The sequence below is a fragment of the Equus quagga genome, chromosome 6 (assembly GCF_021613505.1).
Source record: "Equus quagga isolate Etosha38 chromosome 6, UCLA_HA_Equagga_1.0, whole genome shotgun sequence".
Classification (NCBI taxonomy): Eukaryota; Metazoa; Chordata; class Mammalia; order Perissodactyla; family Equidae; genus Equus; species Equus quagga.
In genome coordinates this window covers 56,801,642-56,945,820 of record NC_060272.1, presented here as the reverse complement: position 1 = coordinate 56,945,820, position 144,179 = coordinate 56,801,642, and the positions used below count along the sequence as shown (strand labels likewise).

Below are 144,179 nucleotides of genomic sequence, written 5' to 3'. Positions count from 1 at the left end.
TGAAAAGACAGGCTCTTAGTCTATACCCTCTGCGCCTGCTTGCTTTAATGGAAGGCTGACTTTCCCTGGAGACACTGCCTCCCTGTGGTCCTCCCACATCCCAGCTCCATTTGGCTATGGGCAGGCAGGGCACTGGCTTTCTCTCTTTGGATATTACCCTGCCTCCGGCCTCCTCAGGCACCCTGCTCCTCTTCCTCTCCTTAAGTCTTCAACCTCTCCTCTCCGCTGGTCCTTTATTTACAAATGTGTTTAAGTTATTTGCATCCTAAAAACAGAACAACAGAAAAGAAACCCTCACTCTGTGGGCCCCACCCTTGTCTGGTAACCACATCTCTTGCCCTTCACAGCCAATCTTCTTCAAAGACTAGTCTGTGTGTATCTGTACCTCCTCACTTCCCGCGTACTCAGTAGGCTTTTAGCCTCACTTCTAGCTCTTCAGCCAGTTTCAATAGTTCCTGTGTTTCTAGGAACTTGTCCATCTTATCCAAGTTGTCTAATTTGTAGACATACAGCAGCTCACAGTATTCCCTTATAATCCTTTCATTTTGGGAAGGTCAGTAGCAATGTTCTCTCTTCCATTTCTGATTCTAGTAGTTGAATCTTCTCTTTTTTTCTGATCAATCTAGCTAAAGGTTTGTCAATTTTGTTGATCATTTCAAAGAACCAACTTTGCATTTCATTGATTTCCTTTAATGTTTTTCTATTCTCTATTTTATTAATTTCTGCTTTAATGCTTATTATTTCCTTTCTCTGCCTTGGGTTTAGTTTGCTCTATTTTTTGCAGGATCTTAAGCTGAAAGCTTAGGTTATTATGTTTCTTTTTTAAAAGGTTTTTACAGCTAGAAATTTCCCTCTAAGCAAATTAGCAGGCTCAAAATTTTTATTTTCCTTCACCCCAAGGTATTTTCTAATTTCCTTGTGATTTCTTCTTATTGAAAGTAATGCTGCAATTTCCAAATGCAGTAGACACATTTTGCTTGTACTCAATGCAGCATTTGACGCTCTGATCACGCCCTCCTTAAAATTTTCTCTTCTCCCAAAGCTTGAAAAAATTTTTAAATTGCTTTCCCTCTAACGGTTTATTCTTCAGTGAGTTTCATAGTCTCCTCTTCTTCTACTTACCCACTAAATGTTAATGTTCTTCTTCGTTCCTCAGCAGGATAGAAATAGAGCCAAGTTCCCAGGAATCGGGATGAAACTGAAGATGTCCACCTTGCTTGAGTCTGAGCGAAGTGCTTCTGTGAAAGGAAGTTAATACGGTCCAGGAAAACATGAGGCCTGGTACAAGGCAATGCTCACAGAGCTGGGAGTTGGGAGACCGGGTTCTAGGTCCAGTTGGACCTCTAGCTTTTCTGGAAAAATACGAACGGCTTCTAGAGCTGCTTCTGTGAAAGGAGGAGGTAGAGCTAGGTTTGGTCCAAAGAGAGGTATAAGGAGACCAAAGAAATGTGAAGAGTGGAGGGAGAAATAGGCCATTTGATTCAACATAGAAACTGAGCCTCGGGGCCGGCCTGGTGGCGCAGCGGTTAAGTGCCCATGTTCCGCTTTGGCGGCCCGGGGTTTGCCAGTTCGGATCCCGGGTGTGGACATGGCACCACTTGGCACACCATGCTGTGGCAGGCGTCCCACATATAAAGTGGAAGAAGATGGGCATGGATGTTGCTCAGGGCCAGTCTTCCTCAGCAAAAAAAGAGGAGGATTAGCGGCAGATGTTAGCTCAAGGTTAATCTTCCTCAGAAAAAAGAAACTGAGCCTCAAGAGCAGTAGAGAGCTACATACGATATGATGTAATTCACATTTGTGATGAAATCTTCAGGACCCCTTTTGGCCCTTCTTACCTCTCTATCTGCCTTAGTCATTTTAGCTTCGTCACAGTTGAAAACAGTTCTTGTGGCCTCATGCCTCCATTTCCTCTCTTAATTTCTGTAATGAAGAGCAGAACATAACTGAGCATGGTCTGCAATCACAAGTTGCAAGTATGAAAATTTGGCAGTCTCCATGTAGAACCTTTTAGCTGTTTGAGCTTGCTAAGCTTTAAAATATTTACTATAGGATTGTCTCTTGTTTCAGTTTTCCCAAATTCAGTTGGAGAGTTGCTGTCAGGTACTGATGGTTCAATATGTGCCAAATAGGGAAGCTACTATTGACATGGCCTCTTTTCATGAAAAGTACTCTTGAGAAAAGAGAGTGGTTTCAGGGATGTGAGCTATCCGGTCACAACAGAGCAGTATCTAACTATTTGCATGTCACAGGATTTAGTTGCAAGCACCAGGTTTTGTGGACAGGAAGTTATCATGGAAGCACGTAGTATGTTCTTCTTTCTAGTTAGTACATATTCATAGACTTCAGTCTTTGCCTCTATTGGCATATTTTGTCTACCCACCAAGAGAAATTTGCAATCACTAGCACACCTCTTCTCTGACATTTTTACTTTAAAATAGCCAAGAAAAGAAATTATGGAATTTTCTAGATCTTGGTCAACAAATATGCTCTGAAAAATTCATTGCATTTTGAAACTCTCTTCCCTCTTTCCCTATAGTATTGACATCAAAGTTCCACGTAATTACCGAAAGAAGCTGAATTTGGATCTTAGAACTCAACTTTCCTGTCATTATTTTGAAAAGTATCACTTATAGCAAAATAAATTAATGAAAACTTAAAGGGGCTGGCCCGGTGGCACAGTGGTTAAGTTCACACGTTCTGCTTCTCGGTGGCCTGGGGTTCACCGGTTTGGATCCCTGGTGCGGACATGGCACCGCTGGGCACGCCATGCTGTGGCAGGCGTCCCACATATAAAGTAGAGGAAGATGGGCATGGATGTTAGCTCAGGGCCAGTCTTCCTCAGCAAAAAGAGGAGGATTGGCAGCAGTTAGCTTAGGGCTAATCTTCTTCAAAAAAAAAAAAGCTTAAAGACGAAAAACATACAATAAGGATCCTAAGCATGATGGTGACATGTTGGTGATAACTATCAAAAAATGTTAAGTGACTGCCTTCTCTCTGTTAAGTGCTGACATGAAAGATAGAAAGAGAAAGAAAATATGGTTCCTGCCTTTGGATGGCTTATCATCTAGTGAAGAAAGCATACATGCATAAGCAGAAATCTAAGATACCTCCAAGATACCAGCGCCCAGTGTACACACACCTCCTCCCAGGTAGTAAATCAAACAATAACCTAGGTACTGCTGTGAAGAGATTTTGAAGATGTAATTAAGGTCTCAAATCAGTCAACCTTAAGACAGGGAGATTTTATCCAGCTGGGCCTGACCTCATCACATGAGCCCTTTAATCTGTGTCTAGAGGTCAGAGACAGGAGAAGTCAGAGACTTAAAAGTGTGAGAAGGATTCAACGTGAGGAAGATTCTTCAATGAAGATGGAGGGTGCTATTTGGCAAGGAATGTGGGTGGCCTCTAGGAGAGGAGAGCAACCCCTGGCTGGCAGCTTGGGAAGAAAGAGGGACCTCAGTCCTGCAACCATAAAGAACAGAATTGGCCAACAAATTGAATGAGCTTGGAAGTGAAATTTTTGCCACAGCCTCCAGAAGGGAAAGCAGCTGGGCCAGCACCTTAATATCAGCTGCATAAAACCCTAAGCAGAGAACCCAATCAAGCCTGTCTGGACTTCTGACCTATAGAACAGTGAGCTCATAAATGAGGGTTGTTTTAAGCCACTGAATTTGTGGTAATTTGTTACAGCAATAGAGAACTACTATGTGCATGAAAAGAGAGTAATAATAATACGAGAAAGCTTTTGTGTCAGACGTGCTGTATTGCATATGGAGCTGCAACTGTATCCATGTCAGGAGGTTATATATGCAGATAATGTGGAAGATTCTGGAGGATATTTTTGAGAGTCTGTGTTGTTATAGTTAAGATCTCAGGCTTTGCAGTCTAAGTGACCAGGTTTAAATCCTGACTCCACCTCTTATAAACTCTTGGATGTTCATAAATTACATAACATCTAGGGATATTCTGAAAAGTAAATGAAATATACACACCCATTAGAATGGCCCGAATCCAGAACAGTGACAACACCAAATGCTAATGAGGATGTGGGGCAACAGGAACTCTCGTTCATTGTTGATAGGAATGCAAAATGGTACAGCCATTTTGGAAGACAATTTGATGGTTTCTTAGAAATCTATACCTACTTTTACTATATGATTTGGCAATTTAACTCCTTGGTATCTATCCAAAGAGTTGAAAACTTATGTCTACAGAAAAACCTGCACATGGATGTTTATAGAAGCTTTATTCATAATTGCCAAAACTTGGAAACAATCAAGATGTCCTACAGTAGGTAAATGGATAAATAAACTGTGGTACTTCTAGATGATGGAATATTATTCATCACTAAAAAGAAATGAAGGAAGAAGCCAATCTGAAAAGGCTACATACTATTCTATGTATTCCATGATTCTAACTATACGACATTCTGGAAAAGTATAGCAAAACTGTGGAGACAGACTTTGGGTGATTACGATGTATCAATGCAGATTCACCCTTGGTAAAAGAATTTACCTTTCTGGTGAGTGATGTTGATAACGGGGGAGGCTATCCATGTGGGGAAACGGGGTAAGTGGGAAATCTGTGTGCCTTCCTCTCAATTTTATTGTAAACCTAAAACTGCTCTAAAAAACTTGTCTCGAAAAAAAAGGTCAGTGAAATAATGCTTACAGAAGGCTTAGATAGTGACCATGAAATGAATACATATACGTACATTTTTTAAAGGAGCATTTATTAAGTTAAATGCTAAATGATTACTGTTGGCTCGAATTTCCTCCTCTATTATCCACACAACATTCATCTTGAAAGACACTCCGTGATATAAACGTTCTGCAATTTAACTCCTCTGAGAAAACTCACATTTACTTCCCCTCTCAAGTACTGTATTCACAGTGTTTGTTAACAGATTATAGGCCCTGAGAAATCCTGCAGTACAGAAATCCAGTTAACTTTAACTCACTTATTTATCAAACTTATTTGACAGCAGAACCCTTCTGTCAGGAAACATGTATTATCATCAAGGAGAACAATTTCTGTGGCGCTTACTTTTTTTTTGAGGAAGATTAGCCCTGAGCTAACTGCTGCCAATCCTCCTCTTTTTGCTGAGGAAGACTGGCCCTGAGCTAACATCCGTGCCCATCTTCCTCTACTTTATACGTGGGATGCCTACCATAGCATGGCGTGCCAAGTCTGCACTGGGATCCTAACCAGTGAACCCCTGGCCGCCGAAGCAGAACGTGCGAACTTAACTGCTGCGCCACCAAGTGGCCTCTGTGGCATTTACTTTAAGAAACACAGATATAGACAATTCACTCATTCCTCCATGAGGAACTCCTTCACTCACGTCCTCCGTGAGCACTCACGATGTAGTGGCACCCTGCTGGGCTCTCATAAGAAGAGTCGGGACCACCATTTCTTCACTCTTACACACCAGCTGGGGAGCCAGAGGATCACAAATAATTATCAAACATTATTAAAACCATGATAAGCGTGATGAAGAAGTGTAGGGAACAAGAGAGGATATCATTTAGACTGGGAGAGGGTCAGGGAAGGCCTCTTTGACAAAGTGACATTTAAGCTGAAGTTTGAAAGACGAGTAGAAGCCAGTAAGGTAAGGAGTGGGGAGAAGCATTCTAGGAAGGAGGATAGCCTTCCAGAGTCTGGAAACAGAGCAAGTAAGGGATATCGGCAATATTTCTTAATTTGGGGAGAAAGATCAAGAATTCAGTTTTGGGCACGATTACCTTGAGATGCTGTGACATAATAAAAAATGTATTCGTTCTCTGCTCTGGGTTCCTGGCACAGAATTTCTAAAACCCTGGTAACTTCCTGAGTGGTAGGGATGAGAAGAGCATCTTTTGTTATTCATAATAAGCTCCTGTCAAACACGCTTGAGTTTATACTAATGAGATGACTCTCGGAGGATGGGCTGGTTGCCTGAGAAACCAACCAAGACTGGAAGGTTGGAACTTTCATCCCCCACCATCTCTAGGGAGAGGAGAGAGGCTGGAGACTAACTTAATCACCAATGGCCAGTGAATCAATCAATCATGCCTATGTAGTGAAGCCTCCATGAAAACCCTAAACAACAGGGTTCAGAGAGTTTCCTGGTTGGTGAACACTTGGAGATGTTGGGAGGGTTGCTGGAGAGGGCACTGTGCACACACCCACCCCCAAATCTCCACATCTTGTGTGCATCCCCAAACCTTGCCTTATGCATCTCTTCCATTTCATTGTTCCTGAGTTGAATCCTTTATAATAAACCAGTAATAGTAAGTTAAATGTTTCCCTGAGTTCTGTGAGCCATTCTAGTGAATTATCAGACCTGAAGAGGGGATCGTTAGAACCCCTGACTTTGCCAGTGGGTCAGAAGTACAGGTAGAAATCTGGGACTTGTGTTTGGCATCTGAAGTGTGGACAGTTTTGTGGGACTGAGCCCTCAACTTGTGGGATGTGATGCTGACTCCAGGTAGATAATGTCAGAATGGAATTGAACTATTGGACACCAAGTAGCGTCCACAGAGAATTGGGAAATTGCTTGGTGTGGGAAAAAAACCAACACATTTGTTGTCAGAAGTGTTGTGAGTATAGAAATTTTTTTTTTCCTTTTAGATGCGGACAAGATATAAAAGGGGAGATAGTAGGTAATTGGGTATGAGTTTGGAGCTCAGAAAATAAATTTGGACTATATAGTTAAATTATAATTTGCTTATATTTCAATAAAAATTTACTAAAATTATAGTAACTGAAAAAAATTGCTGCTGGGTATATGAGAAATTAATCACCAAGTTTTGTGCCTATTCTAACTGGGAGAAAAATATCTGAGTGTGCCTTCAATTTCGTCTTATTTTTCTTAAAAAGAACAAAGCTTATTCTGGTGATTAACACTCTTAAAGCCCCCAGGAGTCTCAGCTGGGAGCCATAGTAGTTATTTCTAAGCCAAAGAGAAATGATTAGTGTCAGCTTAAAAATGGTGTAATTAATGAAGTAGGAAAAATATTTTTCCTTTATTTGTTTCACAATGTGATGGCTTTTTATGATAAAGGATAGAGTGCTAGGAGTGAATATGAATACTACAAGGGAAAAATATGTGAGCTGACATGTCTGTGTTGTATGAAGAATGCTCAGGTGTTTGGTAGATATGCTGCAGAGATCAAGATGGTATCTTAAAACAGCTAGAGAATTCTCATTGTAAAACTCCTAGAAAATGATGACATCGCATGAAGCTTTGGGCATCTCAACAATACTAAGAAGAATTGAAACACTAAGGTTATTGCAAGGGGATGTACAGGACAAGTTTTCCTGGTAACAAAGCAATGGTGAGAATATTTTTTGTGGGGAGAGGACATGGGAATGTCGGGGGCTAGCAGCACTGGAGATAAGACGTGACTTCTTGGCCCACATCTCTCATCGAGTGCCCTGTATTCATCCTTGAGATCTCAGCTCAAATTCAACAGAGCGTAACCTGGCCACTTGCCATCCACTTCCCCCCATCCAGACAAGGCCCTTGCCATAGGTTCTCATGGAACCCAGTCCTTCTTTCACAGAATGTAATATCATTGTAATTAAATAATTCGCTCTGTATAGGAGTAGAGTTCCTAGTCTACAGCTTAGGTGAGCAAGAAATATAACTTAATTCATATTTCAAGATGCCATTCAACAATGGTGGTAGAAATATAATTTCAGTCAATTTGGGGTCCCAAAGGGTTCTATAGTTCTGAAGTTTCTATAGCTGTAGAGAGGAAGAGGAGGAAATGAAGGTGTTGAGGGTGACCACTGTGTCTTTAGAGTTATCTGTCCATAAGGCCATCTGTTAAGATCCCTAGAGTCCTGTCTGGTTCTTTTTCCTTAAGCACCTAGCCTACTGGACGACAGCGGCCAGAGAGATCTTTGGAAAGGCACACCTCCTCTGGAGCAATGAACGCAGCCTCGCTGTTTCCATAGGCAGAAAGCAAGGAGAAGAAAGGAAACAGCTAGAGAGAGAAAACACTGGTTAATATTTTTAACACAGTAGTTCAAACATATATTTACTCTGTCTGGGAATGTGTAGTGAAAGTTCTGTGGGAGAAATCCTTTGCCAGTCTTTACCACTTCTATAAGTCTAGTGTGGAAGCTTAAACCTGTTTCAAAAAAAGAAAAAAAAGAAAAAGTTTAAAAATATTATCCAGAAGGTGGAAGCAACTCACGTGTCCACTGATGAGTGGATAAACAAAATATGGTCTATAGATACAATAAGATAATATTCAGCCTCAAAAAGGAAGGAAATCCTGTCACATGCTATAACCTGCATGAACCTTGAGGACATTATGCTGAGTGAAACAAACCAGTCACAAAAAGACAAATACTGTATGATTCCACTTACATGAGGTACCCAGAGTTGTCAAACTCACAGATACAGAAAGTGGAATGGTGGTTGCCAGGGACTGTGGGAGGGGGAATGGGGGCTGTTGTTGAATGGGTCCAGAGTTTCCATTTTGCAAGGTGAAAAGAGTTATGGAGATGTATATTATTGATGGTTACACAATAATGTGGATGTATTTAATGCCACTGAACCTCACACTTAAAAATGTTTAAATCTGCATTTTCTGGCTATAGGCTGCTTTAATAAGAGACAATACAGTGGCTTAAATAAATTTTGTGTTATGTCTATTTTATGAAGACAAAAAAATATTATTCAAACACATCTGTAATTAGTGGTTTATTATCTTTCCCTTCAGCTAGAAGAGAAGCTCTGTGAGAATGGGATCTTGTCCATCTTATTCACGCTATAAGCTCACCATCTCGCACGGTGCCCAGCACATAGCAGTAACTCCATAAACATTTGTCAAGTGAATAAACAGTCTTGGGAGTGGGATTTGGGGGCCAAGGATGCCTCAGGAGAGCAGTAGCCCATATAACGAATTACCTAGGAAACATTGGCAGAGGATCACATGATTTGCTACTGATAATATTCAGTTGCCATAGCACTTGGGTGTCTGTGAACGTACATCTTGATTAAATATAGAAAGAGGAGAAAGAGGTGTCCTGTTACACACCTGTAGTCACATTCTTAATTAGCTGGTCCCCTGCAGAAGAAGCTTTCTTCCTGTTGAGCCTTTTAAAACAACGATGATTTTTTAAAATTTTATAATATTTATTGTATTTTTGAGATTAACATAAATAACTTATGTTTTAGCTTATTGGATTAGATTTAAAATAAATATGTCAGCCTTTTGTTATAGAAAATAAAAGAAAGAGAGGATGTAGCAGGGACGTAGGAAAAGAGGAGAAATGTAGGGGGTGAAGGGGAGAGAATGGATGGCTCTAGGGAAGCAAGCAACTGCAATTGAAGATAACATTTATTAAAATTAAAAATTCATGTGCCTTTTGACCCAGCAAGCCCACAACTTGGAATCTATCCCACAGAGAGAAAACCACTAGTTCACAAAAACACGTACATGGATGCTATTGAAGCATTATTGTTGTGACAAAAAGCTAGAAACAAAGGCCAGGGCTGAATAATTTATGGCATACCAACCACATGAATTATTATTCAGCCATTAAAAAGACTGAACTAAATCCAAACCAAATCACTTGGAGAGAGTTCCATGAGGTATTGCTGAATGAGAAGAGAAAGATGCAGAAAAGTGTGTGTAATATGGTCTTACTTTTGCAAAGTAAAAAAATGACAAAACACCCTCCAAATCTCTATACGTGATTTTGTGAGGATGGAGAAAAATATGGGAGAATGCAGACTTGGTTGGTAATCTGGCTTCTGTGTGTGTTGGTGCTGGAATGGCTGGTGCTGGAGGGGAGGAGGGAGAAGAGGAAAGTAAGGAGGAAACCAAGTAGAAAAAAGCAAAAGCATTGCACCAAGATAGTAAAAGCACATGATGTGCATATACATAAAATTATGTGTGCTTTAGAAAAAATTAAGTTAAAAATTAGCAGAAAAAATGAACTACTTCCTTCCTCAGGTCAAGGGGCTGCTCTTTAGCTGTGATTTCATCATCTCTGAAGCATTCACGTTAATGGCAGAGCGATGAGACAGCCTTAAGTAATATTAAGCTCTAAGAGAGATCAAGACTGTTGATCATGGCTGGTTTTCCTCTCTCCTGACTGTGATGGGGAACCGTCTGCTGCCTGGCATGTGGGGAGCCAAATTACTTATTTATAATAATAGAAATTAAAGTGGTCCTGAGGACCTTACAAGAGACTTCCACAGGTAAAAACATGAAAATTGAGGGAGAAAAGAAGATATGAAAAAAACTTTTGGAGGGTACCATTTTTCTTTTCACTTTAGGATCTAATTATATATCTAGAAAATGAGAACCACCTTCACCAAAGTGGTCTACTACGTGATGTGTGGTATGCGATGTAAGGTGTGTGATAGAGAAGAGGGGGATGGTGTGCAAAAACATCATCGTGTGGTGGGTCAGGGCTTGGAATCTGGAGTCCACGCAGCCTCGGATTCAAATTTGGATATAGGCTGCTTTAATAAGAGACATAATACACTGGCTTAAGCAAGAAGACAGTTTAATTCTTTCCCAAGTAATAATTCTGATTTTAGTTGAAGGCTGGTCTGGTGACTCTGTGATGATGGGAGTTCTTTTCATCCTGCTGTTCTGTCGTCCCTTCATCCCTGAACGGCTGAAGACCATTCGTCAACATATTTGCTGTCCAGACAGTTAGAGGGAGGAAAAGAAAAGGGAGGGTGTGCTCCTTTCCTTCTAAGGACTACATTCAGAAGTTGAACCATCCCATTGATCAGACTCTAGTTATATGGGCACACCTAGCTGCAAAGGAAGCTAGGAAATGTGGTCTCTGCCTGGCATGTGCCCAGCTAAAACTTCCATTACTAAAGAAGACAGGGAGATAGACAATAATCCCCAAGTCACACAACTGTATCCTTATAAACCGTGATAAAATCTATGAAGGAATGGTAGAATGAACTCTGAAAGCATAAAAAGGAGCCCTGATCTTTTCCAGGGGGTCAGGAAATTGACTTTTTTCCCAAGGAAATGATTTTGAGCAGAGATCTAAAGGAGTTAACTAGATGAAGCCAGGAAGAGGGTTCTGGGAGGAGAGAATAGCATGCATAAAGGCCCCAAAATGGGAGGGTAAGGCATATTTGAAGAATTGAAAAAAGGTTTAATTTAAGCAAATACATAAATCAGTTCTTTTCCCAAGGACGTGAGGCTGGCTAGTGAAATGTATTCTAGTGTGCGTACCAGCTCTAAAAGACACCATTTATTTCCTGTCCTTCGAAATATCCCACTGTGGTTTGTCTGGCAGCCCAGAGAAAGCTGATGTTGGTTTGGGAAGGCCTAATTATCCCTCATGTAAGACCTGGGTAAATGAATAAAGTCTTTGTGTTGCCTTAGAAGAATTTGGCAAAGTTGTGTTGTTACGGTTTATGTTATGTGTTTGTGTTATTTATGATAAGTCACATTAGGAAATAGTCCCACAACTTTCTATAATATATTGAAATGCTGTAGCTTTGAGAATCATTTGCCTTTTTGCATTAAAGGAACAAATTGGCAGTTGGGTAATGGATCCACCTTGCCGTGTGGGAGGTGAGAGCAGCAGTAACAGTTGACTCACAGAGACTCATTTCCATACACTGCACATGAAAATCAGTTTCATGACTTTATAGTTTCACCTCCTATTAAAGCCCTGTTAAGTGTGAGTCATAGTAAACTTGAGGTCTTAGAATTTGAGAGAGCCTAGTATAAAAAAATCGTGAAATCTTTCCGCACTGCTTACTCTGCTTTTTCTTATTGCAACCGGATAATAGTTTTTTAAATATTAATGTGCTTCTCTCCTTTGCTTTCCCAAGGACATGACCTTCACCTAAGTTGGCTCTAGGCATATATCTGATTTGGAGGAGATGAAATCTGTTATGGCAAGAAAGCAGGGAGAAACACTGGGTTATTTCCAATTTTTGGCATTCAAAACCAGGATTAGGCAGCTAGGCTACTGTCTTCAATATAGCTTTTGTACTGTAGCATCTTTAACATACCCAGGAACCAGGCCCTAATATAGTGTAGGAAAGCTTAGTGTAGCGTAGAAAAGATACCCTGAAGGAAGGTTGCCAGATAAAATACGGGATGCCCAGTTAAATTTGTAATTCAGATGAACCGTGAATACTTTTTTAGTATAAGTATGTTCCAAATATTGCATGAGACATACTTATACTAAAAAAGTATTCACGGTTCATCTGAATTCAAATTTAACTAAGCATCTTGTGTTTTTATTTGCTAAACCTGGTAGTCGTATCCCTAAGGTCTAGGACAGCTGGGCAAGTAGTACTACATAGTATAGTACTATACAGTAGGAAAATAAGATGTGAAGGAAATAGAGAGCATGCTAGTCACACTGGCCACCCAAACGTTGAAGCCCTTTTCTCTATTTGAACAGAGCCTGCATCCATAAGAGAATCAGAAAGTACCAGATACTTGCTTTCCCAGCCTCCCTTGAATATAAATGAGGGCACATGCCAATCAGATCCATCTACCCCAACTTTGACTAGTAAGCTGGTATTTGGAAGAAGCAGGTGAGGCACAGAGCCTATTCTGGTGACGGGAGACAACAGTGACCTTGGCAGCATCCAGTGTCCGGTGGTGTTGTCAGTGGAGGAACCTGTGGCGTCCTGTGTGCACAGAAACAGCAGTGTTTCCAAGGCCTCATTGTGGGCACTGTTCCTGGCTGCAGTGTCGGTGCCTTGTTCTGGCCCTCCCAGGGATCCTGCGAGCTCCCCATGTCCTTCTGATGAGTTCCTTTGCTCCTTAATGCTGTCAGAATCAGTTCTGTTCCTTACACCAAAAAACTGTAAAGGATAAATGAAATAAAAGCCTTCTCAGGCGTGAGGAATTGTGGAGAGAAGAAGAGGAGGAGTGAGAGACAGGAGAACAGAGGGCAGAAACGTTCCTGAAGAGGAGATGGAGGATGGATGAGTTGGGGAGACAGAGGCCTCCTTAGATGATGCTCCTGTGCCGGTCTGCACTCATAGAGCCATTCTGGGAGTTTGCAGGCCGTTCTGATAGGCTGGTTCGTAAGGACCAGTGTCCATTCAGATTGCATGGTGCTTGTACTCTACTGGCTTTTAAATATTTTCATTTTATTTTTTAAAATTGTGGTAAAACACATATAAAATTTATCGTCTTAATAATTTTTAAGTGTGCAGTTCCGTAGTATTAAGTATATTCACGTTGTTGTAAAACAGATCTCCAGAGCTTATTAATCTTGTAAATCTGAAACTCTACACCCATTAAACAAAAACTCCCCTTTTCCTCCCTCCCTCCAGCCCCTGATAACCACTGTTCTCCTTTCTGTCTCTATGAATTTAACTATTCTAGATACCTCATATTTACTATGTTTGTTCTTTTGCATCTGGCTTATTCCACTAAGCATAATACCCTCGAGGTTCATGTGTTGTGGTACACGATAGTCTTTCCTTCCTTTTTAAGGCTGAATGATATTCCATTGTATGTGGATACCACATTTTGTTTATTCATTCATCCCTCAATGACACTTGGTTTGCTTTCGCCTCTTGGCTGTTGTGACTGCTGCCCCTGGGAACATGGGAGTGCAAATATCTCCTTCAGGGCTTTTAAATATTTTGAATTGCTCTTGGGTGCAACTATTTCGTCTTGATCAGGCAGAGGCAGTCTCTGAGGCTTAGCTTTCCAAAGTGTCCCTCGGCTCCAGTGTGGCACAGATAAAATCTAGAGTTTAGCTGAGGAGCTTGATTCTGTGGAGAAGAGGTGGTTCTACAGCAAAGACCTGTGCAGGGAACAGCACCCAAGCCAGGGGTGATTGGGAGCCACAGAGGGACCTCAGAACGTTGGGGAGCCAGTGAGGTCTCCTGGTCCAGGGAGTGCCACTCGGCTGGGTCCCGTTAGACCCAGAGCAGGCATGGACTTCCAGCCTCAGATGCCAACATGGCAGGCAGCACTCCTGCGGAAAGAGATATTGTCTCGGTTCTTGAAGTTGCCAACTCTTCCCAGCCATCACAAGGTTGTAAAAACCATAATCCTCAATACTTCCCTGGGAAGAGAAGCAGAGGGCAAGGTGAGCTCTCTGAGAGGTGCAGTGTTCCCCACATGGATTGTGAAGTTATTGTATTAGATATTTAGTTACTTCTGTTCCTGGCAAAGGTGTGGGCAGGGCAGAGAAGGAAGGCTAGATCAGTGATAGATGAAATAAAAAAATTAGTTCTCCTTCTGCTTAAACAAGAAGTTGACTTAACTTTTTGTGACCTAACTATATTTCCCCACTCTCAACCAGCATCGTGTGCTCCCGCCACGCAGGTCTGCTCATCCCTCCCCGTGCCGTGCACACATCACCACTCAGGCCCCAGAACACCCTGTGGAGTTCTGAGCAAGTTGCTCAGCTGCCGCTGTATGTGTCCTGGAGAAAATCAACGGTTTCCAAGGTGCCTCAGCTTAGAACCTATGGGCTTCTGTTCATTCTGTTCCCTCGGTGTGTAACTCTCCCTTCTCCACTCGAAAAAACTCATTAGCCCCTCAAGAGCCAGACGAAATGCCATGACTGGGAAATTTATTTGAGATTTGTGCTCCACTCTGTGTTCCCTCCCTAGGCCAAATTAATCACAGCACTTTTCCCCTGCCTTTTGCATTTGATGGTTGTCTGTCTGTCTGCCTTGCTGGGCATGAGCACCCTGAGGGCACAGAGCACGTGGTTTCATCCTTGTATCTCAGCTCCTGCCCGGAGCCTGGCAGAGAGCTGGATCCTAACGAAGGGTTAGCTGAACAAATTGAATAAGTGCTCTCCTTTGTCTCCCCTACTTAACTACCCCAATCTCATGTCTAAATGGCCTTGAATTATATTTATCTCTGATCTAAACACTGGTAAGTGTTCATTCCTATCCATTCATTACAGCATTTAGTGAAATATCTTGCACATAATAGGCACTCATTTGGTGGTTGTTTGACTGGATGTCTTGGTTTAATGCCTTCATTCACAGAATGTCAGAGTTTGAAAAGAACTTTGGAGTCCTCTAGCGAAGCCCCTCACCTGGTGTGTGAGTCGGTGATGTCTGCATGCCAATGGGATTGTGTCATACATGTGGGTATCTATACTACCACATCCCTCTGACTCTACGCTACTGCATGGTCAACTCTCTTTCTTCAGTTATCAACAGCATTTGGTGTGTGCTTTCTGATCTTAGTAGTGAAGATGATGATGGAAAGTGTTAGCTGTCAAGTAAATTTCTCTGCCATCTTCTTGATTGCAACATTAATATCTAATATTCAATAAATGTCTATTATTGTAAAGACATTTTGCTGGGCACTGGAGGGATAGAAATACCAGGACAAAAAATAAATAGTATTTGCCTTTAAGGAACTAGTAAGTCTAGGAAGAGAGATAGACCAGTCAAACAATTATAGTACAGTAAGATAATTATTGGATGAGAGTATGTAGAAAGCACAAGGGAAGCCAGCCCTGTGAGGAGATAGAGAAGGGGATGGGTGATGGCAAAAAGGAGGTAGAGAATATGAATGAGGAGTTTTCTTTTTTTTTAAGATTTTGTTTTTCCTTTTTCTCCCCAAAGCCCCCCAGTACATAGTTGTATATATTTTTAGTTGTGGGTCCTTCTGGCTGTGGCATGTTGGATACCACCTCAGCATGGCTTGATGAGCGGTGCCATGTCTGCACCCAGAATCTGAACCTGCGAAACCCTGGGCTGCTGAAGCAGAGAGCATGAACTTAACCACTCAGCCCCAGGAGTTTTCTTTTTTTCTTTTTTTTAATTTTTATTGGATTAATGATAAGTTACAATCTTGTGAAATTTCAGTTGTACATTATTGTTTGTTAGTCGTGTTGTAGGTGCACCCCTTCACCCAGGAGTTTTCTTGATGGACAAACTGGGGAAGCAGTTCCAGAAAGAAGGGAAGAAATGTGTCAAGCAAGGAAGTGTGAGCAAAATGCTTGGGGCCATCACATCTGGTCCAGGATTGTAGCCACAGTGCAAGAAAGGCAGTGGTTATGTCACTAACTGCCCTAAGTAACTTGAAGGAGGTTTTGAAAGCACTTAATTGTTTGTCGGAGTTGCTTTTTAGTTATATTAAGAGATGCAATCACCAACCGCCCTGAATTGGTTCAAACCCCACCCCAAGATGGATGCCTGTGCAGACAGGTGAGGACTGCCCAAGTTACCTTTGTTTCGTTTTAATGTTAAGATCTCTGCCCCAGGAGGAGCTTAGGCCTTATTACCATAACATGCAATGTATGTGGAAGCATGTTTTCAAACTGCGCCTGTGCAAACGAATATCCACCTCTAATGTGATGGTGAAAATTCTCCTCTGAATATTCATTCCCTACCAAAAATAAAAGACACCTATTTTCCCTTGCTCGGGGCTGGGGCCACAGCTTTGGAAGTGATTCCTTGTGGGTTGTTTATTGGCTGCAAATAAATTTTACTTTGTGTGACAACTACTTCTGGTGAAGGCTTTGAATTCGACTCACCAAGAAGCAAATCTAATTGGTTTGGTAGCAGTTAGGGAGGCAGAGAGGCAACTGGTGAGGCTGAAGAGAGAGGCAGGAGTCAGGTCATGAATTCTTGTTATGCAAAGGAATTAGTTTTCATTGTGTTGGCGTTGAGGATCCTTGGGGAATTTTGAGCAATGGATTGATATGCATAATAGAAAGACTTTGCTGGTATCATTATGGCTGATGGAGGTTGAGGCTTAAGATAGAGAGAGACTGGCAAGGAGGTCATTTTGATACAGACGGTCTCTAACTTATGACAGTTTGACTTAGCATTTTTCCTCTTTGCAATGGTGTGAAAGCTATACTCATTAAGTAGAAACTGTATTTCAAATTTTGAATTTTGATCTTTTCTGGGGCTAGTGATATGTGGGATGACACCCTCTCGTGATGCTGGACAGAGGCAGCGAGCCACAGCTCCCAGTCAGCCACATGATCACAGGGATAAACAACCAATGCACTTACAACCATTCTGTACCCAAATAACCATTCTGTTTTTCACTTTCAGTACAGTATTCAATGAATCACACGAGATATTCAACACTTTATTATAAAATAGGCATGTGTTAATGATTTTGCCCAACTGTAGGTATATGTAAGTGTTCAGAGTATGTTTAAAGTAGGCTAGGCTAAGCTATGAAGTTCAGTAGCTTAGACATATTAGATCCATTTTTGACTTATGAGATTTTCAACTTACAATGGGTTTATTGAGATATAACCCCATCTAAGTTGAGGAAGATCTGTATCTTAGGAGACAAAGGATGAGAGCCTGGGCTAAGGAAGTGGTGGGGGGATGAAATGAAGAACAGAGAGAACAGATATTTAAGATGTACATCTAAGAGATCCTGCTGATGCAAGTGAGAGGGAAGGACTGGAGGACGACTTCCAGGTTGGAGACTTGGGCTACTGGGTGGATGACAGTGGCGATTTGAGGATGAGGAGCCTATGTACTGTCCAGGTCAAGATGGTTAATGGTCATTTTTATCTACTGCTCCGAAGCTCAGAAGAAAGTTCTGGCTAAAGATACAGACACAAGACTGACAGCCCCCAGCAAGAGGAGACACAGGTTAAGGATCTCCAGGGATGCCCAGAGGTAAGGAATAGGCATCAAGGGAGGAAATGGCAAAGGAGACAGAGGTGGAAAAGCCAGAAAGTGGAACAAAAGGAGAAGGTCACGCCAAGGTGAAAGTTTTAAAGGGGAAAAAGTGATCAATAGAGTTAAATGCAGGGCCGGCCCCGTGGCTGAATGGTTATGTTCATGTGCTTTGCTTTGGCGGCCCGGGAGTTCACTGGTTTGGATCCTGGCCGATGATCCAGCACCGCTCATCAAGCCAGGCTGAGGGGGCATCCCACATAGCACAACCAGAAGGACCTACAACTGGAATATACAACTATGTACTGGGAGGCTTTGGGGAGAAGAAGGAAAAAAAAAAGAAGATCAGCAATGGATGTTAACTCAGGTGCCAACGTGAAAAAAAAATAGAGTTAAATGCCGTAGAGAGGAGCAGGACAAGGATCTTAAAAGGATCATTTAGTTTAGAACTTTGAGGGGCCACTGGGAGAGCAATTACAGTAAAGAGGTGAGGCAGGAAGCCTAAAGACAAAGGTAGAGAACTTTCTAGGAGCTTGGCTGTAAAAAGGAGAGAGTGGATGACAAGCAGAGAGAGTCACATTTTTTTTTTTAATAAGATAGGACAGACTGGGGCCTACTGACATGCTGAGAGGAAGGTGCCAAATGAGAAGAAGGATTGAGAATCAGGAAAAAAGGGGATAATTGAGGAGCAAGGAACTTTAAGTGGAGGTGGGGTGGGGGATTGGAGGAAGGCCCATCCTTTCTTCTGAAATGTTGAGGAAGGCCATTGGGATGGGTGCTGCTGAAGACTTTGGTTAGTAGTGTTGAGTGAAGACGTTGAACAGGAGACTTTTGAGGAAATCTATGCCCCTGACTCTATATTCTCAATGAGCCAGGAACCACAATCACTTGAGAGAGGGCGACGACTGCCCAGTGGTGGAGAGGGCAGACTCATGGGGGGAACTGCTGGGGTTCACATTCTCTTTCTGCCACTCACTAGCTTATGACCTTGAGAAATTTACCCAACCTCCATGTGCCTCAGTTTCCTCATCTGTATAATGGAGATGATAATAATCCTCAATGGATTGCTGTAAGAATTCAATGAGTTAAAATATGTGCAGTGCTTAGAATGATGCCTGATGTATAGTAAGCGCCATATAACAACTGTCGTCATTATCATTGTCTCCGCCATCATTAATTATCTGCTGAGCCAGAAGGTTTCAGCCACGTGGTTGGAGGTTGCAAAGGTTTGGACCAGCTGTTGAGTAAAGTAGAAGAGACTAAAACAAAAGATTGTTGAGTGACACTGAGGGATACAGATAAAACCAGAAGGTAAAACTTTGTAGCAGTGTAAGTCTTCACAGCGTGTGAGGTCATCCCTGAATAACCTAAAGAGGTGGGTTTTATTTCCCTTCCTGATGAGGAAACCCAAAGTTTAGAGAGGTCCCATCCTTTGCTGAGTGTCACACACTGGTAAGAGGTGGGCACAAGTGATTTGACTCCAGCTGTCTACCTTCAGCCACACGAGTGTACGAAACACCCCACAGAGCAGATCACGAACCAGACTCTCATCAGGCTTTTGAAGCTGTGGTTGTAGCTGTGACGATGGGGTTGTAACGAGCACAGGGAAAGAACAAAAGAAATGGGATAAATAGTGATATGACTTTGTGAAGCACTTCTTCTATGATATTGGCTCGGGAAAGTCTCCTTCCAAATGAAAAAAGGCTAGTTCACATCTCACTTAGTGGAAACACAAAGCCAAATTCTGATGGATTCTGATAAAGAAGGCTTTTGATAAATGGACCCTTTATTCAAAGGCTTGCCTCAGCATTAAAGCTGATGGGACGGATAAGGTATTTTATCTGGGATACATGTTGGTGGGATCCAGCAGAGTGCCTAGCACACCAAGGTGATTAGTGTGTGTTTGCTGAATGAACGGCTGATTAACTGACAGCTCTGGAGACGTGGTAAGAGGGCAAGGGAGAAAGATTTGGGGGATCCTTTAGAAATTAGTCTAACAGAGGAAGTTTTATCCAAAGGCTTTCTCTGTAGTATGTTAAAGTATTAGAAATACCCAAAAATTACCAAAACTTCTGCAAAACCCTCACCCAAACAATTGAAATCACTCAACCGTATTAACTGTCCTAACAGCCATAGCCCTACTAGCTTCTAGATGGTAATGGCCCAGCTGCTTTAAATGGTCTCCATGGTTACAGGCATGCTCTAGTTTCCATGGTTACATTTCCCAGTCCCTCGCAGGAGTTAGATACGTATATTTGAAATTTCAAAGGATTTTTTTTCTCTCTTGCTAGCCTATACAGAAATCTAAGGTTTGAAGGTCTGGGATGAAAGTTTCAGTGACATCTTGGGAAGAAAAGGGGAAAATGGTAATAATGTTTATGGCGGTTGTAATCTATCGTTGAATGAGGCAGAGAGGATTCAATGGGGAGATACTGTGGCAGTGGCATGAAATCCCTCTTTTATGAGCCTGAGTATTCTGCTTCATTAGCGGAGGAAGAAAGCTGGGGTGAGGGAACAATATGCTATTGTTTGGATGTGGCTCCTGGGGGCAGGGGAGGGATGCTGTCCCGAGGTGGAGGGGGGATTTGGCTGTGTCAGAGTCCCTTTGAAGTGATCGTTCCGCTCTTTGCCATAGCAGCGCTGTGGCCTCCTTGCATTAATATCCCCCACAGTCCTCTTTTCAAATCCTCTTTCTTGCTCATTTTGGCTCAGTGAGGCATCTGTTACGAGGTTCCAGCTCAGGTCAAGACACTTTGTTGGATGTGGCTTTTCTTGGCGGAGGGAAGCCATGTGGAATTCTAGTGCCTCCTCGTGGTATCTCTGACATTTCCAGCTCTGCCTCACCCTCTAGGAAAAATCACAAGTTTTTCAATGGCTAGTATTTAGGAAGCAAAAATAATCTTTCTCCATGGATTAATGTACCCATCCATCCATCCCTCCCACAAACTTTACTGAGTATCTATTATATTTCAGCTGGACCCTAGAGATAATACTAATAAAGAGATAAGCCACTGTCTTCACAGACTTCACAATCTGGCTATGGGAAGGGGAAAAAACAAGTGAATAGCTCCTAGTAGGACAAAGAGCTCATGGGAGAGTGACCGAGGGAGGGACCCACCGTCTGGGGAAGTCGTTTAAGTTATGGAACCAGAAGATATTTTTGAGCTGGATGTTCAAAGATGCTGTCCCTCAAGGTTGAAAGGTGAAATAATGACAGTAGTTGATCAAACAGGGGATTCTGCCTTCAAAATAAACCAGAGTATAACACGTAATAACACCCGCCTTTACCTGGGTTCATATGCTTGCTGCCTTCCAAGCAGGTCTGCAGTCAGGAGCAGGTACAAAGACAGTGCTGGTGGGAAAGTCCGGGAAGAAGCTGTCAGTATTAGACTAAATGTAGCACAGCATTGTTGGCTGACACCTGGAGCAGAGACGACAGGCACCTCCTGGAAGGACCAGGCTCTTCACTGGGCAGACGATGGGGTGTGTGTGTGAGCAGAGAGGCACAAACAGAGGCTGGGAGGAAGGCACAGACTCGCCCCCAAGAGCAGGGGGCGTTGTGAGCTGGTCAGAGGAGGTGGCACTTTAATCTGAAGGCTATGCAATCATTGAAAGATTTTAAGCAGGGTATTGATATAATCAAATGTGTATATTACAAAGGTCATTTTTATGGCATTATATTCACGACGCTCACAAGTTCGAGAATGACTCCCGGGCTCTGGATTGGGTGAATTTGTCGAAGCTGGTGCCCATTCACAGAAAGAGCGATATAGGAGGAGAGGCTGGAACACCTACTGGTTTCTTGTGTGTTCTCCCCTAGGTATTCTTTGCTTCTACAAGCGTATTTCCCTTGAAAGCAATTAATGAATTCTATTTTGGTCATGTGTTTGAAGTGCTGGTGGAACATCCAAGAGGAGGTTGGTGGCAGGGGATTTAGAGTTACTGAAAGCAGGCTGCCTCGAGATTGAGCTCTGAGGCTTGTGAGTATCTAGAGGGAAAACAAAGTCACAGGCGAATGAGCAGAACAGGAAGAGAAGACAACTTTGAAGAGCATCTGTATTTAAGTGATGGGTAGATAAAAAGGCAGCGATGAAGGCCTGTGGTGGACCCAAGGGACTGATTGTTCAACACCACTCCTTCTAGAACTGCCCCCAACACCATGTTTATTGAAAGAACTGCCATGTTCTTTGGAATTGACACCCTCAACCCCATCCAGCCCTGTGGGCCCCTGACACTAACGAGAACAAGAATGCCTCCTCCAGTCTAGCGACAGTCCATCATTGATCCAGGGGTGGGCGGCAGACCCAAGCCAAGCCTGAGTCCTCCCAAGGAATTTGTTTGTCCTCCCAAACAAATTATTATTTGTTTAGGAGATGAAACATTTTTAAATTTCGGTACATAGCTACAGCATTCGTGTGCCCTGGCCTGGGGACGGAGTGGGGTGTACTTAGTTTGCCCTGTCACCAAGGAGTGGGTTAATAGCTGAGTCACCTTTTACCCCCAGCAGAGACCCTCAGAGGACCCAGATCCTGAGCTCCAAACATCAGGATCCAGATATCAGGGCTCACTCGGCTCCAAAGAAGATTGAAAAACCTGCTCTCAGGAAGGCCAGCCCTCTGCTCCTTTGTCCCCTGCCCACTCTAAGACATCAAGCCCTCTGTCTGGCCAGCCAGGCAGGTCTGTTTGTGAAGCCCAGGAGAATGTAATCATCCTTCCATGTGTAGGAGCCATACTAGGTCTCTGATACCTCATTTTGGAGCACCCTGAGGTCAGTTTCTGTATCCCCACAGGGGGCAGCTGGGGATATAGCTCTAAGCCCTCTGGGAGGGTGAAATTGGGAAGCTTCTAGTGGAGGAGGTGCTGCCTGAGATCCTCATCTGCCAGCAGCCAAGTTTTCTGCAGCATGTTCCCCAAGGCTGCCTCCACTTCATCTGAGGTCTTTGGGTCCTGGGAGATGAGCCAGTTGACATGAGCCACAGCCACAGCATAGAGCACAGAACACCAGCACAGACGGAGTGCACCAGGAACAAGAAGAGAACAGAACAAAACAGAGAAGAGTGGAAGGAGGGCCACGTTGTCCTCCCTGGGAATTTTCATGTCAAAATGGAAAAAAGAGCCAGTCTTCTAGGTGTGGCTGAAGTTGTAAGACATCAAGTTCAAAGTTGTTAATGGCCATGCTCCCTACCACGTGAAGATCAGCCTGCGGGACTGAGACTGATGACCTAGAAACTTAGAGGGGAGCAGATTTAGAACAGTCTCAAGGGCTAGAGACCCTGATTCCATTGGCTCCTAGAGCCCAGAGGCATCCTTGCCTTTCCTGAGCTCTGTGTTCACGTCTTCCTTCCAGCCTCTGAATGACCCAGGTTTTCTCCCATAAAAGTCCCCTAGATTGAATTGAGCTTCTGCCCGTGCTAACAAGAGTACTGACTAATAACATAAGGAGACTTAGACCAGGCATACCAATAGGAGACAAAGCTAGAGAGTGGGGCTACAGAAGCAAAGGGGTAAGAGTTTCAAGAAGAAGGGAGTGATCACTCCAAAAATGTTGCATTCAAGTTGAAAAATACTGTTAGATTTACCCTCAAAAAGGTCGCTGAAAACCTTAATGACAACACTTTTAATGGACTGATTAGGGATGCCAAACTGAAGCAGGTTTGTTTTTATTTTAACATTACGAAAGTTTTAAGAGAGTACAGGGCTCATCCACTAAGGATATACTGGTTTCTTTTTTTTAATTATGATTTAAAGTTACAAAATTGAAAAGGTACAAAAAAATCTGTAGTGAAAAATAAGTCTCTTCTTTTCTAAAGTATCCCAGTTATTCAGTTTTCCTTCCTAGGGGCCCAGAGACAATCACTCTTCTGGGTTTCTCCACTACATTTACAAAGATGTTCTAAGTAACACACACACACACGCATTCTTTTTCCTTCCTCCTTCCCTCCCTTCCTGTTTTTCTCTTTTGGGAACATGCTATTCTGTACCTCAGTAGTTTCACTTGATATGTCCTGGAGATGGCTCCATATCAGGATCTATAGAACTGACTCATTCTTTTAGACAGCACAGTTGTGTTCCACAGAATGGAGGCAACAAAGTTTTTTATAACCAGTCCACTACTGATGGGCATTAACCTCTTGCTATTGCAAAAAATGCTCAATTAAAATTCACATGCCATTTCACACTTGTGTGAGTATATTTGTAGGATAAACTCCTAGCAGTGGAATTCTTTTGTATGTCATTTTTATGGATATGGACAAATTTCCCTCTACAGAGGCCACCCCTACTGACAATCGTATCAGCAATGTATGAGAGAAAGCATTTCCCACCACCGGTGCCAGCACAGGGTATTAACATTTTTTTTTTTTTAACTTCTGCTAATCTGTTAGGTGAAAAGTGATTTCTCATTGTAGTTTTAGTTTGCATTTCTTTTTTATGGGTAAGGTTGATTTTCTTTTCATAAACTTAAGAACCAGTTCGTTTCTGTGAAGCCTGCATTCATCTTTGCCCATTTGCTTCCTAAGTTTTTTTCTTGTGGAATTTTTCCTATTGACTTTTATCAGCGATTCAAATGCTAAGGAAATCAGGCTTTCGTGTGTGATGTGAATTGCAAATATTCATTTGTCTTTTGACTATGCTTTCTCCACAGAATTTTTCTTTAATATAGTCCAATTTGTCAATGCTTTATTTTAGATGTTATGTTGTCTTTAGCAGCCCTTGTCCATTGTGAGATTATAAAAATAAATTTGCCTTTTTCTTCCATTTCTACAGTTTCATTTTTTACATTTAAAAATGTAAAATTCCAGATTAAAAAATCTGGAATTCATTTTGATCTACAGTGTGAGACAGAGATCCAATCTATTTGTCCCCTCCATGTCTACCCTGTAGTCTCAACACCATTTATTGAGTAATCTATATTCCCCCCAACTGATTTGAAATGCCTCCTTTATATTTGTGTCTGTTTCATAACTTTCTATGGCAGAGGAGCTTTAATTCCATTCCCAACCTCATCCTTAAAGAAAGGTTCATTGATATTGTTTCACTTTTAAATATGGGAGAGACTTGAGCGTGTCTGTATGTGGAAGGAGAAGAGCAAGTGGTGAAGAAATGCAGATGAGGCACATGTGGGGTTGTGAAGGGAAAATGGGTTAGGATAATTCATGACAGATCCGAAGAGCTGGTCTGTGTGCCCACCTCCAGCAAGAGAGACTGTGCTCTGTGTTTTTCAAGGAGGTTTTCTTGCATAATGTGAGGTAGCTTCCCCTCCCGCTCAGGTAGTTCTCCCTCCCAGTTGGTCAGTCCTCTTGGCCTCTCTTCTTCCCCATCCAGTCTGGAATTTGCATTAATCCCTTGTGTTCCCTCATGGGCATTCCACTTCTCTTGACACCCAACCTAGATCAATGCTATGACTCATCTTGCCTTCTGCTCATCTCTGTTTCAGTTCCTCTTGCTTGTCTCTTGGTGTGTATTCCAAACCTTCCAGACTCTGACCTCTTCCTCTCAGCAAATGACCTGTCTCATCTGAGTGGAATGCAGGTTCTCAACCTGGAGTCTGTGATTGGGATTCAGGAGGTTAGGAAACTGAAATTATATGTAAAAATTTGAGTAACATGTATTTTTGAGGAGTGAAACATCCATAATTTTCATCAGATTCTCAATACCCCAAAAGGTCAAAAAGCCTTTAACTCAGCAAATTGAGTACGCCAGGTATAACCTCCCTTCACTTTTGACCTTTACCTAAAAACGTACCTACACCCATAACCACAGTCATTTCCTTTTTCTACTTTTTGGAGCATGGGATCCCTCTTCCAGTTTATTCAAAGCCAAACCCCTATACATCATCCTTTAACTCCAGCCTTTCAGCTAGATCATTTTCTCTTACTTACTCCATCTCTCCTCTCCACTGCTCCTTCCTTTCAAATTGTTCTCTCTCACGCCTACGCATACACATAACAACAGCAACTCCACCACCTGAAGCCCCTCTGCTGGCCTCTCTCTTTCTGTTTTGCTCTCAGCTCACCCCTCAGCGGAGCCTGGTACCTCTCCTCTGTGATCTCATAACGTCCTGTACCATCTCTGTCCTGTGCTTGCGCTGCGTTATTATAGCTGTTTCTGTGTATCTGTCTCTCCCATCAGGCTGTGAAGTCGAGGACCACATCTTATTTATATTTGTTTCCATAGAACGGCGTCTTGCACACTGTGGGAGCTCGATAAGGATTTGTAGACAGCAGTTAATGCATTTAGCTGTTCTTCTCTGGATCTCCTTCTTCTCTATTATGTCTTTTCTTGAGGTACAGAAACTAGAACAGGAAACAGTTCTCTAGGTAAATACACCCCAGGTTTTTCTAAATGTAGCACAACTTTTTTTTCTTGTATTTCTGTTACCTCTTATAGTACCCAATACTCTACTGGCATTTTGGCTATAGACCAACCCTGAGTTGGTCTAAATGACTTCTGAATCGCTTTCTGCACTATAACCAAAAACTCAAACTCATACTCTTAATAAATCTAATTTGCATTATTAATGCCTAAATTAATGTCATTACTGCCCACACGGAAACCCAGTTCCGTGCAAGGCAGTACAGGCAAAGCTCATTTAGGAACAGTTACCTTTGTAAGAAAAAACACCTTTTATTCTCTTCAGAATGATACATTTACAAATTATCTGATCGCCATATATAGGAGGCCAGCAGCACTATGGCAATAGATTTGATTGCTAATTCTAAACTATTTATTAGAGAACTACCTCCACTTGACAACACTTTAAAAAATCCATTTCTAACTAGTCCACATCAGGCTTTTTATTGATTGTAGTGGATTCGGGTTTTTCCCCACATTTTTGCCTGCCCAGAGTATATTCCCTTCTTTTGGTAACAACACCTCCAGTTTCCTTTAGAGAACCATTATGGCACAGAGGCTAGACACTTGCAGAGCACCTGACGAATCTAGTGGCCCACCAGTGCCCTCAATCAATGACGAATGGTTAACTAGAGTTGCTAACATCAGGCCCCATCTTGGGCCTGAAGAAGCGAAGGGAACTTTGGCTCCTATCTTCTTATATTAGTTTTCTAGGGCTGCTGCAAAAAACGACCACAAACTTGGTAGCTTAAAATAAGAGCACTTCTCTCTCATGGTTCTGGAGGCCAGAAGTCTGAACTCAAGGTGTCGGCAGGGCCACGCTGCCTCTGAAGGCTGTGGGGGAGAATCCTTCCTTGCCTCTTCCAGCTTCTGGTGGCTTGTAGAGTTCCTTGGCTCATGGCGGCACCACTCCAATTGCTGCCTCCATCTTCTCATGGCCTTCTTCCTGGTGTGTCTTTGTGTCTCAAATCTCCCTTTCCTTTCTTGGATAAGAACACCAGTCATTGGATGTAAGGCCCATCCTAAATCGAGGATGATCTCATCTGGACATCTTTAATTTAATTACATCTGCAAAGACCCTTATTCCAAATAAGGTCACATTCTGAGGTTCCGGGTAGACGTGTCTTTGGGAGCACTGTCTGGCTCACTACGCTTGCCTCTGGCACTCCTGCAGACCCAGCTCTCCGGGTGCTCAGGAGACGAATCTGAGAATCTCCCATTCCCTTCCTGCTTCCTCCTAGTTATGCAAGTTGGGGATTAGTGTGGCCCCGACTTTGGATAACCTCTCTTGAGGGCTGGCTCAGAGATTAGACACCTTCTGTCCAAGACACATGATTAATTGGCAATGTCAGGAAAGTTTCCTTGCTATTGATTGGGTGGAAGCTGGCAATTCTTCATTTTGTTTCATTTCCCTGTCTTCTTTTTTCTTGTCTTGTTCGTAAATGGAAAAGCTAAATAAATCATCTTGAATTGTATTGTGATTTATAAATTGCAGCAGAGTGGGGTGAATAAACGGTGACAGCCTCATTTCTCATCTACTGTGTGATAAATGTACTTCTCCATGTCAGAGGATTTGATTGAAGCAAATAAGTAGGCGACAAGCAGTACTGTCTTATTGGGCAGAACCCACCCCGGCCAAGTCATCTTGAAAGCACATCAGCATGTGCATGCTGTCTGCCTACACCCCTCCGCACAGAGACTCTTACCATGAGAACTGGACTGGAAGATACTTCATGAAAAGGGGATTCACAAATTTACCAGACACATTGGTAAACCTGGGGTGAACTGACAGGTAGGTGGGTAATATCCCATTTTGATAAACAAAATACTGATCTTCTCATTAGAAAATGGGTGGGAATAAAAAATGAGATGGGGGCTATAGCAAATATCAGACATTTTTGCCTTTGTAGCATGTGTTATCTTGTTTCCAATCACAGCACTCTTATTTTCTTTAAGAGAACTACCCTCCCATGTTCTCAGTCCATGTGGTTTTGGTAGGGTTTAACCCACTCTTTGGCTCCACAGGTAGGGATGTGAACCGGCCTGGGTTATTGGGTGTTGTGTCTCCTGACCATATGATTGATTCCTGGTGAACAGGTGGCCAAAGCTGGTCCTTAGAGCCAATCAGCATCAGTCCTTGGGCGTTGGCTGTAACAAGTGGGAAAGAGAAGCTTTCTTTTCATTGGGTTGCTAAGCTGGTAGGATGTCACTCTAGAGGTGCTGCTATCTACATTTGTCACCAGCTGGGAAGGCCACCTAACAAAGTCCACACAAAGGAAAGCAGGCTGAGGGGATGAGAACAGAATCCTGATGACGTAATTTGCACCTCCAGATCCAGTTGTACCTAAAGCCAGGGCTACTTTCTGGACTTTTCAGTACATGAGTGAATAAATTGTCTTTTTTTGCTTAAGCCTGTTTGAGCCACGTTTCCATCACTTGCTGCCAAGAGTCCTGATAAATATAGGAATTTTTCTGAGGTCATAGAAGTGAGTGGGTCTGTCTACAAAAGTTGTCTGAACGGGCCTGTTATCCAGCGGTCTGCAATGACAACCATCATTTACTGCTGGATTTTGAGCTAATTGCTTAAATGTGTCATCTTGTAACCATCACAACACCCTGTAAGGTATTATTGCCTCCATTTTAAGACAAATTACAGCTGAGCTAGGTTGATGAACTTGATCTCAAGTTTACACACTTAATGGCAGGGCCAGAATTTGATTCCAGGCTGCTATTTCCAAAGTTTATGCTCTGAACCAGCACAGTATAATTCCCTTATGGTAATCAGGGCTCTCAGCAGCAAATGAAATAATGTACCTGGCCAGTGTAAGCAGGCCCAGAAGCTATGTGACCAGGGATACGTCCAACCACTCTGCAGTGCTCCTCCAGTAAGGCAGTGTCACCACCACTCCACACATCACTGGTCTCCAACATGGTGGGTCACACTAGCGATGCTTGGGACTGGGTACCAGAAGTGCGACCTCTGCTGCTGCTGAAGATCTGGCCACCTCTACCACTATGCCTACCAGAAGATGATTCTAGGAATGTCTGTTTCTTCACTTTCCTCCCCTTGGAATCCCAATTCCACCTCGGTGCATCTGACTGGCAGAGCCCCGGCCACATCCCTGTGCCCTAGCAGCAAGGGAGGCTGGGAAATGAGTTTTGCCTTCTATCCTTTGAATCAAGAGGCTCAGTGGCCACAGCACGATAGCAATTTGACTTTTTTTGATTCTGGAAATCTTAATATGCCATGTTTGGACCAAATCGAGTTTGCTTCTTGTACTTTGGAGTGCATCAGAATTACCTGGGGAACTTGCCGAAAATAGATGCCCCACCTCAACTCTACACACAGAATCAAAATCTCGATAATAAGGCTAGGGCATCTGTATTTTTATTAAGCCCCCAGGGGATTCTGATGAACACCAAAGTTTGAAAAACATTGATTTAGAGGTTTTTGCTGACTAAATTGGTCCACACAATGTTTCTTCAGCTACTGTCCCTCATCCCTCTAAACTTAGGTATTACTCAGTTCTGGTAAATGCTGAACTAAAGATGCAGTCCTTCTGGGGGTTGATATGTGCTTACTGGAAATAATATAAATGTGATTTTTAAAAAGCTCTTTATGATCAGCAGATAAAAGGAAATACCCTGAATCCATCTTTTCATGTTATTTTCTTGGAAGCGTCACAGTATAATGGGTCAACTAACATGTCATAAATTGATAAGAGAGTTCTAATCTACCTTTATTGACAAACTGGTTTGACTGGCAAACATTTTTAACTCTAAGAATCTGTTTTCAAATATGACAATTTTATTAACCAGTATACAAGGCTGTTGGGAAAGACTAATTTAAAAGACTAGAACATATCTAGTTAAAATGAAGACTGAAGAATGGCCACAAATTCTGGAGTTATTTTCTGGCCAATATCAAACTAATTATGACTGTATCTATTGTAATAAGTAGCAAACTTAGGTTAACAAACTGCTTTCTTTATATGTGTGGTGTGGATGAGTTGTTATAGTAGTATGTATTGTTCAGTGAGCAAAATGTGTTCCTTTCAGCCATTACCCCCAAAGATAAAAATCATCAGAAGTTATATATATAGGCAACTCCATTTCTTCTTTTGTGCCTGGTGATAAAAGGCGCAAGTTTATTTTCATCTCAGGACTGACTGTATGAAGAGAAAACTTTCAGACTAAATATCTCATCACATGGCCTGTTTGGCCAACATTACCCCATCCTAAGGAAACCAAATGGAAGCTCTATAAAGGGCTGGACAGTGGAAAGGTGATCATAAGAGATACTTGAAAATGAGCTTTGAAATGTTTTTCAATATTTTAGTATAGGTCCTTGAAATTTTTCAGTCTTCGAACAATCATGTACTTTTGCTTTTTGACATTATTTTATCTATTATCTTTCATTAGCAAATGGAGAAACTGATATCTAAAAGTAAACTTACTACTTTTCAAGTTCTTTAGTAAAATAATACCTTAGCTGTCAAAGGTCAGTTACCTAAGACCTCAAAGTACCGCAGGAACATTAACTGGTTAATTCTCCCAAGGGAAATAGTCATAAGGTAGAGACCACCCCTGGAGTTCATCTTTAGCATCCCTCACCCTTTCAATGTTCTGCACTTGCAAGGTGTTCCATGATCTCATGGGGCCCCAGTCACCAAGGACAAAGATCTTCTAAGCTAACCATTCCTTCCAGGGACGTTTCCATTTTTTTTTTTTTAAAGTTCTATGATGAATTGCATGATCTTTATTTTTTGTTTTTTTAAGATTTTTTATTTTTTTCCTTTTTCTCCCCAAAGCCCCCCTGGTACATAGTTGTATATTCTTCATTGTGGGTCCTTCTAGTTGTGGCATGTGGGACGCTGCCTCAGCGTGGTTTGATGAGCAGTACCACGTCTGCGCCCAGGATTCGAACCAACGAAACACTGGGTCACCTGCAGCAGAGTGCGCCAACTTAACCACTCAGCCACAGGGCCAGCCCCCGTTTCCATTTTAAAAGGTGCCTAAGAGAAGGCAGAGTCCATGTCAATAGAACTAAACTTCCATTGACAGTAGAATCTTGAGCCCTGGAGCAGCTGGCCAGTAAAAATGTTTGAAGAATGAAAAGTTTTAGGCATCAATTCACTTGATAGAAATGATAATCCCCTCTTCATAATGCAAGTATTATTGGTACTGGTGATTGTAGCTTTGCAACATAAAATGATCATGTATTTAAGAAAATTTAATACAGGAAAGTGGAACATAAAACAAGGGCAAAGGGACTGTTTACAGGAACATATTATAATAAGTGCAGTGACTCTCAAACTGGACTTGACAAAGAATGACAGGGTATAATTATTAAAAATGATACCCTGACTCTAACCTCAGATTCCCATTCGATAGAGGTGGGTTTGGGAATGTGCATTTAAACAAGCTCCCCAGTTGATCTGATGGAGGCAGTTCAAAGACTACAAATTAAGAAACAGATCTACTGTATTCTCCAGCCCCTAAATGAAAAGTTACCGCCATGTCCTGGAATTCTAAAGATTAACTGATATCAATCAATCAACTGATTGATATAATCAATGGGTATCAGTTGAATTCATCTGGTGCTATTTAGCTCTTAAAAAAATGTATATAATCCTCAATAATTAGGCCTAAGAGAAGCAAGTGAACAATAACTAATAACAAATTCGGGCAAAAAAACTCACCCACCAAAACCAAAATTTAAGCTCTACTTAAATTACTGCAGTTTTGGTGATAAACTATAGGCAGAAGTTCAGTGTACTAATATCCTGATAGCTGATGACTGTTATTGGGGTTACATGCAGGTTTTCAGAGCAGGGACCTAAGGCATGCATTCACATGTTTGGGAAATTCTGGAAGGCCAGTAGGGTAGACCTTTGGTATTAGGCCCCATCTGGCCAACTCCTACGAGACGTTTCTGACTTGGCTGAGAAGTACTCTCCTCTAGGAGGCTCCTTCCACCTTCTGGATTGGGTTAAATGCCCTCATATGGGCTTCCTAGTGTCAGTAGCAAGGACCAACCCTGAGCATTTGCCACTACACACCACTCACTGGCGTGGTTCTTCAAACACCACAGAACCAATGCTTCAGAGCCTTGGCACAAGTGGTCAGTCATTTTTCACACTGCCAGCTTCTTTTTCATTTTTTAGGTTTCAGCTGAAATGCCATCTTTTCAGAATGACTTTCCTTATCACTTTACTTAAATAGGATTCCTATCCTCAACGACCTGTTACAGTCTCTCACTACCCTGTTTTCTTTATAACACCTATCACAATTTACAAATACTTGATCTTTTTTTCCAGTTGTATTGAGAAAGAATTGGCATACACCACCGTATAAGTTTAAGGCATACAGCATGATGGTGTAATTCACGTATATTGTGAAATGATTCCCAGAATAGGTTCAGCTAACATCCATCTTCTCATATAGACACAACGAAAAGGAAGAGGAAAAGAGAAAAAAAATTTCTCCTTGTGATGAGAACTCTTAGGATTTGCCTCTGACAACTTTCCTATATACCATATAGCAGTGTGAGCTAGTCATCATGTTGTACATTTACTTGATCTTTTCTACTGAGGTCTTTTTCTGCTCTCCCACTACCATATAACATCTTGAGGCAGGGAATGTGTACTTACCTGTGAATACCCTGTAGTGACCAGCACAGAATCTCCTCTCAAGGAGGAAGGCTCTAAGTGTCTGGTTCACCACTGCATTCTTAGCACCTAGCACACCCTCAGGCATTTAATAAATGTCACTGAATGAATGAAAACACACTATTCCCTCAAGAAATACTTATTACAGGGAAGTAATCTGAAAACTCAAGGGCTTTCTTTTGTTGCTCCTGTATGTCCAGATTTCTATCATTTAATGCTGAGCTTTTGTACCGTAAAGTATCTCCTTTGATCACTTTCCCAGTCCTGTCTCCCTAGTAGTTCAGTTTCTAACTCTGACCCCATATAATAAAAAACCAGGACTTAAAAAAAAAAAGAGGTTAATTTCCCCTCGAAATTGTAAGAGAATACAACCTTTCTGAAAGAATTTGGGAAAGAGAGAAAGCAAAAAAAAAAGGAGCTCATAATCACCAAACCAGAAAAAACCCACCAACTGTTACATAACCCTATGATATGCAGAGAAATGGATTCTTGGTTATAACCCAGCACCAGCCCCTCTGGTGCCATGCTGCTCTTAAAAGCATTTCCAATTTGACTGTCTTGCACTTATAAACAAATTGTTAATATTTGTAGTTATACTGGGATAATGAAAATCTGGCAAATGAGTTGGAGTAAGGATCTTTTTTCACAATAGCCCAATGATCTGGTTGGTCAGAATACATCTTTACAATACTGTCTGCTTCAGATAAGCGAATACTATTAAAACAAAAGCAAAAGACCACAACTTCTCAGATACAGATGAAACTTTATTTATACATAAAAAAATTACACTTCAGGAATTCTTCTCTTCTAAAAACGTCTTTTAATTGTAAATTTCAAAATGAAAAGATTGAAAGGGGCAGTGTATAGCTTTTTAATTTTCTACATAATACAATCACATTTAATGTTTCAAGCTGCAAAAAATATACCTCTCCTATAATAGGAAATGCATGACCTTTATAACTGCAGACTTAAATCACAAGATGGCATCAAAAGGCAAAATAAAACAAATTAATATTCTGAGACAGAAGACCTGGTGCTGATGTGCATGGGTCCTATCTCTAACCACTTCCCTCCGTGGTAATTCTTCCTTGTAGGTTTATAACTCAACAGAGAATTTTTTACTAACAACACCTATCATTACCATGGAAAAAGTGAAAAGAGAAGTGATAAGGGCTCTTGTAAACAGTCTAAAAATTATCTCCCATGATCATAGATTTCTGAGTAATAATATTAACATTATCCACCCTATAAAAGAAACAAAAAGTGCCATAATGTTTTGGGATCAAATAATTTATATAATAGTCATTAATCTAATCTGGAGCATGTAAGCCTCAGTACCATTGAAAGCTCAACCTCACTTCTAAAAAAGAAATTAATTCAAAGAACCATTAAATGTTTGTGATAAATTAAAAGTCAAGTGGTTGCTACATCCCAACGAGATTAAAAACTCTTAGAAGACTGTGGCTTTTTTTTTTAACAGCAGGGCTTAATTTACAATGTTTTGCCCGATACAAAAAGGATTTTCAATTTATCTGATAAAACAGTCTTTTTATGGGTGCAGCCACCATCTCTCACCTTTTGTCTCCCCTCCCAATTCCACTTGCTAAAGCCATTTATTTACCAGTAACATGGTTATTATTTGAAGCATCTAAATCTATCTGAGACGACAATTTAGAGAGCTGGACAAAATTATATAATTTTAAGTACAATGAACTTAAATGTCACCTTCAACAGTTCAAGCAAACTTTTGAATTTAGTGTTGCTCTTTTTTCTTCACTTTTAAGTTTCAAAAGAGGTATCAGTTCTACAAAATTTGGCCAAGAGGTGTAGGAAATTAAAAAGTTCTTATTAGAAAATGTCCACAATCTCAATTTTCTGCCAGATGGACAGGAGACTTGATTTAATGAGGCCATTTGCAGCTTTGGAAGATGGGACGGGATGAAGTGAAGAACACCTTGCCATGCTGTGCCAATAGCCCCTTTGCTCTTTATCATCAATGTTGTTGGGGTTAGTCTCTCCAAGGGGCAAAAAACCCTCTGATCTGGGCTTAAACTTCGTTAAAACTGTCCTGCGGGGGGCAGGAAAAAGCTTCAGACCTGAGGGGCCAGTGAGGTGGTATCTCACGGCAAGGATCAGGCAGAAGAAGCTCTGCTCCCTTTTGCTAAGGTCATGGACACTCCAAGGGGGAGGGAAGAAAGAGTGAACACGTAATACAGAAACACCCCTATCCCCTTGAGATGAGAGCAAAGCAAAAATAAGTATCCAGAGACGACATTTTCACCTTAAAAAATACCAAACTTCCCAAAAATATATGTTGAGAATTCACATGAGGATGAGGAACTAGAAAATATTTCTTCCTTCCATTGGGGAAAAAATTGTAAGAAAATTACATGAAAGCAATAGAGGTTCTTGTACAAAGTTTTGTGTTCAGAAAATATCACCTACTAAAAATGACATCTTCAGTCAAATGGTAGTTCTGTCCAATTCTGCTTAGACTAGAAGCTTTTTCAATTTGCTCAGGAGAATAATTCATTTTGTTAATAGCGACACTCCTTGAGTAGTCTACTGTTTGTACTGATGTTACAGAAAGCATTATTGTACTGCTATGATTAGAAGGAGGGTAATTTGTACCATAATTGGACTGGACAGTGTACTCAACTTCCGTAAAGCCTAAATCAACTAGGACTCAGAATCATTTTCCATTAAAACCTCGTGCTTCATCAAAATTAGGACACACACCTAGCAGAACAACTGGGCTTAATCTGTAAGAAAATATAACTTACAGAATTTGAATTTAGGCTTTAACTATTTAGCATTTCCCATGTCACATCTTAAGAGGCAGTGCTGAAAGCATTACAAACTCATTATACTCCCATTGGAGTGCTTATGACTACAGTTTCCAGTTACATTTTTGTATTCAGGGATTATGAGTCTGACTTTTTAAAAAGGCTATATTCATGATTGATATAAAAGATCTGTCCTCAATAAATTAGCTAAAATCTGTTAACTATAAATGGGTGAAGTAAGATCATCCCAAAGCAGAGCTTAAAGACTTAGAAAGCTTTGGCTGAGATCACAGAGTCTGAGTCTGGACTTGACACTGCTAATGGTTAATGGCGTATCTTGTCCCTCAGATGGCCTCCCCTAGAAATACTCATTAAAGTTGGAAAAATCAAAATAGTTTTTCCTTAGCACACAAGACAACACAGAGGTCCCTCTTTCTCACTTAAATAACCAAAAAACCCAAACGACAAATAAAAAGCCCTGAGTGCCCAAACAAGCAAACTGATGACAAAACAGACAAAACCTCTACACCCTCTGGTTTCAAGTAAACGTGTCGTCACCAGCTGCAGTATAGAGGGAAGACCCAAATGATTTCAAAGTCGTGGATTTCCCGTTAAGGACCTGACACACGTACTCCAGCGTAGCTTAGGAACCTTCGACGAGGAGGTCCCGGGGTACTTGTGAGACACCAGAGAAGTTCAGGGAGTAGGGGGGAATCTTCGAAATAATTATTTGAAGAAAAGCCCAGGCTTCCTCAGAAGCCAAAGACACATGAAACTCTACTCTACATAAGGAACACAGATCTTATGTTTCCACATGACTTTAAACGACGCACAGAACAAGGTAAGTTTGTATGGTTCTTAAGACTAAAGATATTGCTGATCTTAAGAAACTCAAAACAAAGGAATAAAGGTGGACAGACAGATAAAAGAGTATTCTTCAACTTTTCTTCACTGCACAGGGAAATCCCCCTGAAGTAAGAATAAGAAAATTCAGTAAGTTGGAAAATATTTCTAACTTTAACTGTATTTTCTCTTAATACCACATTTTAATATTGTGTATTTAATTCTAATATTTAATATTAAAGCCACATTTAATATTTAATATTGATGTAGGCTTCATATAATTAAAACTCATAAAAATTTTAAGAAGCAACTTCAGCTTTTATGTAATTCTTTAATCACCATTATGAACCCTTGTCAGATTGGGCTATGGATGAATGATGTGATGGTTTTGAACCTGAGCTTACAGAGAACCTTTCAAATCAGTGAACATTTTCTAATTGCGATATTGTTTAACATAAAAAGACTGCTAGCAAACCTCCTTTCTTCATTCTTGAATAAAGCATGCATATTTACCCAAGCTCCAAACCACACTTTCCTTTGCCATTTCTCATAAACTAAACTTTTATTTTAGCATTTTTAACAGCAAGGCCCTGTTAGGTTATTATGAGGACAAGGCTGCTTTACCAGTAAACCACATTTTTCACCCTACAGGCCAAATTTTCAAAAATCACAGTTTATTTATAAAAAAAGAATTGCAGGCTTATAATCTACTTTATTATAAAAGGAAATAGATTTTTGCACACAATTTATAGATAACAGCGTATTTAGAAAAGTTCAAATTTATCAGTATGAAAACAAATCTCACTGAAAGATACTTACTTATAAAAACATATTGCCTTTGCCATGTGAAAATCTGGTGTTCAGTTCTCTAGATTTCTTTATCAGGGCTTTTTTCTGAGCTTCATCAAACCGATTAACTTTGAGATCCTTATCACGGTCAAATGGTATTCTTTCTTGGGGCTTATTTTTATCTTCAGCAGCCTTATTCTTTAATTTTTTATGATGAATGTCCATAAGAGATTCTGATCTTTTTGATTCCTGGCGAAAGAGAGTAGAAATAAAAATCTTAGTTTGTATAGATTATTGACAGAATATGATCATGAAACAAAGTAAGTAGTAATGGTCAACATTAAGAAGGGCTATTTATAAAACCCAGTAGGTTTTTCCAAATGCAAGACAGCATCTATGAAGAAAATATGTACCAGAGCAAATTCAATCCAACCACAATGAAGATACCAACTAACTACGTGCCACACCATAAAAAAAGAGCAAGACAGAGAGGAAACAAATGTTTAAATAACCATAATGAGAAGCATCGTATGATGTGTCAAGATTAGAGTCTGAACCAAGAACACAGGTGAGAAGGGAAGAGCAATTACACTCTTGCTTGGGAGCCTGGTTAAAGCTTCACAGATGCAATGGTCTGAAGTAAAAACAAGGGCAAATCAGAAAAATCACGGCACAGAGGTGATAACATTCAAGACCTGTGCAGGTTAAGCTGAAATATTCTATATGCTAAGACAATTTTCACTCCTTTTAGTCTTCTGTTTTTTCTCTTACCTCTCCCATTTTCATTCTTCTTAGCTGAAATAGGTATTCACATTTTCAAATCTATCTAGTAGGATGAAGTCTGATCAAAGGCAATTGGTTTCATACATCAGAGATTCATTGCAGACCTTTCAGTATTGACTAAAGTAAAAGACAGAATGGCTGTGGACTGAAGAACAGGGAGTGGACGCAGGAATAGATGCAGGCAGTATAGACCAGCGGCCTTCAAAGTGGGCTATATGTATCCCTGGGGGCTACACGGAGCAGATTCCATGGGGTATGAATGCATGGATAATTCTAACGTTATTCACCCACAATTCCCAACCTCTTCATGAAGCCCTTCTTAAAACTGAGTTTGCTCAATAATTCACCTGGTGAGGATGTCTCCCTTTTCATTATGGCCCCTTCCCACTTAACAGAGGAGAAGTCTTTCCGAATCTCACTATAGAGTATTGCCCAGCAGAGCGAGCCTCCAGGGCGTCAGACAAAGAAATCTGAAACACTTGTCTGAAGGAAGCTGCCTCCAACGGAGGAACTGTAAACTGGAAGGACTTTGTGTCCTGTTGTGCCGTAAACATATTTCTCTTAAAAGTGTAACGTCCTTTAGAAATGGGTGCTTTGGTTCTTGTTGGAATGTTCTGAATGCAGATATACTGAAGAGTGGAAGTATGGAAGAAAGGGCAATTTTCGCTTAACAACCACATCTCTTCTAGGCCCTGCCTCCTGCCAAAGAAGATACCTGAGAGCAAAGATGTGAAAAGAGCTCAGTGCAAGCAACACCACAAGGCACCGGTAAGAAATGGGGAAAGTGGCAGCATCTTCTCTCATCCAGAAGACAAGCTCATGGTTCCTACTTACCTGCTTTACAACCCAGAAGTGTCACTGGAGTGATCATTAACACATCTATGTGAATGGAAAAATGAAGTCAGACTTTCTGAGGGACAGTAAGTCTGACGTGGCTGATTCGACAGTGAGAACTGACCTCATCAATTAGGTTATGTGCCAATTATTTCTTATAAATTGGATGAGCTCAATCTAGAGCTAAAGGTTTGAGCAGAATGTACAAAAGACGTTGTATTAGTAAATATTTATTTAAATTAGCACTATTTCCACTTTCTCAATCCCTCTAACTCCATAAATTAGTCATTTCATAAACCTTGGTAAAGTCTTTTAGAAACAAATTGATTTGCAAGTCAAGTACTTTCTACTTCTTCAGAGTTAAAAAAAATCAGATATTGCTAAGAAAAAACAGGCTATCAATATATACAGTATATGGAGAAATAGTGAAGAGCTTAAGTTCTGAATTCAGAAAGATCTGGATAGCAATGAGGGTTCTGCTGTTTTCAACACTGGTGACCTTAGGCAAGCAATTTAAGCCGCAATTTCTCAGCTGTAAAATGCTAGTAACAATAGTAATGATTTCCAAATATTTGGATGCGGGAGGAGTTAAGTGATCTAAAGAAGACAAAGGACATAGTGCAGTGTAGGGTACACAAGAGTCACTCAATAAATGTCACGTGTTAGATTTATTAAGCCTTTGCTATACTGTAATCCTCACAATATCTCTGTAAAGTAAATGTTATTATTCCCATTAGACAAATTTGGAAAGACAGAACCAGAGAACAAATGAATGAGACCAATGTGAAAAGAAAATCAAAGATAGCTGACAGTTGAGAGATCATTAATAACAATTTTTGTGAATGGATCACTATGAGGTTTAAGTAAATAACTCAAATTGTTTAAAGAACTGAATGACATTGCTGTAACAAACTGCATTCCATTCTCATCCACTACTTTATGTAAACATGATTTCTTAACTCTTAACTCTAAAACTCTTAACTAAAAAAACAAATACACAGGGCTGGCTAGTGGCAAAGTGGTTAGGTGTGCATGCTCCACTTCAGCGTCCTGGGGTTTGCCAGTTCAGATTCTGGGCGTGCACCTACACACAGCCCATCAAGCCATGCTGCGGTGGCATCCCACATACAAAATAGAGGAAGACTGGCACAGATGTTAGCTCAGGCCAATCTTCCTCACCAAAAAAAAAGAAGAAAAACAAACAAAATTATACATTTGATGTTGATAGCTGTCTTATTCAAGCACTAAGTAAGTAACATTCATCCAAAGACCAGGAACTAACTGGAAAAAAAGTCATTAAACATGAAATTAAATTTACATTTTACTTTTTATGTTTAATAATTATTTATAAAAACCTGCAACATGTTTACATTGTTTTGATCAAATGAAATTACAACTTAATCCTGAAGGAAAAACAGCATAAGCATTTAAAGACTTAGACACAGGAAATAAAAAAAAAATCAAGTTATGTGCATATTTCTATTATAATGAAATATGACATCAAATATAATCAGAAAAAACTTTCAAGCATGAAAGTGAATTCCAATAGGATAAAATTCTGTGGCAGAAGAGAAATGAAATTATGAATTCAAGGAGAAAAAAGAATGAAATAAAATTTCCAACTGTTAAGGAAATGCTTCTTTATATATATTTTTAATGATAATAACAGATATTGAATTGCTAGGGTATTTAGATGTCATTTGAAACATTTAATAGAGTGATATAATATGCTAATATATATAAATTACATCTTTGGTAACTACTGAGACTTACAATGAAAATTTTCAGACGTCAAGTAAAAAGCTTGTTTTAGGGGATACCAAGCAAATACACTTGACCATTCCTGACTAGCTGAAAAGAAATACAGAGTCCTGAGCCCCATCACAGACTCAGTGAATCGAAGTTGCCAACTGTGGGTCTCAGAAACCTGTGCACTTAAAAATCACCCCGTTATCATACAGGTGACCTATCAGATGTGGACCCCACTGTCAGGTCATTCTTTCTGGTAGTTTGGTATTAACAGAGAGAGGAGAGAATGGCAATACAAAGGAGAAGTGAAGTAGGATGAATTTTAGGATGGGGAACTATAATGTAATATAATTATACATAAATGTATAAATGTAAAAAAGCTATGCTATAGGGCTGGCTCTGTGGCTGAGTGGTTAATTTGGTGCGTTCCACTTCGGTGGCCTGGGGTTCACCGGTTTGGATCCTGGGCATGGACCTATGCACCACTCATCAAGCCATGCTGTGGTGGCGTCCCACAGAGAAGAACCAGAATGACTTACAACTAGGATATACAACTATGTACTGGGAGTTTGGGGAGGAAAAAAAACGCACTATACTATAAAAACTTGATCTTCTAGCACCATTTCTCCGCATTTGTCCACCCTTTCCCTGCTAATGAGAAAATAATAACTCATTAATGAGATAATAATGATGAAGGTAGATAGGCTGTCAGGAGTTGGAAGGGGAAGGCCTGAAGGTATAAGAAAGAGCTGGAGAAAACAGAACAAAGTGTGGAGGAGACGTGAGAAAGAATGAAGTAGTAGAGGCCCTACTCTACCTAGAGCCACTACCGGGAGAAATGATTTATATTGATGAGCAAAACTGTATAAAAGATAACAAAAAGCAAATAGAAATGGAGAAACAAAGACGGCAAGTTTCAATTTACTGATCCCCCCATCTTAGTAAATTAAACATCAATAAAGTCAGACGAATACATTAAACCACTGGATTACTATAATTAATTCAAACCACTCAAGTGCTCAGATTTGTTAAGATAAAGGAAATGAACTGTTGTGTCACTTATTTCAGGTGTTCTGCCTGTGTGGTTGAGCGTATCCGCATATTGTGGCATGCATGACCAAACCAGCACTACTACTATAAAAAACAACAGAAACACCCGGAAGCAGTCAGTTCACTTAAATTCACAGCTGAAAGCCAACTCATGCAGAGATCAATTTGCTAAATGACCAATTTGCTGATTTACCAAATTTAATCACTTAACAAAAATGTGTGTGTTTTGCAATGTTTATAAAATCCAGAGCAATTATTTTGAATGGAGTGGTTTTTCAGCAGCTTTTGAAAATTCCATGCTAAGATTCTACTTGCTTAGTTTTTATTTTGTCTTCAGGGTAATATTTTCAAGAGTGTTCAATTAATCAAAACTAAGAGTTACTGAGTGGTTAATCTTGAGACTCTATTAATATTTTGAAAAGTAAATCTCATAAGTAACCAAAATTTCAGCATGAGTAGAATCCTAACTTTTTTGATGCATTTTAAAGTAAACTGCAGACATCATTTACATGTACACCTCAGTATTTCAGTATGCATTTCATTAACTAGGGTTTAATATTTCTTTACAAGTTTTTCTTTCAAGGTAAATTTCCATACAATGAAATGCACAAATTGTAAGTGTACATTCACTGAGTTTCACAATCCGAACTCCTATCAAGATCTGGAGCATCTCCATCACCCCAGAAAGCTCCGCATGCCCCTAGGTTCCTAGTCAATCCCCACTCCACTCCAACAACCATGATTCTGATGTTTTCCTACCGTGGATTCATTTTGCTTATTTTAGATCAAATTCATATAAATAGAATCGTATAGTATGTACTTGCTTGTGCAAGACTTCTTTCACTCTGCACGATAACTTTGAGATTCATCCACGTTGTCACATTTATTTGTAACTTGCTCCTTTTAATTGCTGAACAGTATTTCATTGTATACACGTTTGGTTTCTCTTTCTCTTATGATGGACACCTGGCTGTTTACAGAATTTAGCTTATAAATAAAGCTTCTAGGAACGTTCCGTATAAGTTTTTTGAGGCTATTATGAATGAAGCACGTTCAGGTCTTTATGGGGACGGGTTTTCATTTGTCTGAAGTAAATACCCAGGGCTGGAGCTGTAGGGTCATGGGGTGGGTGTATGCTTAGTTTTATAAGAAATGCTCATTTCTGGTAACAGAAAAAGGCCCAGCTTGTTAATTTTCAGCTATCGTTCTTTTCTAGTATAACTAACTATGGCTATAAATTTTGACTCTTCAGTACCACTTTATTTTGCATGCCACAGATTTTGATGTGTTCTATTTCTGTTATCATTCAGTCCAGGTATTTTCTAACTTTCGTTATCATGTCTTTGACGTAATGTTTAAATTTTGCATTTTTCTAATTTCCAATTGTATAGGGCCTTTAAGTTATTCTGAATTTTAACTTAAATTCCTGTGGTCAGAGAATATGGTTTGAATGACGGAGATTCTTCCAATTTTGTTAAGACAACTTTTGAGCTGGTCAGTTTTTATAAATGTTCTATGTGGGTTGAGTTTTTGGTCAGTTTCCAAAAATGTTTCACGTATGCTTCTCTGTGTGGTGCTGGTCTACCGACATCCAATAAATCTTGCTCACTATATTTTTAGCATTCATGGAAATTTCATAATTTTGGAACAGAAGGTAATTCTCCTGAACACCTTTCAGGGGCTGACAGATTCAGTGATTTACACTGATTCTTCGAGCTGGAACACTCACCAGTTTTTTTTATGAGTAAGAGACTATAACAAAATAATGATATGCTAAATGAACACTGACTGGTTAGTTTATAAATTTAGATTGAACCATATTTGAAAACATTTTTCCTCCCACATTTAAATCGTCACATCAAACATTCCAAATCTGCTTATAGTTTACAAATTTATGAACTGAGGATCTCTAGGAGTTGGTAGGGCTCTTGCTTTCTGACCACATGCTACTGGTCTCTAGGAGTTAAATTTCTGATCTATGAGATCAGTAAAATATGAACTCAAAACAGTATATGAAATGCATTAAAAAGCCCTACACAAATGGATTTTATACAAACATATAAATACAAAAGAGTTGAGTATTTTTCAGGATGTGGGTACAGAAAAAGACTGAGGTAAATAGGAAGACATATAAAAGAAAGAGAAACGAGAGAGAAAAAATAAGAGCATTAAAAGACAGAGGAAAATAAACGGTTATATAGTTTTTCCTCTTACTTACATTGTATGAGGATACCTGCTCAGCCAATCTCTTTTCCCTTCCTGACAACACGTGCTCTTCGTCCTTCTTATTCAATGACTTCCTTGCTTCTTGTGTTTCCTGAGGAACAAACATAGATAATACATTACTGAATCATATAATCAAGAGAAAATAAAAAAGAAATAGTATTATTTTTACTCAGATTGAGTAATAAGAGACTAACGTCAGCCAGGCTTGTTGAATCTCTTCCCACTAGAAATATTAATATCCTTGATATGGGATCAGTTAGTGTTCTACCCTGTAGTTTCCCTGAAAACATGAAAAATTTTTTTAGCCAATCAACAACTAGAAGAAATCATCTATTTATAAAACTCACAAATGAGTCTGACAGTGATGAAAAGTAGGAAAGGAAATCAGGCTTTAAAAGAAATACTACATTTTCTGTTTTCAAAACTAGTAAGATCACTCAAGGGAAAAAAGTAAAGAAAAAGAAAAGTTTACATTTGGAAAAGAAGAAATAAAACTATCTTTATTCACAGATGACATGATTGTTTACGTAGAAAACTCCAAAGAATCTACAAAAAAACTGGAACTAATAAGCAAACATGGGAAAGCCGCAGGACACAAGGTTGATATATAAAATATACTAGCAACAAACAACTGGAATTTGAACTTATAAAAAAATACCATTTACAACAGTGCACACACAAAAATGAAGGATGTAGGTAAATTTCCAACAAGTTTTAATTAGAAAAAAATATATTCTAGAGAATACATTCCCAACCAGGAATGAGGTAAGCCCACATAAAAACAATTGAAAACCACTATTCTCAAAGCATATATATATCTATTTTTAAAGATTTTATTTTTTCCTTTTTCTCCCCAAAGCCCCCTGGTATATAGTTGTATATTTTTAGTTGTGGGGCCTTTTAGTTGTGGCATGTGGGACGCCACCTCAGCATGGCCTGATGAGCAGTGCCACGTCCGTGCCCAGGATTTGAACCAGCGAAACCCTGGGCCACTGAAGCACAGCACGCAAACTTAACCACTCGGCCACGGGGCCGGTCCCCTCAAAGCATATTTTTATACTGTTGGAATTTGCTTAAGAAAACCATGGAGGCCTTCTACAATTTTTATCTAAATAATGTACTAAGACGCCACGGTATTTAATAAAGTACATGAAAAACATAGGAATAAAAACAAAGAAACCCCCCCCAAAACCCATAGGAATGGCCCATTTCTTATTTTTCCCTAAAAACTTTCCCAGAAAACAGATGCTTTTACTTATAAATATTAAGACGAAAATGACGTTATGGTAAGGATGGAGATAAAAAGCTAACCATCTAATATGAAGGGTTAGTAGATCTAGTCAAGACTGGGAGGCGAGGACATAAGAGATCTTAGTCAACTAGCTTGTGCGCAGCACTTCCATTTCTTATCACAGAGCAATCTTAATTCTTTTAGGCCACGTTGGCTAATGTGAAAACATTAGTGGTATGGGAGATGTATGCTGGGAAATAAAAAAAAAAAGTAAGATGAGTGGAGAGAACCTATCAAAAAGGAAATTGGCTAAGATCTGCCATGACAAAAATTAGTCAGGAACTTTACACAAGATCAAAGATACTAGAAAATGAATAGCTGTGTGATACTACACAGTTTGTGCCACAGATATAAGTCCATGGCACTATGTGCTGTAGTATACTATCACATAAAAGTTAAGGAGTAACAACGATCCCTTTATGAGTCCACTATAAACACTGAACAAAACATTTTCAGCACTGAAAAGAATGACCGGATCTAAGGAACTCGGTCACTGGGCCTGAAATCACTTAAGTTCCGTTTACTCCATTTTGCTGAGATATTTTCCTCTGAAGAAGACTCCCTGCAATTCTGGCTGTAGGCTAGACACCTTTTCACCTACAGCGAGGGACAGACGGGCGGAAAAAAGCACAAATAAACAGAGGCACAAATAAGTCCATGTAAGCAAGGGAATGAACTGTCTTTTTGGAGACAATCTTAAAGGCTAAATTATAAAAATGCCAATACATTATTTTTATAAAACACCGGCTAAGAAAGAGTAGACAGGCATTCCAACACTAGTCGTTCCGGGCGTGCGGCTCACTTCTGTACCACATCTTTTGTTACCTCTTCTGCACCACGTGGGTTGGCTCACCTCACCTTTCTATTACAACGCTCAGATTTTCTGTAATCTTCAGGACACAAGAGAACTTATGATTTTGAGACATATTCAGGGTAGGGTGCTAAACCAATTCTCTTCTAAAATGTAAGCTCCTTAAGGAGCTTTTTCATCTTTCTATTACCTGTGTGAGGGATCAGAATTGGTCACTCCAAAATGTGTCTCTTTGCCTTATTTTTAAGAACAGGAGACTCTGAAAGAAACTTTGACCTTTCCCCTAACTGCCTAAAAGAATTTAAGATAAAAGGCCTGTCCCCAGGACAGATCATCACCATAGATAGCTCTGGGTGACGGTCCTTGCTAAGCCTAGTCTTATTTACCAAACATTTGCTTTTCTATTTCCATGTGAATTGCCTTCCTCCACTTTGAAGTCCCAAACCACTGCCCTCGAACACCCTCCTTTGTCTTTAGCCGAAGATGATATTTAAGGTGGCAGCTTTGGCCATTCTGGCTGAGTTGGTCAATTTTCCTGGGTTTCTCCCACGTAACTTGATATAAAGCTTTGTTTGATTTTCTCCTGTTATTCTGTCTCACATCAATTTAATTTGTAGACCAGAGAGAAGGACCTAAAGTGGGTAGAGGAATTGTCTTCCTCCCTCACACCTGCAACCAAACACAATGCCTGGCAGAGGAGGTATTTAATTTATAGTTACAGAATGAAAATAGAAATCTCCATAATTTTAGGCACGGATGAACAAGATTAAACAGAGTTAGGGGAATGAATTAAGTGTGGAACTAAGTCAGAACTGATAAAGCTACGATCATAAACTGCCAATTAGTCAAGTATTTAAGATTTGAATGGATATCTTAAGGGAATTAAGACCTTGGGATGGAGTAAATTTAAGAGGTAGTGTTGGGGAAATTGGCTCAAGTCCTAACTTTACAATGGAATTTTCATAATAAACAGATTCAAGAAAAAAATAATAATGTATTTTATGCATACTTTCTTGGGTTTTTTTTGGGTAAATTATTTAATGTATTAATGACAGAGCTTCTTTTCTTTAATTGAGGTATAATTGACATAACATTATATTAGTTACAGGTGTACAACGTAATGATTTAATACTTGTATATATTGCAAAATGATCACCACAAAAAGTCCAGTTAACATCCATCACCATTCATAGTTACAAAAAAACTTTTTTTCTGGTGATGATAACTTTCAAGATGCACTAGCTACCTTCAAATATGCAATATGGTATTAACTATAGTCACAGTGCTGTACATTACATCCCCGTGGCTTATTCATTTTACAAGTGGAAATCTGTACCTTTTGATCCCCTTCACCCATTTCACCCAACCCTCCCCCAGCTCAGAAAACCACTAATCTGTTCTCCCTATCCATGAGCTTTTTGTTTGTTCATTTGTTTTTAGACTCCACATATGCGAGCATACAGTATTTAACACTATTAAGGAAAGTGCTTCTTGCCTATCTTGACAGTAACACAAAGCTTAGTACAGCTGAGATATGGTCATTTTGAGAGTCTCTACGTATCACCTAACTTGCTCGGTTAATCTGCGGCTTTGGTTTTTTCAGGATATCTTAAAAGATACACTTTCAAGGAGATGGTATGATGTTGTTTAAAGACCAGGGGATTTGGAATTATAGAAAGGTCTAGAATGGAATTATTGTGCATCACTTACCAGCATTGCAATTCTAGAGAAGTCGACCTCAGAGAGGTTAGTTTCTTCCTCTATAAAATGAGGTCAATAAACCCATGTTTCTGGGTTTTCTTGAGATTTAAATGACACAATTTATTGGGAAATAGTAAGCAAATAGTTAGCTATTGGCGTCACTTTCCTTCCTTACAACTTTTCTTCAGGGGGAAATCTGTGTTTTCTTTTTGGAATCATAATTTTAAAAATAGTTTGTTGTTTGTGCCATGGAATTGATTTCGACTCCTAGGGACCCTGTGTACAGCAGAGTGGAACCCTGCCTGGTCTTTTTGTGCCAACCTCTCACCCTCTGGTGCTGTTCATAGGGGTCCCAGAGCCTACTCTGTCTTAGTCTAGAAGCTCTAAGGAACCCTGTCTACCATGGGTGACCCTGCTAGTATTTGAAATAATAGTGGCATAACTTTCAGCATCACAGCAACATGCAGCCACTACAGTTTGACAACCAACAGATGGGTGGTGTGGCTCTCGGATTAGGAAATGAACCTGGGCTGCGGCAGCGAGAGTGCTGATTCTTGACCACTAGACCACCAGGGCTGGCTTTTAAAAACAGTAGCCTTAAATAATTCTGCCTTCTACCTTCAAAATAGAGCCAAGAGGAACAGAAATACGTGAACAAACCACCCTCTCACCTTAGCTTTCCTTTCCCTGTCAGCTGGCGTATCTGTCCAGACTGATCGATCTCCAGATTTGTCATCAGCTCTTCTTTTAAAAGCTCTGGGCCCAAGACCAAAGTCCTTCATTTCCGGGGGAAGCTCAGTCATCCACGACTCCCTTGTAATTGGTTTAGATAAATCCTTTAAGAGAAATAAAATGTTAAAAAAAAGAAAAAAAGTAGCTTGGAAAGTGTGTGTGTGCACATAAAATATTGAATAAGAGACAATGCTTCTCAACTGAGGTTTTAAAGTTAAATAACAGACTTCAAGAGAAAAGATTAATAGAAGGGAATAATATTTTTGTCATATTGCTACAAATACTTTCACCTAATCTATTGTTCTTTTGACTTTGTTATCTTTTGCCATATAGAAATTTTTAGATAGGCAAATTTGCTGGTCTTTCCTTATAGTTTCTGTGACCTAGCTCCTAAATTTTCTTTATACACATACATACACACACACAAGCATACATACATACAGACATATATATACACACACATATATTAATGTCTATTTTTAAAATTTAGATTTTTAATCTATTTAGTCTATTTCTCAGAGTAAAATATATTTAAAACTTACATCATCTCCTTTAGTCAGTTTCTCTTTCATCCGCTGGGCCCTTTTTTCAAACTCTGTCGTTACACTGTAGCTCACAGGTCCTTTTGCAGGCATTGGGCCAACAATGTCCTCATCTTCACTGCTATCTGTTCCCTTTTGAAACAAGACATTACCTTTAAACCAAGAGCAGAACTACAGATTATAGAAAATGATCCTAAATTACTCAAAATTTAACTGAAACTGATTAGCTAGACACAATAAAATAAAAAAGCAAACAATGTATTCCTGGCTCATCACAGTGACCTTTTCTCTGCCTTCCTCAAGGGCACAGTGCAGAGAGGACAAATCCATGGCACGTGGATTGTCCCACCTCTCCTCCTATGTCCAGGGCAGACCTCTTAAATGCTTTCAGCTCTCTTTCTGATGGACACAGATGTGACCTCAGAATTCTCAACATGGTATTCTAGGCCATTATCACTGACTGGTCAGAGATGACACAAGTTGAAACCATTTTCCTTCCTGGTACCGAATAAGCTTCTTGGAATAAGATGCACACAAGTAAGACATTCTTGGAAGCTGTATCAGCCTTCGTGATTTAGTATAGTTCACTGAAATAGAAATGCTGTGCAATATCTCACACATGCTAACCCGAATGAGTTAATTTGGTTCCCAAAGTACTTCACTTACTCAAAAGATATAACAGTATTGTAATAATTGAATTCAACTTGTTCGTAATCAATCACTTTAATAAAGGGTTTTCACGTAAGACTCTGTGTTAGATGATACATACACTAGGGCTGAAAGCAGTCCTTGTCCTCAAGCAGAAGCTAGATTGAGACAAACAACAATAACACGTTTGTTCTCCAGCTCTGAAAGGCAGCTGCTTCCTCTTATTTTTTTCAAACTACCAGGATCAGGAGTTCATTTGTATTGTTTACATTTTCCCCACTAACCACTAAAGGTAACTTCCATCTGTGGTTTCTTCTCTGAACCCTTACAGCAATTGCTATTGGTATGAATAATTAGATAATTATATATGGTCTAGTGGCTTACTCTAAATGTCTCTCACACACACACACACACTCTTAATAATTACGGACTTTGGTATACAACGCCTGATTTGGTCCTCATAACAAAACTGTGAAATGACCCTACTACTCTTGTTTTCTTTTTGAGGAAACCTAGGTTTAGAGAATTCTATTTTGAAAGGTTAAACAACTTGTCCGAGGTTATAAAACTAGCATCTAAGACCCAAATATTCTAAGATCCAGGCCAGTATTTTTTCTACTAATACTACAGCAACCCCTCTATTATTTTCTTTATTTCAACTGTTAATGATTTAACTTTAAGTGTGTATAGCTTATCTATACAACAGGAAGCTCTTCAATGTCAAAGACATGACCTTAAACATATTTATAACCCCCTACACATATAATACTTGGTGCTGTAAATGAGAAGATATAATAGATATAATGAACTTTTAAAACTATAAGAGATAGGGTATCAATATAGTGCTGAAGTTTAAGATGATGGGATAAGCTAATGGTATTTTTACTTTCATCTAACACGCGATGATTTTATGAAGGTAGAACATCAGCACGTCTTGCATATCTTGGTAGGATGATACCCAAACTTTTTAGAAATAAAAATCACTTAGGATGTTGGGAGACACAAACTAAATGGGTGGTTGGAGGTGCAAGTAGAAAATCAGGCCCAACGCGCTAAACTGAAAATGAGAAACCAGAATCATAAACCCAAATCCAATCTAGGTATTAAATCATTTTGGTGTCCTAGATGAGTTATTTAAACTTTTTTTAAAAAGCTGAGTTATTTAATTAAAAAATACAATACAAATTATGTCCCCTATTGGTTTAGAGTTTGGGCTGCGAGGCAGTTAGACCTAGTTTCAAGGCCCCAATTTGCCATTGTGTTAGCCCTGGGACCTCAGGCACAGTAACCTTTCTAGGTCTCATTTTGTCTTCCAGATGGGGATTATAACAGCTCCAACCAATAACTACTCTATTGCTAAGAGAACCCCGTGTTTTGTTTGTCCTCTTTGGAGCCATGCTTTTCTCAGGAAACTGGGACTGTCTCTAACTCCTGGAGAAAAATGTTGATAATTCTAAGCCAATCACTTTGGTCTGTAGGGGAGGAAGACATTTCCTCTACCCACTCTGGGTCCTTCTGGCCAGAGAATGAATTAAATTCACATGAGACAGAATAATAGGAGAAAATTAAACAAAGCTTTATAACATGTACACATGGGAGAACCTCAGGCAACTTGCCAAAATGGCTGAAGCCACCACCTTAAATATCATCTTCAGCTAAAGGCAGAGGAGGATGTTGGGGGTGGGGGGAGTCAGTTACTGGAGTATACCAGTACCAGACAAGCACAGTAAACAAGAGTAACATTATTATGCAGATTTAAGTCCTTGTCTGCCGCATTACGAGTTTTTAGGAGATAAGGTCATCCCCCCTCCTTCTTCCTGGTACAGAAAGGGAGACAGCTTTACAGATGGAGATTTCCTTTACAAATGTAAAGGTCTCTTAACAAAGGGTAAGTAAATTCTACTTTTCAGAGTTTCTTTCCTGTCTGCAGCTTTTTTAAAAGTAACCAGCCCAAAATATTCCTCATGCAAAAGAGACATATCTTGGGGTGGCCAATTCCAGTCCCCTACAGGTCTCATTCTTCTTGCCCAACTGACTGGCTTAGGTATGGGCATATGATTCCATTTTGGCAAAAGAAACACGAGGAGAAGTCTATAGGAAACCTGGGAAAGTTTTCCTCCCTCTAAAAAAGGGACACAGGATAGGGACCATTCCCCTTCCGTGTCTGGACATTGTCATCTGCATGTGAATCTTAGAATTTTGGCAGGCTTCTTGGTATAATGAAGGGGTCAGCCTAAGAGGAATCAACATACTGGCAATGATAGAGAAGATGGAAAAAAACTGGAGCCCTGGATGATTTCATTAAGCTGTTGAATTAATGAACCCTGGAATGACCCCACCTCTAGACCTCTTATGATGTCTGAAACACATTTCCCTTATTTTGGGAATATAGATTAGATACCACCCAAGAAATTACAAAAACAACCCATTTGCTGAGTAGATTAAGACAAAGTTCCATTTTGAGTTGGATTTTCTGTTATTTGCAGCTAAAAGCATTGTGGCTGACACACCATAACCTAGGATTGCTGTTTGAATTAAATTAAGTTTATACAGTTATGCAAATATAATTGAGTCATGCAAACCTAAGTTTGTGTTGTGCTTTACAGCATCTGGCTTATGGCAAGTACTCAACAAATGTTAACTGTTAGCATTATTACGTATGTCTTAATTTGGGAGTATACATTGTGAATGAGAGACTAAGAGAAGCCTCTCTTTGAGAAAGGAAACTATGAAATCAGAAAAAGAAGTGTCTTTTGAAAAAGGTTTTGTTAACGGGAAATCATAAACCGAGAAATTCAGAATCAAGATTACCCTGAACAGGCATACTCTGAAGTCATCCCTGCCCCATCCTTACCCCTTACCTTTTGCTAAGAGAAGCTAGAGAATGTAGAATAGATACCATCTAGGGAATTACCTAAACTATCCACTTGTTAGCTAGGTGGGTTAGGATAGAGTTCCAAGTATGAATAAAGTTGAATTACGCTACATCTTTAAAAAATTTTTATTTTGAAAAATGTAGTGCCAAGACAAGTAGAATGAACACCCAGGTATCTCCACCCCAATTCATCAGTTGCTAACATTTTACTACGTTCATCTTTGTTTCCCTACCCCTCTGGCCTCTCTCTGTGAGGCAGACACACACACAAACACACACACACACACTTTTTTGGGACTCATTTGAAAGTAGGTTACAGATAGCATGAAAAGGCCTTAGACTAAAGCAAACTTCCTTCCCACTTTCCAGAGGACAGTGGGTTCCATTTCTCTAGTACTCTTTTTGCAGACAGAGCAGTACTTTGAGGCTGTGGGTTTGATTCAGGAAGCTCACAGGGAGCTCAATTCACTCTACTCTGCCTACCGGAGCCTGTCCCCGGGCCCAGTCCTCTAGAGTTTATGGCTGGGTTGATAAAACCACAATGGTCCCCTGCTGTGTAAACTTGTGTTTACTGCTCTAGCTTTGAATTCTCTCAATGTTATTAGCACCTGTGGATTTCCCTTTCTTTCTTTGGAGCTTAGCTCTCTATTCTTTGTTGCTATTTTATTTTTCCCCAGCATTCCTCTGTGTTTGTGGCAGGGCGAGCCTAGCCTGACCATGTCAGCTCAGTCTCCCATATGGCTGGAAGCTGTCCTCTAGTAACTTATTCTTGTATTTAACAATTTTGTTAGAAAGGATTCCTTATAGTTAATGTAAATTCTTCAAGGTTACTCTCACGGCACATGTAGTAGAGGTAATAATAATAACAGTAGTTATTATAAGTTGAATAGCTACTGTTCTGATTTAACCCTTACAACAACCCTATAAGATAACAACCTGCATGTTCCTGATAACAAAACTAAACTCAGCCAGGATTCCAAGCTTGACTGGCTCTTGTCTACCTCTCTCTCTCTTCCACCTTTCTCCTCATTCTCTCCACTCTAACCACACTGGACTTCTTTAACCCTCATTTTCTTTCTCTCTGCACTCTTCTGCCCTCACATAAACTATCTGTAGTCTCTGGAACAATCTTTCCTGCCCTTTCTGCTGAGCTATCTCCAACTCATCAATCTTCAGTTTAGACATTTTCTCAGAGAAAAAGACTTTTTCTCATTTCTTCAGATTAGGGTGCCCTGTCACGGTTCCACTATATTTTGTCTCACCTTTTGAATCACTCATAGTATCACAAATTATTTCTTTAATAAATGTATTCCTTACTACGCTGTAAGTGTGACAACGGCAAGGACTGTGTCTAACTTACTCATTCATTCAGTAAATACTTTTGAATGGCCACTGGAGATAACACAAAAAGTCTCTGTCCTCAACGGCCTCACATTCTAGTGGGGAGAGGTTGACAATACAGAAAAAGAAGTGGTATCTTAGGTGATAAATGCTGTGGAGCAAATTAAAGGAGCGAAGAGGACAGGAGTAAAGGGAAGAGAGGTTAGCAATTTTAAATTAGGAGGCCAGAAATGACTTAATTGAGAAGGTGACATTCCAGGAAAAATTGAAAGTCTGGGAGGGAGGCAAGCCACACAGACATCCAGGAGAAGACCATTTTCAAGAGACTTGGTAGGTATAAGGGCTCCAGGGCAGGAGTGCACCTGATGTATTTAAGGAGGCATAACAAGGAGCCCAGTGTGGCCAGATTAGAATAAGAGAGAAAACCAGGGAACTAATAGGGGCCAGACTGTAGACGGCTCTCTAAGGCCTTTGGCTTTTACACAGAGCGAGAAGTAGAATATTTGATAGTTTTGAGTGTGAGTGACAGCATCTGACTTTATTTCATCCAGGCAGCTACAGCTGCAGGGCTAAGAAGAGGCAGTAGAGGAACGAGGGCGAAAGCATGAAGATCATAAAACAGGTGAGATATGATGTCGACCTGGAGCAGGGCGGTTGCAGAAGTAGCTGGATTCTGGATGTGTGTTAAAGGTAGGAACAACAGAATTTGTTGACAGGTCCATTTCCGTGACTATGTGCCTGACACATTGTAGGTACTCACAAATATCATTGAGAGAAAGAGTAAATGACTCTGAAGTTCATGATCTTAACCCCTGCGTTACATTGCCTTTAGTGACAAGCTCAGTGGAACTGTTGAATTCTCAGTGGAGACGCAGAGGAGTCTCTTGATCAGATGAATTCACACACAGGAAGCCACTGCACAAGAATTTAAAGTCATAAGAACTGGGTGATTTAAAGTCGTAAGAACTGGGTTTGAGTCTTGGCTTTGATAAGTCCAAATTGTGCAAACTTGGGTAAGCTACCAATTTCTCTGGTTTTTAGCACCTGTAAGATGTAGATCATATCTGTTTCATAAGGCCATGGAGAAGATAAAATAATATCCATATAAGCGAAAATGCACTACAAATTATAAAGTACTTTACAAATCTCAGCTACTGTTCAAGACCACACCTTTAACAAGAAAATAGCCTTCATATTTGACTCTAAAATCATTTCATCTATTTTTTCATAAAATCACATATCCACCAATGCCTTCATCATAAACAGGCATCAGAGCTAGATAGAGTTAATTTCAACATAAAGATCATTATTAACAAGTTCCTCAGCTTTCTCTCTTCCAGATCAAATCACAATGACTCCTTAAACTTTTCATCATGTTCTTTTTTCTAGCACTTTATTTAGAGCTTCCCTTCAAGGACGAGAAGCATGAAAAGGTAACAGCCTGTCAACATGCAACTGCCTTGTGATTTTTCTAAGAGCATCTCGGATCTATGATAAGCCTTTGATTTCATCTACCGACGTTACAACCTTAAATTCATCTGAGCATGACTGCATCTGCCATTACATCTGAGGCAAACGACTGCAGCTAGCACTACATAATGTTTTGAGTTTGTTACATCTTATTCTTTAAACAAAAATTTTCCAAACCTCGGAGTCGAAATATGATGATACTTGTCCTGGATCATCTCTGCCTTTGTCACTTTTCTGTATAGACTTAATAAAACCAGGCGGCAATGCAGGACCTATGATAGGCCTGAAAAACAAAATGCACCTTTATCATTCTCCCTGACTTTAGAAAGCAGTTTCCAAAATAAAAGGTCACACACACACACACACACACACACACACACACACAAAGCCAGAAAATAACAAATGTTGAAAATCAGAATTTTATTCAACATATTTTTACTAGATAACCTGGTATTTTTCAACTTAGCATCTTTAAAAAATCTCATTTTTGCATTTTAACTTTCTGCTTGTTAGTCAATGATTAGAGACAAAACCAGGAATTTTCAACCTGTCAGTGGTGTATACTCACTTCCTAAAAGAACTACATTAAATAAAAACATTTTTTAAAAAAACAAGTCCTTACTATGGACTAAAGCCTGTGAAGATCTTTTCTACTTTGTACCTTAGCTCTCAGTTTTGAAATTCACTGTCCACTGAAAAATGCCTTAGGAGCATTACAATTGTAGTGAGAACCACTTAGGTGTAAAGCGAGTTTTAAGGACATATACAGCACATGCATATGCCAGACGCTACAATTGATGGTTCCATGTGCCAAGGTGGTATAAAAATCTAAACACTCCCCTCACTAATAACCCAATAACGACGTGGAAGTGTACAGGAATGAAAAGAGCTCATTTGAGACCCACAGGAAAGGGAAAGGTTGGGGGCTAACCACATTTCAGCCAGTGCCCCTTTCTGTTTCTTCAAAACAGCCCTGGTTGGTATAAGTCACTCCATTTTCAAGGTGAGCAAAATAATGCCCAAGGACAACACAAACTAGTAAATGACACAGCTGGAGTCTGACCCCTGGTCTCCTGGATGAAAAAGTTCATGTTTTTCAAGCTGCCCTGTTGCCACATTCGGAGTGCACTATCATTAGTTCAAAAGGGAGAACTCCCTAAATTCTGCATCTTAAAAAGAGAAAGTCTTACTTTGTGTAGGGAAAAATAAAACAGAAAGACACTTTCCTCTTTCTTTCACAGTTTTAAGTTTCTTCATCCTTTCTTTCATACCAATGTTTTTTCCAGAGAGTCACTGTGCCAGTATTACCAACCAACAGGACACTGCAGGCCTAAGCCCAATTTTCCAAATTGCACTGTGTTCAATTAGAGCCTCTCAGACAGGCTTCCTGGCAGGGGAAAGACAGTACTGAGAGTCAGAAGGCCCAGGTTCCGCTCCTGGCCATTTAACAACCTCTTGTCTTGGTTCATAAAACCTCTTTGAGCCAAAACAATTTTGCATATGAAAAACAGGCAGGTTTGGCATTGTTAGAAAGATCAAATTAGCTATGACTTATAAGCTATAAGGAAGTACTGCATGGGTTTTTTCTGAGTACAATTTTTAGCAGATCTACAAATGCAATTACAGCTCAATTCTCTGGTCTCAGGGAATTTGTGAGGATAAAATTACTGGTACACAAAATCTTGAAATATGGTAAAGGAATATAACCATGGCATGTTATGGCTGTATAAAAAGTTTATGCCTACAATATATGCTACCACCTGTTTACTTCATACATATACTTTATTATTGCCAAAAGAGAATTCTCAAGAAAGAAACTGCTATACATCTAACAATGTATTTTCTTGAAAGGAATGTTATATCCCAGCAGTCAGCAAATTTTCTATAAAGAGCCAGATAGGAAATTTTAGGCTTTGAGGGTCAGATTTGGGTCTCTGTTGCATATCTGTCTTTGCTTTTTTAATGACGTTTTTTTTTCCTTGTATGGAAGATTCACCCTGAGCTGACAGCTGTTGCCAATCTTCCTCTTTTTTTTTTTTTTGGCTTGAGGAAGATTTGACCTGAGCTAACATCTGTGTCAGTCTTCCTCTATTTTGTATGTCGGTTGCCACCTCAGCATGGCCACTGATGAGTGGTGTAGGTCTGTGCCTGGGAACAGAACCCAGGCCACCGAAGTGGAGCGCACCAAACTTAATCACTAGGCCACAGGGCCGGCCTCCTAATAACCCTTTAAAGATCATTCTTAGCTTGGGGGCCATACAAAAACAGGCAGTAGATTGTCTATCCTTGTTATTTCTAAAAGGACCAAAGTTATATGAAAGTTAGGAGCTGACAAATGTGATTATAAACTCTGAATACAAAATGTATGACAGCCTTTTCTATTTATTCTTGCATATTGGTAAATAGTGTTCTGAATTATAAGCAATTTGGTGTGCAATTTCATACTCAGCATTTAAAAATTTTACAATTCCAAGAAGAAGACAAGAATCAATATTTACCATATGTTCACTCTGTGCTAGGCACCATATAAGATACAGACATGTATGTAATATGTACATAAATATGAACTCTCAATCACTACAACAATTCTGTAAGGTGCATGTTGTTTTCCTGTTTCACAGATGACAAATTTGAGGTTCAGAGAAGTTAGTCAAATTGTCTAAGTTAGCACAAAGGGATTTATTTCTTTTATCAATAAATAATTAAGAAAACGCCCGAATTAGAAGTCAAATACCAGGATTCTAGCCCCAGGTCTACCATTTACTATGTGTGCACCCTTATTTGTTTAAAAAAAAGGGGAAGAAAGATAACGTTCCACACAGCCTACCACAAAACCCTTTGTGAGTACCAAAAAGATGTGGAAGATTTTATACACTATGAATGTGTCATAAACATGTAAATAATTATTTTTATTATAGAAATTTTTCATTATAATTATTTTTATTTAAATAATTATTTAAAATAGTATTTAAATAATTTTTATTTATATGAATATTGACTGTTATATAAATATATGTTAAAAACAATTTCAGACTGTTCTTTAATGAATTAACAGACACTAGTTGAAATACTCAGAAAAGACTGGCCTGAAATACTACACATTATCACCTTGGAGGAGAATCGTCCTGTTTTTTAAATCCAGGAGGAAGGGCTGGTCCAAAAAAGCCTTCATCATCATCATCGTCATCTTCATTTCTGCTCTGTTTTCTGAAAACATGGTAGTATAACTTTATGCACATACGTCAAAATTTCTTTCAGAGAAATTTTAATTTTTAAATGAAGCATTAACTTCAACCAGTTATATAAATACCGAAACAACAAATTAATCTTGCCAAATAAGAAAAAGTGGACACCAGATAGATCTTCTACTAATCTTTTCCTGGAATTCATTTTGGCCTAAAATAGTTAGAGATTGGTTATTTCTTTACAGCAGTAATATATCAATTTTCTATCATTTTATGTGGTGTTGAAGACTCTACTCAATGAAGTTTCAAATAGTCTACTTGCTAGATAATTTTGAGCAAAAAGTTTACGACTTTGGCTTTTAATCTCATTCTTTTTTTTTTTTTTGAGGAAGATTAGCCCTGAGCTAACACCTGCTGCCAATCCCCCTCTTTTTGCTGAGGAAGACTGGCCCTGGGCTAACATCCGTGCCCATCTTCCTTTACTTTATATATGGGACGCCTGCCACAGCATGGCTTGACAAGCGGTGTGTAGGTCCGCACCTGGGATCCAAACCCATGAACCCCAAGCCGCTGAAGCAGAACGTGTGAACTTAACTGCTGTGCCACCGCACTGGCCCCTAATCTCATTCTTTAAACGAGGCTTAAGTTGCTATTTCTGTCTCATAATCTTTTAAAATGCATCAAAAAAACTTGCTACCCAATAATAAACAAAGGTTTGACATGTTACTTACACGGACCTGTGGCAAGTAAGGCTAGGCTAGAGGGAAATCATTCATTTACTTAAACAAAAAACATATACTGCACAGACAGTTTTTAAAAAGAAATCCTATGGTTTATCTAGAATACTTAGTCACTTTAAGGAAAAATTCTTTTTAGAAGAATTTTATTGAAATTCTAGGTATCTCCACAGCTACATACTACTAGAATAAATTTCTTTGTAAAAGGTACAGTTCATGAGGAAATGCCACAAGAAATGATTTGTTCCTCCACTGTATAAATGCAGATATGATATCCCCTTACTAGCTATCTGTTCCAGCCAGTGTATACCAGGTTTGAAGACTGATTTATTATTCATTTTAAGTAAGTGACTGACCTTGCACTTGGACCAGTGTCCTCTTCTTCCGATTCTTGATTTCCTTCTTCAAAAGAACTACTGTCCTCATCGCTGTCTGACGACTCTGAACTACTGCTTTTATAATTAGGGGGCAGAGCTGGTCCTGCAACTAAAGAAGATTTTGTGTATAATTTTGTCTTTGCAACTCCAGGAAGGCATAAATCATGTCTGATACAGTATCACTACGAGATGCACAAAAACTTTAATACCCAAACTTATAAATATAACAATAGCATATAATTTCCCTGACATATTACAATTTTTGCATTAGTTGCAATTTTGGTTGGTACAACTGCCAAAACAGTTTCATGGGTTTTTTTCTTACAGACAGCAAATGGTAGACAATATTTACATCACAGTGCTAACCAAACAATGAAATTGCCACTCCGTAATCTAATATATAAAAAATGAAAATTATCCATTTTGGTTTCTAAGAACAACTACTTTAAAAAATATCTTTAATGGCATCATCATACTTCTCAGTTTTCTTTTCAAGATGATTGTTCAAGCAGAAACAAACTTAGAGTGACTCTAAGTTTTACTGCTTACTAGTAGAGATAAAGAGAAGAGAATGAGGCTGCGCTGGGATGGAGATGCTGCGAAGGAGTGGGGCAAGGGTCTTCTGGGCCCACACATCAGAGTGACTTGCTCTAACTTCATGTCTCAGCAAAATTACAGATTATTGCATGATGTCTCTGCATGATGTCAGGATGTCACATAGACACAACTATCTATGTTGGTACTGAGCAGTAATGCTAAAATTCTACTGCCATAGTTTCCAAGCCTGGATGTTTATCAGAATCGGCAAAATACTTTTTAAAAAGAGATTCCTGGGGCCGGCCCCGTGGCCGAGTGGTTAAGTTCGTGTGCTCTGCTGCAGGTGGCCCAGTGTTTCATCGGTTTGAATCCTGGACGCGGACATGGCACTGCTTATCGGCGTCCCACATGCCACAGTTAGAAGGACCCACAACTAAGAATATACAACTATGTACTGGGGGGCTTTGGGAAGAAAAAGGAAAAAAAAAAAAAAGGGGATTCCTGGGCCCTTTCCCCAGAGATTCTGACTCAGTTGGCCTAGAGGAGGGCCTGGAAATATAATCTTGCAAAGTACTTCCCAGGGATGCTATTCATTCACTATTAATAACAACAAAAACTTAAAAATAATAAAAGAAAAATAACATGTCGAGTCTAATGTGCTATGCACTGTTTTAAGAGATTTATATGCATTAACATATTTAATTCTGACAACAACCATATTAGGGAAGTATTATTATTTCTATCTCACAGATGAAGAAACAGACGCAGAGAGAATGTATCTTGCCCAACTTCACACAACTAAATAGTGAGATATGAACCCCAGAGTCTGATTTCAGAGCCTATACCCTTAACCACTATACTAGACAACATTCAACTGAGTCAGCATCCATGCATCCAACAGATACTTATTGAATAAACACTTCTAGAGAAACAACATAAAAAAGAAACAAATGAAGAAGGTGACTGTGAATACGTGGGAAGGTAATTTTAAAGACAGAGGTCAGGAGCATGGCAGTGCTATTCTCTAATACGGGCAAGACTAGAAGGAAAGCAGGTTTGGGGGAGGAGTCAAGAGCTTGGTTTTCTCATCTTAAGTTTAACATGCACATTAAAAAAGTCAGTGGTACCATCCGTGGTACTTGGGTATAGCAGTATAAAGCTCAGGAGAGAAGCTAAGGCCAGTTTCAGAACCACGGGCCTATTTCTGAAATTTTTTCTGATCCCCCCATGTTGTATTACTAAAGAGCAAGTGCTTAATACACACTAAAAATTCAAACTTTTATCTTAAAAAATTTGATACATTTTAAAATATTTTTCTATACATCATTACATGAAGGAAGGAATTTTAGAAAATAAATGCTGAACTTGTAATACAGCACACCTAGAAAAGAACAATCAAGCAGCAAAAAGAGGGAACCATTAAGAACTAAGGGGTAGGATTCACATCTCCAAGTGCTGTTTAAGATTGAAGAATAGTTATGTCTTAATATAACTTATTAGAATAAGTTATGTCTTAGTATGTAAGTATACCCCAACTACAAATGGAGACTATATTTGACTTCTGACTCTAATGAATAATGTCTTTACTGAGTTCTAGTTTATCTCTTTATGTACTACTAATTCCTAGAGACAGCACCTTTTAGAACACAGCAAGAAGGGGAGGACACCACCTTCCACGAATATCCCTTTCTTCAAAATTCTAGGGGTCACAGCTTTAACACGAAGGAACCTGGGGGACTGCATTTCACTCTCATAGTGACTGACTCTGCCCATCTCCCTCTTGATTCTAAATATTAAAAAGAGAAGATTTTTTTCTTTTTTGCTTCTTTCTTTTCTTATTTGTGGGTGCTATCAATGTAATTTGTCAATTTGACACTACTGGCTAATTTTCAATTGGTTTGGATTAAGAAGAGATTTTATTATTCTTTTATATAGTTCAAGTGATTAAAAGGCTAAATGTTCTAAATATGTGCTGTCCTTGGTATTACAACTAATAGGTAAATTCGTCTTGAATTTTTAAAGAAACAAGTGGGATATAAGTTTAAAAAAGAGAATAAACAGATGAAGATAAAACTCATCCAAGAAGAACATAGGGCCTTATTTTTTTTAATGATCACAGGAAAAATAATGTAACAAAGTGGCATTCAGAACATAGAATTATTTACTTTCCATTTGGTTTGTGTCAAAAGAAATAACTAGTACATAATACTACAGGACACTAAGAGATGGTAACATAAAAAAGAGAAGAATTTGAAAGTATAAGTTAGTATAAGCCACATTACAGACTTTCTAATAAAATTAAGGACATGCCTGGCTTCACTTTTTTATAGGTATTCTTCTTCACAACTATATAAATTGTGTCAAAAAATTAGTTTAGGCACTTGTAACAAACTATTCCATCTCTCTCCTAAAGCAGTGATGCTATACTATCATTATTACTCCTGCTGTGATAGTAATTTTTTCAAATAGATTATAAATTCCACGAGAATAGGGGTTATGCCTCCTAGTTCATTATTTTTCCCTTGTGATATCTATCACACAGAATTATGCATACAAAAAATACACTCAATATAGCACATAAAATCTCATTATAGATCAGGAATTGATTTTGATGAAAGGAAACACTCACCTTGGACCCCAATTAAATGAAATGTTATTCCCCCAACAGCAATTTCATTCTTCTCATTAGTAGACTTATACTACAAAAAAATTGTACTCTATCATGTTTTGAATTTCAACAATAAAAATTTATGAAAATTTGTTTTCTCTTGTTATATAACATACTTCCATAATAATCTTGACTTTGCCTATTAACCTGCACAGTCTAAAATATTTATTACTGGTCCTTTACAGGCAAAGCTTGCTGACCCCATGACAGGATTAAGTCATGGAAATATTTATAAGTAGCACCCAACCCAGTCTTTTGCAGGGGGTAGGCAGTACCGTCAGAGAATGTGTCCTAGAAAAAGGGATGTTTGGTCTGGGGCTAAAGGACAAGACTGAGGTAGCTGGGCAAAGTGGGTGGGGACTTGAGGGAGAGTAGTCCAGGCAGAGAGAAAAGTGTCTGCCGAGAACTCAAAAGCCTCGAAGCCTAGCTAATTTAGAAAACAGAAATGTGTTCAGGGTGGCTGGAACCAAGACAGGACAGAAGGCAGCATTAAGGTAAATGTTGCTGTGAGGTTAAGGAAGGTCAGGACTAAAGGGTGCCTTGAATTTAGCAAAAAGGTGCTGAGAAATAAGCGGCAGGTGGTCTCCGTTTATTCCCACAGTGAAATTGGTGAGAGCGGTCTCCATGGACTGGCAAGCACAGAAGCCAGGATCTAGTGGGTTAAGGAAAAAATGGGGAGGATCCAGAGAAAAAGAAGATTACCGATAGGGGGATGTGGACTAGAGGCTTCATAAAGGTGGGAAAGACTTGAATGTTTTGGCTAAATGCTAAGGGCAAGGAGCCCAGAGGACAAGTAAAGGAAATGATTCAGAGTAGAAATGGAAGGATTAGCCTTAGAAGAAGGCAGTACACCTCTCCTATCGTAACCAAAGGGAAGACAAAAAAGCTGGGCACACATTCAGGAAATTTTTCATGCACAGTGACAGAACATTGAGGAAGTTCTCTTGAGATGGTATCTACCTTTCCAGTGAAGTAGAGGAAGAGAGAGTCTAAGAAAGAAAGAGAAGGTTTTAACAAGCCATGGTGGACAACGGGGAAGAGAGCTGCATGGGGAAACCTCTGAGGATTGCGGAGCAGAGCTGAGGACCCAATTAGGGATGTGATAAAATATAAAGTTCACAGCTTTCTAAAATACAGTATTTTCTTCTTAACCAAGGTATTCTTAAAATAATTTTTCTTTTTTTGTTAACTTAGGGTCATTATTCTAAGAATCACATAATGTGTATCTTTAGACAATTAGAAATTTGAGGCATCGGGGAGAACAATGTTATTTAAATTTTTTTACTTTGGAAATGAGACTCTGAATTCAAGTTTCTTAAAACTAGATGCACAGGCCAATAAGCACATGAAAAGATGCTCAAAGTCACTCATCATTAGGGAAATATAAATTGAAACCACAGTGAGATATCATTTTGCACCCCTTAAAATGGCTATTATAAAAAAAGAAAACAGGAGGCAACAAGTGTTGGTGAGGATGTAGAGAAATTGGAACTCTTGTGCATTGCTAGTAGGAATGTAAAATGGTGCAGCCACTATGGAAAACAGTATGGTGACTCCTCAAAAAATTAAACACAGAACAACCATATGCTCTAGAATTCTACTTCTGGGAATATATCCAAAAGAACTGAAAGCAGGGACTCAAATAAGCTATTTGTATACCCATGTGCATAGCAGCATTATTCACAGTAGCCAAAAGGTGGAAGCAATCCATGTGTGCATCAACAGATGAATGGATAAACAAAATGTGGTCTATATGGTCTATACATATGTGGAATATTATCCAGCCTTAAAAAGGAAATTGTGACACACGCTACAACATAGATGAAACTTAAAGATACTACGCTAAACGAAATAAGCCAGACCCAAAAGGATAAATATTGTATGATTCCATTTGTATGCAGGACCTAGAGTAGTCAAAATCATAGAGACAGAACATAGAACGGTGGTAACCAGGGGCTGGGGGAAGGAGAGTGTGGGGACTTATTGTTTAACGGGTATAGCGTTTCAGTCTTGCAAGAGGAAAAGAGTCCTGGAGATGGAGAGTGGTGATGCTGGCACAACACTGTGAATGTACTTAATGATGAATTATACACTTAAACATGATTAAGTGAACATATTTTCTTCGATTTGACTGGAAATGTATAATTTAGCATGACAGCAATGCTTGCTATCTTGTGTTAATGAGAAATTCTGGGAAACCATTTCAGACATTTTAAAATTAAAATATACTAGAAAAACACTAAAAAAAATGGTTAAGATGGTAAATGTCACATTATGTATATTTTACCAGAATGAGAAAGAAAAAAACGAGATGCACATATACGGTCACCTGATTTATAAGGCAAGTGATATTGCAGTACAGTGAAGAAGGAAAGGTGACGCATCAATTGGATATCCATATGGGAAAAAATTAATCTTCACCCCTAACTCACACCATACACAAAAATCAATTCCAGATGAACTTCAAATGTGAAAGCTGAAAGCATAAGCCTTCTGAAGAAAACATAGGAGAACAACTCTGTAGCTTTGGAGTAGGCAAAGATACTTAAATGGAATACAGAAAGCTCTACCCATTAAAGAAAAAACTTAAAAATCAGAATATTTTAAAATTAAAAACTTCTCTTCATCAAAACATACTAACAAGAGAGTGAAAAGGCAACCCATAGAATTAGAAAAGATACTTGCAATACACATTTCTGAAAAATGCCTTGTATCCAGACTATAAAAAGAATTCTACAAATCAGTAGGAAAAGACAGACAACTCAGTGGAAAAATGAGCAAAAGACTTGGACATGACACACATCCAAATGGCCACAAAAATGTATGAAAAGATAATCAACTTCATTCATTGCCAGGGAAAGGCAAATGAAAACTACCATGAGACAGTGCTGCAAACCACCAGATTAGAAAGACAGGGAAAACTAAGTATTAGTGAGAACAAGGAATGACAGGAATTCTCATACATGCTGGTGGGGGTGTAAATTGGTACTACTTTGGAAACTGGCAGTATCTACTAAAGCTGAACATATGCATATCCAACGATCCAACAATTTCAAAAGAAATGTAACATGTGTTCACCGAAAGACATGTACTAGGATGCATAGCAGCACTTTTTTACCAGCCAAAAAAGGGAAAATACTCAAATGTCCATCAATAGTAAAATGGATAAACTGCAGAACATTCACACAATGGACTACTCGATAGCAATGACAATAAACAATCTATAATCATATCAACAATTCAGCAACATGACGAATCTCACAAAATGTTATGCCAAAATATGAAGCCAATTACAAAAGAGTTCATGTTGTGTTTTTCCACTTACATAAAGCACAAAAGCATGCAAAACTAATCTATGAGATGATAAGTTAGAATCACGGTTATCCTTTGGTTGAAGGAGGGATAGGGAGGCAAGTAGTGACTGGAAGATGACACATGGGAAACTTCTATGGTGTGATATAGTGAATTTCAAGGATACTGGTACTGATAAACTTCTTAAAAGTCCAAATAGAAGAATAATGAGATAAAAAATGATATCTCAAGATTTTTTGGCAACTGCTTTAGGATAAGCCATCTAGAAGGTTATGAGAAGACTGGAATTATAGTGGGGGGGGACTATGTTTTAAAAATGACATGCTATGTGCAAGATCTTGTGCTTGATGAAGAGGTAAAGTCATTCAACAAATGTCTACCAAGGATCTTTTATGTGCCAGGTGGGCTGGGGTAAAACTTGGTCAAGGTACAGGGTGATGCACATGTGTACACAGCGTTAAGTGCTGAGGGTGGCAGTGGGGAGAGAATGATGCCACAAAACAAATAAAGGAGAGTGAACAGAGGAACGAGTACCTGAAGTAAATGCAAGCAGAATGATGGAAGCAAATCATAATAGAACTATCTATTAGGGAGTTGGTGTTTGCTTACCTGCAAATCCTGCCTTGGTTTAAAATCAGGTAATATGGTGAACCCAAAACAACACACACCTAGGAACCCAACTAAAAAACTTAGTTAACCCCACTTTTCTTCAACTTCAGTTGAACAGAACTTTTGCCGCTAAAATAAAAGCCTGACTTTTTGTTGGTGGTGGTGGTGGTGAGGAAGATTGGCCCTGAGCAAATATCTGCTGCCAATCTTCGTCTTTCGCTTGAGGGAGATTGTTGCTGAGCTAACATCTGCGCCAAGCTTCCTCTATTCTGTACATGGGACGCCACCGCAGCATGGCTTGATGAGCGGTGTGTAGGTCTGTGGCTGGGATCTGAACCCGCCAACCCTGGGCCACCAAAGCAGAGGGCCGGAAGTCGACCACTACGCCACTGGGCAGGCCTCCAGAAACCTGACTTTTTATCTGCTATAACGAGATGAGATCTGGAAAGAAATGTCTAGGCGGAAACATCACCTCGGGATTTTCAAAGAACGCAAATTAGATTCAGAAATGGGAGAGTTACTCTTCCAGCTCTACTCTCTTACAACGTTAGCGTCAGTCCCAGTCTATAAATTAGAACAAACATTAAAGGAGACAGATGGGCTTGGAGGAGTCTGAGAAGCATTTATTTGGCAAACACGAAGTGTTAAGGCCAGAAGACCATAATGCAATGATGAAGACGTATATGTCGACAAGTTATTCAAAAACTTGAAGAATGGGGTAGGAGTTCCTCAGGTGTCAAGAAGTGCAGAGTCAGACCAGAAGGAGCCTGGATAATTGAGCAACTACGCAGAAACTCAGATTGGTTTGAGCACTGGGCTGCGTGTCATATGCAATGACAGAATGAAAGGGTAGGTCGGGGGCTGGAGAGTAAGGCATCTTCTCCAAGAGCCAAGGGCCTTGTACGTCAGAAGGCAAGTTGCCACAAAGGTTAGGAGCACGGGCTTCGTTCTAACTCTGCTCCACCACTTACTAGCTGTGCGCTCGGGGCCAGAGCTTGGGCCTCACTGTCCCCACTTGTAACACAAAAGTAATCATCTTCACCGTATACAATTGCTAGGGGGATTAAACGACGGTGTCATCGATCGTTTAGCACAGCATCCAGCCCATTAAGCGCTAAATGGGACTACATCATCATTATGATTACCAGGCCCAAACTCTTTTCTGAAGCCCCAGGGCCTGCTCTCCACTGCTACGGTTTGGAAAAGAAAGTTAGCTCGGTCGGGGCCGCGCCCATTACCCGCTCCTTCGGCCTCCCAGACCTCAGACCTGTCTCAAAAGCAAGGCCGGGCCAGAGCACGGGTGGGCGGGCCTGGCGGTCAGGGACCGCGCCGCCGCTTACCCGGGCTCGGGTCCCGTTCCTCGTCCTCCGTTGTCCCGCGGGCCTTGAAGCCGGGTGGCAGCGCGGGCCCGATCAGATCCCTCGCCATCCGCGGTGGCAGGCACTGATCACGCATACACGTCTATCCACGCAGAGTCAAGTCTACCCAGAACGCAGCCTGTGATCTGCCGCAAATGGGGAAGTTTTTCCGGCGGCGACCAATGACGTAGAAGCCTGTGGTTGGCTGAGCCGTGTAATTCGCGATAACGGAAGTGACGCCTAAGGCTGGTTCCACACTCGCACGCTGAGTTTCCTAGCTGGCGGGCGGCATGGCTGAGCAGTCTAGTGGTTTCGTGACTCCCTCGGGGTGGTTTCCAGCCCCCGAGCTGACTCCCACGTTGGGTCCGCTGGGCGACACTGCCCCACTGCCGAACAACTGGATGGCCTGGGCAATGCCGCCGCCGCCACCCCCACCGCCTGCGTCGTCGCCCTCCGCAGCCGGACCAGAGCCTTCCTCCAAGGCGCAGCCCCCTAGGGAGGCCCAGGTTCTCCCCGAGGCGCCTCCCCCCTTCGACACCCAGATTCTTCCCGGGGCGCAGCCCCCCTTTGACGCCAAGTTCCCCCTTGATTCTCAGCCTCAGCTCAACGGCCAGCCTTCCTGGAATTTCCAGGCTTCGACATCGTGGTACTGGGGACAGCCTTCTGGTATTTTTCCTCGGCATCAGGAGTCCCCCAACGCTCCGGGTAGGCTGTTACTCCTCTCAGGATCACTCTTTTACCTTCCTTCTCCTCTTCTTCCTGGCTCGTTTCTCTCTCCACTTCTGATTCTGCTCTGCACTTTAACAGTTTGGTCACTAAGTCTCATCATTTGTCCGACAGGAGTGCTTTCCCTGCCTGTTCATTCAGTTTAGCAGCTATGTGTTGAATTCCAGCTGTGTAGCAGGAACTGGGAATAGAGCAGTGAGTAAAATATACAAAAATCCTAATTTTTATGGAACTTAACATTTGATGTAGGAAGACAGGCACTAAACAATAAAGCGGTGTGGAGAAGAAGGCATGAGTGCTAACGAGAGAGAGAGCAAAGAAGAATGATAGGTAGTGCAGTTTAAATGTCAGTGTCAGAGGCCTTAAGGCCTGAGCTATAGGTAAGAGTGGAAGCCAGTGTGGCTAGAGAAGACTGAGCCTGGGGTAGAATTGCAGGAGATTGGAGAAGAGGGCAGACCTGTTAGGGCCTTGTAGACCAGGGAAGCTTGACTTTTACTGTTGTGAGATGAGTAGTGCAGGGGAGTGACATGATTTGACTTATGGGATTAATGTGGCTACCGATGGGAATTAACCGAAAGGGAGAGAAGTGAGGAAACTATTGTAATTATCCAAGTGAAGGATATTGGGGAATTGGACCAGGGTGAAGCTCAGGAGGTGATGAGAGGTAGTCAGATTGTAGACATGTTTTGAAGACAGAGTAGGGTCAACATGATTTGCTGAAGGGTCAGGTGTGGGGTGTGAGATAAAGAGGAGAGATAAGGCTAATTTAAAGTTTTTTGCCAAACAACCGGAAGGATGTAAATGAAGCAGATTTGGAAAGAAGACCAGAAATGAGTTTGGAATATGTTTGTGTCAAGTAGAGATACTGAATAGGCTGTTAGCTATTGGTTTGTACTTTCAGGGGAGATTTGTGGCTGGAGCTGTCAATTTGGGTGTCAGGATTTAGATCATATTTAAAGTCATGAAATTGTTCACTTAAAACCATTCTCCAAGTCTGTGTACGATTCAGTTTACATTGAATCCAAATCAGTGTTTACTGTGTACCAAATGCTGGGAATATGAATGTGCCTAAGACAGTCCTAAGTCAGGTGAGGTGGGTTCATAAATATTAATCACACTTCAGTGTGACTGGTAATAGAGGCATATAAAAGGTGATTTCAGAGCGCTGAGGAAGTTGGGAAAAACTCTTTGAAGAAGTGTCTTGGGAGAGGTTTAGAATTTGGGAAGAGGTGCTTTTTAGGTAGAGGCAAAGAGCTTGTCAGTACAAGGTGAGTTCTGACGATGGCAGTGTTCTGGTGTGACTGAAGCAGAGTATGTGGAGGGAATGGAGGAAGTGGGGGGTGAGGAAATAAACTGGGATCTCATAGAAGGACTCTAGGAAGCCATTTGCAGATTTTTGAGCAAGCTTGTGATGGTTGGAGGATGGTTTTTGTGGTGTCAGTGTGCAGGGTGTGTTGGAAGAGAGGGCTTAGGAACTGGAAGACATTCGGAGAGGCTGCCACGGTAATCTAGGAGAAAGATCAGGGGCTTTGAGATTCAGAGTTGGGTCATGGCACTAAGAAAGGAAAAGAATTAGAAAATGTATTTCACAGAGTTCTGTCTTCCTGGTGTAAAATTGATGCTGAAAGAGCTGTATTAGGGATTTTACAGCTTACATTTCTAATGTTTGAAATAACTGCAGGGAATTTCATCAGGTTAGCTTGTCCATTCCTTTACTTAGATGCTTATAGCATCTATTGGATGTGTAATCTTACCAATGTATATTAATTTGAAACATTTATTTAGCAGACTAATCTTAATCTTTGATAATTTGTTTGAACTACTATTCTTCCTAGAAGGAGTAGTTTAGCACTGTTATCACTCAAGTAATTGTGACATGTTATAGCAAATAAAATTTTAAATAATTGTATAGTTGCAAACATTTATGGATCTCTTTTTGTTTTTTAGTTAAACATTCTTATTTTCCACAAAAATATGACGCAAAGTTCGCTGACTTCAACTTCCCTCCCACGAGAAAACCAAAAAGAAAGGTATTTTTAAAGATGTTTTTGAATGTGACACTTTGGTCCCTACATTACTGTTTCATGCTTTGTGTTTCTATCGTAACTGCCTCAGTGTTTTGCATCTGTTGTTGACACAGCAGAGCCTTGCTATAACAGAATCTTTAAGGATCTTAGCTGTAAGTAAAAACTTTAAGCAGAATCTTTTTGAGAAATAAGTGGAGAAATTGTAAATAAAGAAAACATTGAATTCATTTCAATATAGTATCAGGAGTAAATAGGGAATTATGATTACAGATAAATGTAAATGCAATGAAACCTTGATGAAATAGAAATATGTATATATTACTTGCAGATTGGGAGCAGAGGGATGGAATAACAAGTCTTTTTATTTTCTTGAATGAGGAACAACTCTTGGTGATGCTTCAGAAACCAGATCTTAAAATAGGCTTCCTTTATTCTGATGTAGCTTAAAAATCTGGTCTTTCAGATTTTAAGGGGTATAAATAATGTCATTAGTTTAGAATGAGTTGAGTAAGGTCTACAGCATAAAATTAGTATTGTTCATTTTGGCATGAAAACTAGGGCTAACGTTAACAAAATATTGAGTAAGTGTAATATGTTTATTAACAGTCCCAACATTAAACAATTGACCATTTCCTATATAGTCTATCATTGTAATAATCTTTTTTTTGTTTTATGTTTAAGCATAAAGATAGAAAATTGAGAAGAAAAAAATAGCTTATCTTTATCTAAATGATTCTTTTTTTCTCCTGTGGTTTTAAAAAAATATGTGATAAAGTTGTTTTTCCTAAACGATGAAATGCTGTTTTTACCCTGAATATTTATTTTTAGATCATCTTGACATAGGCAGTACTAAGTCTTATTTGGATTACTAATTTGGAATGTACTCACAGTTTACATTAAGTCTACTCAGATTTAAAAATTTTTGTCATGCCTGGTTTTTCCTAACACATCTCCTAAAAATAAAAGAAAACAGAATCATCCCTTCATTAGAAATGTATTCAGAAGTTTCTCCCACAAATAGGGGTTATGTGAAAAATCGAAGTATGCATTACTAGAAGGATAGTTATATTTTTATTGTTGATTAAAGATTTTTCCCTGAAAGCCTATCATCTCTTTTTGTTTGCAGAAAAGAAAGGAACCAGTTTTTCACTATTTTTGTGATACCTGTGATTGTGGTTTTAAAAATCAAGAGAAGTATGATAAACACATGTCTGAACATACAAAAGTAGGTTTTCTTGGTTGTCCTGAAATTTATTTAGCAAAATGGGTATATTTGGTAGAAATCCTGAGCTTTTTTCAGTAAAAGTTTATTGTTTTCGTAGAAATGTTGTTTTATAACTTGACTTGAGACAGTGGCCCTGGGATTTGCAGTTTGATGGGGAGCCCATTGCTTCAGGAGGATGTAAAGTGGGAGCACAGAGGAAGGGAGGTCTGGCAGCTGTTGCGTGTGTGCACCTCCTCTGCTTTGTGAGAGGGCTGGGCACTCCCTCAGTTGCTCTGTACACCTTTCTGAGTTTGTTTCCCTTTAAGGCTGCCTTTGACCATTTAACTACACTGTGAAACTTGCCATGTCCTATTGCCCTCTAAGGATCTGGACCTTATTAAGTATTTCATAAAAAATTTTAACCAGGGGACCAGCCTGGTGGTGTAGTGGTTAAGTTTGTGTGCCCCACTTTGGTGGCCTAGGGTTCGTGGGTTTGGATCTCAGGTGCAGACGTACACACCTCTTGTCAAGTCATGCTGTGGCAGCATCCCACATACAAAGTAAGGAAGATAGGCACAGTTTTAGCTCAGCGACAGTCTTCCTCACTAAAAAGAAAAGAAAAATTTTTAATGAGAATGTTCTTAATTTGGAAAGATTCTCTTTCAGTTTATAGGAATGCCCTTCAGCTTAGGAATTAAGAACATTTTACAACATTGCTGATGTCAAGCACTCACTCAAGTGGAAGAGTAAATGATACATATTAGTTTACTATATACTTTGAGAATGTCATTCCTTTTTAAATGGAACTCTGTTTTAGAGTGATCTTTGTTAGGCTGTTGACACAAGTATGCAGTGATAACACCGTATAGATGAGATAACTATGTAATGTGACTGGAATATGTCCGTATGTGTGGTAGTAGGGGAAATTTAATAGGGAAAACATTTCATAGTCATTTTTTTTTTTTTAATTCTCACAGTGCCCTGAAGTAGATTGCTCTTTTAGTGCTCATGAGAAGATTGTCCAATTCCATTGGAGAAATGTAAGTTCATGTGGTTTTTTAACACATATTCTTTTTATTTCATTGATCTGTCATCTTCACAGCTCTTCATTTACATAGCCTAATAATAAGTAACATTCATGGAGTAGTTTGTACTTCTTAAGGTGTTTTTACATCTATTAAATCAATTTTATCCTCACAAACCACTATGTAAAGTAGATAAATATTGGCTCTATTTAATGGATAAAAAAATGGTTTGCCCAGGGCCTCAGAACTGATTGTTGCACTTGAGTTTCTTAACTCCAAATTCTGTGCTTGTTTTGCTACACCATGCTACTTCAAATTGTTTTGCTTATTCATTATGTCTTTAGCTGCCTCCCTCAATTTTGGTTGGTAGGTCATTTAATGTCAATTTTATTTAGTGTCAATTGGAGACCTGGGTAATATATTTACTTTGTAACTAAAATTAATTATTAATAGCACTAATCTAAATACATGAAAAATTCTTCCTTTTTCTTTAAAGGAAAAGTGGTTGTAAGGATGGATAAAACCTGCTTAGTTAGTTTTAAAACGGTCTCTGCTAGTAAATTTAATGTTGGGTACAGCGTCTCCATTATCCACCATAATACTTGAAATTTAGTCAAAGCATACAGTATACTTCCTGATGATCAGCAGGCTTTTTCCCCTAGATGCATGCTCCTGGTATGAAGAAGATCAAGTTAGACACTCCGGAGGAGATTGCAAGATGGAGGGAAGAAAGGAGAAAGTGAGTAAGGAGTTCAGAACTATGAAATAACTTTCTTTTACTGTGATAAGGCTGAGTGCTTCAAAGTTATGACCATTCTGGCCCTAATGAATAATTTAAAAAAGGAAATTTGGTCTTTTGTGATGTTGCAAATATTCAACTGAAAATGATTAGTTCTAATTTGTTTTTCTTCAGAATTGGTATATAGTGACTTTGAGAATATTGTTACTTGATGTATGATAAACATACAATTTTGTTAGCATATTTTTGATTTATTGAATTCCCTTATAATGTTAGTACTAGGAAACAGGACTGTAGACTATAATATATGAGGCTGTTGTTGAATGTAGTTTTTGGGGAGGTAATACTTTACAATGTTTATTCTTTTGATTACTTTAAAAAAATTTGTTGAATAACTGCAGTATGCTAGGCAGAGGGAGTACAGTAGTAACAAGATAGACACGTGCTGTCCTTAACTATAAAAAGACCAGGAATTCTTCCCTGTAATTAAAATATAAGAAATTTGAGCCTTACCATGTGACTTGTGGCTTTCTACTTAATAGGAAAGAAAGTTTAGGAGATGTCTAGCGAGAATATACTTATGAAGAATCCCACTAGGACTCTCTCTCATTGTCTTCTCAGGAAGGACTAGGATACCTCACCCTGAAGCAGAAGACCAAGGCAGAACTATTAGGATGGTCAGCTGCACTTTTAAGTCAAATACTGTTTTTCTGGAATTAAAAAATGAGAAGAGCCTGACATAGATTTGATAGGAAGAGTTATCCTCAGAGGTCAGGAAAGATAGTTAAAACTCTTTTGACCAGCAGGTTAGATTTGTACTTCATTCCACTTAGGTTAAGTCTTCAGTTTAAATCCACTTGGGTATGTAGCCATGCCAGATGTTACACTTTATGTGAAAACGTTAGTGACTGCCCTTTAAAGCTTTAGAGGTAAATCTGAGGAAAATCAGTATAAACATAAAGATTTAGACTGAGAACAAATAAAGTTCAGTAATGTGTACATAAATACCAGTTATTAATACCATGTGCAGAGTTGGATGGGGGTGAAGGGACAGTCAGAGGAATTTAATTCTTAACCAAGTAGAGTCCAGCCCGTCAACGCGGACTCAGTGGATTCCAGAGAATATCAGGAGCATCTTTGGCTAACAAATGAAAGCATCTGGGCTACCAGGAATAGGCTACACTGGAATGCCTTTTTCTCTTTGTCCCCTGGTGGAATCTCCTCTTATCTTGTGAGACCTGTCTTAAATGTCACCTGATTGGTCACTCTCTTCTTACTCTTCATTTCCTCTGTCTCAGTGCTGCGAGAGTGCCAGTCTGTAACAAGATAAGGAACTTGTACCAGAGTGTAAATCTTAACGTTACTTCCTTCATTGAAAATGTCTTGCTAAGAAAAAAAAGTCAGCTGAACTAAATATTTTGCTTAGTGATGTAGTTGATTTATACTCTGGCATAAGTGTCAGTTGGCTGCCAGTTGGTGGACCAACCTACCCTAAAGCGTTATTCACTACCTTTTTTGTGAATATGTAGCTTAGTAATACGACCACAATAGCGTTTGCTGCTTTATGTTATAACTGGCCTTAGTCTTAGACATCTTTGATTCTGCTGCACTTTGAACAGTGCCTGGAATTTAGTATGTGGAGAATAAGTATTTGCTGACTGAATTACTGTTAAATGGTGCAGTTTGGGAAGGTGGTCCAGTCTTGGCATTGATAAGGGAGCCTTAGCCAATTGCGTGGTCAAACTTAGAAGTCAGTGGAGTTGGGACCATGGAGTGCTTTGACTTAGTGAAGAATTCGGAAGCATTGCCTATGAAGCTCCTCCCCTCTCTAGGTGGCTGCTTTACACAGACAATTTTTTCTCCTCATGACTTCACTCCCTAAGTACCTGGGTTTTTGTTTCACTTCTTTTTTTAATCTGTTGGCTGTATCTTTTTCTTCTTATTTTGCACAGAGGAATAATCAGACAAAAATACTTAATTCCACTTCCTGTCTGATACTTTGTTTTCAAAGAGCTGATGATGATGGTATTGAAGATTATATCCTGCTAGATGGGATGGAAGCAGCCTAACTGCTAAGACACTAGGTTTTTCCCCCTGCTACTTGGCCCTGACTTTGATCAGTTAGAAGTTAGTGCAGCTTACTGGTGCCAGGACGGTGTTTACTAGTCAGCAATAATTTAGAGCAATTAAGAAGTTAACTAGGGGCCGGCCCCATGGCCGAGTGGTATGTTTGCATGCTCCGCTTCAGTGGCCCAGGGCTTTGCTGGTTCGGATCCTGGGTGTGGACATGGCACCACGTGGCAAGCCATGCTGTGGCAGGCATCCCACGTATAAAGGAGAGGAAGATGGGCACGGATATTAGCTCAGGGCCAGTCTTCCTCAGAAAAAAGAGGAGGATTGGCAGATGTTAGCTCAGGGCTAATCTTCCTCGAAAAGAAAAAAAAGTTTTAGGGGGCTGGGCACAAAGGGTGAAGGGGTGCACCTACAACATGGCTGACAAACAATAATGTACAACTGAAATTTCACAAGGTTGTAAACTATCATAATCTTAATAAAAAGTAAAAAAAAAAAAAAAAAAAGGCAGTTGTGGGGACAGAGAGAACTAGGTGTATACAGAACATTTGGGAGATAAAAATGGGCCCCAGTGGTGATTGAACAATTGTGAGGTTGGGGAGGAAAGAGGTGTTGAGGAGCCTTCCCAGCTCCTGGTATGAGCACCTCTGTGAAAGGTGGTGCTGTTACTGAGGTAGGGAATGCTGAAAGGGGACCAGGTTTAGGGGAGGTGATTTTGGACATTGTTGAGTGTGAGGAGATTGAGACATCTTTTTGAAGATGCTGCATAGGCATTGGGACTCAGATCAGACTGGGCTGGAGACAGATATTTTTAAATCCTGAAACCATGAATGTAGAAGACCTTCACCACAGAGAGAAGGTAGAGAAAAAGAGAAGATAGCCTAACAGAGAGTAAAAACCAACCAGACTGCCGACTGAGAGCCAGCGAGGTAGAAGAAAACTGAGAATATGACATGTCATGGAAGAGGGGAGAATTTCAAGAAGGAAGATGTGATTAGCAGTGCGGATTGCTGTGGAAAGGTCAAATAACACAAGAACAAATGTGACTGATTTTGTGATACGTGGGGCCTCCTTGCTGCGCAGTCCGGATGATTGCTCTTGCGCCCTTCTCCTCTGAGTTTCCTGCCCTCTGTCTGCAGGGCTGTCTGCAGTTCTAGCAGGTGATTGTAAACCAGACCGGGTGCGGTTGCCTTCGCCACCGTGCCCGTGGCATATTAGATGCTCCAATGGAAGTGTGTATACTTTGAATTCCGCTGACTTTATAAGATTCATAACTTATAATAAGAGTTCACTTAGCACCTTTTTGCCTTCAACTTGCCAGTGTCCTTCACTTCCATGCAGTTTTAGCCACTTATTTTCACGGCCACACTCTGGATCTTATATTTGGGACTTTCTGCCCGGGAAATCTTAAAGTTGGGCACACTCCTCTCTGACCATGACGTCCCTTCCGTCCAGCTCTCACTGTCACCTCTCCCTGGTCTTGGACTAGTTGAGGCCTCCCACCCCTTAACCCTTTTACCCTCTTTTTCTCTCATCCCCCTTCTTTCTTTACTTCCCTACCCAGGTTAAATCACTTCAATCACTCTCAGTATCTCAGCTGCCTTGTCCCATCACCTTTCATGGCACCCACCTGGCAAAATCTCAGCTCTGGCTCAGTTGTCAAGTGTCGTATAAGAACCACACCGTTGAAGTGTACTCTGGAAGTGAATCCTCAGCCGTGCTGTCGCACTTAAGGAACTGTCCTGACCAATGAGAAAGTCAGGCTTTAATGAGAAGGTTAGGCTATTTTCTTTATATCTGTTCTTTTGTTGTGCAAAGTTGCATGTTCAGTATGCATATATTTCTTAGTTATATAGGTGACGATGTAGAATAAAATTTAAAAATAAAGTTGTTAATCTGATTTTATTTTAGCCAGCTAAAATGCCGTGGAAACAGGGCTCCTTAGAACTGGCAGTCAGGATTCTGTAATGTGGGTTTAACATGACTTTTCTGATTATTCCCACGTTACTTGCTTATAGGAGCTCTTTGTCCCAGACACACTTGTTATTTATCATGTCCCAAGTCGGTTTTTTTACCTTTCAACTTCAGTTTTGCTCATGCTGCTGTTTCTAGAAAATCTTATCTTTTCCATCTTGGAAGTTCTGCTCATTGCTTTAGTGTAGCTGAAATCCTGCTGCTTTGGGGATATTTTTCCTCATTTGCCTAGAGGAACGTCTTGTCCTTCTTTGAGTATAGTATCCCCTCTGCCTCTTTTGCATTAGATGCTCCTTATTGTGGTCCTATTGATTAACTTCTTTGCATATGTGTCTTTTTTTAAAAAAAATGAATTACAAGCTTTAGAAATATATGGTAGAAAAAGCATGGTAAACCATGGTAGAAAACCATGTAGAAAACATGGTAGAAACGATGTATTTCGTGGCTATTTATATCCTCTGGTGCCATAGGTATAAAGGATGCTTATACATGTTGACATATGTAAATGGAGCTTGAAAATATTTGTATTATAGGTATAATTCTATTTTGGTACATAAAAGTAAGTAGAGGAATCTTGCTGAGACTCATATTTTTAATTCATGCTTTAAACTATACCTTTGTCATTTTAAAAGAAATTGGGCAGAAATGTGTTGATCTGATTAGTAACTGTAGTTGGCAATCAGTAATGTAACTAATAGTACTTAATAGTACTTAAACTGCTGTGGTTTTGAACATTAAATTCTCACCACATGGGACAGACCATCACCGAGATAAACTAAATTGATCTATATTTGGATGCATTGCTTCCTAAAGTACTTTCCCCATATGAATGTGAACTATGCCCCCTTGTGGCTTTGTGCAACAAGTGCTTTAAGGGAAAAAGCTCCACTGGCTAGAGAAACTTAAGGAACATTAACATTTGAAGATGCAAACTAGCTTAGGTAGCATGTGTTGATATAAAGTCCCTGGCAGAAAACCAGTTTGATTTTCTAATGTTAGCAAGAAATCTCAGCGATCTTTAAATTTGTGTTAACGTACATTATATCTTTGAATAACTTCTTGACAATTGTTTAGCTTGAAAATTAGAGGTAAACATTCAGTATTTGAGGCAAAGATTTTATTATATATGGCCAAGGTCACTGAAAACAGATGGGGGTAGGCTGTTGCCTTTAAGACTCTCACTCTTATCCTGTGAGACATAGGATAAATGTACATGAGGTGCCTGTGAGACCATACGCAGCTAAAGCATTAACTTTCACCATGTGGGGATGATAATGTTGAGTTAAGGGGTACTTGGAGTCTTTGGAATGCAGGGCCATCAGTTCATTTTGTGAGGCTTTTTCTAAGAGGTGTAGGGCGCCCCCTCCCCATGTCTTTTAAGGTATATTATACAGTCAGTGAAATTCGCCCTTTTTGTAGTGCATTGTTCTGACAAACATACATAGTTGTGTAATCACCACCACAATCAAGATATAGAACAGTATTCTCTCACCTCAGAAAATTCCCTTGCATCCTTTGTGGTCACCCTTGTCCCCTGCCTCTAGCTCCTGGCAACCGCTGATCTGTTTTCTGTTCTTATATTTGTGCCTTTGCAGAATATCATATAAATGGCATCATAGAGTACGTGGCTTTTTGAGTCTGACTCTTTCACTCAGCATAGTGCATTTGAGATTCGCTTATGTTGTTGATGTGGCAGTAGTTCATTCCTTTTATTGCTGTTACTCTGTTCCATTATATGGGTGTACCACAGTTTGTTTATCCATTTCCCAGTTAAGGGGCATTTGGGATGTTTCCGGTATTTGGCGATTATGAATAAAGCCTTCGTGAACGGTGATGTACAGGCTTTTGTTTGGAACGTGGGTTTTTATTTGACTTGGGTAAATACTGGGGAATGGGATTGGTTGGTCATATGGTAAGCATATGTTTAACTTTACAAGAAACTGCGAAACCTTTTACGAGGTGAGTTTTTAAATCAAGATGTGCCTTGTTGGGCATGGAGAGCGTTCAGATTAAAGAGGACAGCTAGGGTACAGTAGTACTTGAATCAGTTAGGATCCTGCTACAGTAAATGGAACAGCACCCTCACTCTGTGGCTTAGCACAAAGAGGTCTGTTCTTTTCCGAGTAGAAAAAAGTACAGGGCTACTCCTGCTGCTCAACAGTACCATTAGGCACAGGCTCTCTCCTATTGCTCCTTAGTAGGTGGTTTTCATCTTCGTGTCTACCAGGAGCTTCCTGTGTATCCAAATATTAATCCCACATTCTAGGCAGGAAGAAGAGAAAAAGGCTAAAGGCACACATTGCCGAGTTTGCCCTTTCCATTAGAAAAATAATAGCTTTGTCTTTAGCCCCAGCCAGGAAGCTTCGTGTAGCTCTCTCTAGCTAGAAGTGGATGCCTTGGCCGCCTTTGGTGACAGCAGTCGATAGAGCATTCCCAAACAAAATTGTTAAGGAGGAGAGGAGGGCAGGCAGGCAGCAGTGTTGGCCTCAGTGCTTGGTGGCAAAGTTTAAAGCTTGTTCAATTTCAAAACTCTAAGTGATACTTGAAAGCAACTCTGTCCTTCTGAATAAAGGATGGACTTGAGCAAGTGTTTAATGTGCTGATTGGTGATTCTTTTCATGCAGAATAAGTGAGGGCAGAGGGGAGAGAGTCTAGCTCTAGCGTCTAGACTGTAGGCTGTAGGTATGACGCTGACAGTGGACAGAAATGCCTTGAAAGAGGAATGGGCGAAATCTATGGCGTGGATAAGTGAGGTTACAGATTTGTGAAATTTAGAGATGCTTAAAGAGAATGAGGAAATTGGGTGAGGATGACAATTTTGGATGAAGTTTATTTGTACCTTGATGTTACCTTGTTAATAAAGTGTTCTGAAATTATCTTTTAGTGCTTGCTGAATTCATCTGACCTTCTTCCATATCTTCTTTCTCAAGATCTTGCTCTTGAACATATTCATACATTATTTCTATAAGTGTATTTTATTAATAAAAAGTATGGGAAACATTTCTTTTGGCACATTTGATAGATTTCTCAAAAATAGGCTAACATCCTCCCCACTAGCAGTTTTTAAAAAATGTGTTATGAAAATATTTTTACTTTCTAAATTTCTGTCATTCTCAATTTTTTTTTAAATGTCACTGAACTCCTAAAAAGAGTAAACTTCACATTGCTATGGCAGAATAGTTCTTATGTCTTCATTTTTGTCTTTCTTGTGAGAGCTACATTCTTTCTGTGGAAACTACTGTATTCTTTGACATGCAGGAAAGATAAAGTCTTTGTACAATCACTGTTCGAAGACCTTGTAAAAGATTTTGATGGAGTAAGAGTTTTAGAGCTGAGGGAAAACATTAAAGATTTGCTTGATGTATATTGCTCCTTAATCTTTAAAGAAAGTACATCTTTGCCTTTATTCCTTCATTATTTTTTTCAGATGTCAAACTCAGAGGTGCCCACTGTGTTTAATTAGAAACTTAAAGGCTTTCTACTAATAACCTGCAAAAAAAGTGATTATTTCTTAAGTCCTGACCTATGAGGTACAAATGCTATAATTTGGCATTAGGGAAAATGAGTGGTAGAGGTTTGTTTCCAAAAACCTCAATTTTGGAAACAATTAAAACATATTTTCTATTACCTTGGGAGTCCACTAGGTGGAGTAGTTTTGTGATATTTATTACAATAGTTCCTGTGGCTCTGAGGAAATCCTTTTAAGTTGTGTCCCCACTTCTTTCAGAATTCCAACAGACGGGGTCTGCTCTTAAAGAATGCTGTATCTTTTTGAAGTTCAGAAAGACTTTGAAAGAAAAATACAGTAGTATGCCTTGTGTTGAAGCAGTTGCAGTTCAGTGCAAGTAAAGAAGGATTGTGTTTTATAGAGATTGGCTAAGGGGAAAAGTCAATTAAATGGGTGGTGATTTGAGCATAAGGAAGGAGTTAAAGAGTATAATGTAACCAGAATGATATGTGCTAAGATCATGGTTGGCACTTTTGCTCATTTATTGACTCTAGTGCTTAAGAATTGTCACTGGAGGTTTAAGGCTTAGGCAAGGGGAAGGCAAAGAGGAGGTAAGAAATGAAAGAGGGAGAAGAGAGAAAGAAAAAGGGCATATGATTCTAGGGCCAGTTCCTCTTGAGGTATTGGGGAAAGATGGAAGTACAGGGAGAAAAGTGATTTTAGCAGATGAAAATAGAGAAACCAACTATGAAAATATCACTTGTCACAGTCTTTATAACTTCCTTACATCCATTCTCTAACAGGAGATATTGAACTAAGTTTTATCTGTTTGTAATTGTGCAATGTTAGACAGTTTGTGGGTTTTGTCCAACAGTCTTTGGATTTGTTATGTCCAGTGTACTTTAGGAACCTGAACTCTGTCCTTTCTCGAAGCTCCCAACTTTTCCCTGTTCTTGTGTCTTGGTATTGTGTTGCTGGAGGGGCCTCTTGATTGTCGATGTCTTTGTAACTAGGTCTTGTGTTTCTGGGATTCCTTTTTTGGGATAATTTGTTTTCTAGTACCCTTGTTTTTCTTAGTTTTTAGTCTCTAAGTTCTGTGTAAATGAGAATGGTATAAATTTTGGAAGAGGATTTTACTAATTTAAGCACTGAAAAATAGAATCTTATAGCTTTAGAAAGGGTATTGAAAGATCTCTTACCTTTAGGAAACTGATACTTCAGTCTGCCAGAAAGAGAAAGTGAGTTGTTTTAAAAGACTTCCACCGAAGGAGTTTCCACAACATCCTTGATGTCTCGTTTAAGGAATTCTTTCTTATATCTCACCTAAAACCCACTTGCTATAACAAACGTTTACATTCTTTACCATCAAGAAGCACTGATGTAGCGCCTGCTTGCTTGCACATGGTATGCTGTAGTACCAACTCTTTGTTGTTTAGCATATGGCCCAACATGTTAAGGGCTTGCAGTACTCAGAAGAAACAAGTGGTAAGAATAAGTGAATTTCAGAGATGTGAGGGGCATTGAGTAGCTGTGAGTTACATGCCTAGACACTGTGGGGCCTGTGAAAGTCATCACCCTTTTTCTCATCATTTTTCCCCCTGCATATTCTGTCTTCAGATTGAGAACAGCTGGCTACCATCCTCTCTGTGAGATATCATTTATTGTCACTCCTCTTCCTCTTTTTAAAGGCTGCACATAGTTTCAGTTCCTTTCATCTTTCTTCAGAGGTTTTATTTTTCATCCTGTTCATCATCTTTGAGTCTCCTCTGAATCCCTTTGGGGTGTTATTTTTCCTCAACATTCCTTCTCAGTTTAGAAGTACAAAACTGGACACAGTGCCCTGACACTCTCTATTTTTGAGTATTGTAAGAGGAAGATTTCACACTCGTATGTGTGCCAGAGTCCATTTCTTATAACCTTAGATTATGTTTGCTTTCCAAAGTGTGGTCATGTGGTGCTGACTGGCTGTCAGATTTTTATCTCCTGTGACCTTGATCTTTTCCTCTTATGTTTATTTATAGCTTGTACAATCATCATCTTTTATTTATGAAGTTTATTTTTCTTGGCTGGATAGATTGCTTTGCATCATCTCATTGAAATTCATTGCCTTTTTTTCTGATTACTTCACCACTTACTCAATGTCATTTCCATTCTTATCTTCCAGTGTGGCCAACCCATAGGCTTCATATTGTCTGTGCTATTAAAGTCCAGTGAGGCAGATGTTAAAAAAAAAAAAAAGAGGGCGGAAACAGTGTCCTAGAAACAATGGCAGAACATGATTTCTTAATGTTTCTCAAAACTTACTCTGATGGGCAGCCAGGCTGAGTGGTAGAAAACTGTCTGTGTTCTCTCTTTCTATGACTTCTGTACTCCTAGGATCTGTTCCCCTCACCATCAGAGTTTGGTGCCTGCATCTCTCCACACAACTGTGCCAAGGAACAAAGAAAGCTTTGACAGAGCAGTTCATCTTGCACACTGCTGTCAGATTTAATCTTAATCACTGCCTTGTTCATAACTTTCAGTGGCTCGCCATCGCCACTGAATTAAATATAAACTTTCTAGTCTGGCGTTCAAGACACATTTTGACCTCAGCATCCCTTTCTGCTCTGATTGCTTTTAACTCTGTTTCATACAAAATGAACCACTTGTTCCCTGGATATCGCTCGCACTGTCTGGGGCCCTAGTTCATTTGCATTGTTTGCTCTGCTTAGAACACTTGCAAGTTTTTCCGCATGATATCTGTCTTAATACCATTTAAGACCAACTTCTTTCATCTTCCTTTCTTTCTGGATTTTTCCAGCTAGATAGGATCTTTCCCTTTCACCCTCCAATCTTTATATTCTTGGGGGTACTTACTGTGTTTTGTCCTTTGTTATAGCTATTTTTGTGCTTTTCTCATCCTTCCTGGTAGACTATACCTTTTTTGAGAGCTGTCTCCTTCATCTTGGTAACTTTGGATGTACCTAGTATGTATTTGCATAAGTAATTGCATAGACTTAGTTTTTTCCTATGGTATTTATGGATATAGGCCAAATAAATGAATTAGATCAGTTTGAGCACATTGTTTGATATATTTGATTTAAATTCTAGTGTAAGCTCCTTAGTAAATCACAGACCGGTAACAAAGTTTGTGGACTGGTAGCTGCTCTACACTTTGAGTAGCATTGTTATAGTTTACTTTTTCTCACTGAAAAAAATTCTGGAAGGAATTAAAGGTTTATAGTGATTTACTGTATTAGTCGTTAAACAAAAATGGCTAAATGCAGCAGTTGCTTGATTGTGTGATTAAAGTCACTCTAAAAGCCCTTTTATAATTGACTTTTGTTGTTTTCTAGAAACTACCCAACTCTGGCCAATATTGAAAGGAAGAAAAAGTTAAAACTTGAAAAAGAAAAGAGAGGAGAAGTATTGACAACGACACAGTATGGGTAAGTTCCTTAAAATGGCTTGCATTCTCAATGCCTATCTTAAACAAGTATCCTTATAAATAATAAAAAAAGAGCGTACACCATAATTTTAAAATCTCTATACTCCTAATTCTGAAAATTTTGCTTTTGTAACCTTTTTTACTTAAAAAAATTTTTAAATTCTATTTTAAGATAAGAAAGCCCTATATTCATACGGTTTTCAAAAAGATTTATAGTTAACAGGTCTTTTCTGTCTTTGTCTCCTAGCTAAACAATTCTCCTTCCCAGAGACAATCCATTTTATCCTTTCAGAGATACTTCATTTGTATACAGCACATAGATAATAGACTTTTTTTTACTTTTTTTTTACTTGCTGAGGAAGATTTGCCCTGAGCCAGCATCTATACTAGTCTTCCTCTATTTTATATGTGGGTCACTGCCGTAGCATGGCTGCTAATGAGTGGTCTAGGTCTACACCCAGGAACTGAACCCTGGCTGCTGAAGCTGAGTGGGTTGGACTTAACCCTTAGGGCATGGGGCCAGACCCCTCCTTTTTTCCCTTTCCTTTTTTTTTTTTTGTTGAGGAAGATTTGCCCTGAGCCAACATCCATTGCTAATCCTCCTCTTTTTTTTGCTTGAGGAAGATTAGCCCTGAGCTAACATCTGTTCCAGTTTTCCTCTACTTTATATTTTTTCCTTTTTTGACACTATTCTACACCTTACTTTTTTAGCCAAATCATATGCTTGGAGATTGTCCCATATTAATATGTAAGAAACCTCCTCATTCTTTAAAGATGTGTAGGAAGCTTAAGGATATCCCACATGGTCTTTTTTTTTTTTTTAATCAATTTGTTATTGACAGACATTTAAGTTCTTACCAGTCTTTTACTAATAAAAGGTTGCCCATTATTTCCTTGTACATATATTTTATACATGTGCAGGTATTTCTGAGGATGGATTCCTAGAAGTGGATTTGCTGAGTCAAAAGATACATGCATATTTCTAATATTGATAGCTAACTGCCAAATACATATCACAGAAGCTGTCTTAGTTTACTCCTCCCACCAGCAATGTATGACACTATTCTCCCCAACCCCTCACTTTCATAGAAGTTTTTTCGTTTTATTTTTTGTTGAGGCATATTTTTAATATAAATAAAATATACAAATCTTAAATGTATAACTCGATGAATTTATACACATACACATACCTATACACACCCATGTAACCTCCACACAGGTTAATAATATACAGAACATCTTCACCTCACAAAGCTCTCCTAAGCCCTGGCTAGTTCAGTGCCTCTCCACAAAGGTAACCTCTTTTCTGATCATCATAGATTTATTTTGCCTGTTCTTGGAACCTTGTATAAGTAGAATCATATAGTCTGTATTCTTTGGTGTCTGATTTCTGTGGTCCAAAATTATTTTGTGAGATTCATCCACATTGTTGTGTGTAGCCATAAATTGTTCATTCTTATTGCTATATAACCCTCAATTGTGAGAATATATATCCATTCTACTATTGGACATTTGGGTTGTTTCCATTTTGGGCTATTATGAATAAAGCTGCTATGAACGTTCTTTTACATTTCTTTTGAGGACACAAGTACTAATTTTCATTTGTTTTATATATGTATGTGTACACACACACACACACAGTCATAGGGATCTATATGTTTATCTTTAATTTTAATAGATACAGCCAAATAGTTTTCCAAAATGGTTGTATCAATTTACAGTCCTACTAATTCTGCATCTAATTGCCCTGTATCCTGGTCAATTCTTGATATCATTACACCTTTTCCTCATATCATACCATTTCCCTCATTATTAATGATGTTAGATATCTTTTTATATGCTTATTGGCCATTTTGATTCTCTCTTGTGAAGTGCCGGTTCAAATCTTTGACCAGTTTTTAACTGGGTTGCTTTTTTTGATTTGTAGGGAGTTATTAGATACAAATCCTTTTTTGAGTAGAGTATGTGTATTGCAGATATAGTTTCACAATTTGTGACTTGGCCTTTCTACTCTCAATAGGGTCCTTTTTTTTCATACAGGCAGTATTTGTGACTCTGTATGAAGATTAGGCCCTGGTACCTCTTCTTTTTGGGTGGTTCTTTCCAGGCCTTTTGGTAATTTCATCATACATATATGTGCTGATGAGTCCTCTGCCAGATACTCTGGGACAGTCCTCTGCAAATCTCCAGAGTTCTCTTTGTGGAGCTTTTTCTTCTCTGGTACTCTTTCCTGCAAACTCTAGATATCTTGGTTTCTCTGGAGTCTCAGCTGTTTCCTCAGTTCAGGAAGTCTGCCAGACTCTCTTCTTCCTTGCTGCACTGCAATCTGAAAGCTTTCAGGCAGTAAGCTAGGGCAGTTATAGCGCTCACCACTCATTTGTTTCCCGTTTTTCAGAGATCACTCTTCTTGTTACTTGATGTCCAGTGTCTTAAAACCTGTTGTTTCTGCTTTTTGCCTAGTTTTTTTTGATGGTTTCGGGTAGGAGGATAAATTCAGTCCCAGTTACTTTATTTTACCTGGAAACAGAAGTCCCTAATGATAATAAATCATTTTGATAATAAAAGTTCTTAATTTTCATGAAGTCCGATTCATGAGCAGTGCCATTTGTGTTCTGAAGAAATCTTTGCCTACCCCAAGGTCATGAAGCTATTCTTCTGTGTTTTCTTCTAGAAGACTTATTGCTTTACCATTCACATTATGTCTAGAATTAATTTTTATATAAAATATAGGGATTGAGATCCTTCCCCCCCAAACTGTATGAATTATGGTTGATCCAGCACCAATTGTTATACTATGCAAACACCAACCAAAAGTAATCTGATGTAGTAATGTTAATATTAGACAAAATAGATGTCAAATCGAGAAGTATTACTAGAAACAAATAGGGTCATTTTATCATGTTAAAAGGGTCAATGCAACAGGAAGACATAACAATCCTAAATCTTTATGCAGCTGATAACATAACTTTAAAATATATAAAGCAAAAATTGTTGACTGCCTCAAAGGAAAACTAGATAAATTTACAGAAATGAAGACTTTTAACACACTTCTGTCTTTAATTATTAGAAAATAATCTATAAGATTACAGAAGATTTGAATACAACCAACCTAATCTAGAATAATTCTGTACCCAACAAATTTTTGTTTATACAAAGAATACACATTTTACCAAAAAGATCATATAATAAATATCAACAAATTTTAAAGGATTGAAACAATACAAAACAACTTAACTTTGACCAGAGTGAAATTAAACTAGAAATCAATAACAAAAAGATAACTAGAAAAATCCCAAATGCTTAGAAATTAAGCAACACCTTTAAAATATAAATTACTAAAACCAACTCAAGAAATAAAAAATCAGGCTAGTTCTATATCTATTGGGAAAACTGAATCTATAATTAAAAACCTTATAAAAACTTCCATGTCCAGATAGCTTTATTATTAAATTCTTCCAAACATTTATAGAACAAATACCAATCTTACAAAAACTCTTCCAGCAAATAGAAAATGAGGGAACACTTTCCAACTTGTTTTAAGTGGCCAGTATAATCTTTTTATTTTTATTTTTTGTGAGGAAGATTGGCCCTGAGCTAACGTCTGTTGCTCATCCTCCTCTTTTTGCTTGAGGAAGATTGTCGCTGAGCTAACATCTGTACCAGTCTTCCTCCATTTTATATGGGACACTGCCACTGCATGGCTTGACAAGTGGTGCTAGGTCTGTGCCTGAGATCTGGGCCGGCCCTGCCAGTTTAATCTTGCTACCAAAACCTGACATTACAAATAAAGGAAAATCACAAGTGAATATCTGTTGAGCAGAGACACAAAAATCCTACACAAAATGTTAGTAAGTCAGTCTGGCAGTATGAAAAAAGGATATACGTCATTACCAAATGGGATTTATTTTAGAAGCAAGGTTATCTTGGTATTTGCAAATCAAATATTATTCACCACATTAACAGAATGGAGGAGTAAAATGATACGATTACCCTATTAAATAAGGAGAATTTCTTTGATAAAATTCAACACCTATTCATGAAAAAAAAAACTCAACAAACCAGTAATAAAAGATAATGTTGTTAATCTAATAAACGATATCTACTAACAACCTACAGCCAAATCATACTTAATAGTGAAATACTGGTGATTTTCCCCCTGAGATTGAGAACAAGACTAGAATGTCCACTAATGCCACTTTTATTCAGCATTATATTGGAGGTCCTAGACAATGTAATAAAGCAAGAAAAAGTAAAACATATAAAATTTGAAAAGGAAGAAGTAAAACTGTCAGATTTTTGTGTATGTAAAAAATCCAAAAAGATCTACAGTTAGAATTAATAAGTGAATTTAGCAAGGGTGCTAAATACATATAAGATCAATGTTTTAAAAATAAATTGTATTTCTGCATACTGGCAACAATTAGGAAGTGAAATTTTAAGATACTGTTTACAGTAGCATCGAACAAATACCTAGGAATACATTTTCGTAAAGATTTGCAAAACATCTGTGCTGAAAACTACAAAATATTGCACAGAAAAATAAAACCTGAATAAATGGAGGGATATGTGATGCTCACGGCCTGGAAGACTTGATATGAGGGTGTCACTTCTCCCCAAATTAATCCCAATCAAAATCCCAGCAAGTTCTGTTTTTGTTTTTTGTTTTTTTTTTCAGGTTAGCAGAGGGAGGCAGTACAGATAAGCTTTAAAAGTTATATGAAAGTTAGAGGGATCAGGTTAGCGTGATGTTCGTCAAGGATAGATAAATAGAACAGAACAGAGTCCACAAACAGATCCACTGATAATCACCTGGTTTATGACAAAGGTGGCAGTATGATGCAGTGGGGAAGGAATCATGTTTTCAACCTGTCATTTTAAACTTTTCTGTCTGTATATTTAAAAGTGTACTCTTAGAGGATATATAATTTGGTCTTATTTTTTTATTATCTAGGCTGAAAATCTTTATCTTTTAACTAGGATTTGGTTCATTTACATTTAATGTAATTACTGATATAGTTGGGTTTCAGTCTACCATTGTCCTATTTGTTTTTTTTTATTTTTCCTATTGGTTCTTTGTTTCCTTTCTTGCCTTCTTTTGGATTAATTGAATAATCTTTTAGTATTCTATTTTCCCTTCTATTAGCTTTTTAGTTATAATTATTCCTTTTCTCTCCATTTCACATGCATCTACATTTTTAGTTACATTATACTTTGTATAATTATTTTTAAGTGTTGATTAAATAAACTTTTCCTTTTAAATGATTGTCAAGCAATGATTTAACAGAACTACTCCTTCAAAGGTGGGGTGGAGTGCAACTACCAGATATACCACTTTTTCAATGAAGTCTTGCTGATCTCATCAGTTAGGGCTCATTCTAACTTATTACTTATTAATGAATACCTTAAAGATGATCATTCAAAAGCCAGCTGTGGTCATGTGTTATATGAGCAGGATCCAGGAAAGGCATCTGTAAGTGGCAGCCTAAGGAAAGTGGCATCTCTTCATTATCCTCATGGGAACAGTGGGCCAGTGACAGAAACTGTATTTATTTTACCTGTGATGACGCTGTTGAGGTGTTAGTCTGACATCTGTGGTTGCACATTGTAAATTGATCCATGGCTTTCTGCAAAATTTGGAGTATATATATGGTTTTTTGGACTGAGACTCTATAAGAATTGTGGTGACCCTAAAAGGATTAAGAACCTCTGGATTGCAGAGATGTTAACTGAATATGTTGGTTTCACAAATAATTTAGAAAAAGTTATGAGAACAACTAACATTTATTAAGGGCTCAATGTGTTACCTTGTTCTAGATGCAAAGAAACTTTATATTAATTCTCTGGATGTCTCTATTGATTCCCTTTCTACAGATGAGGAAGTAAACAGACTCAGGGATATTAATGTTGTCCAAGAGACACAGCTAGTAAGTGGCAAAATTGGGATTTGAACCTAGATTTCTAATTTCTCTACTCGTAACTGTAGCCTCTGTTATTAATGAAAAAAATGAATTTTGCTTGGTAAATGACAGCTTAGGTAAAACATATGTATCTTTGTGAAAACTCACCCACACCAAAGGATACTTTGTATTATTGTCTATTGAGAATGTACGTAATGAATCTTTTTTTTTCTGCACATAGTTTACATTAGAATATGCTCACATAGATATTCGTTTCCTTTTAAGAGGAGTAACTGTAGTGGTGGAGGGGCACTTGATTTGAGCTAGCTGTGAAATTGTGCTCAGTCTATGATCCTTAAGTTGCCCCTTGTAAAGTGAAGAGAATAGTAACTGTCTGCTCTATTTCAAAGAGTTGTCTTGAAGATCATACAAGTTAGTATATTTGTAAATTCTTCAGAAACTATAAAGTTACTTAAAAATAAGAAGACAAGAGTTAACACACTTTGTAAAGTTTAAGAAACACTTTTATTTTATGCGCAATAGGAATGAAAGAAAGCTGCCGGTGAAATTCACCTGCTGTTGATTGTGTGCAACAGAACCCAATTTCAGAGGGCTTAAAATATGGGAGGAAATGTGCATCTGGGACTTGATAAAGTATGGTATATTGTGGTGTGTTGTTCTTTTAAAGTTCTGCAATAGAGTTCTCTGTCTTTGGAAGCCATTGAATTTGTTTTATTCTGGTCTCTTTAATGTACTAGGCTACAAGTGATTGATTTGACAGCTAGGTTTCTTTTGCATTCAGTAGTCTTTTTCAAATTTTTCTTGAAAGGTCAGTGCGTTTTATATTAAGAATTGCGTTTTTCTTACTCCAGTAAGATGAAAGGGATGTGCAGACATTCACAGATGGCAAAGATCAAAAGTCCTGGCAGACATCACAAATGGAAAAATGGCCGCGCTGGCCGGAGAGCAGATCCCGCATCAGGCAATGGCTTGTGTGATTCGAAGCCTGAAGGTCCACCTGAGGCAAATGCAGACCCTCTGGGTGTTTTGGTAAACACGGATTCTGGTAAGCTAAACAGGAGAACAGCGTGTTTATAAGTGTATAGATGCTGCTGAAATTGATTCTTCACAGCATTGTTTGTGGAGCGTTTAATGGCAAATGTGTAAAAAAGTAGAATGCTGCTTCTGTTTTTATTGGTAATTGGAGTGTCTTATGAAAAACCGCATTTGAGGGCATCTTTCTTGAATCTTGGGGGTGGGTGCATGGGGCAGGCAGGATATGGAAAAAGATTATATTTATCGGATAATTTCCATAGTATGATGTAATCTTGGAAATTTTCTTAAGACTGTTCTGAATGTATTGCTGCTGTAGATTCATTTTTGCTCACTTACAGGGCTGGCCCCGTGGCTGAGTGGTTGGGTTTGCACGCTCCACTTCGGCAGCCCAGGGTTCGTTGGTTTGGATCCTGGGCGTAGACATGACACTGCTCGTTAGTTCACGCTGAGTCAGCGTCCCACTTAACACAACCAGAAGAGCCTGCAACCAGAATATACAACTATGTACTGGGGGGCTTTGGGGATAAGAAGAAGAAGAAAAAAAGAAGGTTGGCAGCAGATGTTAGCTCAGGTGCCAATCTTTAAAAAAAAAAAAAATTTGCTCAGTTATGTGAATTTCTTTCCCACCTATAAAATAGTTAATTCCAACAGAAGCCAGTATTAATTATGCTGCTGAGTGTGAACATACTCTCTTTGGGTAAAATATTAATTCACCACTTGGCCACGGGGCCGGCCCCTGTGAATATTTCTACCAGCTTTTCTTCCAATAACATTGTGAGGCTTTACCTAATGGCATTACCTATACTGAGGATCTTCACACGAATGTTATTAGTGAGTGGACTGATGTTACATTGTAGGTTTTGCCAGCAGGCTCTGTTCAGCTTGGAAGACAATGTCTTCTATAATAATCACATGGCAAATTATTGAACTTATAGATGGCGAGTAATGGGAAGACAGCTGATTCATTGATTGAATTAGGATGGAAAAGGGTCTTGACATAAGGGACTGTTGGGCTAAGAATAATAAGGTAAAATTTAGTAGGAATAATAATAAATTATTTTAACACCAACTAACAGTTATTGAATAAGGTACTTATTCTGCTCTAAATGCTTTATATATGTTAACTCTTTTCTGCATGACAAACCTTTTATGTATGTACTCTTGCTACTTCCATTTTAGAACTGAGGAACACAGAGTAAGTAATTGGTCTTAGTCATGCTGCTAGTTAGTGGTAGAGCTAGAGTTTGCACTTAGGAGTCTGGCTCCACTAGTATACTATACTTCCTCTAAATGTGAAGTCCAAATTTGTCTAAAAAAATATTGTATGAACCTAGGATAGTTGAGATGTGGGAGAGAGTTTAGAAAAGGCATCTTCTTATTCTTGCTGATAGCACAGAAAAGGCAGATGACATTTTGGGCCAACGCTGAGTTTACTCTTGGGCACTGATTCTTTCCCTTCAAAAAATGTTAGAGAGAGCCCACATACTTCTTCAGATTTGCAGTGTGTGACCTTGATGATAAAATACCATCTGTACCCAAATATAAACTTTCATGTCATTAATATACTTGAAACACTAATAGAAGACTACCATTATAATCAGTAAGTTACTGATTTGAAAATTATGTAATTCTTCACTTTATGCAATTCTCTAAATGAATAATTGAGGGACTCTGTAACATTGAATAGTCTTTGTTGTTTTTGTTTTGTTAGCTTTGGTAGATGGGTGGTTGTGTTTTCTCATTTTTAAAGAAATATTGCAATGTGTGTTGATCTGGTGAAATACCAGTGAAAAGATGGTTATATATCTTGCTTCTAGTTAAGCCTGTATTTAGGTCTTCAAGAGACACTTTAGACATGAGAAATAGGAGTAAATAACTTCACCCTCATGGTAGGAAGCGTTCAGTCAGGTTCCTAGGAGCAGTTGAATGAGAGATCTCAAGTAATTTTGTTTTGGCTTAAATGTTGAAACCCTTACATATACCGAGGATCAAAAAGGGAACGTACCTGTATTGAGGGTCAGAGATGAGAACATAAGTCTTGAATGTAAATATCTTACAAGTAAGCTATAAATTTATAATATTCTTCTTCAAGGAAATCACAATACTAACGATCAAATTATGGTACCTTAATTTTGCAAGAAAGATTCCATTTAAACTCATGTTTTCTTTTTCCTGGGATTTCTTTCTAGACTTTTACATTTTCCAAATCAGTGTTTAGACTAGTTGGTTCTTCAATTTTTCACTCTGGGTATAGCTACAGAAAACCAACTTTTCACATGCCTTAAATATTCTCCGCATCTCTGCTCTCCAGCAGCTCAGTCTGACATTTGTTTGGAGGCAGCTTCCTTCACCTGGGGCCAAGCCAACCAACCTTAGATCTAGTTGTTGTTCTTATTATTCAAGTTGTTGGTGGCAGAGCAGCACTCTGATAATGCGGCCCTGTTCGTGCTCTCACGTGGCTGTTAATGCTTTTCACCACTAAGCTTACTTTAAAAATGAAGATCTCCCAATTCCTTAATTTTTTTGCCTTTTTTCTGCTCAGAACCTTATCCAGACATCAGCATTCACATTTTGGACAAGATAACAGTTCTCAAGGATCTTTATAAACCTCTTGTCATCCTTAGAAAATCATTGCCTGAACCCAGCTTCCTTTGTGATAGTTGGTAGTATGTGAACTCTCATTAATTATGCAGATGCTTTAAACTGGGGATTGACATTTTTTAAAAGGGAAAGCCTCTCGTTTGGAGTCTCCCAGCTGATAAGTTTTGAGTATGGTCTGTTGTCACTAGATTTTCTTAATGGTGCTATGTTTTTTATTTCCTTGTATATTCTGCTAACTAGTCTCCTCAAGGTGTTTTTGGGTTTTTTTTAAATCTTTTTTTTTTTTGGGTATCTTATTAGTTAGGACTATAATTATTTTGTTGCTGTTGTTTAAATATATATAGAACATGTTTTATGGCTTTCCTGGCCTGTGGATTTAATATGTGTTGTCTGAGCTAGAAAGAAAGAAGCTGGTCAGTAATGTATCACCGAGCATCACTGGCTGCGAGCATCACTGACTGTGAGCATCACTGACTGTGCTGCCTCCGCATCCATAAGACAAAAGGAGCCAACTTGTTAGCCATTAGTCACAATATGAATATAGATATTGTCATAGAGCACTGGGACATCGGTCTAACTATGCACTGACACAAGCTAGCTGGGCTTCCGTTATTTAAAAGGTAGATGTTAAAGTAAGAAAATAAGCTGGTCCAGTGCATCGGCTGTCATGAAAGCCCATTGTTAAATACCTGTTTTTGAACGTTGCCTTCAAGAAATTCATAGTCTAATGATAATTTTTAGATTATTGTATTTTTGTTTTGGTCAATGGGAACATGATATGTGTGAATGAGAGAGAGAGGTGAGATTTACTCAAAGAAAAGTGTCACCCACTAATATTTTAATAGTAAGAGAAATTATTCAAGCTGGTGTTTTTAATCATTTGAAAATTTGATTTTATCATCTTCATTGCTACCATTTTTATACTGGTACTTTTAGTTTAGAGAGATGTCTGGCTGTTTTTTTAAAAAGTGAGTGAAGTTTCTTGAGTATTGTTTGTCAGCCAGTACAGTGCCTTCAGCATAGTGTTTCCAGGATAGCTGCTAAAAATGCCTGTGGTACATAGAACTGCTAGGTGGATCTGAATAATGTTTTTTTTAGATGAAAAGCCACAGTAGAAGATGTTTTGGTAGTGCTGAAAGGATCATACCCCTTTTCACAGTGTTATTACATGTTGTGGACCCCTGAAGTGAGACTGAGGGGGAAGGAAGTAGGGGAAGAGTTGTGAAACTCCTAACTCTTACCCTTGGGGGGGCAGTCAAGTATAGTGAGCTTTGTGACACTCCTGGTAATGAGTACACCAAGCACCCAGATTGTGGTTTTACCATTCTCCAATGAAAGGAATCAGGGCCTTGGAGAGGTTGATTATAGGGCTGGGACAGGGAAAATACAGGGTGAGCCTAGAGCATCTCATACAGTGCCAGAAAGTAAGGAAGTGCTCAAAAAATGTCAGGACGTGGGCGTGTCAGGATATAGGGACCAACTGGAAAGTGGTCCCAATGGCCAAAGTTGGGACAATTTGAGCCACAAAGTAAATAGTAGTAGATTATAACCCAAAGAATAAAATAAGTATCCATGAGTCTGTACTGATATAAATAAAGATGAGGGAGGAGTGACAAATCTTTATTACAGAAGAATTCCAATTAATAAATGTAGAAGAAATGAGGGAAATAGAAAGTTACCATTAGAACACAGTAATAATTGTTTCAGGCAAGATCCACTGGTGAATGGTAAAATTAGTGGCAAAATCTTTGAGGTAAAACAGAGTATTTATATAGTCTCAAAACATCTCCCCCTGAGTATTAATTACTGTGGTGGTTTTAACATATGTCCAAAATTTTTTGATATTCCATACTCCAAGAAGTGGCACTTAATTCCCCTCCCCTTGAATGTATGCTGGACTTAGCAACTCATTTCAAGAAAGAGAATAATGAAAGAGAAAGTCAGTAACTTTATAGTGGAGAAACCAGGCAGACTACCAAGTGATCAAGATCAACATCCCCAGTAACGTCATGTTGAAATCATGGACCCCCTGATATGATGTGAGAAAAGGCACTACCTAAAATCCATGCCTCAGTCTAATCCTCAGAAAGCATCAGACAGACCCAAGCTGAGGAATATTCTACTATAACTGACCAGTAGTCTTCAAAAGTGTCAAGTTCATGAAAGACAAGGAAGTACTGAGAAATTGTCACAGATTTGGAGAAGACACAGATAAAGAGGCATGACGACTGAATGCAGTGTGATATGGTGGGTTGGATCCTAGAACAGAAAAAGGACATTAGTGGAAAAACTGACGAAATTGCAATACAGTCTGTAGTTTAGGTAGTAATAGTATACCAGTGTTAATTTGTTAACTGTGATAAATATACCGTGGTTATGTAAGATGTTAACATTAGGGGAAGCTAGGTGAAGGGCATGTGGAAATTCTCTGTACTATCTTTGCAACACTTGTGTAAATCTAAAATGGTTTCAAAATATAAAGTTTAAAAAAAGGGAGGTAGGAAAAGGGGTGATATGTAGGCCAATTTAAGTCTTGCCCTCCACTTCTTGAATTGAATTATGAGGAAACACTTTCCTCCAGGGTTTATTTCTCTATATTTTTCTTTTTCTATTATTTTCTGTTTACAAAAGTAATACAGAAAATGTGAGAAAAAAACTGAAAAGCATAAAATAGCCTACTTTCTTAACTTACAGAGATAGCCACTGCTCACATTTTGTTGTATATCCTTCCAATATTTTTCTTATGCTCCTGTATATGTTTTTAAAATAAAAATGGAATCATGTTATTAAAAAGGAAAAAGAATGAGCTTTGAATGCAAACAGAACTAGGTTTCTATCGTGGCTCCACCTCTTCTTACCTCTGTCATTCTATACCAGTTAGCCTTTTTGAACTTATCTTTACTCATTCATGCGACAGTTTGTTCTTCAAATATTTGTTGAGCACTTATGTGCTGTTCCAGACTCTGAGGATACAGTGCTGAACAAAGCCAAACCCCTTCTCTCATGTAGCTCATGTTCTGGTTAGGGGAGGTACAGTAAATAAATATGGGTTGACAGAAGCATCATGAAGTTGAGTAAAGCTAAGTAAAGGGTAGAGAATGGTGACTGGAGAAAGGGGTGTGCTATTTTATGTAATCAGTGAAGGCATCTCTGGTAAGGTGACATTAAGAAATCTGAATGAAGTTAGGAGCTGATACCTGAGGGGCTAGCTTTCCAAGCAGAGAAAGTAACAGGTGCAAACACCTAATGGTGAGAGTATGCTTCTTGTGTTCAGGGAGCAACAAGATTGGAGTGGAGTAAGCTGGGAAGAAAGTGGTAGTATTTTAGTTAAGAGAAAAGTGAAGGACCAGATCAAGTAGGGCCTTGTAGGCCAGGAAAGGACTTGGGACTTTACTCTGAGGTTGAGCAGAGAGGTGATATGATCTTGTTTATGTGGTTAGGTAGAGAATAGACTGTAGGGATCCGTGGGCAAGGTCCTATCAGGGATATCTTTTAGGAGGCTGTTAGAATTGTCCAGGCAAGAAATGTTGACTTGGACTAGGGTTGTAGTAGTGGAAATAATGAGAAGGCATATGATTCTGAATATATTTCCAAAATAGAGCTGGCAGTATTTGTTGATAGATTGGATATGGTACCCAGTCTATTGGGTTAGGAAGGAAGGGTTGATTGAGATGGAGACTACTGGAGGGCATGTTTGGAGTAGGAATCAAGTGCTTGTTTTTGACCGTGTTAACCTTTGAGATGCCTGTTTAACATCAAAGTAGAGATGTTGAATGGGCAGTTAGATTATTGTGGAGTTTAGGGGAAAATTGGTGGCTGGAGGTATAAAATTTGTGATTCACCACTGTCTAGATAGTATTTTAAGATTGGAGATAAAATGAGATCATAAGAGGAGGAGGAGGAACAGAGAGAAAAATGTTGCTGAGGATTGACACCAGGGGCACTCAAGAATTTTAGAAGTAAGTTAGTGAGGAGAGTTCACCAGGGAGACTGGGAAAGGAGAGCCAAGAGAAGAGGTTCTGGAAGCCAAGTGAAGCAAATGTTTTTAAAACTAAAATATGATTACTGTCAGATGTTGTCATTAAGTTAAATAAGATGAGAGCCAAGAAATGACCTCTAGGTTGGCAGTAGAAGAATCAGGTGAACTTGGAAGGAAACGTTTCGCTGGTGTGGTGGGCCTGAAAGACAGATTGGAGTAGATTCTGGAGTGGGTCAGACAGCTGGAGGAAATTTCATGCCCAGGTGACTTCCCTGCTGAATTGTATAAATAGTTGTTTAGAGTTTTGCTGTAAAAAGGAACAGAGAAGTGGAGCTGTAGCTGGAAGAAGGCATTTATTAGCCCTATTATTGACTGTAGAGACATTTTGGTAGGATGGCTTCCTTTTAAGAAGAGGACTGTATACATCTGTAGGAGATATTCCAATCCACTAGTTAGGAACTGGGATTTGGGGGTCAGCCTGGTGGCGAAGTGGTTGGATTCATGTCCTCTGCTTCAGTGGCCTGGGGTTTGTGGGTTCGGATCCTGGGCATGGACCCACACACCGTTCATCAAGCCATGCTGTGGTGGCGTCCCACATATAAAGTAGAAGAAGATTGGCACAGATGTTAGCTCAGGGACAGTCTTCTTCATCAAGAAAAAAAAAAAAGAATTGAGATTTGGGGTCAGATAGCCAGGATTTAAATTTGACGTAACTGTTGTATAGTTTTGTTACCTGAAGGAAAAGTTACTCAGAGTCTCTGAATTTTGGTTTCATCACCTGTAATTAAGAGTGAAAGTGATATCTTATAAAGATTAAATGAGTTCATGCTTTTAAAGAGCGTTATAGGGGCCAGCCTGGTGGCGCAGTGGTTAAGTGCGCATGTTCCACTTCAGCGGCCCGGGGTTCACTGGTTCAGATCCCCAGCACGGACATGGCACCACTTGGCACGCCATGCTGTGGCAGACGTCCCACATATAAAGTAGAGCAAGATGGGCATGGATGTTAGCTCAGGGCCAGGCTTCCTCAGCAAAATGAGGATGATTGGCAGTAGTTAGTTCAGGGCTAATCTTCCTCAAAAAAAAAAAAGAGCATTATACTCAACTGTATTGTAGTTTTTGCCATCTCTCTTTGTGTCATGGAAGGAAATACTACAGTTTGGCCTATCATTATTCAAACAATGAGATAAACAGTCTCCATGGTAATGTAGATTTTTTTTAATCCACTAGTAATTTATATATATAAGACTGCATACTTTCCTTTCCCTGTATTAACTCAGGAGAAAAGGTCATAAGTTAGCCTAACACTGACAAGGAGCAGTTTTTGGGGGGTGTGGTGCTGGGTAGTGTGGATGGGTGTAGGAGAGAGGATTTAACTTCATCCCCTAGAAGGCGGTGGATCCATGTTCACCTAACAGTGGACTCCCGTTTCCTACTGGCATGTTTTAGTTTGCTCCAGGCTGACTCAGTGAGCTTGAAATGCTATCTTGAAACATTTCATATTGGTTGTGAGTTGAGTTGGTTCATTACATGGACAAGTTACTTATTGTCTTCATTCTTCAGTCAGGCTTTATTTTTATTGGTTGTTTAGAATAGACTTAATACATTTTTAGAGCTGCCAAAAATAAGTGTAATAGGTGGTGTCCTGGGGCTACAACTAGGTTCTCTGGACTCTGATCAAATACTTTACCTTTGGCAGGCTCTGCAGTACTTGCTGAACTCTCATGCTTGGCTTGTTTACTTAAATTCTTAGAAGTTCTAAATAATAAAAACTTTGGGTGGATTAATTTCATCATGGCTCTTTGACTAAGCCTTTATCTAGAGAATGGTTTAAATATTATTTGTGCCCTCAAAACCTGTCTTAAAAAAACAAAAAGGTGGATATTGTTATATTTATTCCTAAATCTAATTTTCAGAGTTAGTGATCCTAACCTAGTACAGTTAAATAAATTTCTGGCCTTCTTACTACCTTAATAAAATTAATTAATAGCCTAAATAAAATAAATTAATAGCAAAGACTGTATAATTAATTTAGAGAATGCCCAAATTCCATGACCTGTGAAGCATGGTAAGTAACTGAGCTGTGTATAGCTTCCATCTGCCCTTGTGTTTTCTCTTTGGGGCAAATAGCTTCTCTGAACATGAAGATTTAAACCAAGGGGAAATTTTTCAGGTCTTCTGGATTTTGTTTTTTGGGAAGATTAAGCAAATGATCAGAAATTACTTTGTTTTCATTAACACATGAGGGAGTGGGGGACTATCAGCTTTCTTTTTTATGGTGGTAGATGTTTTTGGTATACTGTTTTACTGTTAGTTCTTTCCCTTTCTATTTCAGAGTCTGATAAAGAGGAGAAACCACAAAGTACTATCATACCCAAGGAAGTGACACCAGCCCTGTGCTCACTAATGAGCAGCTATGGCAATCTCTCAGGGTCAGACAGTGAGCCAGAAGGTAAGTCGTGGCCTGAGTTGTTACAGTTAGGTCTGTTTTGTTTTGTTGCTTTTTGCCTTTGCTGTTTACTGTGTATCAGTAGCATCCTTGTATGTGTGTGTATCTGAGGACAAGGTGTGTCATGCACATTCTCTATCTGATCTTCAAATTGCTTTGCTGTTTGATTCAGAAGTAAAGTTAACATGGGATAAAGGAATGCTGGAGAAATAGGGAAATGTGTTTCTACTCTGGGAGAAAAAGGCAAAAATAATACAATGAAAGAATAAGAAGGGGAAGAGGTACTATCCACTAATGGAAGAGAAGAAAATTCTAAAAGATATAGCAAAGAAAGTTAATTTCTTCTCTCTGCTCTCAAGAACCATTGTGTTAACATGTTTAGCACCTTTGGTAGGTGAAGAGAGGTCATTTATGACAAAGAGGATGATGGAATTCCTTACATGTGTATAGGGCGTTGCTCTTTATAGAGTACATTTACGTAAATGATCTCATTTGGAGAACATGGTAACCCTATATTTGTGGTTGCGTTAGCCTGTGTATTTTAAAGGTTGGAAGAAAAATCCTTTCAAGAATCTTTCTGGGAAGTCAGCAGTGTTCAGGATACCTTTAAAGATGACGGTAAACCAGCTGAACCTCTAGCGTCTCTTCTAGGGCTACCTAAAAGAGCTGTGAATAGGCCGTTCATCTGTGGTGGTGTGGCAGTTCTTAACCCAAGGTTCATATCAATAATCCAGCATGTGTTTAGTGAATGAGCCTGTGTCCTACTGTTGAAACCTGGTTCTGCATGGCAGTTTTATTTAGGCTTTACGAACCATGAGAGAATTCATGTGTATGTATCTCAGGACAATATGTGTAATCACAGTAGGAGCTGTACTGAAGTGAATATATAGAATGAAGAGAAGATTTGAATGTAATTGGATGAAGATGGCAGCACTTTTAATGTTGACTAGGCTATAGATAATGTTTGTGTAGTTGGAAGATGTTGAAGAAGGAAGAGTTGGGCTTTAATATGAAGGATAATTTTTAGATCTATCTGTAACATGGAATTTTTTTTCTCTTTTAGTGGGCTGTGTTTTACTGTGGTAGGTGGTTAAAAGCTACTTGAATTTTGAAATATAAACTACTTTGGCTTTATCAGAGTGTTCCTTAACAGATGGCTGCCTCTTCTTAGTTTTTTAATTTTAAGAAAAACAATATTTATTTCTTTACTCTTGTTTCCAGTATACTGATTTGAAGATGGAGTTATTATTTAAACACATATTACATTTCCTGCTTATCAGTTGTATTTATGACAGGTGATAGCAAAGAAAGCTATTTTACCAGATTACATGAATCCCATAAAAACAAGCTGTACTGATGCTTGCTTCTCTCTCTTTTAAGATAAAACATTTAATACTTTTATTCTCACGTCTTTGTTTTGAGGCTGCCACATTTTTAAATTACAAGGGAAAAAGGAATCCAGAAGGGATCTTGGAGGTCCCACTCCTTCATTTTATAGAACCTTAAGCTTAGAGAGGATAAGTTTGCGAAGCCAGTATGTGGCATAGCTCATGTAAAGCCTAGGTTTAGGGACCTAAAAGTTCAAAGAAGCCAACTATATTGCCTTCTATTATAGTCTTTCTCTGTGTGGCATTTACTTCTTCCTGCACAGCCTTTTCTTACAGATAGCAGAGGATATTAGCTATTAAAAGATGTATTTGATTTTGTATGAATACATTTTGACTAATTGTCTAAAATGCTCTGCCTTGAGGAAACAGCCCTTGCTTCACACTTCTAAGCCTTAAGAATCATTTTATGTACTTTGAATTCGGCTTTATTAAGCCATCTAGGTCACTACCAAATTTCTAGCTTACAGTGGTAATTCTGGGCTTTAGGATAGGATGTTGAGGCATAGAGACTTTGGAATAAATAAACCAAGGAAATAAAGTGAACCTTCTCTGAAGCATGAAATAGCATCTAGAAGCTGCTTATTTAAGTGGATTCAGAATGGAGGGGAGCAGTCTGATTCTTCCTCACAGATTTTAACAATTGTGTCTTCATAGTTGAAGATCTGTCTCAACTTAGGAATTAAGATAAAAGTGTATAGAGGATCTTAAACATGAGTAGTGCTTTTCCAGAAAGAGTTTTAAACTAGGAACGGGTCCTTCAGGAAAGACTGAAGCAAAAGAAGAGGCTATGCCTGGTTCTGGGGCTGTCGGAAGCATTAAAATATACATAGGAAAGAAAGTTTCAATGAGTAGTACTTCCAAATGGATTAGTTTGATGTCTCCTGGGTTTTGCAAGTTAGTTGGGTTTTTTTCTCTTTTTAAAGATTGGCACCTGAGCTAACATCTGTTGCAAATCTTCCTTTTTTTCCCCCTTCTCCCCAAAACCCCCCAGTACATAGTTGTATATGCTAGTTGTAGGTCCTTCTGGTTGTGCTATGTGGGACACTGCCTCAGCATGGCTTGATGGGAGGTGCTAGAGCCATGCCCAGGATCTGAACTGGCAAAACCCTGGGCCCCGGCAGCATAGTGCATGAACTTAACCACTTGGCCGTGGGGCCAGCCCCTAGTTGTTTGTTTTTGCTTTTGTTTTGCCATATTAGAAGTAAAGCACAGCTTTGCCACTCCCCAAAATTGTTTCTTAAAACTGGTTTGGCTATGAGTGGGCGACCTCCAAATTGAAAATGCATTCAAAAGACCACAAACCAAAAAGAATGATTTAAGTGTGAAAAAACTCAATGGCTATATTTTAAATTTATTTGGATTTATAAATATTACATTAAAATATAATCTTAGCTGGTAAATGTTGTGAACCAAATGGTCCCAGTTCCTCATTCCTTGGCAGAAAATTGACTATATGTATAAGGGCTGATTCATTTGACTTGTATTCCTAGATTGGGAGATCAGTGCTTGAAGGGGGAAGGAATAATAGAAAGTAGTGCCTTGGTTTCCTTTTGTCTTTGATTATTATTCCCATAGTTTTGAACTCTACAAACCACTTTGTGAATTCTTAGCTCCATTCTTTTATGGTTATATTTCTCTTCTTTTTCTCTTTTCCCCATTACTTTGAAGGCACATCAAAGCCACAGTCATGATAGCAAATTCTTATATAGTGCTTACTCTGTCAGGCCCTGTTTTATGTGCTTTACTCATTTAATTACTGCAATAACCTCATGGACTAGGTGCCATTATTTATGAGGAAATTTAGGCAGAGATAAGTAGCTTGCCACAAAGACGCAGTTAGTAAGTGATGGAACTAGAATTGAACCTAACAGTTGGGGACCAGAGTCTGTGCTTCTAACACTTACCCTATATAAACGGTCCCCAACTTATAGTGGTTGGACTTAAGATTTTTCCACTTTATGATGGTGTGAAAGTGATATGCATTTAATAGAAACCATGCTTTGAATTTTGATCTTTTTCCAGACCAGCAATGTGTGGTATGATACCCTCTCATGATGGCTGGGCAGTGGCAGCAAGCTGCAGCTCCCAGTCAGCCATGCCATCACGAGGGTGCACAACCAATAGACTTACACCCATTCTGTCCCCATACAACCATTCTGTTTCTCACTTTCAGTACAGTATTCAGTAATTACATGAGATATTCAACACTTTATTATAAAATAGACTTTGTATTAGATGATTTTGCCCAAATGTAGGCTAATGTAACTGTTCTGAATAGGTTTAATGTAGGCTGGACTAAGCTATGATGTTCAGTAGGTTGGGTGTATTAAATGTACTTTCAACTTAGGGTATTTTCAACTTACAGTGGGCTTATTGGGATGTAACGCCATTGTAAGTGAGGAAAGATCTATACTTCCTTTCAATTTAATTTCCACTTAATTCAGTCCTATGTAACACTTGAGTGTTGAGGGCTTTGAGGGATATGATTAGACTCGCTCACTCTTGTCCAGGCAATTGAACCTAGTCCCCCAGCTTTTAGAATAGAACTCTTTATATCACATCAGCCTATAAGTCATGGTAATTGAAAATGTAGAATAACCATTTGAGGAGTGAGAGGAGGGGATTCCTGTCCTAAAACTTGTGAATTTTCAATTGATCATATGGTTTTTCTTCTTTATCAATATGGTGAAATACACTGATTAATATTCAAATGTCAAACCAATCTTGTATTCCTGGGATAAAATCTATTTGGTCATGATGTATTACCTTTTTAATACATTGCTGGATTTGATTTGCTAATGTTTTATTGAGGATTTTTGCGTCCATGTTCATGAGGGATATTGGTCTGTGTTTTACTTTTCCTGTAATGGCTTTGTCTGGATTTGGTATGATTTGGGATATATTTTCTCCTCTTCCTTTTTTAAGGGTTTGTGTAGGATTACTACCATTTTTTCTTGTTTGTAGAATTCAGTAGAGAAGCCCTCTATACCTAGCATTTTCTTTTGGGGAAGATTTTAAATTACGAATTAAATTTCCTTAATAGGTATAGGACTGTTCAGAGTTTTTATTTTCTCTTGAGTCTGTTTTGGTAATTTGTGCTTTTCAAAAGAATTTGTCTGTTCCATCTAAGTCTTAGAATTTATTGGCTTAAACTTATTCATAATATTTTCTTGTGATATCTATAGGATCTATAGTGATGTCTTCTCTTTGAGTCCTCATGTTGTTAAATGGTGTTTTTTTCCCTTTTTTCTTGATCAGTCTTGTTAGGTGTTTATTAATTTTACTAATCTTTTCAAGGAACCAACTTCTGGCTCTGTTGACTTTTCTCTGTTGTTTGTTTCCAATTCATTGATTTTCCTTCTCTGTTATTTCTTCCCTCTTCTCTATGTCATTATAGTGGAAGCTTAGATCATTGATTTTAGACTTTGCTTCATTTCTAATATTAGCATTCAAAGCTATAAATTTGCCTTCATACATTGCTTTAGTTGGATCCCACAAATTTGACACATTATGTTTTCATTTGTATTTATTTCAAAATATTTTCTAATTTCTCTTGTAATGTGTTCTTTAACTCATGAGTTATTTAGATGTATATGTTTAGTTTTCATATATTTGGAGACTTTCTAGATAGTTTTCTGTCATTGATTTTATTTTAGTTCTATTATGGTCACAGAACGTAGTCTGTATGCTTTCACTTTTTTCAATTTATTGAGACTTGTTTTATAGCCCAACACACAAGATGAGTGTTCATGTGAACTTGACAAGAGTGTGTATTGAGTCAAGTGTTCTTTGTCATTTGAGTTGATTGTTAGAGGTACTCAGGTCTTACATATCCTTGCACATTTTCTGTTTAATTATTCTTCACTTACTAAGAGCAGAGTGTTTAAGTCTCCAATGTTTATATTGGATTTGTCTATTTCTTCTTTAAGCTCTGTGAGCTTTTGATGCATGTATATTGAAACTCTGATATTAGGTGTTACTATTTTGTCTTCTTGATGGATTAACTTCGTTAGCATTATGAACTGTCCCTCTTTATCCCTGGTGATAATCACTGTTCTGAGGTCTCCTTTATCTGATATTGTTATAGTCATTCCAGCTTTCTTATGGTTGCTGTATGTGTGGTATCTTGTTCCATCTTTTACTTTTAACCTGACTACACAGGCGGTCCTCGCTTTGCTCTGTTCCTTGGTAACTGAGATTTAATCACAGCTCAAAGTGTGTAAAGCAAGGACTGCCTGCAATTTAAATTGATTTCTTGTAGACATTAAGTAGTTGATCTTGTTTCTTTTTTTCTGCCTCAGTCTGACCACCCAGCCTTTCAGGTGAGGTTTTAAACTGTTTACATATATTATAATTATTGATGTGGTTTGTTTCTTTTTGTCTCATCTGTTTTTTTGTTCTGTTTTCCTTCTTTTCCTGCCTTTGGATTAATCCTGTATTTTTAGGGCAGTACTAATATTGGTTTATTAATTATACCTCTTTTATTTTTGTGGGAGTTAATCTAGAGGTTATAGAATGCAACTTTAACCTATCGCAGTATACTTTCAAATGATACTATACCACTTCACATATAATTTAAGAATTTTATGGCAATATATTTATGTTTTTCCTCTTCCCTTCTTTTGTGGTATTGTAATTATATATTTTATTTCTACAGATGTTATAAACCCCACATACATTGTTATTGTTTTTGCTTTAAATAGTCATTTATCTTTAAAAAATTTTTCAAATGAGAAAAAAATGACTTTTGTATTTATCCGCATATTGACTGTTTCCAGCACTCTGCATTCCTTTGTGTAGATCCAGGTTTCCATTTGGTATTATTTTCTTCATAGGGATCACTCTGTAGTTCTTTGTGGTAATCTTCTCAATTCTTGGCAATTATAGCTCCCAATTTGAAAAATAGTGTAATACATTGTAAATGTCTGGTTTTAATTAATAAATAGCCAGTATTATGGCTGGAAGGGGGATGGTCATTATGGCTTTTTGGTTAATTTTTGGAAGTTTTACCTGTGTGTTTGCTTTTTCTTTTTGTATTTGTCTTTCCTCACATTTAGAAACTCCCATCAAGACTGAAGCAGACATTCTGGCAGACGACCAGGTTCTTCACAGCAAAACTCCTGAGAGACCAAGTCAAGATGTTAAAGCGACTGTTAGAAACTTCTCAGAAGCCAAGTATGAAAGCCAAAAGAAAAGTTTTAAAAAGACAAACCCTAAGAGGAAAAAAGATTATCACAACTATCACACATTATTTGAACCAAGAACACACCATCCTTATCTCCTGGAAATGGTAAATGATTTTTCTTTACATTCTAACCTTATGTCATGAAGATAGAGCCACTGGGTTTGTGCTTGTGTACCTTCCTGTTTGTTAAGGTTATGAGAGACATACATATGTTCCTTAAAGACTCATCTGTGTATCCTAATTCTGAAGCTGCATTTGGCATTTTGCTGATGTTCAGTAAATGTGGTACAATTACAATTTTCAAAACTCCTTAAAGTAAAAGAATCTAAGTTTAACTGATTGGTAAGGAAATATGTGTTGAGGTGTACTGACATTTTTAAAGTTTTCATTGAAAGCACAGTTAAATACAATGCCAAACTGAAGGGAGAAGAAGGTTTTTATGTGTTTATTTTGTGTATTATTGGCTTTATTCTCAGTGTGATGTGCTCAAAAATCTATTATCTTTCTTCACATTATAAAGAGGAAGCAATACATCTTTTGATTCTAAGTAATGGACATGAAGCTGTTCAAAGATCCAAGACTTTCATGTCTAAGAGTGATAGAAATACTCCAGATTTTTTAGTGGAGTTGTAAAACTGTTGACATTCTGTAAAAAGTCTGTTTTTGCCTTGTCAGATACGTGCTTATGCTGTAGCTAAAGTGTTCTGTGGCTATACTCTGTGAGGTGTCACATGTAGATACAGTCGCTTCCTATTAAAATTGATCTGAAATATAATCTCTATTTTGTAATGCTATGCTCTGTTTTCTGTGCTGTTTTTAAATATTTACGTTTTTAAAATGTTTACCTTATAAGTGTAAATTAAATCATCTTTCTACTGAAAGTTCCTGTGTGATGTTTCTGAACTACATTAATGACATCAGAAAATAAATTGAATGGTCACTTTATCCTTTTTTGCTGAATCACATATGATTCCTTGGTTATGTACTTATTCTAAATACCAGGGATTTTAAGCTTTCTTTTAATTACTATAAGCACAAAAATGGGACATTATGAAAGTCCAGGAATGTTGGGACTTTTTACTGCTTGTTTCATTATTACTATATTTACTATATCTACTTAACAGTTTCTACACTGTTTATAGATTTGAGTTTGGGAGGATCCTCCTTTATATGATTTTTAGGTTAAAGAATTACAGACTTTGAACCTATTTTTCCTGTCCCTTCTTAGATACTCCTAGAGAGGAGCCCAAATGTGAACATTTGTGCTATTCAAAAAGCTAGATAGTCCTGATATAAATTAAAAGGAAATGTTCTTACATTGTTTTTTAGCAAAATAATTAGTAAATATAATACACATCTCTTTTATTCTGTGTTCTTCATATGGCGAAAGCACACATAATATTTTAGATTGCATTTCTTGGATTTACTTTATTTACTAACTAATCTTGTTATTTATTGTTTTTAGCTTTTAGCTCCGGACATTCGACATGAAAGGAATGTGATTTTGCAATGTGTTCGATACATCATCAAAAAAGACTTTTTTGGACTTAATACTAATTCTGCGAAAACTAAGGATGTATAGGGGTCTGATGTTTCAGCACTCATAACTAAGCATGTGAATTAGTGCCGTCCTCAAGTTATTGGAGGAAAGGCTTTTTTTAAAACCTGGATTAGTAATTAAATTGTAAGCCTCATGGGATATTATGTTGGATTTTCAAATATTTCCTTTGAATCTATGCAAATAAATACATAACTGATTTTTAAGACTGTGTCTGTATTGTTGGAATGGTACATAATATTTGCTGGCAGAATTGTGTTTTATTTGTATGTGTTGCTGACATGTAAGGAATTTTGCTCTTGGGCCAGTTAAGAATTGAAGATACTGGTTTAGTAGTTAAGAAAAAAGCCGTAGGGGCTGGCCCCGTGGCTGCGTGGTTAAAGTTCGCCCACTCTGCTTGGGCAGACCAGGGTTTCACTGGTTCTGATCCTGGGTGAGGACGTGGCACCGCTCGTCAGGCGACATTGAGGTGGCGTCCCACATGCCACAACTAGAAGGACCCAGAACTAAGATATACAACTATGTACTGGGCGGATTTGAGGAGAAAAAGCAGAAAAGGAAAAAAAAAAAAAAAGATTGGCAACAGTTGTTAACAAGCTCAGGTGCCAGTCTTTAAAAAGAAAGAAAAAAGCTTTAAAAATTTTAATTCAGCTGAGCAAAGCTGTAAGTTAGGGAGAGAAATACAGTCATATTGTTTTTAATGCAGGAGAGGAAGAATCGTTCTTTAACTGTAGCAAGGGGCGATATTTTAAAAATAAACCAGATCAAATTAATACAATCAGAAGGTCTTGAACTTTAAATTTTCCCTGTTTATTTCAAAGGACATTTTGAAATTCACCTATTGGCACTACTTAAGTAGCTCAAATATTGAACACTGGAAATATTAATATAGATATGGCCTCTGTGTATGTTTAAATTAAATGAAAGTGCTTCTTTTTGGTATGGTTCAAAATTGGACCTTTTTTATTTCCCTGTGAAAAAGTATGTAAAGTATAGTACTTGATGAGGTTCAACCAATTTCTTATAGCAGAACAGTATTTTGTGAAATAGTTACCTTAGTTTTAAGGTTTAAATAAAATTCATCTTATAAAAATAGTAATTGAACCCTTTTAAAATGTTTTAAATAAATAAAAGCTATTGAGATTTTTGTGTGTCTTATAATACTAGAGATTTTGATCATATGTCCTAGTCACTTGTGCTTGCTAGAGCTCTCCCGTTTTGACATAGAGCTAAAAGAGGCAAGGTTTTTAAAAATTAGTCTGTTGTTGTAGTTGAAAAATTAATTTTATCTGACATTGTGACTGTTGAAGTCTGTGAATCTTGCCTGCAAGAAGAAAGACAAGCCAAGAGCAGCTCTCAAGAAAGACCTCTTGCTCATCTGCATTTGTAAGATTCTGTCCAGAATCCTGGAACACCTGCTGTGAAACACTGTGACATCACAGACCTGAGATTAAAATTCATATGTAGGTCATTGTTTCCCAACCTTGTAACCACCATACACACCTTTTTATTCTGTTTCACTCTATTCCTCCAATGAGCCCCATATTCTGGAAAATTATCTGTCCAATACGTTAATTAATTCAGTTCTTATAATACTGTTGAGTGCTTACCCATGTGCCACCATTGTGCATGGATTAAAGATGTAAAAATCAACAAGGCCTTGCCTGATTTCAGGGAACTTAGTTTAATTTTTATATTATTAAAGGTGTGACCCCTAACCCAGTTCATTTCATCAAGATGAAGTAACCAATGTTACAAACTGAGTTGATTTTCTAAAAAATGACTTACTCTGCAGTTTCCTCACTGGTTTGCATGCAAATTCCAAAAGCTTTAAATACATAAATGCAGATTCTTAGGCTGCTTTCACAGCCTACCATATCTCCAGGGATGTTGACAGTCACTGCTTTAAGGTTTATTGTGTAAAGTTTTATCCTCAATCTTTGTTTTCTAAGGTATTTAAGACTCAAAATGCTCCCCTGAGTACTGCCTGGGCTATGTCTGACACTCTTTAGCTGTGGTGACTCTTGTTTACTTCTAGTGGGTAATTTCAGATTCAGTTGCCTTTATATTTAACCCCGGAGTTACTTAAGTGCATTTAAAATTTCCAAGCAGATAGAGTGTAGGCTGTATGGTTTCTACTTTGTGGCCCATGTGGTCAATATTTGTAAATATTCTGAGTTTTTGGGGGAGGGGGGTGCTTTGCCTGTTCTTGCATACAGGAGTTTTTTGGATTTAGCTTGTTAATTGTTCAACTTTCTAGAATTTCTATCTTATTGTCCCTTTAATGAATTGATTTTTGAGATGTGAAAGCATGATATAACTGTTGGTGAGTTGTGCATTTTATAATTCACATATTCTTTTTCATCCTTATTACTCTCTGCATTGACTCCTATTTTCCCCAATTAATGTAGTCAAATCAGTTTTTTGGGAGTTCATTCTAAGTGTCTCTGGGGAATTTAATCCATTCATACTAATTGAAATTTTCGACATGTTCGAACTATTCCTGCCGTCTTATTTTCTATGTATTGTGCTTTCTTGTTTTTATTTCAGCATTTTATTGGCTTGTTTGAGTGTTATTTTTTTCTCCTTGTTTTTCCTCCTAAGTGCTTTGGAAATAATTAAAACTATTGCTATTCCTTTAGTGGTTGCCCTTTTTCTCTATATTTAGAGTGAGTTAGTAGCCATATCTTCTCCTTATCTCCCAGTTAAGTAAAAAACCTTCAAATTCTTTCACTTCCCCACCTGGACCTCTTCTCCTGGTGTTGTCATGTGGGATTTGTGTTAGATAGTCCGTATCTTGGTGTGTGTTTTAACATTATGCATAGCTATTTGGGCAACTGTAAGCTTTACTGTTCCTTCTCACAGCTTTTTCTTTCATCCCAGGGTTGGTTTTTTGGTTACTGCAGCATATCATCGAGTAATTAAATGTTGACTCTTCCATTTGAATTTTTTAAAATTGAATTTAGGATGTTAGGTTCAAAATCATTTCCCTTCAGAATTTTGAACATGATTCTTTGCTAGCATCCAGCGTTGCTGATTAAAAGCACCAATCTGATTCTCTCTCTCTTTATTTATTGATAAAACCTGTTTTTCCCCTCATGAAAAACGTTAGGATTTTCTTTTTATGCTTGGAGTCCTAAAGTTTCACCAGTATGTTCCTACATATGTGGGACATTTGTCATTCTTTTTCCTCACCCCCTGGTCCTTTCACCCTGAAGAATTGTACTATGCTCGGACTAAGGGCAATTTCAAAATGCTTTATTTAATTGTTTTCTTTTCATCTGTTTTATTTTTATGGAACTCTTATCAAGTGAATATGGGACCTCCTGACTTGATCCTCTGTCACCGGACTTTTATATTTTGTCTTGGTCCTTTTGCTCTGTTCTGAAAGCTTTCTTCAAATGTTATCTTCCAGATCACTAATTTCCTCTTTGGATGTGTCCATTACAACATTATTTAGCTTTTCTGTTTCGTTTTTAAGTTTAGTAATTTCTTTTTAAATATTCAAGATTGCTTTCTTGTTCTAACTTCTTTTTTTCATAGATGTAGTACCCTTACATTTCTGAGAATACCAGTTAGAATATTCACATTATTTTCTATTCTTTGAATTATTTCTGTTTTCCCCATTGACTGTCACTAGTTCTGTTTGTTCAATTTACTAACTTTACTGCTATTTGTTGTTCTTAAAAGATCGCTCTTACGTATGAAAGAGATTCACTTGGTTAATGTATTGGTAGTTGGTGTGGAGGATTTTTCCCACGTTTGTATAAGCCGCCTTTTCTCTAGTGGCATTTACCTTGTCTGAGAAAAGGGCACTTGTTAATGCAGACTTTTTAGAATACATGGATAGGAAGTGGGCAGAAGACCTGGGCTCTTGTCCCATCCTCACGCCAATCTCTGCCAGAATACAAAGAGCTTTATTCTGAGGATGGAGCTCTTCTCTCCCGGGCCTCACTACCCCCCACTCCCAGCAACCACTTGGTTTTGGGGGTGGGCAAGGGTAGGACTTGACTGTCCCAGCTGGAGTCCTTCAGTTTTCTGTCACTTGCTGACTCAGAGTATTGCTGGAATTGCTTCTGCCTTTCCAATTGTCTCCAGGGCTGGTTTGGGCTGAGGCTTTCCTCTCGTTTCTTCTCAGTCTGATCAGCTGTACAATGGTTCTCAAACCTCAGTGGGCCCCAGAATCACCTGAAGGGATTGCTAAAACCCAGATTGCAGGGTCCTACCCCATAAAGGTTATGATTATTAAGGAGGGTTGGGATGTGGCCTGAGAATTTGCATTTCTAACAAGTTTCCAGATGATGCTGATGAGCTTTGGTGGACCACATTTTGAGAACTGCTGAGGAATTGAGGAGCCTCTCAAAACCACTGGTATCCTGAAATCACCCTTTGTCTTGTAAATCTTCAGTTCTTTTTAAAAATATCATATCAAGGAATTTGGGGCATAAGGAGAGAAGTAGTTGACTGTTGTAGTCTAGACTTTTAACTGAATCTCTTTGTTCATTATATTCCTCAGTTTTTTGAGTGAGCATCTTTGTTTAAATTTTTTTTCTCCTTTTTATTGCTTTTTAAAAAAGCATTTTATTTTGGAAAATTTCAAACATAGTGAAGGTATAAAGAGTAATGTGATGACACCCCTCTTCCCAGCCATCATGCAGCTTCAACACTTTATCAATCTCTGGCCAGTCATGTTTTCATCTACACTTCACCCATTCCTCCCCACCCTCCCCAACCCTAACCCACCCAATCTGAGATGATTTTTTAGCAAATGCACAGGCATCTTTATTATTTTGTTCCTATATATTTCAGTATATAGTTCCAGAAGATAAGGACTTTAAAAAGAAAAAACGCTCTATCTTGAAAAATTCATAATTTCTTAAGACTATCAACTGTCCGATGAAATTAAGTGTCTATAACTTTTTAAGATAACAGTAGAGATCATTCCATATATTTCATTTTGTGCCTTATTTTGTATATCAAAAGTGCCATATTGGAAAACTATATTTTGGACGTATTTAAAAGCTCAACTCATTTATTGTATTTACTATTATTATCACCTTTGTCTTTTCCATTAAAAAACAGACATTTAAATTCTGAAATGGATGATGTGTTTTAATTTAAATGCGAAAATGGTGGTGCCCAGTGCTTAGAGCTCACTGCCCTCAGCGCCATCTCGGGAGAGGGAGAGGAAACCCCTGCGGACGCTGCCGGCCAGGGCAGTTGTTTTTGTCATGGTTTTTAATTAGCATTTGAAAGTTGCCCTGCTCACTTCCTTTGTCCAGTAACTATCTGCCTGATACACCAGGCTGAAATGGATTGAAAGGTCACTCAAAGAGGAGAAACTACTTCAACTGTGCTGGAAGTGGGCGCTTTAGAGGGCAGACTTGCTCCAGAACGTCTGTTAGCCCAGCTGGAGGTTTTTGGGGACTAGCGTAGGGAAAGGATGGTTATTTCTTCCTCAAAATTGGGAGAGGAAAAAAATGGTAAATGTGAATAAATGGTGTAATACGACAGATATTCAGAATGTACAGAGGAAAGACCGCAAGTTGAAATTCTGTTCTTTTAGCTGGTGCCATGGCCTCTGCCCTGTTGCAGTGCAGTGCATCCTCTGAAACACCAGTGGTGGCTAATGTGTGGAACAAGTTGTGGGTCTTCTCATAAAGAGAGTGACAAATGTCTTCTAGTGCTCTTCTGTACCCAGTCGATTTAAATAAACCTTTGTACACACCCAGGAAAAACTCCATGTCTTCACTTTAGGACCTCTCGTAGATTGAGTGAAGGTTTCCACATTCTAGTGTCTGGCAGTCTTCATCTCTGGTTATTAGCAGGTAATGCCTCCATGTCCCGGGGCAAGTGTTTGCATTTTGGTGTCTGTATGTTTTTCTGATTATTTATATGTTTTTATTTAATTCGTAAAGCTAAACTATAGCCTTTATTGGATTTCACCGGTTTTCCACAAATGTCCTTTTTGTTGATTCAGTCCAGTTGCTGTGTCCCATAGTTACCTTATTTTTATTTTTTTAATGATGAAAATAATGTTTATTGAAAAAATTAAAATAAGTAGTCTATAAAATAGAAAAGTGAGGTTTGTTCTGTCTTATTCCCTTCTGATCATATTCCCCAGAGATACCGCTGTTAACAGTTTGGTGAGCTTTTCAAGACTTGTAAAATATGTATATTTACAAGTATCTAAATATGTTCATATAAATTTTGTTTTTAAATAGAAAAGTCATCCTAGATATTGCTTTGCAATTTTTTCACTTGACAATGTCATGAATATTTATACATGTGTATATAAATATATGCATATGTATGCATTTATGTATATTTATGCTTTCACTTTTTAAATCATTCCCCTGTGGGGAAATTTGTTTCCATTTTTTCTCTAACGTTAGTGGTATCACAGTGAACACTGATGAATGTACAGTGATACACACTCTGTGTGTGTGTATACACCTATGAATATTTTTGTAGGAAGAGCCTTAGGATCAAAGGTTAAATGGACTTTAGAAGGCTATATCAAATTATATTTTTATTAAAAATGTTCAAAAAACAAATTGAAACTTGAAATAAGGAAAATGGATTACTGCATGTTCTTTCAATGTCACACTAGAACAATGCTTCTCAAAGTATGGTCCAGGGACCTTTGAGGGTGTCCAAGACCCTTTCATGAATCTGGGAAATTGAAACTATTTTCATAATTCTAAGACGTTATTTGCCTTCTTCACTCTCATTTCTTTTATGAATGTGTGGTGGAGTTTTCAAAGGCTACGTGATGTGCGATGCTGTCATCACTATGACAGCTAATGAGAAGTGTGCTTCTGTTCTCATGTTTTCTAGGATTTTCTAAGGTGGTAGGTTGAAGATATACACATATGAGTTTTTAGAGATTAACTTAGGTTGTTCTTAGTACTTTTACGGTACTCTTATTAATAAGCTAAATTTGGTTATCCCTGCTGTAGTCTCTGTAACCTCTGTAATTGTTATCATCAATGAATTGTTATTTTAAAATCCCAGTGATTTTCGAAACCTTAAAACAATGCCACTCAGCTCACTAATATTTTTTGTATTGGAAAATAGAGGGTTTTAAAAAAATTTTATGTTAATATGTAAATGGATTTATTGTTTTTAAGTGAATTAATATGTTTAAATTTTGCTAACTTCTACTGCTATGGATATTAATAGACATAACCCACACAAACAAAAGCTCTTGGAGATCCTCAATAAGTCTTAAGAGTGAAGAAGTCCTGAGACCAAAATGTTGGGGAAACCACTGTACTAGAGTGTTGACTAACAAACCTACCTAAACGTTAACTGACACATTTCGTTTGTGATTGATTAGGTCCCAGATTCTGTAAAGCCTGGTGTTAACTTGTACCATCTTGATAAGCTGCGAATGATTTTTATTGGGTAGAGTAACCTGTTGTTTTTCTCTGGTAGGAAAGAGGTTATGATTGTTTAGCTTTGTAGGACATTAACCACTTTAGCATCCAACTTTGTAATCTTACCCCAGCATCCTTTGCTGGTGTCTCTTTTGTCATCCTTCAAGGTCCTTTGGTAATAAGTTAAATAAATCTTTTGACCTGCGCTTGCTATGTTATGTTTCCAACTTCTTGAAAATTATTCTGTGACAAGTACATGAGAGTTTCTTTTTACCCATGCTCTTACCAATGTGTTACAAATCTTTTTACTGGTTTTGCTAATGCATGAAATGTGCCAGTGTGTAACACTTAAGTACTTAGGGTTAAAAAAAGAATTGAAACATTTCCTCAGAGTTCACTTGGGGCTTGGCAATCAGGTACCTAAGGAGGATGTGAGACTGTAAGAAGGACGAGGTGACGCTGGCTTCCCTTTCCATACCCCGGGGCGCTGGTTGGGGAGGTGTGCCTTTCCTTTAAATACTCCTAGCCCCTGAGCTGGTCCTGTCAGCAGCCCCCAGTCCAGAGCAGTAGTAGTGTGGTCCCCAGGGCTGGACCCTTAGACTAACACAGGTTATATTTAGATGACCTTGTCGAGAGACAAGAACATCTGTAAACAGCAAATGTAGTCATTTTGTTACTCTGTTAGGTGAGAGAAAGACATCTTTTTTTTTCGCCTTTGTATTCTGTGAATTGCCTGTTCTAATTCTTTATTTTCCTGTTGGTTGCTTGTCTTTTTCTTTTTGATTTGTAAAAACACTTTGTTATAGATATCAATCTTTCATTAAATATTTCAGTCCCTTGCTAGTATTTTAATTTTCAGGAATGTTTAATCTATTACTTTTTCTTTGATGGCTTTGGGGCTTTGTGTCACCCCAAAATATATATTGTTTTTCTTCTAATACTTGTGATATTATCCTTTGGTCTTTCATCTATTTTGCATATGGTATGAGATAGGAATTGCTTACTTTTTAAAAAATTTCCCGATTTTGTAGAACTATAGAAGAGTATCTTAGTATCTTTTTTTATTTTTGCTCTAATCCCTTTATTTTTATAGGTAAAATGGTTTACCTTCTTGATACTACCTTCTAGGTTTTGTGCTCTACAGAAGGCTTTCTGTTTTTTGTTTGTTTGTTTGTTTTTTGAGGAAGATTAGCCCTGAGCTAACATCCACCACCAATCTTCCTCCTTTTGCTGAGGAAGCTTGGCCCTGAGTTAATATCTGTGCCCATCTTCCTCCATTTTTTTTTTTTTTAATATGTGGGACGCCTGCCACAGCATGGCTTGATAAGCAGTGCTAGGTCTGCACCCAGGATCCGAACCAGCGAACCCTGGGCTGCCCAAGGGGAGCACACGAACTTAGCTGCTGTGCCACTGGGATGGCCCCTGTTTTTCTTTTCTTTAAAAATGATGATACCATATAAGAGGAAGCAATCCATTATTATTATGTAATTTTACAGTTAGTGATTTCTTTTTAATATCTTAAGGTCAGAGTTATTTAATCAAGGCTAGCTTTTCTTCCTTCCTATGCTCTTTTCCATTTTCTTAAAACTACTGAAATTGCTTCCTTGTTGTATTGAAGTGGTAGCAGCCTCCACTTCACAAATTCTGATTTTACACAATTAAAGATTGTTGGCCCTAACCACTAAGCTATCTGAAAATAACCAACAATTAGGGCCTTTTTTATGTTACAGTAACTGCTCATTTTTTTGTCCCTTCTCACCAGACTGTGGCCTTCGTATATCTTGAGAGAATTAAGTCATCTATCACTATTTTGCTTAAGAGCTTCTGAGACACGTAAAATTACCTAAGGTAGACCAGTCAATATTTTCTGTTTATTTTGTGGTTAGCATGAGGTTTATATAAAAGACCTCATAGATGAGATAGTCCTTTTTCTGCTGATGGCATCTTATTTCCATTAGCCCAAGCAGGTTCTGTCCTTTTCCTCTTCCCCTTCTATGTTTTTGTTTTCACAAATTATTCTTCTTTGTATGGTGAGTTTGTTATCAAATTAAAGTGGTAATAGTTATTTTTGATGCTTTCTTTCCCTTTAGGCTTTATGTTATAATTAAGTGTTTACTAATTTATTCTGATATAGAGCTGCAATCTTCTGATTTTTTGTTTCAGGTGGGAGAGCTCCTTTCAACATTTCTTGTAAAGTAGGTCTAGTTTCGATGAACTCTGTTAGCTTTTGTCTGTCTGGGAAAGCCTTTATTTCTCCTTCATATCTGAAGGATAACTTTGCTGGATAGAGTGTTCTTGGCTGATAGTTTTTTTGTTTTGTTTTGTTTTTTTGAGGAAGATTAGCCCTGAGCTAACATCCGTGCCCATCTTCCTCTACTTTATATGTGGGATGCCTACCACAGCATGGGTTGTCAAGAGATGCCATGTCTGCACCCAGGATCCGAACCAGCGAACCCCAGGCCGCTGAAGCGGAATGTGCACACTTAACCGCTGTGCCACTGGGCCAGCCCCATTGGCTGATAGTTTTTGTCTTTCAGCATTTTGAATCTATTATTCCACTCTCACCTAGCCTATAGAGTTCTATAGGGTTCCTTTGTAAGTTATTTTCTTCTCTCTGGCCACCCTTAATGTTCTTTCTTTGTCATTGACTTTGACAGTTTTAATATAATGTGCCTTGGAGAAGGTCTTTTTGCATTGAGATAATTAAGAGTTCTATTAACTTCATGTACTTGTGTATCCAGTTCCTTCCCTAGGTTTGGGAAGTTCTCAGCTATTATTTCTCTAAATAAGCTCTCTACTTCTTTCTCCCTCTCTTCTCCTTCTGAGATACCCATTATTCTTATGTTGCTTTTTGAATTGAGTTGGATATTTCTTGTAGAATTTCTTCATTTTTTAAAATCTTAGTTCTCTCTCACCTGACCTCACCCGATCATTTCTAGATTTCTATCTTTGAGCTGGCTAATTCTCTCTTCCATATGGTCTACTCTATTTCCAATGCTGTATACTTTATTTTTCATCTCATTAACTGTGTTCTTCGTTTCCGGAATTTGTTTGGTTTTTATTTTTGGAGTTTCAATCTCTTCCATGAAGTACTCCTTCTGTTCATTAATTTCATTCCTGAGCTCACTGAATCGGCTTTCTGAGTTTTCTTGTAACTCACTGAATTTCTTCATGACAGCTATTTTGAATTCTCTGTCATTGAGAGTATAATCTTCTGTGACTGGACAACTGTCATTTTCTTTCTGTTCTACCCTGTTACTGTACTTCTTCATGGTGCCTGCACCAGCACATTCATGGTAGTAAACACCTTTCTTTTTTGAGTAAGACTTTGGTTTCTTTGGTTCTGAGCTGCTTCTGGTTGGATTTGAGAGCCTGCACTTTCCACCCTCCACTGCCTCAGTAGAGGAATCGTCGATGCCCTCCTTGTGCTGCTTGTGTCTCTGAGGTTGCTGGTGCCTTGCTGCTTATGATGTCACTGTAGTCACAGGTATTGCCACTGGGGTCACCAGGCTGTGAGCACCTCTGCTGCTTCTGGGGTCGCCTGGGTCTCATGTTCCCCCGCTGGTTCTCTGTGGGCTTAGGTGCTGCTGCCCTGTGCACCACCTGTGCTGCTGCTCCTAGGTTGTCTGGGGGGTGCTGGGTTCATGGGTGTCACTGCCACTGCCACTGCCAGGGGTCTGGGGTCTTGTATGCAGCCCTCATGCTGGTAGGGCTGGTGTCATGGGTACTGCCACTAAGGGCTGGTGGACTAGTCAATATTATTTGTAGATGAGTCGCATAAATCCCAGCATATAGAAGAGTTCTAAGATGGGAAAATTCTTGAAAATAGTTTTGCTTGAAAATGAATCCAGGACAATATCTATTCTTTCAGCTCTGGAAGTATTTTCTGGTTTTTCTTTTTAGACAAAATATTGTCTCAATTCCTCCCAGGTTTATTTGTATGTTTATTTAAAACAATGCTGAATCACTATAATAGAAAATCTATTTCCTTGCAGAAGCAGGAAGAAGCAAAGGTTCTGAATTAGATGCATATTTGTATTACAAGACTGGGTGCTTGTCTTTTGGACATTTTGAAACTTGGATATATTTTCAAGAATAGATTTTTAAACCATAACTAAAATAACAAGGTTAGAATTTGGTAAGCACTTATTAGATCTCATACGGTTTTGGTATATATGATAATATGAAACTGTGAGACAAGAAGACATTCATCAAAAACCATGAAAATAAGAAATCTCTGAAAGATACTGTTTTAAAATTGAAGAGCTGAGAAGATAGAAGATATCAATCAAATTATGCACTGAGTCTGGCTTGTACAGCCTGTGGTACTTATTTCCCTTAATTACCTAGCAAGGAAAAATGGCATTTGAAAATTACTTTCTCACCATGTCAGACACTGTATTACTTTGATGTAGATCAGTGGCTCCCAAACCAGGCTGATCTTCTGAATATAGGTTCATACCCAGAAATTATGATTTTTGTAGACTTTGGAGTGTAGCCCAGGACCATTTTTTACAGGTTCCCCAGGTGATTAGGACGGTCTAACAAGTTTGGGAACCACTGATGTGGACCACTGTGTGTGCATTAGAAGCCCCCGCAGGGCATCTTGCTTGTTAAGACACAGGCTGCTAGGCTCCACCTTCCAAGTTTCTGACTCATAGGTCTTTGGCGGGGCCTGAGAATTTGCAGTTCCACTGAGTTCCCAGGAGATGCAGCAGCTGCTGATCCAGGGACCACACTTTGAGTACTACTGACATAGACCAACCCCAAGACTCCCCAGCTCCAGACTAGTCACACTTAACAAAGAAACAACAAACTGAATTTCATGGCAAGGTCTTCAGTTTATATGGCTTAAGCCTTTGCATTTCTTTCACATGTTCTACTTGGTGATTTTCTTCCTTCGGAGTGAGCAGTAATTGATGGACCGCTGTCCCTATGGAAAGTTTTGAATGGGAAGAAAAAGATGTTTCTGGCTAGGGTGGCTTGGTAGTGGAATGAAAATAGCCAAGGAGTTGTGCAGATCTTGGCTGAAGTCCCCATTCTTTCACCCTGGCTTTCTGTGATCTGGGCAGGTCGCCTAATCTTTCTGCACCCCAGCCATGGAGCTCCAGCCATGGCTGCTTGCAGTGCTTCCCCCTGCCACGAGGCCTTGGCTCTTCTCCATGCCTGGAAAGTTCTTCCCCTTTCCCTAATGTCTTGTTACTGCTTGCTTAAACTTGGGTGTCTGCTCAATCATCACTTCCCCAGGAAAGCCTTTCCTGACCTCCCTAAGTAGGTCAGGCCCTCCTTTTTCACACATGCAGCACCATGTACCTGTGCTTCTCAGCATTGCCGCAGTTGCAGTTTCATCTTTCCTTGGGTGATAACTTGATTTGTCTCTCTCCACTAGACTGTAAGCTACGGGACTTACAGTGTACACTTTACAGTGTAAAATAAGGTATCATTTTTTGTTTCCTATTGTGTTCCAGCCACAAGCACTGTGCCTGCAACAGCAGTTGAATGAATGGCAATGAATGGGGCCCCAGTATACAGAGAGAGCTGCAGGGCAAGGTAAGCATTCCAAAATGGGCTGCATTCCTACCAGTGGGTTTCTAGAAGACACTCGGTTATTCTATAGGAAATTCCCTATTTTACACAACTGCACTTGTTAGTTTCTGTTCTTTGCCAGAGCCCTGGCAGTACAACTACCATTTATTGAGTTCTTATTATATATGTCAGGCACCACATTTGACATTGATCTAGGAGGTCGAGAATCTTAGTGTACTAATATCTAGGGCATTATTTTTTCATAAGATTCTAAAAACCAATGTGTATTGTAATGATATAACCTATAAATAGAAGATATATTTCCTTAGTTCTAAATTAAGGAAAAACAGCAGGAAGCAATTTTTTGCTCAAACTAGATCTCTAAGGGGGGTCTACAGGATCTGGGCTAAGTGATACCAAGGGATAGCAAGGTAATTTCCAACTCCTTGCAAATATGACAGCCCTCTCTCTATAGTAAAATCTCATAAGGAGTAACACCCAGAAAGTGCACTCACTTTCCAGAGACAGGGTGGTTTAGTTATTGGCCCAAACAAGACTTGACTAACAATATTTATATATCCAAATCACATCTATGTCAATAAGAAAAGGGATTAATATCCTGAAATTTAGAAAAATCTAGATTCAGAGAGACGATGGCACTAAATAAGAAAGAGGGGACCCTGGCCCAAAGACTCAACCATTCTAGGTCCTGCAGACAGACCCGTGTGGTGGAAACGTAAGCAGTTCAATTATCCAGCTAATCATCCTGGCTCTGAGTCTATGTTCACAGGCAAGTTTCAGATGAATGTTGGGAGACAGTTCTCCCAGGGTCTCTTGGGTTTCCTTTGTTCTGGACAATCTTTTCAAGGGTATTTGTATAGCGTGCAGGCCTGAAAAGAGAGAGTATCTCTGGAGCATAGGGCAGGCATGCTTATAGAAGATTCGGGTTCCCTAAGCTCAGGGTTCCTCTTCTATAACTAAACCCACTGCATGAGAAGGTGTCATCTAGCCCTCTTCTCAGTGTCATGTGGGAATTGCGGCTTGAGGAACCAATGCAAAGGCTAACACTCAGGCTACTAGTATTTCCCTAAGTGGAAAGTCCTTTGTCTGATCTAGGAGCTTTGTGTCTTCCAGCATCCATGAAACTGTGGCAGGCTAACTTGCGGTCATGCTGGCTTAGGTGTCTCTTTCCTCATGACAGTGATATGAGGGACTGATTTGCTTTTATTTGCTGACATAGTCAATTCTGATTCTACCAAACTGGGGACCAGTCCCTGGTCTTGGAGCATGAATTAATAGAGATAAATAAAGATGACCTGGAAGATAGCAACCAGCACCTCTGTTCTTAAAGAACTGTTGTTATAAAACCAGACTAAATGAGTTCCTTTACTGGACTCGTATCAGTGTTCAGCCAGGAGACAGAATCCACAGCAGGTATTTTAACAGGGAATTTAACGTGAAGGTTTGTTAGCCAGGTATTAGGGAAGAGTAAAGGTAAAGAGGGGATACTGAAGTATCACAGAGGTAAGAATTACAGGAAGCAGCCATCACCTCTAGGGCTGGGGCAACAAAAGTAAGAGGCTTGGATTTTTTTGAACTCAGAAGCTGGGAGTGGGGCCCTGCAGACCTGAGACACAGACCTCTGAGCTGGAGAAGATGCTGCTTGGTTGGTCCTGGTTCCTCAGAAACTTTATGGGGAGAGTATGGAGCTGGCACTCAGAACTCTGATGAGCAGATGCTGGCCAGTTAATGCTGGTGTCTCTGAGCAGGGAGGAGAGGTGGTGATGAGGCTGATTCTGGAAGTGTTGGAAGCAACTGGGGCCACTGGAACCAACTGCTGCTGCTAGGATGAAGCAGGGTTGTGTGGTCAAGATCACACGCTTGGGAGCTGGAAACAAACAGCTTCCCAGATTCCCTCTAGTGCCTCCTATGAGCTGAGCCAAACAGGGAGCCAGCTGGCAAAGGAAGTATGGTGACAGAGTCCCAGCCCCAGCATCACAGAGCGGAGGATAGAAATAGCTAGCTCAGGATTTTTAAAAGCCTGTTTGACAAGAGGTTGGAAGGTAGGAGGAGGAAACGATTTGTTACCTGGGGGCTGTTAGGCAATTGCCTGAAGAATCTCCAGCATTAACTTGAACTTAATATCTTTTTTAGGTCAGGGAAGGGAGCAGCCATGGGCAGCTCACTTGGGAATCCCGTGTTATTACTTAGCAGCATGGACAATTATCTGGCCTACGTTGTGGGGTATGTTGGATGGAGGCAGGAAGAAACATGTTCATCTGAGCCAGGAGATGGGCCCGTTGGCAACTTTGTTAGATTGCACACAATTTTATGGGCTTGTCATAGAGCTTGTGCAAATTCTCATGTCTGTCCCACACCCTGATAAAGAGTGATATCTTCTAAGAGAGAGAACACCACAGATGTTTGATTACATCTCACCCATAATTTGTGGTCCACATGACTTCATTGTATACGGGCTGATTTATAAACTGTAAAGCATGACGCAAATGAGAAGTGGTATTTATTATTTGAATCCTTTCTGTCCTTGGCTGAGTTCCAGGGAGGTGATGGGTTTCCATTTCTAAGGGAGAATTTCAGAGGAAATAAAGAGAATGGAGAGCAGAAGCTCAGAACTTACAAAATGAAGACAGTTGTTTTCTACGTTTAAGATTTGGTATTTACAAATAATGGCCCTCCTGACTATTCCTTTTGAAGCCAGAATTTGGACCCAGATAAACAGGACAAATATCTCAATAGAGAGCACTAGTCCATGTATTGTTGCTGATTTTAAATAACAGTGACTGACTTTGTCCATATAAGTATTTGAAAGTTTTATAATGGACTTTTTTTTTTCCAAAATCCATTCATTTTAACTGAATGGAATTTATTTACAATCTGGTACCAGAATTGGACAAAAACTCATGCCATATCAAGCTTCCATGGTGGATGACAAGGTCTGAGGTGTTCTAGGAGTTGGTCTGGGTCTAGGTAAGGGGCGTTGTTATAATGCTATGCCGTTACATCAGCCTTTACTACATTTATCCAGTTTATTTTGTAGATCTGATTGTGAATGTGGAAGGCCTATTTCATTCTAATTATTGCCATATGACTTTCAGTTTAATAGTTATCATAAGTGAGAATTTAATTAAATCAGCATCTGGATAAAATACGTATATATAATAACTTGACTACTCTTCAAACGGAGCTTGGAAACTTTTTTTCCAAATGTGGAGGTGCACACACTTCCTTTGCTTTGTTTCTAAACTTAAAAAGAAAGAAGGTCTGAGGAGAGAAGGAGCCCATTCTGGGTGAAACAGTTTACCCGAAACTCTTCTGAGTGGTTGACTGGAATTGCTCTCCCTTTCCTAAGGCACTCCTCATGTCATCAATCATCAGAACCATTTACTAAACCCCTCTCTGGGTGTGGCACTATCCCAGGCCCTGGACAGTCTCGGGAAATGGGCACAGTCACTGCTATTTATGTTCATACTCTATGATAAGTACACATGCCTGTAAATAAATAAATGACATGGCAACACTGCAGAAAGAGAAGGGGAATAAGTATTCTGGGGAGGCCTGTCATCAGAGACTGCATAGGAGTGATTTCAAAGTGGTTTTGAGGGTAAAGGAGAGCTCTTGCTCAAACAGGCAAGGTAGGAGGAGTGGTTCAGAAAGAACAAAGGGAAGAGTCTGCCTTGCTGGGCCTTGGGTGAGGGGCCCAGTCTGGCAAGCAGACGGAAGGAGTGAGAAGTTGGTTGTGTGTCTTGGCCTGAAGAAGAGCTTTGAAACTATGGGATCCTGCTAACCCTCTTTGAAATCAGAGACTGAGTATTCACACGGAAAATGGCCAGACCATATATAAACATAGAACTCTGGCCCGTGACCTGCAGCAGCCTGCCCAAAAAAACCAACCCATGACCTACAATAAAACACCCAGGGAGCCAGCCTCCGATAAGTCAGGCTTGTAGGAAGTCAGACTGCTATCTCTAGTAACAATCCAGGAAGCCAAACAGTGACTTCTGTAACAATCAGCCCCAAATGGCCAGTGCTTGATTAATAACTGACGGCTTCCCTATTTTGTCTCCACTTCCAACTAAGGACCAATCAGAGAAACCCAAATATGCATCCCTAACCAATCACATAGGATGCTCTGCTTCTAGTTAGCCTGACTCCAGCCTCCAATCAGGACACACCTGCAGCCTTCCCTTTGTCTCACTATAACACTTTCTTGCTCCTCTGCCAAACTGTGAGTCTCCGTCAAAACTCAAGGGACAGTGGCTGACGCCCTTGCTACCACAAGGTCTGAACAAATAGCCTTTGCTTTTCTCATTTGGTTGATCTTCATTTATCTCCACAGAAATATTGCTGTTGCCAGTTCTGACTCATCTGCTGCATAGCTTCCCCCTTGCATTTCTGTTTCTACTTTAACAAGCATTGTTTGTTCTTTATGTGGCATTTTTCCCAGAGAAATAATAGAAAAAGACAGATTAACAGCAATGCTGATGGGTGTCTGCTTTTTGAGGGTCACTAGGAAATGCTGTTGAGTGTCTCCTGTTAAGTAGAGTGGGAAGAACACGGGCTCCGATGGAACCGGCAATGCGAGAGAGCGCTGTTCTGATGGCGTCTGAGTAGCTTTTTACTTTTCAAGGACTGCTAAGGGGATATGCAGCTCCTCTTGGATCAGCAATCAGGAGTTGTTACCCTGTACTTAGTAGTACATCCTAGTCCTCTTTCTAAAAGTTTTATTATCCTGAGAGCGGCTCCGAAGGAAGATATTATTACTGTTCAACACTGCTAATGGTTGAGAACTGTCTATCAGCTACTAGGAAGTTAACCTTCTACTGAATGCCCTCTCGAAAACCATATTTGCTTAAAGGTGTGGGGCAATACTTAGGCTGCTTGCTAATTTGCCGAGTCTCAGACATATACACCTAATAGTAATATAAAGAAAATCATAATATACTAACTGTAATAAGAATTCCAATTTGTCCTTGAATTTTCTTTTTACAACTCTAATGTGTGCATTGCTAAAAATTATAGTCTCAGCCTCCAGATGTCTAAGTCAAACTGCTTTTCTGTTCTCGAGAACAGTAAATTAACTAGTAATACAGATTCTGTGAGTAGCAAATGGTCAGTAAACATTACTATCTGACTGATGAGAAATCCTGATATTTACTTTCCTTATGCCCTCTCATCACATCAGGTATTCCATACACTGTGTGGTGGAGCCAATTATGATTATGGCATGGACAAATGAAGTGAAAAGTAAGACTGCATGTGGAATCCCAAGCTCCTTGGGTTGCCCCAGCCTAACTCTTCAGCATTATCTTCCTCTAGGAATCTCCATTCTGGGCACACTGGTCTGGCCACTACTGTCTACCGGCATGTCTTATGTGTACCTGCTTCCAAAGTTTTCTCATGTTACACCCTCACTCGCTATGTTCTCCCCACCACCTACACCTTCCCAAAGGTCCCTCATTTTTAAAAGCCCAGCTCAGATCTCACCTCCTTTTTGACATTTCTGTGATTGTCCTTACAAAAAGCGATCTTTTACCTCTTACTTCTCCTAGTAGTTATTGTCCATACCACTTGGAGTGCCCTTCAGTGTAGTCATCTGTGTAACTGTCTTCATTCATTCATTTGGCCAACAAACATTTAGTGAATGCCTACTAAATTCCAAGTTTTGTTCAAGGCAGGAGATACAGCAGTGAACAAAAAAGCTGAAATATTTTCACACTGGTAGGAAAGATTGACAATGAGCAAGATAAATACATGAAACACATAGTGTGTCAAATGTCAGTAAATGCTAATGAGAAAACGTAAGTCTGGAAAAGGTAGGTTACTGAGATTTTAGATAGGATGAACAGAGAGGGTCCCACTGAGAAGATAATTTCTAAAGGACCTGAGGGAGCAAGCCGTGAAGATGTACCCTCAGTGTGGAATGCTCTTTCCTCCCCACACAAGTACAATGGCCCTGAGATGGCAGTTTATCTAGAGGATTCAAAGAATGACAAGGAGGGTAGTGTGGCTGGAGTGGCCAAGTGCATGGGGGGATAATTAATGGGAGGGGGCGATTGCCATGTAGGGCCTTGAAGATCATAGTTGGGATTTTGACATCTATTCTGTGTGAGATGGGAAGCCGTTGGAGGGTTTGAGAAGTGACACACTCTAATTTGTTTTAAAAGTATCTCTTTAGCTGCAGTGCTGAGAATAGGTTGTGGGGGTGGGGGGCTTGGGGGCAGAAGCAAGAGTGACACTATTTCAGTAATCCAGGTGAGACATGGTGGTGGCTCAGGCTAGAGGAATGGGGAGAAGTAATCAAATTCTGTATCTATTTTCATGATAGGGTCAGTAGGATTTCCTGAGGGTCTGGATGTAGAATGAGAGAGAATGGACTCAACGGTGATTCCAGGACTTATGGCAGGAGCAACTGGGAGAATGGAGCTGCCATTAATGGGAATGGGGAAGAATGCAGAAGAGGCTGGTTGGAGGGACTGGGGGCGGTGGATTCTCAAGAGCTCAGTTTTAAACATGTTAAGTTTGAGATTCTCATTAGTCATCCATGTGCAGACGTCAAGTAGGTGGATGCTTCAGAAGGGCAGAATGCCTTATGCCCCATGAACCTTTGTGCCTGGTTTGTTGATTGCTTGGATCAATCAATTAATCAGCAGTGAACAATAATTCTGAATAGAGATTAGAGAGAAAAGCTATAAGATTTCGAACCCTAGACCGTGAGACAGGGAAAATATTAATTTAGTTTTGGATAGTCATGATGGTGATATTTCTGAAAATGGGTAGCTGATAAGGAAGAAGGGACCAGAAGTGTCATCTCTGTGCCATTGTCAGCATCTATGAAGTCTTAGATCATGAAATATTTATTTTCATTGGTTTAAGAAGAGCCCATAACATCTTCACTCTCCCCTGAAGACGCCATCAGGCCTCAGAATGTATGTTGTCATTGTTGCTTAAGGCATTATCATTACTACTATCAATGACCATCCCCTATTTTATGCAATATGTGTAATAGTAGAGGCAGTTTGATATTAAGAGTTCAGATTCTGGAGATAAAATGCCTGGATTTGAATCTTGCTTCTACTATTTATAAATTGTAAGACTTTTAGCAAGTTACTTAATCTTCCTGTGTTTCAGTTTTCTAATCTGTAAAATGGGAATAATACTAGACTTATCTCATTGACTCATTGGGAGAATTAAATTGTTAATATATTGAAGTGTTTAGAACAGTCTGGCACATAGTGAATCCTATATGTGATAGCTATTATTTTTATATCAAGCACTGTCACTGGGTGCCATGATGAACACTGAACTTGACATAATCCCTGGCCATGGATCTATTGATGATAATTGAGACAGATTATCTCACTGGGAAAGAAGAAAATGAGTTTAGAAGGCTCACTCAACTCAGAACTGCTGGTGGGGAGTCCAGAAATAGTTTTAACCTCTCATACAAAGTTCAACTTGATTTCCACCTAGCACTTAAATGGCAAAGCAAACTAATTGAGGGTCTCAGAGAGCCATAATTTTAATATTTGAGCAACTGCCATACAGAACAGAAAACTACAATGCTGGGCAAGTTTTCTAGACACCAGGCCATGGAGTACCCGGACTCGCACAATGCCTGAGTGTGGTCCTCCAGGAAAACGAGAGCAGTTCATCTCTGCCCCAGGGTTGAGCCCAGGAGGAGCAAACAGATAGGGCTGAGTATGAGGATGGTCTGCTGGAGCTGCCCCTGCCTTGTGCCATCAAAGCAGATGAAGGGAAGGTGTGGTGGAAAAAGAGAGTGTCTGTGAGGTGGGGAAAGATATCAGGAGATAGCGACGTGGTTTCTTGTTCTATGTTATAGTTGCTCAGATATTGAGATTATGGCCCAGTGAGACCCTCAGTTAGTTGCTTTGTCACTTAGGTGCTAGGTGAAAACCGAGACTATTCCTCTGGGACTGACTGATTGATTGATTACTGAATGAATGAATGAATTGAGGAAGCAACCACTCAAACATTTACTGAATGTTGCTGATGTGTCAGGAAAAGATACCATGCTGTGGGGCTACTTTTACCTGGCTGAGGAATATGTCTTCTTGCTATCTGCTGATTTAAGGAAAAAAGTAGTTATTATAGGAGAGTCCCCATAGAAACGAAGATATTTTAGGGGATTGATTCATTCAGTAAATGATTAAGTGTGCCAAGCACTGTGCTAAAAGCTGGATATACAACAGACTAAGACCTAGACTCTGCCATCAGGAGCTTACAGTGCTGGAGAGGGAAGCAGGGAAATTCACGTACCCCAAGGACTGAGGGGCTGGGCCCACAGAACAAGCACCTAACCCAGTTTCAGGAGTTCAAGGGTATGTGCCCTGAGTCATAGGACGAGTAGGAGCTGCGGGATTTGGGGTAGGGGTGAAGGGCAGAGTTGTATAATCTAAACAAGCCCTGAGGAAGCTCTGTCATCCCAGTGGTCGCCTGAGCTCAGATGCAATTTTAGAAACTGAACCTAGTGTTAGGCCATGAAGATTAAGTCACCCCAACTGGGCAGCAGGGGCAGGTGCTGTTACCCAAAAGAGCTTTCAGGTTAACCTCGTGCGGCAGGCTGGGTCTGTGCTGGCCAGGGCTCTCCTGGGAAGAGTGGAATTTAATTGGTGCTTATTTTCAATGCCCTTATAAAGGTGACTCTGGGGCCCACTGAAATGGAAACCATCCTAACTTCTAAATGACTGGCAGGCGGGGACCTGAATTGCCCCCACCACTTTGACTAATGTAGATGCCCGGCAAGCACAATATGTTTGGGGCTTTTTTACAGTATCAAATGGTGGATGAAATGGGAGAACTGCCCGGTGAGAGTCAGCCTTAGATGCATGGGAACAAGAATAGCTGTTCCTTATGTCAACAAGGAGGCTTTTTTTGAGTGTGTGCGGAACTAAAGAAATGCAGCTCACTTACTGGTCTGGCTAAACTTCAAAAATTTGTGTTTTTTTCCTCCTCCCAGGAACATTTTGTTCACACTGGTGGTTAAAAGGGGGCAGCTTTCACATAGAAGTACAGCAGGAAGTATTTAAGTTAGATAAAAGGAAGGACTACTTGGCAGAATGATTGAGTGCAGGACTGGGTTCCCAGGGGGATTATGGAATCTGAGTTTTATTCATAGACTTTCCTATTAAATAACTTAAATAGTAAGGGCAGCAGGGCATTAGCCTATATCACCAGTGTTTAAAGGCCTGTGCTTTGGGATTCAGAGGAAACTGGAGTGACTTTTGACCAGGAGGACCTGAGGCGGTTTCATGGGGCTGAGATGGCCTTGGAGTTGGGGTCAGATGTGGAACGAAGAGTGGGGAGGGCAGTGCAGAGAGAGGTGGAGCAAAGGAACCAGGGCAGGAAAGAACGAGGGACAAGTGGGACAGAGCAAGTGGGGTAATTTGGAATTAATATTAGCAGGTCACGTGAGGGCCTGCATAATGGAAAGCCTGGAAGTCTTGGCTGTGGAATTTGGATTTTACTCAACAGGCAACCAGAAGCCATTTTTTTTCCTTTTTTTTTTTTTTTTTTTTCAGGTTTTGAGTAAGAAAGGGAAGTGATAGAAATTGTGCTTCAGGGATCATGGTCTTTTAGAAATTGAAGGGAACTTACAGTCGTGTTACATAATCCAACATCATTGAAATTTCATGAAGCTCTGAAGACAAACTGGAAGCACTGACTACAAACCTATTCTGTTCAAATATGTTTTGCTCATTCACTTCTCACAGTAGACCTATGAGGTGGGTCTTACCCCTTCTTTGGTGGTTCTTCCTGTCCTATCTTTGCATCTTTGAACACAGTTTTCATTTGTTTCTTTTGTTTTTGTTTCTTTTTTGAAGAAGATTAGCCCTGAGCTAACGTCTGCTGTCAATCCTCTTCTTTTTGTTGAGGAAGACTGGCCCTGAGCTAACATCCGTGTCCATCTTCCTCTACTTTATATGTGGGACACCTGCCACAGCATGGCCTGCCAAGCAGTGCGTAGGTCTGCACCCGGGATCTGAATTGGCAAACCCCTGGCCGCTGAACCAGAATGTGTGAGCTTAACAGCTGCGCCACCGGGGTGGCCCCCGTTTGTTTGTTTCTTATTCAGTGAGACAGCCACCTTCCTTCGCGGGACATCTGCTTTGGAACACTAAACTCTGCAAATCAAATCTCATCCATGACAGAATACCCTGCATGTGGTTCTCCATGTGGAGGCCGAGATTTCACACTTTGTATTTCCACTTGATGATAATTCTTTTTAAAAAGTATTTTACCACTTTTAAAGAAAAAAGTCCCCAATGTAACCCATACATTGGACAGGCACCATCCTTAGGATAGAATCAAAATGCAACTTTACTTTTGCCTCTAATTATCCCCAAACTGAAATTTGTTTGGTTTTTCCCTTGGCACTGGATGAAAACTCGAGCAGTAACAGGGAGCTCTATGGTCACTTTAAATAATAAAGCACAGTTCGGGGCAAGATACTATTCAACAACTCAATCTTGATTCTAGATCGTTCTTCTCCCAACCACTCCAGCTCGGGCACGATTTCAGGCTAGGACTCGTGGTGAGCTGGCTGGAGCTCCCAGCAGCTCACAGGGTCCACTTGTGGGCTTCTCTTCCCAACTCCGTCTTCAGTGGCATCCCCTTGGTAGCTGAGACGGCCAGGCCCGGAGTATCTGCACCACGGAAATGGGCAAACGCTCCGAGGCAGGATTTTACACCTTGGAGAGCCTGTGTGCTGGTTCAACATTTACCAGCACAACACTGCCGTCCAGGAAAGACCTATGATCCACTTCTCATTTCTTTCTTTGCCCTTCCTCCCTTCCAGGCTCCAAGGGCCTCCAGGATCGGAGTGTAGAAAGGGCAAGAAGTAGGAGGCCTGCAAGTTCCTCCTGGCCTGGTGCTGTCAAAAGCCAGCTTCCCGCTTTCCCGGGCCTGAATGCGTTTTCCTCAATGCTTCCCTGCTCGGGGCCCGGAACAGCGTCTCCCAGGAGACCCGCAGTGTTCTCGCAGCGTGGGTTACCCCAGGGGCACCAGGACCACCAGCGGCTTTAACTGCAGATTCTTGGCCCCACGCTGAACTTCCAAACGAGAGCGGGGCCCGGAGTCTGAACTTTGACAAGAACGCGCGCCCAAACGATGCTGACGCCACCGGAGTTTGAGCAACACTGAAGGGCGCTTCATCCGTGTGAATACACGAGACGACGGTTTCCGTTTCGGGTCCCTTCCCGGCCTTCCCCTCTTGCCATGAACGTCACAACTGAAGCCTTTAGAGCCTCAGCTAAGGGACAGCGAGGGCCTTCTGAGTCCCTTGCAGGTGGGGAGTGAGGAGGGAGGAGAACCAGAGTCAGCTTTTCAGGGGGCTCCAAAGCGCCCCGCGCTCGTCAGCGGCGCCCGCGCGGTCGCGGCCTCCGCGGGATCCCGGGCCCGTGGTCGCCGACGCTCCGCGCTTTCCCGGCCCAAACGGCCGGTCGTGCCGCCTCCACGGCTCCGCGGGAACCGCCACCGAAATCGAGGACGGGTTTGGAAACCACAGGGCATTTCCATCCCTCCTGAGTGCTGGCAGGGAGGGACTTTCTCCGGGCTTATACGCCACCTTTACAAGCCCACCACTGCCTACTTTCGGCGACACAGTTCCTGCCTTTGGCCGTTGAGTCAACAGAACAGGCCCGGAATGTTCCAGGCCTCTGGGCAGCCCTCGCTCCTGTTTCTTGAAAGACGAACTTTGAGGGGCCGGGCCGGGGCCCAGCCCGGGGCAGTGCGGGGAGAGGGGACGGCGGCCTGGCCGGGCAGGGCCGGAGGCACCAGGGACAGGGTGCCAGCCCCGCTGCGGCCTCGGCGGGGGCGGCTTTACAGCCCCCCGATCCCAGGCCCTTGTTCTTATGAACGAGGCTAAAATTCAAACACCGGCGCTTTTGTCCTCTGCAGGATTTCTTGTGAGGAATTATGAAGGATGACTCGTCCAATCCAGGGTCTACATCGGTGTAACGTGCTATCTAGAACTAGGAGACCGGAGAAGTCCACAAAAGACGCGAACGGAGAAAGAACAGAGACCTGAAGGCGCCCCCCCAACTTGAGGGGACGACTGGCGGGCAGCCCGGAACGGTTGAAGCGGCCGCGAGGTGTGCGCAGGCGCACAAGCAGGTCCGCTGCCGGAAGCTCAGTGTGGCTGGGCGGGCCGAAGCCGCTGCGGCAGACTCAATTTGTCTAGGTTCAGCGTCGCTCTTGTCGTCTCCCACATGGTCTAGCGGTTAGGATTCCTGGTTTTCACCCAGGCGGCCCGGGTTCGACTCCCGGTGTGGGAAGGCAAGTTCTTTTTAAGAGAAAAGTCCATTTTCGGCGCTCCTGACTAAGGAAAAGACGTGTTTTTAGAAAACGCCATACCGCATTTCAGAGCAGCCCGGGGAGATCGGGGCTCAAGGGACTCAGAGCCTAGCCAAACCCGGCGCCCGGCAGGAGCGGAAGGGAAGGAAACAGCTCGCCATAGTGTGAAGTTAGGTTTTGAAATAAGGGATTAATTCTGAAGTGAAAAGCCAGAAACCAAACAGTCCCTGCTAAGGTATATGTTCCAGTTGGTTTTTCTGCCGTGATTTCTCCTTGCATCGTGGATATGGAGTAAATTACCAACAAGTGCTCTTCTTTGAAAGAAAAAAGACGTATTTTAGGTCATTATAGGGCTTTTAAGTTGCCTAAAGCCATTCCTTTGGGGACAGCAAGATTTCCAGAAAAGTCATTATTAAGGGCAGAGTAGTTCAGTGTACAATCAATCCATTGTGTGTGCGATTCAAAGAGCTCACTGAACCAGTGATGGGGGGGGTGGCGGGAGGAAAAAAGAAATTTAGGTTATTACAGATATTGAGGAGTGAGGCAATGGCAGAGACCAACACTTTCTTCTCAGGCCCTAACATATTTCTTTGACACATTCTGTTTGAAAAACTTAAAGATTTCATGATACGCTCAACTGGAATTAGAAATCTTAGTATTGATGTGTGACAAGACCGTTTCCAACTGTTAACCCAAGTAAGTGCCTCCTCTGCTGTATTATCTAGCTTTCCTCTCCCAGCATGTCCCTTTAGGAATAACCTCCAGGCGTTTTGAAGCCACACTTCTGTCCCACTGGTGGGACTCTTTAAAACTTCCCCAGTTTGTTCCCAGACTGCCATTAACACTGAGAAGTAACTGTGAAAAAGACTTGGCGTCCATCTGACTTTTTTTGAAATTTGCTCTTTTTAAAGTCCTTTGGGATTTCAAGGGACACAAAAGGAAGTGTCATCTTTCATGAGAGAAATACTAGGCTAAATATACATTTGTTCAAAATTCCTAATAAAGATCTTGGGGAGAAATTGATCATCAGCAGGTAGTCTGTATTTATCCAACCAAGTAGGGCTGAGTTCCTAGGAAAATAAAAAACCCAATAATAATGATAATAATAGGTAATGTTTATTGAGCACATACTATGAACCAGGCTAAATGCCTTACACACCTTTTTCAATTTAATCTTAATTTCGTTATTAGATAATATTATTCCTCTATGAGCCAGGAGCCTAGAAGGAAACTGATGACACCTTCTTAGCAGACAGTTTAATAAAGGGACTATTTAGGCTTTATTTACTATATTTGTTTTTGGGGAAGCAACAAGGGATAATGCAGTCCTCAGGGCTCCTGGGAGGGAGGATAGCTGATGGAGAGGGCTGCCAGCAAGGAGTTGTGTTTTTTTCATTGTTTGTTTTAAAGCTTGCTTTTATGTGGCTGGTGAGTTCCGTTCAAATGAAGATTGTCAAATCTGTTTATCCTATTAATCATTCGTTTTCGTAAAATAGATTTTTGGCCTCAAGGATTTGACAAGTCTTTCTTTGGATCCCTATGATACTCAAGGGATTCAGAGCATGGTAGATACTTCCAAAGACATGTACTTAATAAAATGAAAGGGTTTAACTTTGTGGGGAGATGGTTCTTTGAGTTATATTTGGCATTTTTACAGCCTTGCATTTTTGATTTTGCCATAATTTTCATTAATCACCCTCATAATCAGTCTTTAGATTCATTGACTATTTGAGCTGCAAAGGCCCTTAGCAGTCACCTAATTGGGCTCCCCATTTTACCCATGAGGCGTCAGGGCTGAGATTTTATTTCTCTGATTCTCTGGTATTGAACTTTAGATTGTCTGCAAAAAATGGAATCTCTGCGTGGTCTCCTGGCCAGATACCTCTTCCTCCAAATCCTGGCTTCAGGGAAGGGGACTGGGTGCAGAGAAGATAAAGTTTTAAATTTTATTGTGTCTTGGTTTGGTCAGTGTTCACAGAATAACTACATGAACACAATCATAACAATATTTCTGTTTAAAGTTTTGAGTTAAAATTTTTTTTTTGTTTACCATATAAACATTTCTAGAAAGTGACAATCTTTATTTCGGATATTTGATCTAGTCATAGATTCTCAGTATGCTTCCATGTTTGCTTATGATCTTAAACGCTGAGGGAGTCTGCATGAAGTCTGCTGCATGCCCATCCATATGTGTATATATAACCAGATAGATTTGTGTGTATGTTCCCTCAGAGTTACATGCTGCGTGCAAAAAATTCCTAAATAATCAGAACATTAAAACTTCATTTTAACACAGGAAGGGGAAGGCAAATATGAATTTTAACTCACCCATATTGTAAAGCTGAATAACTTGGAAAAACACTGAATACTTGGAAAATCACTGGAACAAATAATGAAAAAATCAATTTGCAAACACCTAGAAGACCACAGGATACTGGGTAATCATCCCACATAGCTTTGTGAAAAACAAAGCTTACCAAATGAATCTAATTTCCTTTTGTCACAGAGTGACAGGCATGGTGGATGGGGGGAGCAGTCAAGATAATTTATCCTGATTTAAGAAAGCTTGGGATTTTGTACTTTGTGCTGTACTTATGAGGAAAATGTAGGTAAGACCATTGCTGTCTGGCAGGGACACATTCAAACCAAAGTTCAGGACTAGCCTTCACCCAGATAGGCCACTTACACTCTGTCTGTGCAGCAGTGACCTCATCCTCCTTCCCAAGTCTCCTCTTCCTGGATTCTTTATTTTTTTAAGTGTGATTCATATTCTCTTCGTGCAAATTACTTCATCTTTCTGTTTCTTAGTTTCCTCAACTCTAAAATGGGGTTAATAATAGCACCCGCCTCGTGGGGTTGTGAAGATTACATGAGATAATGCATAATAAAGTGCTTGGCGCAGTTTGCGGCCAATGAATCCTGGTTGCCATCACCATTACCATTATCATCATCATGATCATGTTTAGCTCCTCTTTCTCCTCTATTTCTAATCACAACGATAATTCCGATCGTTTCTACTTCTTCAATGGCACCCACAGATGTTCTTATCGATTTCCCCTGCCACTGTGCTGGGTCACATCTTCTTGTTCCTTGGGCTACTGCAATAGGCACCAAACTGGTTTTCCTGACCCCCATCTCACCGATCTTTTCTATCTCGCATTCTCCTGCCCGTCACAGCTCAGTGCTGAGCATGCTGCTCCCTGCGCCTAAACTCCCAGGGCTTTGACCTGCCATGTGCTCCCAACCTACCATTGCAGCCTAATTCCTACCTCTTCCCTCCATGCCCTCCAGATGTTGGTTAATTTCTCACTGTGTCCTGTATCTGGCCTTTGCTTAATTTTTCCTCTACTGAAATGCTCTTGTGCCCTTTCTTGAAATATCTGAATCTTATGCCTTTAAGGCTTAATTTAAATGTTATGTCCTTCACGTAGCTTCCCTTACCTCTCCTGCTGATGGGAATCTTCTGTGATTCTCCATAGCAACCTGTGTACTTCTCTTCTGATAATCATTCCTCTCTATCTTTAGGTCTTAGCTTAGGTGTCATTTCTTCCAAAAGTCCCTCCTGCCCCAGGAAAGTGGGTGACACCCACCGACAGTAGGCGAGATGCTCTGCTCTACACGTTTCCCTCTCATTGCATTTACCACGCTTGCCATGACCCACTAGACTGTACGCTGTAAGGCCAGTGCCCTGCACAAGGTAAATACTTAATAAACATGTGTTGAGGGAATGTGTGAGCTGCACAAGGACTGTATTGTCCCAAGGAATACCTTAGGTTCCAAGTTACAGAAAACCACTGGAACTAGTTCAGGCCTGAGAGAGAATCATTGACTTATGTAACCAAACTGTGGGAAGTGAAGTGCTGTGTCTGGCCTTAGGGACAACCAGAACGAGTGTTCCCTCTGTCTCTTGTGTGTCAGATTTATTCGCACCTTTATGGACCAGCTGCTTCCACATGGCAGGGGATCTGGGTACCAGCAGCTCCATACTCATTCCTCACAGCTCCCCTGACCAAGAGGGAAGGCTTTTCTTTTCTTAGTTTCTGTTGGAAAGTGCTGGGGAGGAATGTGTCCTCATTCCTCTCCCCCCCGATGGTTGATGCACATGGGGTATTATCATTGGCACCCTCATTAGAACCACATGGTGGAGAGGAAAGAGGAACAAGGATTAAATTTAAGCCAGAGAAGTGAAATCATGGTGATGGTTGCACAACTTCGTGGATATACTAAAAAGTGCTGAATTGTAACAGGCTGAATTTTATGGTATGTGAATTGTATCTCAATAAAAAAAATGAAAAAAAATTAAGCCAGAGATAAAAATCTTCCTGGCAAAATAAGCATTTTTATAGTCCTTTTATTTGAACCATTCATTTATTCAGCAAACATTTATGGTATGCCAGCACTGACCTAGATTTAGATTTTAGCTGGGGAATCGCACACACAAAAACACATAAATAAGGTAAGAAGTTTGGATTTCACTCTCAATGTGATGGGAAACGTCTGGAGGTTGAAGTGCACAGAGAGTTCCGCCTCCAGGATGAGACTCCCTGGATCTGAGAGGCCCTGAGAGTCTTCTGGCCTTGTCCTCTGCTGTGGTCAGCACGAACCACATTTTCATAGGAAGATGAGAATGTTTCAACAGGTCTCTTGAGATGGCATCCATAACCTCATTTTTCAGAATTTGGCAACTTTGTCATAAAATAAATTTTCCTTCTGGCCTAACCCAAATCACATTATACTTTGCTTTCAGCCCATTTGCCCGGAGTTAGCCAAATTGCCAAGTTTGAACGCACAGTCCCCAAGACTGCCCTCACTTTGGACACCAACTGCAAGTTTAGCAGGTTGCCAAAACTACCCTGAGGTTTGATGATGTGCTGGAGGGACCCACAAAACTCACCAAAAGCTGTAGTGCTCATGGTTATGGTTTATTACAGGGAAAGGATACAGGCTGAAATCAACCATTGGAAGAGACATACACAGCAGAGTCTGGGAGGGTTCCAAATGTCAAACTTTTGTTGTCCTCTGTCCCCATGGAGTCAGGATGCATTACCCTCTCTGTATGGATGTGTGACAATATGCATGGAATGTGGCCAACCAGAGAAGCTCATCTGAGCTTTTATTGGGGCTTCCCTATGTAGGCATGACTGACTGATTCACCCACGTGGTTGAACCTTGTCTCTAGGTTGACTGAAACATGTGACCCAGAGCCCCCACCCTAAATCACATGATTGGTCCTTTTGGCATGGCCAGTTCCTACCCTAAAACTATCAGATGTAGCCAGCCCTTGCCCTAAACAAAGGCACCTCTCTCACGTCTGACATAGATTACTTCCCAGAAGCTGAAGGCAAAGGCCAGACATCTCTTTGGGTGAGGCCAAATTCTTTGCTATGCAATATTTTTTTCTAGTTTCCTCCTCAAGGGAGATGGAGGAGAAAGGACTGGTTATTGCCACAAACTGTTTGCCCAAACATGGGTAAGTGCTCAGGGCTGCAGCTCCTGCTGGCTCTGGCTGCTCTCCCGTATTTTCTCCAGACTTCCTAAGGGGAAGTTCCAAAAGGTGGGTGAGGTGGGGCTGTGGGGAAGAGCAAGTTTTCTCTGAGGCTCACACTATTGGGCTGGCTGTTACAACGCCATGCTCTGATCTTAAAATGGAAACAGTGCCTCCTTGCAGTGTGTCTGGTGCTGGGGATTTCTGCCTCATCAGAACTGCAGGTTAGTTTGAGGGATGTTACCTGCATCAGGATTTCCAGGGAAGCTCAAAAGCGAAGTTGTGGAATTGCATGCAGAAAATGGAGACCTGTCGGGATTTTGTCTGGATCTGGCAGCATTGGACAATGGACCTGGAGAGTTCACCTTGTTATTATCAGGGAACCCCACTCTCCACCCCCAGTGGGTTTTGGCTACGTTGGCCCAACACCTGCAGCAGCCCGGGTGCATCACCTTCTACCCTGACTCTCTCATTGTGTATAAACTTAGCAAGTCTATTTGCCAAAGGCAGTGACCGCCAGCATTTATTTCTTGCCCCTGGGTGCCTCTCCGTCTAGCGCCATTCTAAACTCTACTACAGGAGGGTGACGGGGTGTAGAGGAAGGCAGGAGCTTTTGTAAGCATGAAATGTGTTCATTGAGTCTGGGGTGGCAATGGAGAAGCTGGCAGTTATCAGAAGCTGGAGTACTTTTCCATAACCTGTGCTCATTAAGGTCCTGATTGGGGTTAATGGATTCCAGGGAGGCGGAGACAGCGGTGCACGACGGGAAGGGAAGGAGGAATAATCAGAATTTGGCAACAGCCCAACGGTGGGGTGTGAAGGGAAGGGATGATTTGTTGACAACCCCAAGATGATAAGCATCCCCAGAGAGACAGAGAAGTGGGGCAGAGAGAATGAGATTTGTCTCCTCTGACAAATCCGAGGCACTGCTGGGACGTCTAAATGGAGCAACCTAAGAGCGCAGGAAATCCAGACTGGAACACCTGTGAAAGCAGACACCGACAGGCGCCATTGTCATTTTCAGGCAAATGGGAGGCTTGGGGGTTTTCAATCCAAACAGGCCTGTTTGTTGCACACAGTGGGGTGGTGGAAAGAGAGCGTGCATGAGATGGGAGCGGTTCTGTCGTGTATCTGGCCTGCAGTGACAGAAACAAACTTTTGTATGTAAACCTCTAGACCTGCAGTGACACATCTCAAGGGCACCAACTGTGCCCTACACAGCTCCAAGGGCCTCCAGGCCCATCACAGTCATCACAGATTTGACATTTATTATGATAATTTTCTGGCAGATGGCAGCAAAGTGTCTTGAGGAAGGTGTGACTTTTTCTAATTTGTGCAAAGGTAGTAAATGAGCCACAAGGGCCTCTAGGGTGCTTGTTAGGCTAGTTTTTGAAGGTCTTGGTTGATAAAGCCTGCAAGTTTTCCAGTCCCTTTTGATCTTGCTACATTATGGGAGGAATCAAAGAACCCGAGCTACTAATTATTTTGTAAACTGGGCACCTTAATATTGGCTCCTAGCTTCTTGCATATGCTTTGTGTATGGTTGCGGGAAACGGGAGTTGGTACAAATTTCAGGGAAAACTGTTTAGCATGTAATACATATCGAGAAGCATAAACATGTTTCTTCTTTGTATCTGGTTATTCTACTTCCAGAAATCTACATCAAGGGAAGAATCAGAGAAAAGCAAAGATACAGATTTATGAACAAGGATGTTTTCCTTACAGCACCATCTGTCATTAAAAATATTTGAAATGATAAAAAGATCCTGCAATAGGAGAATGAGTGAACAAATGGCACACTCATACGATGGAGTATTGGACATCCGGTATTCTTTACAGCCTAGATGATTTAATGACACAGAAAAAAGCAGGATCCCAAACTATACGTATAGTTTGAGTCCAACTTTATATTACATGTTGATGTGTTATGTATCAGTAAACACACCTACATAATAACAGGAAGGAAATACACCAAAAAGTTAACAGTTGTTGTTTCTGGATGGTAGAATAAAAAGTGATTTTGAGCCCGCTAATTGGGAAAAAATATTTACAAGTTATTTATCCGACAAAGGATTAATCTCCATAATATATAAAGAACTCACACAGCTCAACAACAAAAAATCAAACAACCCAATCAAAAAATGGGCAGGGGACATGAACAGACATTTCTCCAAAGAAGATATACGGATGGCCAATAGACACATGAAAAGATGCTCATCATCACTAATCATCAGGGAAATGCAAATCAAAACTACACTAAGATATCACCTTACACCTGTTAGAATGGCGAAAATATCCAAAACCAAGAGTGACAAATGTTGGAGAGGCTGTGGAGAAAAAGGAGCCCTCATACACTGTTGGTGGAAATGCAAACTGGTGCAGCCACTATGGAAAACAGTATGGAGATTTCTCAAAAAGTTAAAAATAGAAATACTTTATGACCCAGCCATCCCACTACTGGGTATCTATCCCAAGAACCTGAAATCAGCAATTCCAAGAGTCCCATGCACCCCTATGTTCATCGCAGCATTATTCACAATAGCCAAGTCGTGGAACCAACCTAAGTGCCCAGCAACTGATGATTGGATAAAGAAGATATGGTGTATATATATACAATGGAATACTACTCAGCCATAAAAAAGGACAAAGTCGTCCCATTCACAACAACATGGATAGACCTTGAGGGTATTATGTTGAGTGAAATAAGCCAGACAGAGAAAGACAAACTCTGTATGACTCCACTCATAGGTGGTAGTTAACATATAGACAAAGAGAACTGATCGCTGGTTGCCAGGGGAAAGGGGGGGGTGGGGGGAGGGCACTAGGGGTGAAGTGGTATACCTACAACATGACTAATAATGATGTACAACTGTAATTTCACAAGGTTGTTAACTATCATAATCTTAATAAAAAAAAAGTGATTGTGTTTTTTTCCTTGTACTTATTTTAATTTTCCAGCTTTTTTGAGATGAGTATATAATTGCTTTTGTAGCCAGGAGCTTTTTTCCCTGAAATAAACACATGCAGCTGGGGAGTCTGTGTTGCGTGGTATGAGAGGTCCTACCGTGTGCTCTCAGCAACCTCCCCAGCACAAGGATATGTCAGAGGCAATCTTCTGCTGGCCTTTGTTGCTGTCACCCTTTAGACCTGGGTTACTGGGCTGACCCCTGCAGTGGGCAGGGCTGTCAAAGGAGGGACAAGGCTCTGAGCCCATTGTCTTACTCCCTCATGTCCTCACCCAGGGTGATGTGGGTAGTCCATGCTCTCATCTGAAAACAATACCTGGATACCCTGGGCCTCACACAGGAAATGCCATTTTAGCTGTATGTGACATTCTTCTAGTAACCAAAATTGTCTGTTAACCATTCACTAAAAATCTTCTCCAGGGTCTAAAGGCTTTTCACCACACAACCTAGATCCTCTTAGGTCCTTTTCATCTGCTGACTTCTCTCTTTTCACAATACTGCCTTGCCTTGTTGTGTTTTTCAAATGAAAATCAAAGTGTTTAAAAAAGATTTTTTTTAAGGTGGAGTTTTGATTCCCTGTTCCTTAGCTGGGTGTGGAAGGCCCTGGGGAGATTTATCAAAATGAATTTCTCTATCAAGAATCACAATAATTTGAGTTGTTATTTGAAGGTTAGCAGAAACAACTGGTACTTTCACAAGCTGAAAGAGGTCCATGTCAGATATGACAAATAAAGTAATAAAAAGGGAAAATAGAATTCATTGCATATTAGGCTCAGCAATAGTAAAAACATAATGAAAAACTTGGATATTTATAGAGAGTTCTCTGCCTTTTAAACACAATCTTCTGAGAACATGATATAAATATACCTATATACATACACACATATACGTAGAAAATTATTCCACTTCTCAGAAAGTTAGATCCCAACGGTTCATAAATTTCCAGCCTCCTATTCAATTACTCCTTCCCTCAGGTTGTGTCCCCCCAAGGGCAAAGAGACCCGCAGGGAAGGGGGAAGCAGCAAGTAAGACTTCAGCTCTTCTCTCGGGTAAAGTACTATTAAAATGTAAATATTTTGCAGCTTCTAGTGAGTCTATAATTATTTCAAAATAGAAAGTTAAAAGAAGTGAACTGAGAATGATAAACATAAGGAGCCTAAGAACTGTGGAGATTCAACGTACAACTACAAGTTTGCCACCGTCCCTAGGTATGTGACATACAGGTGAAGTTAGATGCTGGTGAGTGGAGAGTAACCGGCTTAGGAGTAGGGGGCAGAGAGGATGCAGAGACCAGAAGAGAAAACCTAGGGTTCCAGTGTTCTGCCACCACACAGAGGAAGCAACGGTTGTATTTCCTTGCGTAATTTGGTGGGGGCGGGGAGTTGGATGGAGCAAAGGAGCAGTGCTAGAGTTGGTTGTATGGGTTTTTTTTTGGTTGTTTAGTTTTAGATGACTAGGTGTAGAGGCACGTCCCAGGCAGTGCGGTTGAATTCCAGTGTAGACGACAGGGGTCCTCTTTTCCATTCGTCACCACCAACTGCTTGCCTGTTCCATGCAATGCTGAGCTGGGTAGAACAAGTTCAACAGCTCTTGGGGATGCTCTGAGGAATCCGGTGTTTGGCCAATGGAAGATTCTTTTTTAATTTCAGGTCATGGATTCATTTTCCAACTTCTGCTTGGGTCACAGGCCACTGGTGAGTAAAATGACCTCAATGACCTGACGCCAAGAAGAAGGCATTGCACACGCAGCAGTGTTACTTCACAGAGCTGAAGCTAGACCCAACTTTCTCCGGCAAGATTCCCAGCCAGTTGGAATTTTTCAAATCTAGCAGTTCTGGTCAGAGAACCTTGGCTACTTCCACGAGTCTTT

General features: G+C 39.6%; 2 protein-coding genes and 1 non-coding gene across 3 annotated transcripts; 2 read left to right on the top strand and 1 right to left on the bottom strand.

Annotated features, from left to right (window-relative positions):
- Positions 1-33,353: 33,353 nt before the first annotated feature.
- GPALPP1 (GPALPP motifs containing 1) lies at positions 33,354-68,022 on the bottom strand. Its single transcript, XM_046664698.1, has 9 exons — positions 67,847-68,022; positions 59,360-59,489; positions 58,190-58,288; positions 55,259-55,364; positions 48,748-48,879; positions 48,145-48,309; positions 43,663-43,761; positions 37,059-37,277; positions 33,354-36,365 (listed from the first exon to the last, which is right to left on the bottom strand). Exons 1-8 carry the CDS (start codon positions 67,959-67,961, stop codon positions 37,059-37,061), a joined length of 1,065 nt encoding a protein of 354 aa, XP_046520654.1. The 5' UTR covers positions 67,962-68,022; the 3' UTR covers positions 33,354-36,365.
- Positions 68,023-68,127: 105 nt separating this feature from the next.
- Positions 68,128-108,823, top strand: NUFIP1 (nuclear FMR1 interacting protein 1). The gene is made up of 10 exons (XM_046665102.1): positions 68,128-68,569; positions 70,538-70,620; positions 71,744-71,842; positions 72,799-72,861; positions 73,509-73,585; positions 84,416-84,508; positions 91,277-91,470; positions 100,373-100,489; positions 106,932-107,164; positions 108,525-108,823. The coding sequence occupies exons 1-10, from the start codon at positions 68,155-68,157 to the stop codon at positions 108,639-108,641; spliced, it is 1,491 nt and encodes a 496-aa protein (XP_046521058.1). The 5' UTR covers positions 68,128-68,154; the 3' UTR covers positions 108,642-108,823.
- A 24,944-nt stretch (positions 108,824-133,767) lies between these two features.
- TRNAE-UUC (transfer RNA glutamic acid (anticodon UUC)) lies at positions 133,768-133,839 on the top strand. Its single transcript has one exon. It is a non-coding gene; the product is annotated as a tRNA-Glu (tRNA).
- Positions 133,840-144,179: the final 10,340 nt, after the last annotated feature.

Excerpts from the sequence above, each read along its gene's own strand:
- GPALPP1 (XM_046664698.1), bottom strand. The coding sequence starts at position 67,961 with ATGCGTGATCAGTGCCTGCCACCGCGGATGGCGAGGGATCTGATCGGG. Across the intron at positions 59,490-67,846 it reads GGAACGGGACCCGAGCCCGG|TTGCAGGACCAGCTCTGCCC; the intron begins GTAAGCGGCGGC and ends AATCTTCTTTAG. Across the intron at positions 58,289-59,359 it reads GACACTGGTCCAAGTGCAAG|AAAACAGAGCAGAAATGAAG; the intron begins GTCAGTCACTTA and ends CCATGTTTTCAG.
- NUFIP1 (XM_046665102.1), top strand. The coding sequence starts at position 68,155 with ATGGCTGAGCAGTCTAGTGGTTTCGTGACTCCCTCGGGGTGGTTTCCA. Across the intron at positions 70,621-71,743 it reads CGAGAAAACCAAAAAGAAAG|AAAAGAAAGGAACCAGTTTT; the intron begins GTATTTTTAAAG and ends TTTTGTTTGCAG. Across the intron at positions 91,471-100,372 it reads TTTGGTAAACACGGATTCTG|AGTCTGATAAAGAGGAGAAA; the intron begins GTAAGCTAAACA and ends TTTCTATTTCAG.